A 144,179-nucleotide genomic window follows, 5' to 3' on the forward strand; every position below is an offset into this window, starting at 1 on the left:
GTTCCTACCATCTTCAGGGTACTTTTTTTAGTATCTTTTAATTTATAGGGCACTACAATGTCCAACGCCATACAGGGCACAAACAATAGGACAGTACAAGGTAGAACAGTACGGTACAATAAACAAGTATCACTTTAACTCGTGTATCTCAAAGCACAGCTAAAAAGAAATGGTGAGGGATATTCGGCACAAGCTGGAAGTCTGTGCCTAAGAGTGTGGGTGAAGCTAACACGTTAAGAGCCACTGAAAAGGTGCAGAGAGTAGCAAGAGTGGAGTCGGAGGGCAGAAAGCCGAAGAAGGAGGTGGGCAGAGTAGCTGGAGAGCAAAGTTAAAAGTGGTGGAAACGGGAGGGAATTGGCCCTACTCGACGGTGCTTACAAACTAAAGGGAAAAGCAGACAGACTGAAGACACAAGGGGTGAAATGGGGACAGTGTCACACTTGACAAGAAAGGAAGGGTGAAGAAGGGATTGGAGGGAGAGGTAATTGACAAGGTGGGTAGTTAAGCGGATAACGGTTTTTAAGGATAGGTGGGTTTTTAATGCCCGTTTGAAACTGCACAGATTGGAGGATGTTCTGATGGAACAAGGGTGATTGTTTCAATGGAGGGGAGCAGCGTGGGAGAAGTCTTGAATACGTGAGTGAGATAAGGTTATTGGAAGAGGGCCGATCGCAGTGGGCGGAATGGAGTGTGACTAGAGATGAGGTTGGAGATATAGGGGGCAGTGGTGTTAGTGAGGGCCTTGTATGTGATGGTAGGAAAAGTAGGGAAAGGGGAGCCAGTGTAGGGCTTGCAAGAGGGGGGAAATAGATGTGGAGCATCATCATGGTGAGAAAGAAAGATAAGCCTAGCAGCGGCATTGAGTATACATCGAAGAGAAGAGTCGGGGAGGCCAGTAAGGAGAAGGTTACCGCAGTCCAAACGAAAGATGATCAGCGATAGAATAAGAGATTTTGTGGCATCCTGGTAGAGGAAGGGCTGAATGCAAGCAATGTTGCGCAACTGGAAGCTGTATGATTTGGCAAGAGATTGTGGGGAGCAAAGTAGAGTGGAGTCAAGGATGATGCCTAGACGGCAGAGTTGGGGAACAGATGAGATGGGGGAATTGTCAAGTGATAGTGGTCAGAGGAGGAGGAGGTTCTAGATGGAGGGAAGACAATGAATTTGGTTTTTGCAATTTTTAAGAAATCTAGAGGACATCCAGGAGGAGATGGCAGAGAGGGGGGGGGAGAGAAGTGAGGTGGTGTGTCGTAGGCACAGTGGTGGTACTGGAGGCTGTAGCAGCTGATTAGTTCACCAAGGGAGGAGGTATATAGCGAAAAGAGTAAAGGGCCAAGAACAGAGCCCTGTGGGACCCCAACAGGAAGGTCCAGGAATAAGAACCAGAGGTGGACTCTTAGAAAGAGCAGTTGGTAAGGTAGGAGGTGAGCGAAGAATTGTTGGAGCCATCGAGGCCAATGGAGTGGCGGGTATGAAGCATGAGCGGGTGGTCTATGGTGTCGAAGGCATCCTTTGACGGCTGTCCACTTCCACATAAACTTGCTGATTTTGTTGGATTTTAACAGAGTAACACACAATTTTTTTTAAAACACACTGATGATTGTTTAAGGCAGACTCTTCACAGCGTCAAAAACCAAAGGGCTTCTTCCTGCAGGACTGTTAAGTGTACAGAGAGATATATAATATAGAGTATAAATATTGTGAACTGCCGGTTAGGATAGGTATCTGCAATACATGCCTATAGGGTCAATTTTGCATGTTTATAGCCCATAAAAACAAACTCCACAAAATATTTCCTGGCCTGATTCATCTTTTGGGTGTAAGTCCTGTTGCCTGCCGCATCTTGCATGAAATTGCTCTGCACAGCTTACAAACGGACATTACTCCACTGAGTGCCCTACGATTTATAGGGCGGAACTGGGGGGGAAGGAGTGGATGCACATAGGCAATGTACAGAAAGGGCATGCAGAGGTCTAGCGCTCACACATTTGTCCGATTCAAATTCAGGACATTTCTTGGGTACATGTCTTTTTGTTTTTATGCCGTAACACTTGCACCAGCTTATAGGGCAGGTGTAAGTGCCTACTGATAGTGATGACTGACATGCATACACATTAAGAACATCCTGATCCTATTTGGCAAGTGTTGTGGTGGTTCTTTGTACCTCCGCAATACCTATTCTGTTATCGCCATGTTAGGATGACTATAATGGATTCAATTGGTTTTAAAAAATGCTATATATTTTGAATGAAGCTTCTATAATGAAGGCTTTTAAATATCACTTTTTATATTTTAAATGCATTGAATCTATAATTTGTTTTATTTTATTTTTATTTTATTTTTAAAGGTTTACAAAAAAAAATTCACCCACATTTGTGAAACCGAATATTAAAATCTGGGCAAAGCTAGTTATTCCCTTATATTTTTTTTTTTACAGTGAATTCTGGAGATGACAAATCCTACTTCTCAACTGTCTAATGATAAATAGACCTACGTTTCCTCTATACTTTTTGTATTACTTGTTGTCGGAGCAGAATCCTAATGTTATCCTCACATGGCCTCACCTTTCAATGGTTAGAAAGTGGTGTTGCAGAAAAGAGGCATCGCCATCGTAAGTCTATAACCAGTTACTTCTGGCTTTAAGTTTGGTGGTTCCTTGCAGCAGTAGGGAATGATGAAAGGATGAGAGGTGTCTGCCCGAGGAGCTAAAGGTCACAACCCACTGGACACCCTCTATTTAGGCTTGTAGAGTTGAAGTGGGGCATTTTATGTATCATTGTATTCAAAGTTCCCCAACTATTACCATTTGCTTGATTTTATCATGACTTTGTTATCCATTTTAAACTGTGGCCAGGAGAGTTCTAGGTAATTATGGAGACTGTCCTTGTTACATGTCCCAAAGAAGGACTACAGTTCCTTGTCCTATAAGAACACAGGAAGTCCTGAACAGTTGGCAGCCACATTCTGGCTAAAAGTAATGGAAGGGGTTTCTCAGTCTTTACCCCACACCAGCCGATTGGTTAAACTAAATGGTGTGACATTGTACCAGGCTGGGGCTTGCTAGACTGTCCGGAGTCCTATCAACAGGGGGGGTGATCTGTTGATGTGTGGGAAAGGACAGCCTGGTAACACCACCTTATGACACCTGCCATTTCCTGTTAGGTCCTCTAATCTAAGACTTCCCTGGATCAGCCCAGTGAGCATGGGAGCTAAACTTGGTATAACAAGGAGAGGTCCAGGCTGAGAGGCTGTGTTCTGCTGGGACAGTGTGCGTCGACGATTATGCTTCTGTTAGCAGGCCCGGCGCTCCCATTAGGCAAGGTTAGGCACTTGCCTAGGGTGCCGGGCTCTGGAGGGCGCCACAGAACTGGAAATTAATTTTAAAACTGTGCGGCGACCGCTGACCATACCTGTCACGGCCGCCGCACAGCATTCAGATGCATGGGGGGGGGGGGGGGGAAGAGGCTATTGCTCACCACTGCCGCCTCTCTGCTCCGTCTCCTCCCCTCCACTCACTAGTGTCAGTGAGTGGAGGGGAGGAGACGGAGCAGAGAGGCGGCGGTGGTGAGACAAGGTAAGAAAAGACGGAGGGAGAAGGGGGCTGATTTTTGTGGGGGGGGGGGGGGTTAGGCGAGAGGGCGCCGATTTTGCCTAGGCCGCCATGGACCCTAGCACCGGCCCAGACTGAGCATCCTGTTGCTGCTGGAGATCGTTGACCTAGAAATCTTGTTAATTGAAGAGGGGAGAATGTCTGAGCAAGGGGCTGAGGAAAGGGATAAGAACTAAAGTGACTGCAGTCCATTGGCTAGTGGGTTTGTTATACCTGATTTCCTAAATACTGTTTTTTTTTTTTCTATGGTTTGTGGCTTTTGCACTATAAATGTTCCATTGTACTTTCTAAGTATTACCTGACTAGTTACTAAGTGGGCCGAAGCTAAACCTGGTGTACTCCCAAAATGAAGATTAAATGGATCATTCATGATGAATATTCATTCTAATTAGTTATAACACAATCTAAGATGAGGATTTAGATATATAATTATATAATGATATATTTCAGATATACGACAGGATAAATTGGTTATATAGAACTGATTTATATTGTTAAATATTTTTAGCACTTTATAATTTCATAACTCTATATTAGAGATTTTATCACTTATAGAATTAAAACAATCACCAAACTTATGTAAAATATAAAAGTATACATTTTTACCTATTGGTACATAACAATATTAGTAATAAATGAACTAGCCACGTTAAATTTATGCACTAGATCATATAAGGTATTTGTTTATCTGTTAAACATAATTATGGTTGTAAGATTCTCTTTAGTGAGCATTAATTAATGGATTAACGAGTGATTTATAAATTTGATAACGATAGCTTCCTACAAGAAGAGGTGTGTTAGATGCTATATAAATCAATATGTAGGTACTTTTGTATGTCCATTGATTTGTCAGCAGAAGTAGGCTTTACTTATAAGAATCACTGCTAAAGATCGTTTTATGAGCGTTATACAGCGGGTCCCCGAGGGACTATAAACTTGATATGCAGTTCTTCATATATAAAGAAAAAGAATGGTGAGCTATATATTTCAAATATTTATCAAACACAAAGAGGGTTTCATTCATTAGTCCGTAGAAATAGGGTTCATTTATCTGATTCATTTAATTTAATCCTAGCCGATATTTGACCAATTATAATGGTTGCTGGGAGGAGTCTTGAGAGAGTCTCCCCCCCCCATTGGCAGTTGTATCTTTCACTCACATGATACCCCAACGTGATTGGCTCCTTATGTGGTGATGCCAGCATGTTCACACAGAACTGACAGTATATAAGAACTGTCAGTTCATTTAGTCTGCTTGCCTTGATTAAGCAACAGCAAAACGCGCGTTGGCGTATCAGCTGGTCACACTTGATATTTGTACTAAGAGGAGTCTGATTATTTAACTACCCCTATAAGCCCAGAGTTAGAGGGGAAACCTAGCAGGCAGTTAGCAATACACTCCCCATAACAGCTATTAACAATTTGTGATAGCGCCTGAGATATCTACCATATAGCGCTATTGTGTGCTGCAGGGTAGATTGCACTACAACTGATTATAGATTGGCAGGAATTAGTTGGAAGGGATTGCATACTAGCAACTATAATTCTAAAATAGCATTTCTGCTATACTTTACATGTTACGCTACTGAATGTGCTGCAGGGTAGTTTCCATTTCAACTGATTGTTGATTTGCAGGATTTAGTCAGAAGGAATTACATACCAGCGTTTGTGATTTATAAGAGGCAATTGGGATATTTTGCTCCAACCTCTATCTGCTAGCTGGACATTACCAGCCTGTATAGCCTGTTATTTAACAGACATTATATTAGAGACATAACTGCTTATTATGGCGTATGTTTTTCTTTATTTATTATCTGACTTATTCATATTAATCACACTATTATACCTCTGTACCATATAACTTATAGTGGGATTATATAGGTACTATATTGAGTGTATCCAGCTTTTTATTTATATCCATGGGATTTTAATTGCTATATTTTAGTATATTTGGCTTTTAAGGTACTACTTAATAAAAGTTATGTTTTATAGGATGGTAATTATCGATATTATCTATTAGAAGATTTAGTGCACCTTATACCAGAAACTTTGCTTTTTTTCTCCTTTTTGTTCAGATTACATCTGGAGTTTCAAGGTTGCACCCCAATTACCAATCAAGAGATCCTATTTAGGAGATATTTATAGGGATATGTGTATTACTATTGGGTAAAATCTTATAGTCAGTGCGGTGATCCAAACTCTACTCTGTACTCCCAAATGGCAAGGAGAAAAAAGGCATAGGGGGCAGGCAGTGAAAGGGGGCAGTTCTCTAATGGAATATTCATATTCAAGCCAATACACCTTTTTTCGTGTCAAGAAGCAGAGGACATTACTACAATAGACTTTTTTACCTTTTGATTGCTATGAGCACAGCTTCCCGATAGCTGTTGTCCCCCCCCCCCCCCCCCCCCTTAATCACTGCCGTCTTACAATACTGCAAGCATATATTTCTTTTGTGCTTTTAGCTTTATACCCAAATCTTACATCTTTAACACTTTTCTATTTAGGACGAACTGCCTAGTACCTTCCATATACCTCTATTTAAATACTTATTGTATTTGTTCATTGCTGATAACTGGCTAGTCACTTCACCTCAATATATATTCGTTGCGACAAAAGTTCAGTCAGTTTCCCTATACTAACCCTGAACCCTCTAACCAGCTTGCAGCAGAGATTATTCATCTCTATTACAAAAGCAATCCCATTTTATATGCCCCTCATTCATTACTCTTATTGTACATGCACCTACCATTCTTGTTCCCATCTTGTTCTTTTACATGTTCTCCTTCTATACACATCACTGTTCTCATGGAAGGCTTGATAACTTTTGTCTTGAGGGTCAAGTATATGGCCAACTGCACCACTCTCATTCCACATGGGACACAAAGCTGAACATGAACTAGAAATCATTAATAAAACGTAATAATAATAATTATTATAGTAGTAATAATAATAATTGTAGAAGATTACTGATCTTTACAGAATTAGTGTGCCATTTGTGAAATCTGTCAGAGTACATATGTGCTTCTGATTGGTATAAGTGCAGCTGGAAACTATTCCTGTGCCAGCCCTCGTTTTCAAAAATCAGAGTGTCCATGGGCTCAGGGCCGTAACTAAACATTTGTGAGTCCCATAGCAAAGTTTTGTAAGAGTCCCCATGTACTGCTGATTGGTGAAAAAACTTCCATAAACACATGGTGCTAGATTTACTAAGCTGCGGGTTTGAAAAAGTGGGGATGTTGCCTATAGCAACCAATCCGATTCTAGCTATCATTTATTTAGTGCTTTCTACAAAATGACAGCTAGAATCTGATTGGTTGCTATAGGCAACTTCCCCACTTTTTCAAACCCGCAGCTTAGTAAATCTAGCCCATGGCCTTTAAAAGGCAAGGTGGGCCCCTTAGCAGATGCATCCCTTGCACCTATAGTAGTTATGTTTTGCATAGGGCTATTATCCTGCTCCATGTGCTAACTTCACCTTCCTTGTCTTCTAAATGCACCATTCAAACTTTAAGGCTCTTGGCCCAATCACTTTGTTTGCTTTTTGTTTTTTTGTTTTTGCATGCTGCTCCAATTTTGCTCCCACTGATTTTCTTTTCATGTGCCCTTCACTCTGTATCTCTCCTGCTCCATGACTATATATACACTGCTACTATTGCATTCATCACCCTATTAATTGACTATTTTTCATAATTATTCCATTACATAACACCTGTAGTCTGTAACAGTCCTCTCCCCATCACTAATCTTGTAAGTGTACTTTTTAATTGATGCTGCTTCTGCCCAATCATTGTATTTTGTTGCACAACTCCCTAACAAGGGCAGAGGGGGGCACGACAATGCCATGTCACCCCCAATTCCAGGATTGAGCATGCTCAGAAGAGGCCCTTGTGGTGCTGTTTTGAGAGCAGAGACGGACCTGGGTGGCTGAGCGCCTACGCACAATTTTGTGTGGGTCCCCCTCATGCTTATAAAACTGCTTTGACCTGTTAAGGCATAGATTCCACAAGACCTATGAAGATGACCTGTGGTATCTGGAAGCAACAGATTCTTTAAGTCCTGTAAATTGTGAGGTGGTGCCTCCATGGCTCTGACTTGTTTTTCCAGCACATCCCACAGATGCTCAATTTGGATTGAGATCTGGGGAATTTGGAGGCCAAGTCAACACCTTGAACTTTGTCCTGTTCCTCAAAACCTACCTGAACAACTCTTGCAGTGTGGCAGGGCACATTATCCTACTAAAAGAGGCCACTGCCATCAGGGAATACCGTTGCCATGTAGGGGTGTACTTAGTCTGAAACAATGTTTAGGTAGGTGGTAGGCGTCAAAGTAACATCCACATGAATGCCAGGACCCAAGGTTTCCCAGAAGAACATTGCCCAGAGCATCACCCAGCCTCTGCTGGCTTGCCTTCCTTTCATAGTGCATCCTGGTACCATCTCTTCCCAAGGTAAACTATGCACAGGCACCCAGCCGTCCACATGATGTAAAAGAAAATAACTGATTATTCACCAAGTTACCAATGGTTTTATCAAGTGAACTCGGTTTGTGCTAGTACCCCCCAAACAGTGTTCCTAATTCATACTGGCATATATGTCTGATGTATAATAATTGACCCATGACATATCTCAACTTACTAGCCCATAGTGAATCTACAGTAATTGAGTATCTTCCTGTATAATGGGACTAATATGCTCATATTTCATTACACATGCTGTTTATTGAATGCAAAATGTTTCTATTGTGCTCTGAAGAAAATATATTTAACTTCTAAAAAGTTCTTGACTAGATTGGTGCAAAAGGTACCCGCCCAGGGCCATAAACTCATTCATCCTATCCACCACACCTCTTCCAGTAAGGTTACAAGAAAGGGCAGGGGAACAGACAGGGTAAAGAAATGTTTCAAAATTAGTGCATGATGAGAAAATTGTTCATTTCCTGGAGATCAATGTTGCTATTGAGGTTCTTTATCCATATCTGTTACATTTTTCAGCTTGGACAAGCCGCAGATAAAAAAAGAATACAGAAAACTCACTTAATTTTTTTTATTTTAAGAAACCGGTTTGCATATTTGTACAATACTGTCATTTTATTATCTTGTATTGCCTTAAGCAATGTGACATTTTTATCATAGTAAACTCCATTTAACAACATTGTCTGCTTTTGTGTTTTTAAAGGATTCATGTGCAAAATAGTTTTTGTTAGAGCGCTACATAACTGAAATTGTGTGTATATATGTGTGTGTGTGTTAGAGATATATATATATATATATATATATATATATATATATATATGTAAATGCTTAGTGGCGTGTGTTAGTCTGTGTGTGTGGAAAAAATAAAACCAAGCTGCAGCGCCACCTATTGGGCGGAGTTATACACTGACCTACTAAATTCTGTGGAAAACAAAATTCAGAAAGGGCTGAAATTTTGTATACTAAGATGTTTTTAATTTGTTAATTGTTAAAAGTGTTTATAAAGATTTAAAAAAATATATATATATTTCTTGAAGGAGAAGTGACAGTTGGGAGTGGTTGGTGGTTGCCGGGGGTGACAGTGGGGAGTGGTTGGTGGTTGCCAGGGGTGACAAAGTGAGAGGAGTGTGATACTCAGGACCGCTGAGAGAGATCCCTGTGTCTGGATAGACATCTGGATAGATGTGGCGATGAAAATGAAGGATGAGGTGATGGAGAAGAATGATGAGGTGGTGACATGTTAAAAATATAATATATATATATATATATAATTTTAGTATTGCTTGTCTTTGGGTTAAACCAGTGGTCGCAAATTATTTTTCAGTTTGCGGTACCCATAGAGCCTCCATAATTTTTTCAAGGCACCCCTCCAAAATAATTACAGAACAGTACGGTTTTAGATGTAGTGAAAATAACGTAAAAAGTATTTAGGTCAGGAGAGAAATATTTAGTAAGTTTGCAAAAATAATACACACAAATCCAAGGGAAAAGAATATATATTTTTATTTTATTTTTTTTCAATTATAATTCTGTCAGAGTATTTTACAGCTAATACTAAGAGGAATAAGCAAAAAAAATAAAACGCGTACAAAAATAATCACACTGTGCCCCTTCACGATCACACTGTGCCCTTCTTTGTCCTTTTGCCTTTCCATTGCGGTTTCCTATCACCATTTCCCCTCCCCTTTACTTACCATACTTGGCTTTCTTTCTTCTATGTCTTCTGTCTTCTCTTCTGTCATCTTACCGATCGGGCAGGCACCTGAGACCCAGCATCCTCCTCTCTCCCACCGCTTCTCACTGAATATGTTGGACGTGATGATGTCACGCCCGACATTCAGTGAGGAGGGAGGAGGATGCTGGGTCTCGTGCCGCCGGATTTGTAAGTTGTTTTTGTTTTGATTGGTTTTTTTTTTTGGGGGGGGGGGAAATTCCCCCTTCTTCCTGGCCACGGCAACCCTGTGACAGTGCCGCGGCACCGCTGAGAGCCGTGGCCCACACTTTTAAACTGTAAGTCCTGGAGTTCATATTGTGCAATCACTGGAAGTAGTTTGTAATGTGAATTTAGAAATGTGGTTTATTGCTGGAGAATTAAGTTAATATGGCATTAATGTAATTCCATGCTTTCAAGATGGCTGCCATTGTAAGTTGTGTGAGGTATATAATTTGCTGTGATGCTAGACTTTTCCATCTGAGTGGAATGTGGATAGTGAATAATGGCTGAATAAATGGTAGAATGCTGGATAGATGGAGTTTTATAGTATGAGAATATTTTTGTGGAATGTATGTTTGGAAGTTTCAAAAGGTGTCTTTTGAATGGAGTCTCTCTCTCTCCACGCCACAGCTTCCTCCCCCTCCCCACCCACTAGAGAGGCGGGGGGCAATATATTACCTGGTGGATGGCCCCTCCTCTGGTAACAGTGACAATACTTCTCATGGCCGCAGATTATATGATCTGTTCGCCTCTGTCCCTTCCCCAATGTGTGTTCACCTTCTCTGTCCCCCATGCCTGTTCATCTCTGACATGGTCTCATATTGGAGGCACACCACATAACTGGCATGCCTGTACATGTGTGCAGGCTGCAAGGGAGTCAAGCAGAAGAGTCTCCAACACAATGCCGATGAAAGAAGGTAACTGGGAGGGAAGAGGAGTTCTTAGTGTAATGGGGGTGGGAAGTGAGCTAATTAGTTAATGGTGGAGTGTGGTTGGGGCTAACTAATTGTGGGTGCTATTTATTTGTGTAGTGATTGTGGGGTTATTTTAACAGTGGGTGCCACGAATCTAGCAGATAATGTGGATTCACTTTCCTCAACCTGAATTGGCACTGGCAGTAACAGAGGTGCCGAGACTAACAAACCCTCTGTTTTTCGCCAGAGACCCACGCAAGGAAGTTTGGAATTTGCTGGTGTGTATTTAGGTCGCAGCCCTCTGCACTGCCGCCAAGTGAGAAGCGCTGGTATCAACAGCAAGAAAGGTCTGGTCAATGTAGCTGGGACTAGTACATAGACTGACTACAGGGTGTCAAATCAGCAACAAGAAGGAGTGTCGGATCAAACCGGGTCGGCAACAATCGGGTATAAACGGTACCAAATGATAGTCAGTAAAGAGGTCAGAATATCCAGCAATTGGGCCAATAAGGACAGGAACATTGGAGTAAGGATATGGAGGCTAATATTCTGGTAGTGGCCTGTGCACAGAGCAGGTTTAAATGGCTGAGCTGATGAATAGGGTGGGTCACAGGTCAGAACACATGACCACAGTACCAGAGTTGCTCTCAATGGGCCATGTGCCTTCTGTTGTACAGAGTAGGACTGTGGCACAGGCTCCTCTACCTGAAGCTGAGGGAAGAGTAGAGCAACCTGACTTGTGGCTATATATATATATATATCAGTCATGGCCAAAAGTTTTGAGACTGACACAAATATTCGTTTTCACAAAGTGTGCTGCTTCAGTGGTTTTAGACTTTTTTGTCAGATGTTGCTATGGCATACTGAAGTAAAATTACAAGCATTTCATAAGTGTCAACGGCTTTTATTGACAATTACATTAAATTTATGCAGAGTGTCAATATTTGCAGTGTTGATCCTTCTTTTTGAAGCCCTCTGCAATTCGCCCTGGCATGCTGTCAATCAACTTCTGGGCCACATATTGACTGATGGAGTTTGTCAGAATTTGTGAGTTTTTGTTTGTCCACCAGCCTCTTGAGGATTTACTGCAAGTTCTCAATGGGATTAAGGTCTGGGGAATTTCCTGGCCATGGACCCAAAATGTTTTGATCCCTGAGCCACTTAGTTATCACTTTTGCCTTATGGCAAGGTGCTCCATCATGCTGGGGAAGGCATTTTTCGTCACCAAACTGTTCTTGGATGGTTGGGAGAAGTTGCTCTTGGGGGGATGTTTTGGTACCATTCTTTATTCATGGCTGTGTTCTTAGGTAAATTTGTGCGTGAGCCCACTCCCTTGGCTGAGAAGCATCCCCACACATGAATGGTTTCAGGATGCTTTACTGTTGGCATGACACAGGATTGATTGTAGCGCTCACCTTTCTTTCTCCAGACAAGCATTTTTCCAGATGCCCCAAACAATCTGAAATGGGATTCATCAGAGAAAATTACTTTACCCCAGTCCTCAGCAGTCCAATCCCCCTGTACCTTTTGCAGAAAATCAGTCTGTCCCTGATATTTTTCCTGGAGAGAAGTGTCTTCTTTGCTGACCTTTTTGACACCAGGCAATTCTCCAAAAGTCTTCGCCTCACTCTGTGTGCACAGATTTTTTTCACACCTGCCTCATGCCATTCCTGAGCAAGCTCTGCACTGGTGGTGCCGTGATCCCGCAGCTGAATCAACTTTAGGAGACAGTCCTGGCGCTTGCTGGAAGTTCTTTGGTGCCCTGAAGCTGCCTTCACAACTATTGCACCTCTCTCGGAGTTCTTGATGATCCGATTAAATGGTTGATTTAGGTGCAATCTTACTAGCAACAATATCCTTGCCTGTGAAGCCCTTTTTGTAGTAATGACTGCACGTGTTTTCTTGCAGGTAATCATAGTTAACAGAGGAAGAACAATGATTTCAAGCACTACCCTCCTTTTTAAAAGCTTCCAATCTGTTATTCTAACTCCATCTGCATGATGGTGATCCCCAGGCTTGTCCTCATCAACAATCTTGCCTGTATTAACGAGCGAATCACTGACCTGATGTCAGCTGGTCTTTTGGTGGTAGGGCTGAAATGCAGTGAAAATGTTGTTTTTGGGATAAAGTTCATTGTCATGGCAAAGAGGGATTTTGAAATTAATTGCAATTCATCTGATCACTCTTCATGACATGCTGGAGTATATGCAAATTGCCATCATAAAAACTGAGGCAGCAGACTTTGAAAAATAATATTTGTGTCATTCTCAAAACTTTTTGCCATGACTGTACATCCTAATGAATATCTCCAGGTCTTTGTTCACCCTCGCTGTTTGCTGATTTGACTGTACGTGATATGCAGTGGAAAAAAAATCAATTGTATGTCTAGCGGTCACCATGTAATCTGAATATTTCTTTGACAAAAAGATCACCTAGAACAGTAGTGAAAGGAAAGAAGGATGACATATATCTGATTGACAGAGAGTGGGTGCAGATGTAAATGCTTGTTTTAGTGCGCAAAACGTTTCAGTGGAATCAAAGCGGTAATAGGTGCTACTACTTAGGAATAATCTTTAATGAACTGATGCTAGTAGTTTGTGAACTCTAAAAAGCGTTGCATGGCCTAAAGACTTGTGGGTTGTGGCCATTTCTGGATAGCATAGAAACAATATCCCCTAGGAAGGGTAGTTGTTCAAATATACAATTTTCTAATTCGCAGATATTGAGCAGGAATTCAGTTCAATACTTATGCCACATGTTTCCTTTTGAGTCTTGATTTTGGTGGAGAAAACGAAGATGTCATTGAGATATTTTAAGACAAACTGATATAAAACATCGGAAGATTTCCTTTACAAAATGTTGAAACACTGCCGAAGCATTGCATAACACAAATTCCATCACAAGATATTTATATTCCCTGGTTTTCAATATGATCTTCCACTCATCTTCTTTTTAATGTAAATTAGATTGTAGGGACGTCGAAGGTTTAACTTAGAAAAAATAATGGAAGCACTTTTGATGCAGTCCATTAACGCCGATATAAGGGGCGGTGGATATCTATTCTTGACCCTAATGGCATTTAGGCCTCTGTAATTTATTCAGGAATGCAAACCCCTGTCCTTTTTCTTGTCAAAGCAAAACCTAGCTCCTGCAGGAGAAGTGGATTTGCGAATAAAACCTCTCTCCAAATTTTCTTGGATGTAATCAGACATGGTTTCGTTTCTGGTAAGAACAGAGGGTACACACAGCCCTGAGGAGGATTGTGCCATTAGAGATCAACTGCACAGTCCCCATCCTGGTGAGGAGGTAACTCATCTGCTTTGTGTTTGTTGAAAACATCAGAGAAAGGGCTGTACCGAGGACAAGAGAACATGCACTGAAACTGGAGGGAAGTAGGTTCAGAAGAAATTTGAGGAAAAACTACTTAACAGAAAGGATAGTGGGTAAGTGGAATAGTCTCCAATCAGATGTAGAGCAATTAAAACATGCATGGGATAGACAAGGAAATTCTTACAAAGAATTAAGGATCAAGTAGAGTTTGAGGTTACCATAGGTTAAATATTGGACAGACAAGATGGGCTAGATGTCAAATTCTGTGTTACTATGAGGAGATATACAAAGTTCCATCGATATAGAAGATACTGGCACATGAAACCTAGGTTGAATCATATGTAAACACTTTGAATAACAACCAGGTCCTCAGGCTAAAACTTACGCAGAATGCCAATCTATAATGGGAGAATGCAATTGCAGCCAGAGAAGACTGTGAATGATGGCCACAGGAATGACATAGAAAGATAAACACTCCTTGTGCAGAACCACATGTATGGTTAGGGGAGCAGTGCGCTGATGAATTGTGCCTTGTGCAATCTAACTGCCATCAATAGTTTAGATTAAAAGGTGCATGTCTGGATTAAAGCTTAAGTTTTATTCTTGTATATAAAACAAGTGAAAGTGTTCAAACAATAGTGAAAATAAAACTGCTGTCTGCATCATTTGATATCTGCTGTATAATATAAAGAGAGCTATTGCTTTGTTAATTTCAATGTTATAAGCTCCTCCTACACCAAGTTCAAAGAGTCATACTATATAAATTTAGGTGGATAACATTATACATTTTTACACCTTGTCTCAATATTTGCTTGTATGCAGTCTATTCTCAACCTTATCTCTCTCTCTCTCCTTCCCCTTCCCAAAGGCTCTCAATTATAACGGTATATAACGCCACAAATCGTAGCAAGACTATGGGGGTGATTTGCTATCTACCTAACCAAGACTCCAAGCTGGCTGTGGATTTAATGGAGCAATTGTAGACGAGCAGCTTCTATATTCTAATAGGATCTGGTGCAGACAGCGAGAACGCCAACGTGTATTTCGCTAAGTCTGCTTAGTCAATGGCCAGCTGAGGGACAGGTTTGACATTTCTTATATAGTCTGAAAGACGAGCCTCCCGTCAGGTGACGATGGTGTTGGTCAGTCAAATTTAGGCTGTATAATTTTGATTGACATTGTTCTCATTCAATGTGGGGTATGCACATCTGAAGTCCCGCTTACCGATATTTACAATTGGTCCAATATCGTTCATGTATAATTTAATATGGGGCGTATCTTGATACACGTATTCATTATACAGTACTTGATTATACAGAGGATACATTATGCTAGATGAAATATTTTAAAAATAAATATATTTACACTCTTAAAGCTAATGGGTACTTCATTTGTTACTATATTTAAGTTGATAGTTATTGTTCAGCCTTATGTATTAGTGTTCTGTCTATCACTTAGATCGTATAGTATACAATAGCTGTCATTTGTAATTGTGTGCTTTATATAAATCTGATAAACTACTTATTAAGAATCTAATAGAGTTACTTAATGCATCCTTTTAAAGGTGAATATGTACTTCTTTGATTAATATCAATAAGTAAACGTGATAAGGGTAAAGAATTATGGTGATTAGGGAAGTGTAACATATAAAAGTTCCATAAAACTCTAATCTAGACATGCTCCTTTTGATCTAAACTATATACTCAATGAGGAATTGACAGTGCACCTATCTTAAAGAACTTCTTTTGTCTATTGGTGTATCAATTAAGTTTTTAAGGTGGCAGATATATTTTCAAAACATTAAGATTGTGATGTAGATACAATATATTTTAAATTACAATAAAGGGGTTATCAGCTCCCAGCATTTGGTGCAACAGTCTTTCTTCCTTCTTTAATGCCATTAATAGTTGTCAGAGTGGAGTTTTCAAAGAGTGAAAGGGAAGAGCCAGCTTAGTGACTAGGGAAGCTAAAATGATATTTCCAGCTGTCGTTGAGTCCAGAAAGGCAGACAATGTGACTGACCCTGTGTGTAAATTCAAAGTCACTGTAGTACCCATGTACCTAACCTGGTCTCTATGGTACCAGTTAGGCCCTGGAGTTTCCCGAACAACTGGGACAGGATCCAAGTGCGTCCAGGCTCTGCACAATATACACACAGGTTATATTTGAACTTTCTCTCATTCTTCTGGTGTAAGACGAAATCAGCCCAACTGCATAGGTGCAGAGTGTTATAAGGTCATCCAGGGAAGACGGGAGCTCTTGAAAAGTCAGCTCGTCTTGTACACTTTCAGACAATTTTAGCTAGAATGCTGCCATTAGAGCTTCATTATTTAACTGCGGTCCGGAACTGAACCGCATACTGGCCTACTTTGTCAAAACCTTGATGCAGGCGAAGAATTCCCAAGGCAGATGAAGAGACACAACCAGGTTTATCAAAGATTCTTCTAAATAATTCTAAAAAAATAGCTGTAACTGCAGAAGCAAAGTATTGTGCTCAGAGAGCGGGGAGGTCCAGGCAAGTTCTTGACCAAACGTGGGGATATAATATAGGCTCTCTTTGCTTTTTCGGAAGGGAATTTCCCCCAGAAGGAGTGCAAATTGTATAGCACACTGGTTCAGAAAGCATCTGCAGACCTTGGGATTAGAGATGTCCAGGCTCGGTTCCCTGAGACCCGAACACACCCGAACTTAGCAGATCTGAGGCTTGGATCGGTACTTTTGCGCGCCCTCAGAATTTAAAACGAGGCAAAACGTCACCGTTACGTCATTGGATCTTGCGAGTTTTGGATTCTATAAGTACCACCATCAATGGCGATCCAGCAGCATTTCACAGAGGGACACAAAAGGGGTAGCACAGTTCTTGGCAGTCTCTAGTGCATGTGGGCAGCATTATAGGTAGAAAAGAAAGAGAAGGGGTAGCAGTGTTCTTCAAAGTCTCCAGTGACATTCAGGAGAGCTCCATTGCTAATTATCATTGCTGAAATAGAAATAATAGGTCTGGCAGGCTTGGTGTTCTAAATCTGCAGTCACATTGTACTGTGTTATATGCTAGTTCTGCAACTGTCACTGAGGCATCTTATTGTAAGGTCAGTCATGACTAAGCAAGACCTTGTCATTCGGACTCCAAAAGTGGTGTCTAATACTTTTATGTGTAAAAGCCGAACTGAAAGAAAACAGTAAGGCATTAGAGGAAAATGTATGGTCAGATTCAGAAATGGCACAAATCCCTGAGGCGAGCCTATCCCAGAGTGCTTTGTGTAATCCTGACCTGTCTGATAGTGTACCCATAAAGAAGGCCTCTTTCAGCATTTCTGCAGATGTGTGCATCAACAGCCCAAATGTAGCCGGTGATACACAAATTGAGGATGCCACTTTGGAATTGCAACAGGATGAGGGGGATATTTGTGTAGCTGACGAGGGTGTTGATGAGGATGATGTTGTTTGTGTAAGTCCTGCACCAGTGGAAGCAGTTCTTGCACGTGATAAGAAGAAGGCCATTTTCATGCCTGGGCATAAGACCAAAAAATCCACCTCTTATGTGTGGAATTATTTTTACCCAAATCCTGACAACAGTTGTCTACCCATTTGTAGTGTTTGTAAAGCCACAGTTAGTAGAGTTAGGGACCTTAACCATCTTGGAACCTCATCCATGTTACGCCATTTGAAGCGAGTTCATGGCAAGCTGTTGGGAAAATCAGAAACTTATGCTAAAAAAAATAACAATAGTCCATCATCAGCTAGGTTCCTTCTCTCAGCTAGATCCCAACACCTGCAATCTACACCCACAACACCGTCCTCATCTATATCCTCAGTAGCGATCGGAGTTAGTCATGCATTCGAATTGCTAAGGCTAGATGACTCCTCCACTATCCTGGGTTCCTCAGCAGAATTCTTGAGCGTTCGTCTTGCTGCTGCTGCTGCTGGGGGTGAATCTTTATCCCACAAGCAAATCAAGAAGAAGACTACTAGTAGTTTACAACAATTGACTGTTAAAAAATCCTTTGCTGTATCAAATTGCAAGATTACAATCATGAAATACTAGCACAAAGAAAGAATGATACACTCACAAACTATGTATAAGAAAAAGATTTAATAATTAATATGACAATTAAAATACTTAGCTTCAATAGGTTGTTAGACATATACATGTAATTCCTCGGATTTTCAGCATGAAGACCCCACATTCAACAAGCGAGTTGAATCATGCATCCTAGAATACTTTGATGTAGGAGATCTGGCACAGCCTTCCTGACTCACCAGCGAGGTCTCAAGAAGGTCTGAACAATGCCATCTTATATAATCCTTTTCCTTACACTAAAGTGAATGCTGATGCAATATGGCCAGTTGATGACAGTATCATTCTGAGTAAAACAGCTAAGTTTGCAAACTGAGCAATTATATCCATATATTGCTTAACAACAAACATTACAACAAATACTTAAGAATACACAAATACTCTCTGTATGTTGTAAAACCAACATTACCTTAAGTTGGTAAATAACCATTGTTTGAGCTGGATTGAAGGACATTGTCCACTGTACTGGGTTTAGGGAAAACATGGCCATAAAAGACAAGTAAATAATTTGCTGAAACATCACAGACTTAGTATTTGTTCATAAAGAGACACATAGAAATCAATGATAGAATCCATCTTGTTTCATAATAAAAGGAAAATACTATACTGATACACTTTGCAAAAGGAAGCAATTATGAATGCTGTTACCCAGTCGCAAAACGGATCACAGACGTCATGGTGACTATACTAGTATTAGATCTGCGTCCAATATCCACTATTAATTCAGCTGGTTTTAGACAGTTACTTAAGGTCTTGTGTCCCCATTACTAAATTCCATCATGACACCATTTTACTAGAAAATGAGAACCTTCTACCAGAAGGTTCATAAAAATGTAATTATTGGGTTACAAAATGCCATTCTACCCACTGTACACTTAACCACAGCGCTCATCGCCATATATTAACTGTAGAATTACCACAGTTATCCAAGGAACGGGTGGAGCGATCAAATGAACCATAACTGATTTCATCATCCAAGGACAATTCCATCTTGCACCACTTTGTTTTTACTGACACCGCGTGTGGCAATGTTTCCTAGATGTGCTAGGAACTGCTGTGTGTTTGAGTCATTGCTCTGTCGCTTAGCATCCAGCCAGGTTGCTCCTCTGTCCGGACAGATAATTAACAGCTGCACAAAGGTTCCTCTTTGAGGCAGTTCACAAACAGCAGCTCCGAGTATAAGATATCAGCAATACTGAAGTCCCTATTGAAGAGGAGTTGGTGCGCACCACGGAAGAAGCTCAGTTTGTTTTTCATCGGTAGCCGGTAATACGGTAAAGCATGTGAATAGAAGATTTTCACTTTGCTCCCGGTTTTGGGTGTGTCTACAGACGGTTTATTACCATTCCATTGTGTGTATCCTTGGTGGCAGCACAGTGGCCTAATGGTTGGCACTTCTGCCTCACAGCACTGGGGTCATGAGTTCAATTCCCGACCATGGCCTTATCTGTGTGGAGTTTGTATGTTCTCCCTTTGTTTGCGTGGGTTTCCTCCCACACTCCAAAAAACATACTGGTAGGTTAATTGGCTGCTATCAAAATTGACCCTAGTCTCCCTGTCTGTGTTTGTTTGTGTGTGTGTGTCTGTATAAGGGAATTTAGACTGTAAGCTCCAATGGAGCAGGGACTGATGTGAATGAGTTCTCTGTACAGTGCTGCGGAATTAGTGGCACTATATAAATAAATGATGATGATGATGATGGTTAAGTTTCTGGGTGTGTGTGTGGACATCATACTCCACCCACGCTCGGTCCTCCCGATGATGGCAGGAAAGAAAGAACTTGTTGCCATATTCATACACAATTTCACCTGCTAAGGATTTTTTACACTGGATGAAAAAGATGCCACTTCAATTGATAAACTATTTTTGAAAAAGTTACCAGTAATAGTATTTCTATTATTCTGGATGGTTGATAATGCAACACTGACTCCATTAGGGCATTTTTGCCTATACTATTTTATATGGCGTTTGTTTTTAGTATGTTTATTTGATATATTATAGGTGTTTTTATGTTTAATAAAATTGTTCATTCTTTATTGGTTTGATTAATTATGATATAGGTGCCATCTGCGCAGTTCATTTTTTTTTTTTGTTGTTGTTTGTAATGGAGGATTAACACTATCTCTGATGAACCGCTATACTTGATACCTTTTCTGATATTGTTTTATTTTATTTTGATCCTGCACGTGTATTTATTTTTAGCACCCGAGATTAAGTAGTGTTAAATTTGAAAACTGAACTACATAAAATATAGCCAGCCATCACATGATCTCTGTGACGAAACACTTCAGTCTCCTTATGCCAGCACCACACTGAGCGATTCATAAGTCTATTCAGTTGTCAAAACTCCATCCTAGGCCAGGATATAGCTCACCCCATGAGGTGTTTGAAGTGGACACAGGTGACACTGCTATCTTCTAACACTGGGATGTGCAGAGCTACCGTATAACCACACAATAGACCCTTTGACTTCACATTTTACACTTTAGTAGCTCAATTTATCAATGGATGGGGGGAGGGGTGTATTTCATACTTACCAACCTTTGGTAAGTTAATTCCAGGAGATCCCAGGCAGGGGGGCGTAGTTGGAGGGTGGGATGCGGCAATTCACTGCATTTTGGCTCTGCCTCCCGCGACAAAAACGGCGAAGCCAAAATGACGTGATTCACATCGAATCACGTCATTTTGAGGAGCAAAATGCCATATCTGGGATATTTGCCTGCTTGCCCGGGAGACCAACCCGAATTTCGGGAGTCTCCCGGACATTCCGGGAGAGTTGGCAAATATGGTGTATTTTAAAAATATATATATATTTATATATATATTTTCATATTTCTGTAACCCCCTGTCACTGTGTGTAGTATGAGGTGCAAAGGGTACACAGTGCACCTCCTTCTCAAGCCCTGGCTAGCTGATGGGCATGGGTGTAAATGATCAGGGGGTCCCTGCACATGCAGGTGTTTCTCTATAGTTAGTGGGACACAGGTAATGTCACTTTGTGATGCAGTGTAAAAGTCACAATAATTTGGGCGCCAGACCATCTCTATAACAAACTGAACTTTTATTTACACTCTTCCTCCAGCACGATAATCATAATGGTTGCAGAATATATACATCTCCTTACTCTCTCCAGCACAGTTCTTAATGAGCAATACGAATATGGTTGCAAATATCTTATCACTCCTCCTGCACAGTTCTTAATGTTATCCAGATGTTATGTAACATAAATCATTGGTCTCTCTTACACTCCATACTCACTGCAGATACCCTTTCTGCAGGGGCACATGCATGGATGCTAATAGGCAGGCAGCCTCTCCTCCATGCAGCTCTGACACACTCTGTGTACCTCTCAACTGCAGCTCATCCCTCCTCTGCGGGGATGATGTCTCCTGTGCTCTGACACGTCACTCTGTGTACTCTCAGCCTCAGGATCTGACACTACAGCTACCAGGCCTCTTGTAGCAGCCCTCACTCCAGGGCCTCTTCCATGCAAAGTGTCCCCCTCTCTCTTGGGTTCTCTATAGTGGCATGGAGTTCTCCCCCTCATCCAGTGCACACATTCCTTGCCCTGGCTCAGTCACCATGCTCAGACTTCCAGGCAATGCTGGGGGAGCCTGGGAGCTTCCACCCCAGGTCCCCAGCTACAACTCTCCTCTTGTGTCTCCCTTCTCAGTTCCTATCCCCCCTAAATGACAGCCCCTCCTTCCTCTCACTTAGTCTCACAGGCTGGGCTGGGTTATCACCATGGTAACCAGTTTATGTAACTTTTCAGAAACTTCTATCTTACCCTCTAGGTGACCCCTCCTCTATTCACTGAGCTGCAGGGTTTTACTAACACGCCACTAGGGGGCGTTACATTTCTAAGTTGTATAAAGGATTTAACAAAGCAAGTTTCATTTCATGTGAAGTACCCACTAAGTATCTATATATTGCATTGCAGTTATATATCACATCATGCACTACTGATCCATTTCAAACGCAATGATTAATCAGGCGTTATATCAATCAGAAGACTTCAGTAGTTGTCAACAAAAGTGTTTTGCTGATAAATCTAAGTTTTTTTTGTCAGCCCCCCGCTCACTATGGCTCTTGTAGTCCATATTGCAGTCTGCCAGTGCGGCGCAGCATACGCTGGAACTACATTTCCCGTGATGCAGTTCGGCTCCTGACCCCAGTGTTCCGGATAGTTATGGCGGCGGCATAGAAGAGCACGGGGTACTGGCATGTCGGTCCTACGACTGAGTCTCCTTTACCGGTTTCTTCGGGAGAATGCAGTCCCTGGTACCGGACTGTGTTTAAGCTGCAGACGACTCCTTGACAAAGGTCAGTGTTATTTCCCATAGAAACACCTGGGCGCCTAACTTCTGACCCTTCCTTTCCTGTCACCTGGATGACTTTTAATCATAACAATGGAAAGTGTTACAGCGTGTAACTCCTCATATCCTCAGAAAATTGTTAAAGTGTCCCAGACATAGCCACTGTGCCAGTCCTACTCATACTCCTTTAAAAATGCTCTGCAGGATATGCATCAGAAGAAGTGTATCTTGCTGTGTGGCTTTATTTTCATTGTTTTGAATCAATTTAAAATAAATGTGCAGCATAGACTCCTTCCTCAATAATGCCTCTTAGCAACTGGCTTTAAAATACATGTGTTTTTATTAGCCTTGTTAACACTGAACACTGGTACAATGCATATCAATGAGTCTGATATTGGGAATCATTGTTTCCAATGTTGGTGTACTCGCGTTTATTTTTACTTGCGCTTGGATGTGCTCCGATTTTTTCCAAACTCTTTCTCCATTCAATGCAATTAAATCAAGTTAAAAGCATTAGTATCAATGTAGTGACCTTTAATGATCTCCCAAAGGCATGTAAAAACTAGTCAATGTGTGCATTTGACATAACCGTTTCATTGGCATTTATATTTATACTTGCCTTTTTCAACGAAAATCGAATGCCAGTGGATAGAAAGCCTGACGTATATGATTCCTGTTGTCTACATTCAGATAGCTTTAATGTATTGGCTTGAACATTTACCACTACAACTTCATGTAAAGTACTCCCTCTTAATATTACCATCTTAAAACACAGGACAAAGCTGGCTTTGATAGAAAAGGTGGTGATAAAAGGTGGCCTCTCATGGAACAAATACAATATATTATACTTTTGTGCAGAGTACACCTGTGTTAAGTGAGTGAGGCATAACAAAGTGGGAGCACTGTAGATTAATCTATCGCTTTAGTTTCCTTCATTACTTTTCAGCCATGTCTGTATCCCAGACTATATTTTTGTTGCACCTAAATATCACACAGTTATGCATTATATACTTAAAGGATTGCATGTACAAGCCAATAAATTAAAGCTAGAAAGACTTCTGAAGGTGTAAACACCTTGTAAGATTTTTATGGTGTGCTAAAATACCACCAAAATGTAAGTGCAAATGATTGATCTAAAACACTATATATATATATATATATATATATATATATATATATATATATATATATACTATGAGTGTTACAGCACAAAATCAAAACACACTTCAGTGGACAAACCTACCAAGGGCTTGCAATCTATTGTGATAAGATGTCTGATTATGCACCGTTTAGATTAGTTTTAGTGAGCATTATGTATAGGGCATGTAATGAATAGATGCAAAGAGATAGACTACCTGTAAGTGATAGATTGGTGTTAGGTTAGAGTGAATTACATTTCACTTACATTTTAATATTTTTTTTAAAAGTTAAATTTCATCATGTTTTGTATTTGGTAGCAGGTAGAAAGGGACATTTATGGGCTACACTATTTGCGCACCCACTTTACTTCTTTTTGTGCAGAAGTGCACTTACTTGTCTGTTGAGCTCATATTACAGTGCTTTCCCAAATCCCGGTGTTTGGAAATAATCCCTGAAAAGCCTGTGATTAAACCATTCAGTGATTAAATCTGAAAAGGTGCAGTGTGAGAACAGTACAAATGTCATGCCAAATCCAACCTCCTACTACTGTAAGACCACCCTCTTTATTCAGTTAAACATTTCAGCTTTTCTCACCACATACTGATTGATTTGTGCTCATTCTGTGCCTTAAAGCAGAGGTGCTCAAACTTAGTCCTCAACAGCTTATCATCAGGTCATGTCTTCAGGATTTCTGTCTGTAGAAACAGGTGGGATAATTACTAACTGTTAGGCTGCTGGCCTGATCACCAACCCACAGAACTAGATGACGGAGATCGGATCCTGAACTCTGAACAGGACAGACGTGTCCTGCCTGCTCTCCGCTGTAGCCCAGCTGAATCCTTCTCTGGGCTCGCAGTTTCACTCCACCGGAGATGACTTCCTAGTGCCCGTTGCAGCCTACTGCTACCTGCCCAGGATGTTTGCTACCTTCCTCTCGGGTGGCCGCTCCCCGGCCGCCACCTCCACTCTATCCCGTGGCTTGGGCCTTACCTTCCGCTGCTAAACGCACGGAACCACCCGGACTACTACTTCCACCTCGACCTCATCTGTCTCTACACGTGGCCTAATCCTGGGGAATCTTACCTGCTGTTGTGCCGCCTCCGTTCCCGCTCTGCTGACCCTGATGCCGTCCGCTGCTCTTTTCTTTCCTGTAGACGTCATCATACACGCTGCTGCTCCCACGTGCTGCTCCGACTCAGGTCCTGATGCTGTCTCTAACCTCCACGCTGCCGCGTCTGGTCTCCTCTCCGATCTGCCTGTGGTCCTGCTGTTCCTCCTCCGTCTGTTGCTCTGGTCCCACTGCTCCGGCCTGCTGTCTTCCGCTGCTACAGTCCTGACGCCGTCTCTGGTCTCCATGCTGTCTCCAGCCTCCATCGCTCACCGCGCGTGTCCTCCTGCTCCAGATGATGTCTCCTGCGTCCCCAGCCTCCATGCTGCCATCCCTCACTGCCGGTGGCCTGCTCCTCCAGACGCCGTCTCCTGCCGCCCCATGGAAGCCGCTCTCCTCACTGCTCTGCTCCTGCCCTGAGGCCATCTCCAGCTGCAGATCTGATGCCACCATGCTGCCTTCTCTCCGCTGGTTAGTCGGTAGTTAGTCAGCCTCTGCAGGGTCTCCTCTCATTCTCCCGCTGGGCCTCTGCTCATTGCCCCACCATTAGCCCTCTCACACCCTCCCTGGTTTCATATGAGTGTACACACAGACACTCACGCTGCCACTACCTTTCCCAAACCTAAGGCCCCTTGGCCTACCTGTACTCTGGATCCTCCTGATCCTTCTGGCCCACCTGTACTCTGACCCACCTAATCCTTTTTGGCTCACCGGTGCTCTGGCCCACCTGATCGCTAGACCCACCTAGTTCTTTTTGGCCCTACCTCTCTTTTTCTTGACAGCTTCGCCGCCTGACTCCCCCACTACCTTTCCTCTGACCTGCCCTCCATTATACTGGGCGACTTCAACATCCCTATTGACAACTGTTCTGACCCTGCCACCATCAAACTTCTCACCCTTTCCTCCTCCCTTGGCCTCACTCAGTGGACCTCCTCCCCCACCCACTGTCTTGGTCACTACCTCGACCTTGTCTTCTCTCACCTCTGTGATCTCTCTGACTTCTCCAACTCTCCCTTCCCACTCTCCGACCACCATCTCCTCTCCTTCACTCTGTCCTCCTCCCCTGCTCCCACCCTGCCTAAAGCCACCCTCACCAGGCGCAACCTTGATGCCATTGACCCCATCTCCTTCTCCTCTCTTGAAACTCTCCTATCACCCCTCCCCTCTCTGGCCTGCCCTGACCAGGCGTCCTCTCTCTACAACCAATCCCTCACTACTGCCCTGGACACCGTTGCCCCGGCCTCTTCTATCCGCCGTCGTCGCCTTATTCCCCAACCCTGGCACTCCAAACTCACCCGCTCCCTCCAAAAGTGCTCTCGCACAGCCGAACGCCTCTGGAGGAAATCTCGTTCCCTGGCTGACTTCCTTCACTTCAAATTCATCCTCTCCTCTTTCTGCTCTGCCATGTCCCTAGCTAAACAAACCTTCTTTAAGTCCCTTATCTCTTCTCAGTCCTCCAATCCCCGCCGCCTCTTTGCCACATTCAACTCCCTCCCACTGTCCCGCCTTCCCTCTCTGCTTCTGACTTCGCCTCCTTTTTCTCTTCCAAAATCAAAGCCATCAGACAGAACATCTCCTCCCATCCCTCTCCCGCCACCCTCACCGCTTCACCTCCCGCTATCAACCGGCTGTGGTGCTCCTTCATCCCTACATCAGGTGAAGAAGTTTGCTCCCTTATTCTTTCCTCTCCACCCTCTACCTGTCCTCTTGATCCCATCCCCTCCCACCTCCTTCGCTCTCTCGCTCTCCTACTGCCTGCTCTTACCTCGCACACCTCTTCAACCTATCACTCTCCTCTGGTGTTGTCCCATCCTCATTCAAACACGCTCTTATCTCCCCTATCCTCAAGAAACCCAATCTTGACCCCACCTCTCTTGCAAACTACAGCCCTATCTCTCTTCTCCCATATGCCTCCAAATTACTCGAGCGGATTGTCTGCAGCCGCCTCACCAGACACCTCTCTGACAACTCCCTACTTGACCCTGTCCAATCCGGCTACCGCCCCCTCCACTCCACCGAAACAGCCCTGGCTAAAGTCTTTAATGATCTCCTATCAGCCAAATCCAAGGGTCACTTCTCTATACTTATCCTCCTTGACCTCTCCGCGGCCTTCGACACCGTGGACCACCTCCTCCTACTGCAAACTCTTCTCTCTCTCTGCCTCTCTGGTTCTGTCCATGCCTGGTTCACCTCATATCTTGCAAACCGCTCCTTCTCTGTATCCACGTCTGGTTCTTCCTCCACCCCCTCCCCTCTCCCTGTAGGAGTCCCTCAGGGCTCTGTTCTTGGCCCTTAACTCTTTTCACTTTATACTCCCTCCCTTGGGGCTCTCATCTCCTCGTTCGGTCTTCAGTATCACCTATATGCTGATGATATTCAACTCTACATCTCTTCTCCTAATCTTTCCTTCTCCCTCCTGTCTCGTGTAACGGACTGCCTCTCAGTCATCTCCTCCTGGATGTCCTCATGCTTTCTTAAAATTAACATCTCCAAAACTGAACTCATTGTCTTTCCCCACCCAGATTCCCTTCCCACCATGACCTCTCCATTGTTGTTAACAACTCCACTATCTCCTCTGTCACCCAACTCCGCTGCTTGGGAGTCACTCTTGACTCCTCTCTCTCTTTTGCCCCCCACATCCAATCCCTCGCCCAAGCCTGTCGCTTCCAACTCCGTAACATTGCCCGCATCCGTCCCTTCCTCTCTCAAGATGCCACCAAAACTATCATCCATGCTCTCATCATCTCCCGCCTCGACTACTGCAACCTCCTCCTTACTGGCCTCCCCTGCTCCCACCTCGCCCCCCCTCCGCTCTAATGCGGCTGCGAGACTCATCTTCCTCTCACGCCGCTCCTCCTCTGCCTCCCCTCTCTGTCTTGCCTTACACTGGCTCCCCTTCCCCTATAGAATCCTTTTCAAACTCCTTACCACCACTTACAAGGCTCTCTCCCAGTCTACTGCCCCTTATATCTCTAACCTCCTCTCCATTCACACTCCTGCCCACTCCCTGCGCTCAGCCAATGATCACCGACTCTCCTCCGCTCTGATCACCTCTTCTCACTCTAGAATACAAGACTTCTCCCGCGCTGCCCCCCTTCACTGGATTGACCTCCCTCGCTCCATCCGTCTCTCACCCAACCTGTGCTCATTCAAACGGGCACTTAAAACTCACCTGTTCCTTAAGGCCTACCAACCATCCACTTAACCTCTCATCTCTTCTGTTTCTCCCCTGGCTCCATTTTTTTTTTTTCTCTCTCCTTTGCTTCACTGGCTCCCTTCTGTGCCTGATTTTGTTCACCCTCCCTTAGGATGTCAGCTCGTATGAGCAGGGCCCTCTTTCCTCCTGTCTCCATACCTGTTCTTCCGCTCCGTATCTACTGTATTTGCCTGCCCGGAATTTCTGAAGTATTGGTATTTTATGTTTAATGTTCTGTACTGTTTTACCCTGTATGGTCTACTGTTTGTACTGTGTACGGCGCTGCAGAAACCATGTGGTGACTTACAAATAAACAATGATAATAATAATCTTCGCCTATAGCAGCCGCCTTTCCCTTAGAGCTTGACGCGCTCACCGGTACTTAGCTCCAAGTGTAGTGTGGGTTGGTAATAAAGGACCACAGCGGCGGCCAGGAGACTGGTAGAAGGCAACGGGTAGTCACAACGATAGCCAAGGTCAAGGGTCACAGGCAAGCAGGGTAAACGATAAACACGTCAGAGGTCGGGGTCACACACACGGTAGTCTAAGGTACAGGCAAGAAGTGTCAGGGTCACGAGCAAAACAGGCAGAGTCAAAATAATCCAAGCAGGGGGTCATACACGGGAGGTCAATCAGAGTATCCACAGAACAGGGCAAGGAAACAGGAGCAGGTCAGCAGACTTGGTCAAACACGCTATAACCGGCAGGGAGGCTAAGCCCTGCCTTAAATACTAAGAGTAACCAATCAGGGCTTAGTCCTGAAATCACACACAGGCAGTTATAATGACAATTAGCCCACAGGCTGAAACTAACAATTACACCATACTGCGCGTGCGCGCCTGGCTTCCTACATTGCCGGGATGCAACGCTGAACAGGAAGTGTCCGACCGTTGTCTTGACAACGGTCGGGCAGGATCCGGAACTGACGTCCTGGTCGTCAAGGTGACGCCCGGGATGCTAGAGGGCACTAGGAGCGAGCCGCGGCGGTACTCAACCCAGGAAAATGGATTAACTCACGTGCACTTCTGCCTTAAGTAAATCATGTCAATTAGGGTATGGTATGCAGATGGGTGGGGTTGGTATACAGATGCACAATTTAGTATTTGGCAAGGATTGTCCCAACTTCTGCCATCGGCTGGTGAGCCACAAAAGCTTCTATCTGGGACTGCAGATCTATGTCCTTCAGCAGAAATCTTAATGTATTTGCAAAGGAGTGTGCTCATGACATCACAAAATGCGGTGATCCGGCATGTATCACAATTGCTACAAATATGAAGTGATTAAGCTGGCACATGGGGTGAAGGTTAACATCTTAAAGTGTATGTATGTTTCGTAACAGGAAAAACATTTCAGAAATACTACCACATGTTTGGCAGCATAGTAAGCAAAGAAGGCCTGTAAAAGCTAAAACTGCTTGTACATTTAAAATGTCATCAGGGAACCTTTTGTTGTGCCACATCATATACTAAAAAAATATTTTTCTTAGGATGATAAATTGTATGTGGTGTTCAGCGTCTGTGGTTGACAGTGATAGTTTTTTTTTTTCTTCAATGTTCTTTATTTGGTATCTGCAGGAAACCTTTTGCATAAGGGAAATAAAAATGGTGTAGCATCAATTGCTCTTTCTTACAGTCAGAGCGTAAGAAATTCACTCTATTTCTCTAGTAGAGAAATAGAGTGAATTAGGACCAAGATTCCATCCCCCCCCACAACACAACCCGGAATCTACTCTGCCAGTCAGGTGTTCACTGGAGCCCCTGATAGTGGGGACAGACTGGGCTGCAGACTGACAGAGGGTCGTGAAGTGTGTACCGGCTGGGGAGAACCAGGCAAGCGAAGTCGGTTCCACGCAGAGGTCAAGGGCCGGCAGCAGACAGCGGTATCGGTAAACAAGCTGAAGTCGGGGGTCACAGGCGGATAGCAGAAACGGTAAACAGGCCAGGGATCAGGGTCACAGGATACACAAGCGGAGTCAGTTCAAAGCCAAAGGTCATACACGGTAAATCAGAAGTGGTCTCAGAAGACTAGAGTAGGAACAAGCAGGTCAGCAGACTGGAGCACAGAAGCTATAACCGGCAATGAGGCAGCAGACCTCATTGCCTTAAATACAGATACAGACCAATCAGCAGTTGAACACACTCCTGCAGAGTAATTACAAGAATCCAGCAGGGCCAATCAGGGCTTGTCCCTAACCTACACAGTTGCAGGCCAATGCCTGTTAATCAGCCTCATAGACTGACTGCTATGCGCATGCGCCCGGCTACCAGCACCGCCGGGACGCAGCGCTAGTGAACTAGTGTCCGGCCGTTGCCCTGGTGACGGCCGGACAGGAGGAGGAAATGACGTCCCGGTCGTCAAGGTGACGGCTGGGGCGCATGAGAAGCGAGCCGCGGCGGCTGTGAGTACCGCCGCGGCTCGTGACAGACATAATCAAAAACAAACTGGACTGATTGGAAAATGTAATTATGAAAAGAAAACTAGAAAAATTCCAAACAGATGAAGATGATCATACAATTTGTACGAGGATGAATGTGAGGCAAGAAGTCAAGCAATGAGTCTCGATATGTAAATACCTAATCATCCTAATATGAATTAGCCGTAAGAAACAAACAAACAGTTATGGAACTAGGGCAAGAGAGAGCAATTATGGTCACATCCTTCTAATAGAAAAAAAACACATTATAATAAAAGTATATCCTGCCCTAAACTTCCATTGATTATGAATACTCCACACACAGAGAGTTTTGTGAAGTTACATGCCGTTTAATAAGAAAAACTTAACAATGCCACAACAATAAACAAGACCATAATACTATGTCAGGGAAATTCTACAGAGAAGGTCTGATGGCACAAGATAAAGAAATATAAAGAACTACCTTAGTCCTTAGTCTCATTATGCAGAACAGCAAATCCAAAGAGATAATATACAAGACAGATGTAGTCATGCAAAAACTAAATAGAACAAGGGAAGATTTTTTTGATTTTTTTTTGGGAGGTTTGGCTGCCTTCTAAACAGAACACTGGAAATCACATTGACATATAACACCAAAACACAGCAATTAATTCCTTCTTAAATAAGGTGTTCAGATTTTTTCTTACAGTAAATTGAATAAGTTTGAATCATCATCTATTCATGTAGCGCCACTAATTCTGCAGCGCTGTGCAGAGAACTCATTCACATCAGTCCCTGCCCCATTGGAGCTTACAGTATAAATTCCCTAACATACACACAGACAGACAGAGAGACTAGGGTCAATTTGCTAGCAGCCAATTAACCTACAAGTATGTTTTAGGAGTGTGAGAGGAAACCGGAGCACCCGAAGGAAACCCACGCAAACAAGGGGAGAACATACAAACTCCAAACAAATAAGGCCATGGTTGGGAATTGAAATCATTATCCCAGTGCTGTGATGCAGAAGTGCTAAACACTTAGCCACCGTGCTGCCCCAAGTTTGAATCCCAATTCAATCAACAAGAAGCCCAGAGTAACCTCAAGGACAAAGATTTAGTCATCAAGTCAGCAGACAAGGGAGGTGGCGTTGAGATCTTAAACACAAGGACTGTATGAAAGAAACCAGAAGACTCCTCCACATTCCAATAGGTTCACTCATACCAAACGTTAAGATACAAGAATTATTTCACTGAACACCTGAACAAAGGCATCATTTCAAACGTGGAATAAAGAGTATGACTACATTGGGAAAAATTGAAGGATACGTCTTTTATTATTTATCCAAGATCCACAAAAGTTTACAGCCACAGGTTGGCTGTCCTGTCCAACCTGTGGCTTGTTTTAGGGCATCAATTCACTTACATCTAAACTCTTGGGAGTATATTTACTAAACTGTCATTTTTTTAGCATGTACTAAATAAATGATAGTTAGAATCTGGTTGCTAAAGGCAACCTCTCCACTCTTTCAAACCCACAGTTTATTAAATATACCCCTTGGAGTATATTAATTGTTTTCTGCAGCCAACTCTAATGGAACATAGGAATCACCTCAAAGTCTCTACCCAAGTGTCAAAAATCCTAAATGCGGTTGATTGGAAGAAGGAATATGTGATATCATTTCAAAGTCTTATTTACACCTGAACCTCACATAGCAGGCTGCATGCATTTGAACACACTTTGAAAACAAAAGCTCCCTTTAAGGAGAGACAAATTCATGATTTACAGTGTTGAACTCGTTTTACTCCACAAATTGTTCTAGTTTGAAAGATACTGTTATAATCATACACAAGTAAAGGCCATAGGGCCGATATTTGTGCCTAGCTACTCAATTTATTTGTGTCCAAATGGGAGTATGAGATCATCTGGCAAAACTGAATACTCTGGTGAAGGTGTATTTACGATGTGCTTCACACACAAAAAAAATGTAACTACATCTGTAGAAATCACCTTTCTGAATTTGGACATTTACATTGAAGGGTGTAAGATCAATACCTGCAATTTTCATAGACTAGTCTTCTATAATACTTTTAGATCAGAAGTAGCAGTCATCGCTCACAATTGCTTAAAAAAAAATATATTTAGGGGTTAGTTCAAAGTGTTTGAATAAAACTCATACTTAGAACAAGGAATGTTCATGAGTTCATTTTCAGTAATTGAAAATTTAAAATCGGAACCATTACTGGGGCGTTTAGAAAAGTCCTTGATATGGACTGAGGTACACTACAAGAGCAAAGACTGACATTTAGTAAAGAGATTAGATTTATTAGTAGATATAACAAATCATCTACCATGTTCAAAAAAAATTCTAAGCAACATTGGCACATCCCTCTGAAGGATGGAAGCCTTTAAGATATGTTACTGAAATCCCTAAACTCCATCTACACAACATAAAAATGGAACTAGTTATTAGTTTCAGCCCACACAGAAAGAGTAAACGGACCTGGCTACAAAAGAAATATGTTGTGCTCACCTCAAATGTGACAAAACAAATATTTAATCTAAAAGACAGGGTAAGCAGTGATACAGAAGGAGTGGTCTGTCTGTATTGCGACCTATGCAATGTCCATGTGCTACAACAACAAGGACATTTAAAAATCAGAATTTCTGAACATAAAAGGCACACAAAGAAAGGGTCAGCATTCTAAAATGTAACATAACCAAAGACCCCCCCCCCCATTCTTTTATTTATGGAATTTAAGCAACATTTGAGAGGGGGAACTTTACTACAAATATTTTGAATGAAGAAAGTATGTAGATCTATGAATGATTTTCTTAACACGGAAAGGTCTGAACTTTGAACTAAGATCTTTTCATCACAACTAAATAACACAGGGATACTATCCATATGCAATTTCATTAGTAAGCATTAGCTATATGTTTCTGCTCAAGTAACCAGTTACTTTCCTCAATCCTTTAGCCTCTTTAGTTATACAAAAAACTATCCCATATACTAAATATTTGCTGCCCAGCCAGCACATTCCCCCGACATTGCAGCGCCATAGTCGCATATTCTTCTTCCTCCATTTAAATATTTTCAAATAATGATTTTTTTTTTTTTCATGTACAAAAGAAAAACAAAACCCAAAAACCATTATTTTATTATTAGTCTAAGACACCATTTCCTTGGTAACTAAGTTCATAACTGTAATAAAGGACTGGAATCTACTTATTCTTCATTCAATAGGACTCTTACTACTTTTCAAAGAATAAAGCAATGGGAAGTTACCGCCACCACAGATCTGTGTGCTGCTGACATCTCAAAGGAATAGGTGATAGGCATTCTAACTTCACACACTGCTAATGTAGAATGGGAAGTATCAGGAGCTAGTCTATGTGCATGAAGAAGAAGAAGAACCTCCTCTCTGGCTGCGTGGCACTGGAGACTACTCTGCAAATTGCTTCTGTTACTTGCATTTGAACACTAGAAGTCATGGTTATGACCCAATCAGGGGTTCAAATTTAAAAGATGAATTTCTGTAACTCACTGAGGGCAGATAACGGGTTAATTTAGCTAGGTTGACAATCTTGCTTGACCAACTGCCCTCTAGCACCCTGCTATGGCCAGTGTCCTGTAACATATGGATTCACACACTTAGCTAGATGGGATTGCTCTTTCACAGACTGCTTGAGAATGTGTGTAGCCCAACTCCCCAGGGGGAGCTACAGATGTAAAATCCATTTGGAATTGCAAAAGGGACACCAGCTATAGGGTCCAGTGTGTCATTTAAGAAATGTTATGCATCAGAGAAATATTGTTCATAATTCATAATGGCTTCAAAGTTTGTGTATTTATCCTCAGTGGAATTATGCACAAGACCAACTTAAATTTGAACATCTTAGAGAACTTACTGTAATACAATATTGTCCCAATACTATACTTAATATTTTCATATTTAATATGTATCTGGGTGTAAACTTGTGACTGGTTGATTGGAAGTAAAATCATATTTATATGATGTACAAGCTGAGGAATATTTTATTTGTAAGAATTCCCCACTGAGGGAGGGGGGGGGGGGGTGGTGGTGGTGTGTGTGTAGGGAAGTCATAAAACCTCAAAAGCATACACACAGCCCTCTTTTAGTTATGTCACAGGAAAGGAGGGCTGGGGCTGGAACAGCATGTAAACAGTCAGTGAATGGGATCAGAAATTGTTCAATTCCTGGGGTTCCCTCTTCTATGGAGTAGTTGTGCACTTTTTCCACTTGCCCTGGTGCAGTCCTAAAGCTATGTGTGTTGCTTTTTTGATTCTGCAAACTTCTCCCTTTTTATTTTAAGAATCTCATTTGTATCATTTTATATCTCTGTATGTCTCATTTCATTATTATATATTGTAAGCATTGTGATTGTCCCATGTTAAACTCCATTTAATAATGTTCAGTCTATGTGCTCTAAACAAATTCATGTGCTAAATTAGCTTGGTCCAGTATAGCACTATGTAACTGAAATACAGGGTATTATATGATTAATGATAACTCTGATTTAAAGTTTAATTGTGGTAAAATATAAGTGTACGGAGAACCTAAGAGCTCCCACAAATGCTTGCTTTGAAAATAACTCTTAGTTGTGTCAATTTGGCCAATTGTAATGAGTGTGAAGTGTAAATTTGAGCAATTTTTTAATTATTTTTAGACAGACTAGTTGGTCTTGTGATTAACCTCTTGTCACATACACATGAAGCAGGCTCAGGTGAGAGCTGTTTGTGACACTGCATATAATTTGTCCTGCTGTTCATGGCATATGAATTTTGAATATTCTAAATTTAACTTTATTTTTTTTAAAAAACAAAACACTTTTATAAGCTTTTATCTATTCTGAAGTTGTTGCAAATATCTGGTTGTATTTCATATCTGAAATTGTTTTTTTCCCCTCTTGTTTAGTTTAATTTAATTTGTTATATCTTTTTTGTGCGTCTATTTCTCCCTCACCCCTTGTTTTTTTGTTGTCTTTTTTTCTGTATCGCCATTGTTTGATAAATGTTTCAATAAAATTGTTGAAGTTAAAAAAAAATATTTCATTATATTGTTTTACTATATTTTACTTTATTTATCTTTACATTGTGTTACGTACCCTTATGCTCAAATGTTTTTCCTGTTATGAAACTAACCTATAAGTGCACATTCACTTCAATGCCTTATCCTTCATACCTTGCTTCCTTTCAGTGCTCTGCCTTTGTGTGTGTGTGTGTGTGTGTGTGTGTGTGTGTGTGTGTGTGTGTGTGTGTGTGTGTATATACACCTACATGAATCTAACTAGGAGGATATTTTTCAATTCAGTTAAAATGTAATAAGAAGCCAGTAAACACTGAAGTAGATATGAAGCACTATTTTGAATGTATTGAAGGGCAAATATCAGGGTGCCAGAAAGACCAGTGACAAGTTTATGGATACTGATTAGTTTATATAGTTGAAGGGATTCTCCACCAGTTTTACATGGTCTGTAGGTTTGTTATTTTAATAAGAAAGAAAATAAATTACCTACAGCTTTTCATCTTTATTTTGCGATCAGCCAGTGATAGTAGAAAGACCCTTTTCTCACCATAATGGTGTTTTTATTTAAATTAGCCTATCTAACCATGCTAGACATAGTTTATGTTTCCATCTATTCATGCATTGAGCAATCTCGATGTTGACTATTATTTTGCCTCCTTTGTCTTATTGTTGATTCTTTTTGGACTTAACTGTATCCCTTTAGACTTCATACCAATGATGTCACATATATTCCAATTTATCAGGCTGTGCCCATACACAATGTTATTGCGGAGTGATAGTTCTATTAAAATACAACAGTAGAGCTCTAGAAGGAAATAAAATATGAAGAGAAGTCAAACAATGGCAATTGTACTGAATGGTGAGCTCTGCAAACAAACTTATTAGCACCTTAATAGAAATGATTTAAAGTACTATATCATGAATTCATTACTCTTAATAATGACAGAAAAATGTGTCCTGTAGGTTTATTTGTGGACCAGAGTTGCGAAACAGTGATCTAGACTTCATGCTCCCTTATTCCATAAAACATAGGGTTTTTTACACACCCTTCACTCCATTGGCCTTCGTGACACAGTTCTTTCCTGGTTCACTTCCTACCTATCGAACAGCTCCTGTAGTGTTTCTACCTCTGGCACATCCTCTCCTCCACTCCCCCTATCTGTTGGGGTCCCACAAGGCTCTGTTCTTGGCCCTTTACATTGTACGACTCTTCTCTTGGGTCACTATTTTGCTCATTCGCCTTCCAATACCACCTCTACGCTGATGACGCCCAAATCTATATCTCTTCCCCTGACTTCTGTACTTGTGTAACCAACTGTCTTTCAGCTATCTCCACATGAATGTCTCTATGCTATCTAAAACTCAATATGTCCAAAACTGAGCTGATTATCTTCCCGTCTGCCAGTCACCACCTGCCCTCTAATCTCCCTCTCTGTCAATAACCCCACAATTTCCTCAGTGTTCCAAGCCTGCTGCCTTGGTGTCACACTTGACTCCACTCTGCTTTATTCCTCACATCCAGACTCTCTCAGTCCTATCGACTCCACCTTAAAAACATTGCCAGAATGCGCCTTTTATTACCCAACATGCTACCAAAACTCTTATCCACTATCTCATCATCTCCCATCTTGACTACCGCAACCTCCTGCTATCTGGCATTTCTGACACCCATATATCCACACTTCAATCCATCCTAAATGCTGCTGCGAGACTGATCTTCCTCTCTCACTGCTCCACATCTGCTGCACCACTTTGCAAATCCCTACACTGGCTCCCTGTGTCCTCCAGAATCAAATTCAATTTACTCACTTAACTACAAAGCCCTCAACAACACTACTACTGCATACATCTCAGATCTCATATCAAAATACTCTCCCTCCTACCCTCTTAGATCTATTTCTGACCTTCACCTTGTTTCGTCTCTGGTAACCACCTCTCACTCCCGCCTACAAACCATCTCTCATGCTGCTCCCCATTTATAGAATTCCCTACCACGCTCAATCAGACTTTCCCACATCTCTTTTTTAGAGGTGACCTTATCCTCGATAACACTGTTCGCACTAATGCACCCTCACAACTGTCCCAATCTCCACTCTAAGCTACATTAGCTCCTCTTGTTTCAGCTGTGCCCTCTGCCATTTAGAATGTAAGCTCGGCGCTGTGGAGCACTGTGGCGCCTTACAAATCTACGATAGTAATAATGATGTTGGCTCCAAACGTGACTTGAATTGAGTCTCGCCCAATTGTACAAGTTCCCGCTCATATTTTGAATTGCATTTATCAAATGTATTACACTATTTTTATGCATTACATGATACTCCTTCCAGGACTTGGTATCCCTCCAACAGCCAAAAGGGCCACAAATTACCATTAATATAGTAATAAACCACCCCAAAATTACCTCCACATACCTAATCAAAAAGCTCCTTCACCTGCCATAAAATGTTTCCATTTACCCTCAGACACCCACTTGTTTTACAATGCCCCCACTTGCCAATTGGACCTTTCACTTGTCATAACATGTCCTTGATACATAATTTGCCAAATTATGACCCTACCATCTGAATGTTGAAAGTTTCAACGCTCCAGGTTTGATGAACACTGTAGTGTCAGTTTCCTGTTCTTAGCTGACGGGAGTGGGACCCGATGTGGTCTTCTGCTGCTGTAGCCCATCCACTTAAAGGTTATACATGCTGCGCGTTCAGATGTGCTCTTCTGCATACCGCTGTTGTAATGTACGTTGTTTTTTCGCCTTCCTGTCAGCTCCAACCAGTCTTGCTATTCTCCTCTCACCTCTCTCATTAACATCATTCCACCCAGAGAACTGCCACTCGCTGGATGTTTTTACTTGTTTTGCACATCATTCTCTGTAAACTATAGAGAATGTTGTGAGTGTAAATCCCAGAACTTCAGCAGTTTCTGAGATACTGTGTGTGTGTATATGTGTACGTGTGTATATGTATGTATGTATGTATGTATGTATGTGTAAAAAAAAAATAAAAAAAAAATATATATATATATATATATTAGTGTGTATATAAACATCGTTCCTTGCACAGTAGTGCTGATCATACTTTTCATTTTGTTAATAACCAAATAGGCTGTCCGTTGAGAACTACACACAGATGGTCATCCTCTGTCAAGCCTAAAGATGAGGTCAGTGCCAGTGATTTCTACAAATTGGAACTACTTGAAGGTCAGTAATGAATTTCTGAAAAATAATAATGTTCTAGATAAAATTAAACAGAGGGAACATGCAAATGGTGTGTGTAACAGTTTAAAGGACCATAAGACTAAACCTAAAATACCAAACTCTAGAAAAGAGCTACATAAATAACAAATAGGTATGTTTTTATATGTAGACAAGAAAAAAGAACAAATTGGTGTTGGGGTCAGTCACTGAAGTGCAACTATACAAATTTGAATGAAGTAAAAAAAAATGTTCTTAAGGTTCAGTAAGCACAAATGGGAAAAAAGATAGAATAGTGGACTTAAATAAACACTTGTTACTTGTTGGTTAACATTGTGTGTGTAAAGACATATATTAAAGGTGCCTATATAGTGAAGTATGTATAGATAATCTCCTCTGTGAACACTGTGAATGTAAATGTACCAAATAGATAGAAATTGATTATCTATAAAGAGCAGAGTTGAATTGCTTTAGGTTTGGAAGATATTGCCCTCAATCTGTCCAAATCCATGGGTATGCCCAGTAATATAGAGTCAAAAAGAAACTGATATTTTCATCCCTATATTTAAAATTTTATTCCACAAACTGATGAATACAAATGTTTTGAAAACCATTTGTCTGCATTATAATATATAATATAGCTCACATGATTGTATTGTTATACTTGGACCAAGAAACAAAGTTACTTACTTACTTTCCAGCAAGACAATATCTAATTTGCAGAGAACATGAAGAAAAATAAAAGATTAGCTAAATAAGATTCCATTTACCTTTTTATATTTGATACACACACTTCGCTCTGTACAGGATTTAGAATTTGGGGACATTGTTTACGTTGAAATACAGTCAATGAGAAATGTGTTCTATTTACAAATGCCTGACAGTGTCCTATCAGTTAGAAGTAAGTGGCAAACAAAGACATATTTCACACGCCTTAAATTACACCATGTCCTATGACGGAAAATAGACCATGATTGTTAAGGAGGTAGTATATGAACAAAAAACAGAGATATCATGGAAGGGCAAAACTGATCCTATCTCAGGTAAGTAATACATCACCGTAGAGTTATATAGATATATATTAAAATGTTTTATAGTAAGAAAAAACACAGTAAATTAAAAGTCAATATTGCATGATAAATTTAAATATATAAAACAACTAAAAAAACTAAAATCCTTACCTGTTAAACTAATAAATATCTTGTATATAAAAGTCCCCTATAGTGCACATGTAGGAAAAAATATCTAAATTGTGTTGTGGTAATATATGAGCAGGTCTTTAAGCACTGTGTGAGTGATCCTATTTATCAATTATAATAAGATATTGCTTATGAGGAAGATCTACGATAAGCTGATATAAAAACTAAGATAGGAAGCATCTACTATACAGAGTCATTTTAAGAGTTATTTTTTTCTATTCTTCTTTCACTTTACCTATATTTTATTTCACTTGTTAACAATGTGTTTGTGGAGCTGGAACCATTCAATGTTTTTAAAGTATACCAATAAAGTGTTTACTTAGTTACTTCTTGTCCCTCCTTGGGAACTGTTTTAAATGAGAAAATCCTGCTCCACCCAACTACCGTAGGTAACTCTAGAAATGTTAAACAAACTGTAAACTCCCTTATATCAGCAGAGCCTGTTCTGAGAAATGTTCCGTGACTGGACTGTTCATCCACTCCTCCAGTACCTCCTTGTAGATTCTTAAAAGTTGGCAAAATTTCAGCATTAAGCTACATTACTCTCGGCTGTAGTTTTATTTAGACTTACTTCTATTTTATTGGACTGTTAAATGAGCATAAATAAAATAATGTAAAGAAACAGATCTCCCCTCAAGAGAGCTAATCTTTCTAAACAATACAGCTAAAACCTATACAGTTAGCTTTCCTGTCTACCGTTTGCATGTAGACAACTATCAATCGGTCATAGTGCACATTACTAGCAGCTGTCTACACTGAACAGTCCTCTTCCCTCTCAGCAGCGGCAGCAGGATAAGACTTAGAGCCGTATAGTTCCGGGGACACGGGGCTGCCATTTGTAGTGACTATAAAGCTATATTATAATATGTGCTGGACATGGGGTTGGAGTAGATATGTAACAACTATGGATAATTAGCCTGGGAATTGGATTGAAACCTATGCTCTGGGGTTACTAGGGAAGTTAATAGTTGGCCACACTATGCCATATTAGTTCAATAGTCAAATGACTGTAGCTGAACTTCTGCAGTCAGAGGTAGGATATTTCTATATGCCACTGTTGTTGGTGTTTGAGATTATTATTGTTTTTGTCAGTCTGCCCAGGCTGTGTACCACTGCATATGTACTGGCATCACACGCAAATTGTACATGTTTCATAGTGTCATAGGGTCTTCAGGCGCCATAAAGGACCCCACCTACACCTAATTTACATTTTTTCAAGAGACAGGATTGTCTGAGTGTTAAAAACTATATTACACTTAGGCTTTACTGTTGAAGTTGTGCTTATCAGATCTCTTGTTACATTTTAAGTTTACCTGAAATGCCAATCTGAAAAATTGTAATAATATTAGTCTAATTATGTGACTTATATATTTTTACACTTTCAACTGCCTTCTATGTTCTTATATGGACTGAATAGCTGAATGTTCGGTCTTGGTAATGGTGCTCTAGTGGTGAAATGATGAAGGTAAGAGAGATTGTAATAAATTTATATTTATAGCCTTTACAAGTTTCTTCTGTTTCAGTCCTGCAGACTCGATTGCAACAGTTGCAGGCAGAAACTGAGGGTGAGAATGGATGGCAGGAAGAAAGTAAGACAACATCCCGGACTCCTGAGCGCTGGATGGAAAAGCTGAAAATGGAGGAAATTGCAAGGCATAAGAAGCAGAAAGCATTAAATAGCATGAAATGTAACAATGTGTCTTTGAAAAAATCAACAATAAAACCAAAGAAGAGTAAGAAAAATAATAAATCCCATAGCAGTGATGTGAAGAATGTTCTCCCACCATTATCTGTACTAACATGCTCCCCACCTATAAAGACTGGCATGGACATAGGCATGAGTGGCAAGGTTTTGAAGTGGACTAGTCAGAGCAGGAAGCTTTTACTGGAGGAGAAGGACGGAAACCGACGTGGAGGGGTTCAGCAAAACGAAAAGGACGGAAATAGACGTGGAGGGGTCCAGAAAAGCGAAAAGCCCGGAAACCAACATGGAGGGGTTCAGCAAAACGAAAAGGATGGAAACCAACATGGAGGGGTTCAGCAAAACGAAAAGGACGGAAACCAACATGGAGGGGTTCAGCAAAACATAAAGTGTTACTTGGAAATTTGCATGTTCATAGGAGAAATTAACAAAGCTCACCATTGCCTAAATTATTACCACCAGAACTCTGAAAGGAGAAGGCTCCTCAATACATCTATGTACAACTTGCTGATGAGATCTTTTGCCAAACGGGTAAGAGCACAGAAATGAGGAGCACCAGTAGGAGACTGCATAGGTATAGAATCCACTCAACAGACCTTTAGGAAATTTGAAGTTATATTTGAACTAATAAGAGTGTAGTAAAAGTGGATTATTGAGAAAGCTGTATATTTAGGGCATAATGAATTGAAAAGTTATAAATTTTGGAGAGCGAAGATATTGGTAAACAGGCATTCATAGTAGAGAAACCTCTTCAAGATCATGGTGGATGGAGGCGTTGAAAAGTGCAATGAAGTCTTGAGTGATAAAGTCTATGTACCTGTTTCTTGTTACTTTAAGCCTGTAGTTGAATTGTGAATGGCTGCCAAGAGCACTGTTTTCATTCCCTGATTTTTTCTTACAGGCCTCACTGGCTGAAATTGGAAGTCTGTTCATGATGTTGGAAGAGGCTGATCTGAAGCCAAATTTGGAATCATATGCTGCAGCATTGGAATCAATGGGCCGTAGTGACACCAACAGGAAAACCATTGAGAGGTAAAATCATGCATCATCCTAATTACCCAAAATAACATTTCTTCCATGCTATCTCTTTGCTATGTTGTTTTTATTACACTCTTTTCAGTATGCATTATTTCTGGGCCTGTAAAATCCGTTCGGTCTCCTGCACTATTTGTAGACATTTAAGGCCTTAAACTAAATCAGAGCTTGTATTATTTAAATAACTATGACAATGTGCTTGCTTTGGCTACCTTCAAGTAACTTGAAGTTTTCACTACCTCCATTATTTTTTATTTTCATTGTAGCAATACAAAACACTGAATTGCTACATTACTGGTCCACGCTCTGGTAATTTTTGTTGTTTTTATTTAATTTTTAAAATTTGAAAAAGTATAAAAAAAACTTGTCATGCAATACAAATATAGCAGTAAGTATCATTAAAGATTAACAATCATCGCACAAGTTGACTGAAATTCAAGGGGTAAATGTATCAAAGTGTTATTCTGGCCTTTAATTCCCATTGTAAATCTACCCGTCAGTATGGCTGAAATTTGACGACTTGTCAGAATTACACTTTGATATATTTACCCCCAAGTGTGACATATGAAGGAAAGGAGGTACATTACCTAGTCTTTGTTCCTGCTGATACCAGCATGTAATGAAAACCACATGATTCATCCTTCCCATGTCAGCAAATGCAGGCTGATGGGTTCGTTTATGGGTGTGTTTTCTTGGCATATATTTGTTCTCTTGTTATGTGAAGACCATATTTTAATGCACCGAGATTATCTGAACAACACTACTGATCTGATAAATCCTTACTGGCAGATGTAAACCCATCTACAAATAAAGATAGTCCTCAAATGGTTATAGAAACAGATTAATGCAGTGACATGTCCTTGCATGAGGCTCAGTATAGATACCGATCTTTATGTAATATTGGCACAGTTCTGGTAGTTATAGAGATTGCAGTGTTGATCTCTTTAATGTCAGAAGTGGATTAGGGAAAGACTGCTGCATTCTATCCTTTCTCCTATGGAGCTCTGTTTCTCATAGAACAGTAAATTAAATAAAAAACAAACAAACACATTTTACTTTGTGTGCAATGTATTTAAAAATAAAGTAATATTGTACCTATAATGTACTTTTATACAGTTAGTACATATTTTATATATTTATTATCGTTTTAAAGTGTTACTATTTTGGAAACACAAACATTATGCTCTAGTTTGGTTAGTGTAGTGCCTTTTTTGATATCCAAGCATTTGATGTATTTTTCTGTATTCGCTTTGTGAATGAGGTGTAATTAACCCTGTTTCTTTCTAGGTGCTTAAATCAGATGGAAGAGCATCAAATGTCTATTGACCAGCTCTTTCAGCACTTTACCTTTGTTGAGGATGAGCGAGATATGGTACTCAAAGCCATTCACTGTGTCAGGCCAGACTTCAAGCTGCCTCCTAGAGTCCAAGTGGTTTGCAACACGCCATTGGTCAATGAGTTCTACAACAACGTGAGCAGGGTTGATATCAGACACTGGTTGAACATATTTTTTGGAATTAAATGTATAGAAATAATAGTTCTTATTCTTAATTTAGAAAGAGAGAATTTGTTCGTTGCACAGGTACAGAATTTGAGCCATTTTCAGAAAGCCTTAATGTGAAAGGTAGTGTTTGTGGAGTCATTACATGAGTGACAGAACAGACTGCATATTAAATGTTGGATCATCTGCATGTGTTTTGGGCTTTTTTGACAAAGCTGACAAGGCGGATTGCATGCTGGCCTGGAAGCATTGGCAGAAGCGCTTGCGTGATCTTATTGATTAGCTACACAAGAAATCCTCTAAATCCATTACCTATGACCCCCTTGATATTGTCAACGAGTTCAGGGACTTTTACACCTGTCTATAATCTCCCTGTCTTGCAGCCCCAGTCAGACACCCTTGACTTGTATTTGGCTGATACCCCTCCACCTAATCTCACCCTTCCCCAACTCTACTCTAAATGCTGACATGACCTCGGATGAAGTCCTAGCAGCTGTAAAGACCCTCAAGCCCTCATCTGCACTTAGACCAAACGGATTCACTGTCCAATATTATAAAAATTTTGCAGGGACCCTCTTTCCACACCTGACGTCCCTTTTCATCCAAATTCTGGAGGGGGCATACTTTGTCCCAGTTACCACTCAGGCCAACATTTCGGTGATACTGAAGCTTGGGAAGGATCTCGCACAATGCTCCGGATATACACTTATCTCCTTATTTAATGTTGACCTATAGCTTTACGCTAAGATTCTAGCCGTTAGTTTGAATCCCCTCCTCCCGATATTGATCCATCCCGACCAAGTTCGATTTATCACAGGGAGACAAGCACCGGACAATACCAGGAGCACTGTCGACCAGATTCACTCCATTCATGACTGCAAAATCCCTTCCCTACTCATGATACTAAATGCAGAAAAAGCAGTAATTTGCATCTCCTGGCCGTTCATGTTTGGGGTGCTTGGATCGATGGGCTTCTCTGGAAAGTTCTTGAGAAGTGTCTCCACCCTGTATCGCTCTCCCTCTGCCACGGTTTCAGCTAACTGGCTCAATTCACCACCCTTTACTATTTCCAACAGTACACGTCAAGGATGCCCCCTTTCGACACTCATTTTTGCTTTAGTGATCGAACCCCTAGCAGTCAGGATATGTGCTAATAAGACTATCTCTGGTATCCGAGTTGGCAAGACAGACCACAAGCAGGCCCTCTATGCAGACGATGTCCTACTGAGTATCCATCAACCCACCACGACCCTATCTCCCCTCCTTTCCGAGCTTGACACTTATGGTCATTTCTTGGGGTATAAAATAATTCCTGACAAAACTAAGGCCTTGGACTTCTACATTCCCCAAACAGACAAATACCTTTTAGAATTGCAATTCCCCTTCAATTGGCGACTACAGAAATTCAAATATTTAGGTGTTTTCATGAGTTAGCGCCATCATCATTTTTTTCAAGCCAACTTCCCTCACACCCTCTCTCAAATTAAATCTGATCTCCAGTCCTGGTCTCATCCTTTCATCTCTTGAATAGGCCGCATCAATGCAGTGAAAATGAATATACTACCGCGGTTACTGCACCTATTCCAGACGCTCCCAATTTGAATTCTTCCCTATGTATTCAAATTCCTCTGATCTATCACCTTTAAATTTATTTTGGCAGGTAAATGCTGTTGCGTGTCCTTCAGAGGTCCTCTCGGGGTGGTGGCCTGGGTATCCCCGAATTTAGACGCTATTATCTGTCTACTCATCTCCCTCGATGTGTCCTATAGTGTGGTCATACGGCAGTGGTTCCCAAACCTTTTCAGTTCGCGGCACCCTTAGAGTCTCCATAATTTTTTCAAGGCACCTCTCCAAAATAATTACCGAGCAGTCCTGTTTTAGAAGTAGTTGGGTCAAAAAAACGTAATAAGTATTTAGGTCAGGACAGAAATACTTTATTTAGTTTTATGCAAAAATAATACGCATAGATCCAATAAAAAAATTATATTTCTCTTTCATCCAGTCTGGGGGACACTGCTTACCATGGGTTGTGGAGGGGAGCACGGGGAGTTGGCACCTAGCTAGTTAACTTTAGCACTGCTGACAGACCCCTCCCCTCTACAATCCCACTGCCTCTTCCTCTCAGTTTTTTTTCTAGGTGCCCAAGGAGTTGGGCAGTTTTTTTTTTTTCCAGCTAGTTATTTCATTTATTTTTTATTATTAATTTTAATTTGATTTAATCTTATTAACTTTTATTTTCTTTAGTACAATAGTTAGGTTGGATGGCAGAGCTGGGAGTGTGTTCTATCATAGAGAACACACTCCCAGAAAAATAGCAGCATGACAATGCTCTGTCAGAGAGAGCAGACGGCTCTCAATGGCAGAGCATAGGCTGTCAGATTGCAGAGTGACATGCAGTCTCACGGACCGCTGTCACTCTCGGAGGCTCCCCCGATAACCGGCACTGCCACTGCAGGCATAGAGCGCCGGTTATCAGAATACACTGCCGGCGGCCATGTTTTTTTCATCGGTCCGCTGAGTAATAGAAGGAAGGAAGAGATGCCGAAGGCTATACCAAGATCCCCCCTCAGAAAGAGGAGGGGGCATCGGGGTATCGAACGCTGCAGGAGACCTCCTTTTTTTTTTTTTTTTTTTTTTAGGTCTCCATTACCTAAAGGCACCAGGACACTGCTGTTGGACTTCTCCCCTGTGTGGCCCTTTTGGCTAAGTACCGCAGATTTCTTTAATCATTTACAGCAAACTGTATTTTGTGGTTTACAAAGGGGGGCTAGTAAGGGTTATATTGTGGTTCTCTTACTTGCCTAAATAGCACACTGTCTGTTTAACACACATACAAGTACAACTTTTATTATAGATTAGTTGATTACTTGTTTCTTGCTCTCTCTCTCTCAATCTAACTCAATCTCTCTTTATTTGGTGTTCCTTTCCTTTGTGAAATGTCAGATAAAGGAAAAGGTCCTATGGCTAAATATTTTACATGTTCTAGATGTAAGGGTTAAATTACCATGTGGGCAGAAGGACCGGTTGTCGCTCTGCTCTGCTTGCGAAGGGTTTGCGCAGAGGGGGCCCCCCCAACACACTCCAGCCCCGCTGACAGAGGAGCCGGCCTGGGTGGCTTCTCTGACACAGTCGGTTTCCTCTTTAGCACAGATTATCGCTCAATCTACTCAGTTACTGACTGAAGTGTGGCAGCCCTTCCTGCTGTGTCAAATAATGCTGTTACAGCTTTGGGGCTTCCTGCTGCCACAGTTTCTCCTGAAACGGCTATAGCAGGACCTTCCACTTTAGTAACGGATCAGCCCCCTGATCCGACAGAACCGGCATGGTCCTCAGCATTTATAAAGGGTTTAGACAGGCTAAATCAGTTGCTTGAATCCCCAGATTTACCCCCTTCTATAAGAAAGCCCAGAGGAAGGCGACATAAACGTTGATCCTGACCAGGTTCAGCTGTTGTAACAGGAAGAAAACGCTAGATACCATGGTATTTATGAATTTGGTTTTAGCGGTGAGGCAGGCTTTGGACCTCCCAGAAATGGAGGATCCTAGTTCTATAGACAGAAGTCTTTTTAAGAAAGCCAAAAGAAGGGTTATTCGGTTTCCTCCTTCTGTATAGCTCAGAGATATTGCTTAGGGAGCCTGGAAACAGCCTGATAAAAGGTTCTCTATTCCAAAGAGATTCTCCTCCTTGTATCCATTGCAGGAAGAGGACATGGCTCGATGGGAAGGGATCCCTAAAGTAGATACTCCAGTAGCCCGTTTGGCCCGACACACTATCCCGCCAGTCCTGGGCACAGCAACTCTGCAGGACTCCACTGACCGCAGAGTTGAGTCTCAGCTATATTTTTGTAGTAGCGGGTTCTTCCTTTAGACCCATTTTTGCTTCGGCTTGGGTTGCTAGAGCCCATGGAAGCATGGGCAGAACAACTGGCAGAGGCCTTACAGAACTCAGATTTACTTCCCCATGCTTTACATTTGAAAGAGGCATCGGGGTACCTTTTATGAGGCGGCTCAAAACACAGCGTCGGTGTCCTCCTCCATTCAGGCTGCAGCAATTTCAGCATGAAGAACATCATGGCTGAAATCCTGGGAGGTGGATTCAGAATCTAAGAAATCCCTTGAAACCATTCCCTTTTCAGCAGCAGGTTTGTTTGGCCCGCAGTTAGATAGTATGATTTCTCAGGCAACAGGTGGCAAAAGCACTTTCTTGCCAGTACACTCAAGTAGAGGCCGGACCCCGCGCTTTAGCCCCTTTAGGCAGTCCTTTCAGGAGACCTCCTTTCCTAGGGGCTAGTCATTTAGTGGTAGACAATCGAATGCTAGAGGCTTCTCAGTCAGAGGTAGGTCCTCGTTTACAGCTAGGCGTCAGGCCTCCAAGGCGCAGGAGAAGCCTACGTCCTGACTGCCTTTCTACTCTCCAGGAGGCGGCGGCAGTGGGGGGACGTCTGTCTCTTTTTCAGGAACAGTGGGCAGCGTCATCATAGGATCCTTGGATTCGGGGCACTATATCAAGGGGGTACATGATAGACCTGCTGGGTCCGGTACCACATTGTTTCTTTGTAACCCCGCTACCCCGAGATCCACAAAGACAGGCGATACAGGCTTGTGTCGCCTCTCTTCTTTCGCAAAGAGTTATTTGCAGGGTCCCAGACAACCAGACAGGAAAGGGGTTTTATTCAAATCTTTTTCTGGTCAGGAAACCGGACGGGTCCTTTCGACCCATCTTAAACATAAAGAACCTCATTGTGCACTTACGAGTGGACAAATTTTAGATGGACTCCCTGAGGTCAGTAATAAACGGTTTAGAGAAGGATCAGTTTATGGCTTCCATAGACATAAAGGATGCATACCTCCACGTTCCCATTTGGAGCGGTCATCAGCCTCTCCTGAGATTCACAGTGGGGGCCTCCCACTATCAGTTTCGGGCTCTTCCCTTCATCCTCTCCACGGCTCCAAGGGTCTTCACGAAGATCATGTCGGTGATGTCAGCGTGTCTTCACTTAAAGGGAGTTCAGGTCGTGCCCTACTTGGACGATCTGCTCATCAAATCCTCCTCAGAGATTTGTTTGCATCAGCACTTATCCCTCACCATAGCTTTCCTCGAGAGCCATGGGTGGCTGATAAACGTAAAGAAATCCCAGGTGGTTCCGTGCCAACGCATGGTCTTCCTAGGACTCATCATGGACACCAGTCAGCAGAAGGTGTTCCTGCCTGCGGAGAAGATCAGTTCGATTCAGAGTATAAAATCTCAGGTCTTGTCCTTTCCCAGTCCCTCAATTCATTTGTGCATGCGTCTTCTAGGAAAGATGGTGGCCACCTTCGAGACGATCCCCTTCGGTCGGGCTCATTCATGATGCTTCCAGTGGGATCTGTTGACAAAATGGTTAGGATCCCACCTACAATTGGATCGCCAGACAATCTCGCTGTCTCCGGAGGCGAGAGAATCGCTTCAGTGGTGGCTGATTCAGGATCACGTGTCGGTGGGCAGGTCTTTTGCCCCATGGTCATGGATCATAGCCACAACAGATGCCAGCCTAAAAGGTTGGGGGGCTGTAGTACTGCATCTCCGGCTCCAGGGGCTTTGGGCAGTTCAGGAATCAGCCCTATCCATCAACACGTTAGAGTTGAAGGCAATTCTTTTGGCTCTTCCGGGGGTTTAAACTCTTCTTCAGGGCCATCCAGTCAGGGTTCAGTCCGACAATGCCACGGCTGTGGCATATGTCAACAGACAGGGAGGAACGAGGAGTGCAGCTGCAGTGCAAGTAGCAGCTCAGATATTTCTTTGGGCGGAACAGTATGTTTCAGCAATCTCGGCAGTGTTCATTCCAGGAATAAAAAATTGGGAGGCCGATTATCTCAGTCGCAATGCGATGATGCCAGGGGAATGGTCCCTCCATCCAGAAGTATTTCAGTCTCTAGTTCAGAGGTGGGGTCTTCCGGATATAGATCTCATGGCCTCCAGACACAACAGAAAGGTTCCGAGGTTTTGCGCAAGGGCAAGGTACCCCTAAGCGATAGCAGTGGACGTGATGACCATGTCATGGGATTTCAGGTTGGGGTATCTGTTCACTCGATTCATATGCTTCCTCGAGTACTCAAACGAGTGAGGCAGTGCGGTCTGCCGGTAATTTTAATAGCTCCAGCATGCCCGCGTCGAGTGTGGTACGCAGACATAATCTCCATGGCGGTAGGACAAGAACATCGTCTTCCGTCGCGAGACGATCTTCTACAAGGTCCCTTTTGTCACCAGAATTTACCTCAGCTCCGTTTAATGGCATGGCTGTTGAAGCCAGGCTCTGGAGGGCTAGGGGTTTCTACCCCAGTGTAGTGAACACTCTGCTACGAGCTCGAAAGCCGGTTTCAGCTAGCATCTATCATCGTATTTGTCGAGCCTATATCAGATGGTGGGAAAATAAGTCCTGTCACACGTCCTCTTTTCGTCTCCCTCGATTATTGGCTTTTCTTCAGGATGGGCTGGAAGCGGGTCTTCGTTTAGGTTTCTTAAGGGTTCAGGTATCGGCGCTTTCAGTTTTCTTTCACCTGAAGTTAGCGGATTTGCCAGATATCAAGACTTTTTTCTTCAGGGAGTCTTGCATATTCAGCCTCCCTACGTTCCGCCTACAGCACCATGAGATCTTAACTTGGTACTTGATATGCTTAAAGGGCCTCCTTTTGAGCCATTACTTGCGGCAGATTTTAGGTGTCTGACCTCGAAAGTCGTTTTTCTTTTAGCAATTGCATCTGCACGCAGGGTTTCAGAATTGGGAGCTCTGTCTTGCCGGGAACCATATCTGTTTTTTCACGAGGACAGAGCGGTATTAAGAACTCTCCCTTCTTTTGTTCCAAAAGTTGTTTCGGCATTCGAACCAGGAAATTGTGGTTCCGGTCTTTTCTTCGACTTCTCATTCTGATCAGCAGTCTATGGAAAAGTTAGACGTGGTTAGGGCTCTCCGTATTTATGTTAAGAGAACTTCCCAGATTAGGCGTACAGATTCTCTGTTTGTACTTTTTGATTCAAATAAAAAAGGCTGGCCAGCCTCAAACCAGTCTATTGCAAGATGGATTACGGCAACCATTAAGCAGGCTTACATAAGGGCTAACCGTCCTGTGCCAGAGAGACCTACGGCCCATTCCACCAGATCGGTAGGGGCATCATGGACAGCGAGAAATGGGGCTTCTGCTGACCAGCTTTGCAGGGCAGCCACCTGGTCCTCTGTCCACACCTTTACCAAATTTTACCAGTTTAATGTATTTGCGGATGCAAATTTCGCACGTAGTGCCCTACGAGCAGGGCTTTCAGAGCAGTCCCACCCTTACCGGACTGCTTTAGAACGTCCCCATGGTAAGCAGTGTCCCCCTGACAGGATGAAAGAGAAAAGAGGATTTTTGTACTTGCGTTAAATCTGTTTCTCTGATTCCGTCTGGGGAACACTGCGATCCCTCCCTTCTGCTTTTTCTCTGTGTGCTCTTGGTTGATTGGCCTTTTCTCCTTGGGGCTTTGTAATTTACTGAGAGGAAGAGGCAGGGGTATTGTAGAGGGGAGGGGTCTGTCAGCAGTGCTAAAGTTAACTAGCTAGGTGCCAACTCCCCGTGCTCCCCTTCACAAGCCATGGTAAGCAGTGTCCCCCAGACGGAATCAGAGAAACGGATTTAACGTAAGTACAAAAATCCTCTTTTTATATATTTTTTTCAATTCTATTTCTGTCAAAGAATAATTGACAACTAACTCAGACTGTGACCTCCCTCATCTCCACACGCGCTGCCCTCTCTCGCGCTGCTCCGCCACTCTGCCCCCCCCACCCCCCCCCCCCCCCCCCTTCGGCCATACTGCCCTTCCTCTGCCGCGGCTTGCCAGAGAAAAAAGAAAAAAACTTACCAATCCACGCGGCGCCGGGACCCAGCATCCTCCTCTCTCCCGCAGCTTGTCACTGATTGTCGGGCGCGCTGCAGGAGAGAGGCAGATGCTGGGTCCCGGCGCCGCGCGTATTGGTAAGTTTGGGTTTTTTTTATTCAGGATTTTTTTTCTCATTTTCCTCTGGCTGGTCGCGGCACCGCTGGGAGCTGCGGCGCACACTTTGGAAACCGCTGTCATACGGCTTCTACGGTGTGAGTGGCTCTGGAGGCTGAAGGTCTGGGATTACTCACTGCTACCCTCCTATAGGTGGTATTATATCCAGACCCGCCTTTACAAGATTTTGCCTGACTCCTCAGACAGGTGCTGGCATGCATGCCCTGGAGTAGGCACCTTTCTTCACATCTGCTGGGACTGCCCGAAGTTAGCCCAGTTCTGGCTAGATATTAAGAACCTGATCCAATTCCTGATCCAAATTAATGTCCCATTTGATCCCAATTTTTTTTTTTTTCTGTCCCTCGGGTTTCCCACTGCAACCCGACTTCAAAACAAACTAGCTTGTCACATAATCTCAGCCGCTACCTACAAATTGCTGCGGACAGGAAGCAAACTGGCCCCACCACCCTCCCTACTGTCATACATCAAACGTGGCATGTGCACCACATGGCAGTTATGACAAGCATTATTAATCACTCCTCTAAATGATTCAATAAAGTATGCGACCCCCGGTTGGACTTTGTTCCCTACAAACACCTAGCCCCTTCCCTCTCCCCCCCCCCCCCCCCCCTCTTTGTGGCCCTAGCTATGCCGCCTACTCTACTCCCTCACTGTTTCCCTCTCTCCTTCTATTTTTCAACTGCCCTTGTTTCTCCTCCTCTCTTCTCTTGCTTCTTTTGTCCTCTCTCATCCTTCGCCTTATTCACCTAAACCTAAAAACCTGATGGTCTGTTCCTCTGCTTATCTTTCCTACAGAAATGTATTTATTTGCTGATCTTATCATACCCGCAGTTGTTTTCTTGTTGTATTACTTCTGTATTTGTTTAATCTTCGATAAGCAAAATATTGTTTATGTGCATCATTTGCAGCAGTCCAATGAATAGCATTGAGTGTGATGGTATATATAACTATAACTGTAGTTATGTTGTGGTGTAAAGTCTGCAGCTCAATAAGGGTGCAGTGATAGTTTTATAAGTGCCATAATCAAATAATGTGACAAAAAGAAATGCAGTACAGTGACTGACTTTTTTCCATCCAACAGGAGCCTCAAACATCTTATCCCAAAATGGATTTCACCGAGTCTTATTTGCAGGAAAAGTTTGAAGAGCAGCTGAAATTTGAGAGCTGTGAAACCGTGACTATAAACTCTGTGGAAGCAATTAAACCAGTGACCAAGGAGAGAATAAAAGCGGTGAGACTGGGCAATCTGGAGCACTGGCAGTAGATAAGGTCCATCTTCTCTGCCCAATTTTTCTTATGAAAAATGTATTTTCAACTTCTTGTTGTGATCCCTTAATTTAGCAGATCATCTCTTCTGAAACCTGTTCAAACTCTGTGCTGTTTTTAATTGTGTTAAACAATGTCTCTTTTTTTCAACATTTAAGTGTTTACTAAATGTTTATTGTGTTTTTTTTTTTGTTTTTTTTTTAATTATATTTTCATTACAGGTGCTCTAGAATAAAACCAAAAAGGAACCATGAAGGGCAAAGGGCCCTGCCTTTAAAGTTAGGAGCACAAATGTCCTAGACTATGTTAAGATAGATAGGTTACATATCTATCATTGCAAGCTATAGTTCCAGATGATAGGATTGACAACTATATATCTCTCCATTGTATCATACATCCCCTGATGCTCAATGGCCTAGAGTACTTTTAGGTTGCTGCAGTGATTTGCTGATGCACCCAGAAGATTTGGGCGAGCAGTGGTGGTCTCCATCTCATGTAGTCTAACACTTCTGTTCTGTGTTCTGCAGAGGGCTGTGTTGGCTGACTTGCGCTCTGGCTGGAAAAAGGCGCTGCACAGTGCTCTGAGTGACTCAAAGAAACACTTGTCAGAGATTAGCAAGAAGTCACGGAAAGTAAACCTATACCCCTATTTATGTCTGTTGGAGGATGAGCAGTATGTGGACATTATGCTACAAGTTAGTAACCTTTCTGTGTGAACCATTTGTGTAATTACTATGTCTTTGTTTATTTCTGTTCAAGTAGTGTTTCTTTGTTACTTCGTAGTTTGGCTGAGTACACACTACAGAAAATTTCTCCTGATGCGACATCTTTAACGATTTTACCAACAATATTGAAAAAAAAAGTCCCAATCAGCATGGCAATTCATGCGTACACACTAAACACATTTTTGCACGAGTTACCTTCAGATCTGTGCTCTTCCATCTGTCATAACCGTCGGCTGATAAGATTTGGCTCTGCACATTCCATAGAGATCTATGGACACTGCTGGTCGTAAGTGCAGAATTGGATAGACATCATTCTATCATTGAACAACATTTTTAGTACTCTTTTTAAAAATCAAATGAAATGATACAATGTATTTTGGAACGATAATCACTGTTGGACTGTACACACTAATGCAATAATGGGCCAAATGGTCGTTTTATCGTTTCATTTGTCCGATAATCGTCTGTAATGTGTACCCAGCCTTTGTGTAGTATTTGGTAAATTATACACAGTGTGTATGCAGCAATACTTAATAAGGAGAGTGAAATTAGGGATTATAGATTAAATAAAGTAGTTTAGTTGAATCTGCAAAAATGACAATGATTTCATGGTGAAACTATGTACTGCTAAAATGTATGCTATTGCCATGTTCGTAATCACAATCTTATTTATCGAAGACACTTGTATCTACTAACTGGAAGGATCTGCACCACAAAATATTAGCCATCAGTTTTTATCTGTATCGTGCAAGTTAAACAATGACTGGCATGGTTTTAGCTCACATATATACCTTTTCAGCAATGTTTATAAATAACCTATTTCTTCTGAAATAAATGTCATGCCTTCATACTTGAGAGGTATACTCAGGGGCGGGCTGGGCAGGGGGGCATCGGGCCCCCCGGGCCGCTCAGAATCACGGCTGTTAGGGCCGCCCGCTCCCCGGAAGTAATATCAATGTGATGTAATTAATATAACTGCTTAGAAATAAAATATATTGTACTCTCTTTAAATGTACATTAAAATATGTTATACTACCCTTAGTGCCAATGTTCCATGCTGACATACAAAGAGGCAGCAATGTAATTTTCTGTTTAATGTGCTTGGTCAGTGGTAGGTAACCTGTGGTTGTTAAGGTACAACCACATTTTATACTTACTTACAGAGCTGGGAAGATTTATTTTTTATTTTTTCTTTAAATATATATTTTTTAATATATACTGCATATATATTGAAGCTCACATTGTCAACAAAGTTAGGGTTTTAGTAATTTTGAAATGGAAAACCAGATACCCGTGTGACCTGAAGTTTGCTCAGACCATAAAAGCAAATCTTCTCCCCACTTATGGTTAATCAGATGTTTGAGTTATGGCAAAATAATTTTGAATTAAACATATTGGATCCGAAAGGGGGAATGTCATGGAAAACTGGCACACATAGGAGTCCTAAATAACAAAATATTGACATTCCTCTAGCTATGGGTATACAATAAATACTCTTAAGAGTTATTTACAAACTGGCAAGTGTCCAGCAAGTGCAGCCGTGATGTCACCAAAGTCTATTTGCAAGTGTCACTTTGTTTCTAATGTATACCCCTACCCAGAATAAAGAAAACATACCTAAGAAAAATGAAAAGGGAGACCTAAAACAGTTGTGAAAGATCTTTACATACAAGAAGCTCTACATTGAATCTCGCCTATCCTAATAGGAGTAGAGACCTTATTTTGGGAAGCGCTAATTGTTGCACCCAATAAATCTAGAATAGAACTGATGTATTTCAGGGTAGGACCAGAACATGAATATAGGAATTGCCACTGGCCACCACCATGGATGGACAAAATCCTAATGCAAGAACTTCTTATTTTGTCCTGTGCTGGGGCTGCATTCTTATGAATATTGTTGTTGTTATTATTTGTTATCCTTTACAAATTGTTGCTCTATTACACTGTAATACTACGAGGGAGTCCTGATTTAAACAGTTTACATAAAATGACATAAAACAGAAGGTAAAGATGGCTCTGCCCAAATTACAAACTTTCTAAGAGGTGTGGGGAAACATTTGATGCATAAACTGGGAAAAGTGTGTGTAATCTATTGGTGACTGGCATTTCTGTGCAGCTACCGGTGGTGTGCTGCAGTAGGAATGAGGAATGAGACAGTGTAAGGTGAAGACATGAAACACAAACTAGTCATTGTTGAAATCTCGAAACAGTTACTGCTGGCAACCATGATTGTTCACATTTATCTTAACTGAACCTCCTTCCTCTTTTGTATCTTAAGAAGGCTTACGCTTTTTTTGCTGCATGTGAAGATAATAGCCGTGTGCCCCTTATTTTTCTTTGGCATCATGCTTGCTGCGGCACAAAGAGCCATGCCACTTGTTCCCCCATTTCACCAACTAAGAACAGAGAGGGTAATGGAAATGAACTCTGTAGGTCTAACACAGGGTTGGCTAACCTGTGACACTCCAGGTGTTGTGAAACTACAAGTCCCAGCATGCTTTGCTAATATATAACAGCTTATTGCTGGAAGGGTATGCTGGGACTTGTAGTTTCACAACACCTGGAGTGTCACAGGTTAGCCAACACTGGTCTAACAGAAGGTTATTTATGTGGTTAGTAATGCACAGAGCTAAAAGGCAACCATCACTGACTGCTGTCCCCACATCATCATTACATAGAATTATAAAATAGAAAAATACAACTTGATGATAGAAAGGAACCTACATGTCCATCAAGTTTACTCTTTTCTGTGTGCGTTTTATTTTCCAGGAAGTGGCAGGATGTTTTGGGTTTTGTTTTTTTATTTAATATATTCTATCTAAGACATAACAATAGCTATGTGTCGGGGGGGATTCTGCAATTTTTTTTTTTTGGTGTATATATTTATTTTTCTTTATATGGGGACCAGGGACTACAACTACCGGGAGACTATTCCAATTTACCCTCTGTGTGAGTGTTCTCTCACCCTTCCCTCTTTCTCTCCCTTAACTGTCCCACTTCAGAGTGCGCCACTTTGTTCTGGAAATCCTGCACACCTCTTGAAGTCTTTCCTGAAGAGATTTGTATCCTATTTGCCATTTTAGTAGCCTTTCTCTGAATTCTTCCTGAACAGCCAAATATTCTACTAGCTTTGCCACTACTTCACTATACTGCTTGCATTTTTTCAGATCAGCTGAGACTGTAATTTCAATGTACGTATCCACTGTCTTTCTGCTCATTACATCTATAATCATTGTGTATTCTGCTTTAATAATTTTGGGTTCAATATGCAGTATTTTACTTTTCTCTATCCTACCACTGGGGGACACTGCGTTACATTGGGGTATAGTAGGTGGGACTCGAGTTAGGCACTTATAAACTTGTTTGTTTCCCTGACTCCTCCCCCACTATGCCCCTCCTCTGTAGCTGACTCCAGTTGTTGTAAGTGCCTTCTGGAGAAAGGTCACTTCTGTATAGGCTCCTGCCTATACTTAATTTAGCAGTAGGTTTTCCTGTTTTTATTTTTCTTCCTTTTCAGGTGCAGCGCTGGACTCCATGCCAAGACTCAGAGGAGTGAATAGTCCAGGGGATTACTTAACTCTGAGTTCCAGTGCAGGTAAGCAGCACGCTTCCCTCGCACCTCTGCCGGTAGTCATCCCTTAGAAGGAACGAGCAAATGGGCCATGTTTTAATTTGTTTTAATTATGCCTTTTAAAGGCAAACTTTTCATTTGGGCCATTTTTTATTATATATTCGGCCTTATACACGGCTGCGGCCACAATCAGATATGCGGGCGGGAGTGAAGGTGTCTCCGCCTCTCCTCTCTGCTGCAGACTTGCCGGCAGCCTCCCCCCCCTCCTCCTCTGCCCCTAGACAACGAGCAGTGGGGGAGAAGGACCGGCATCGTGCTCTGTGGAGGTGATGAAGCTGTCAGTGAGACCGCACGCACCCTGGGCATGGCAGCGCGGCGGTTCTCACTTTCCCCCGACTGCAGCCATATTCAGTATATGGGCTGAGCGGGATGAGCAAAGGCGGACATGTTAGGAGAGGGGAGTGCACCTCCACCTCTCTCCCTAATGGCGCGAACGGTGGCCATCTTGGTTCCGGAGCACACACATCAGTGCATGCTGTTCCTGACTCTGCCTCTCTTCACCTGGTAATGTTGGATCGTTTTTAATCATATTTGTAAACGATTGTCAGCCTACTTGCCACACAGTCGGGACTTTTATTTCATGATCCTGTGACTGCTGTATATATTATAGGATTACCAATTTGACAATATTGGTAGTTTCCTATCCTCCTGTGACATATTTTTCTTTTAAGGCAGATATACATTGATATGGGAATACATATCTGTATAATATTCCATATGGTGAATGGAATGTTTCCATAAGTCTGGTAAAGGAAGATATAGATATAGAGATATATATAGTGGCTGGGTAACTTTTATACAGTTTTCCAGATATGCGGTATGTCTCAGGATTTACCTAGGGGGTAATAAACATGCTGTTTTATATGCTCTACATTATTTATGTGGCACAAAATTAATATACAGTGTTATCCAGTGGTAAGCTGGTTGGTCTGTATTGCAATATGTGTGCGTCAATATATATATGTATGTGTACATCAGAAGCTGTGGCTCATCTGATATATACACGGTTTTAATTACATGGTGTTGTGGTTTCTATTTCCATAATAGCACATATATATATTACCTGTTTAAAATATAGAACAGATTTATTCTATGTCTATTTCCATCTTGTTTTACTATCAAGAGGAATATTCTTGCTGATTACACTCACGAGGTGGATAATCCCAGCTTAAACTGTACACAGTTTTTGCATTTGCAAGACAAACAGTCTATACTTGGTTTTCAACCTAAGCTTTAGTGACACCCTAGTTGGGAAAATGTTTTTCCTCATATCTTAGACTCGGTGTCTGTCTTTTCTCAAAGACCAGGTAAACAGTAATAGACTGGCTAGGTTTTCACCTTCCCTAACTCTCCAGAGTCAATACAAGGGAAGTAATCCCTGTTGGTGACAATCCTGTGGCTCTTCAGTTCTCTTATTCTGCTGTCCCCGGCGGGAGCAGACAAAGAAGTCCTCCTACACACAGCAGGGGCTGGTAAAGGATTTTCTCTAGTGGCTTTCAAACAGAAGAAGTGCTCTAGCCTTTATTCACATTAAGGGTTAATGGGGTGGTTTGTATTCACCCAGCAGCATCGTAGCTGGTAGGCATACAGTTATTCAGCTATGATACCTATAGTTAGCCACATGCTCACAGGACTACGTTCCAATATCGGAACTCTCAGTTTGCTCTATTACAAATGAGTATCCAAAGGCTTCTGGCGGTAGGTGTGCTTTCTTTGTTTTATGTCGGCGACACCAAGCCATGGTGTTTACGGGTTCCATCCGTTGATCCTCTCTGTTGATCTGAGGTCAGGGTGCCACATTCCGAGTCAGGCTTTGCCTTACAGGGGTGGTTATAGTTTATGTGCTGTGGAAATCAGGTAAACATCCATAGATTTGTGGACATTCCCCGAAGGTGGAAGTTATTTATTACACCCAACGCTTAGCTTACAGCTAGACGTTTTCAGCCAGAACATTATACTTGCAGCCTCTCGGCAAGAAGCAGGGCTGCATTATTGGGTTCACAGGTGATCACTTTGAGCCTACCCAGCTTTTCGCTTGTTCTACCACGCTAGAAGCGTTGGCTTATGCCTTATCTTCTAGTTCGGGGTTTTCAGTAGCTTCCTACCAAAGGACACGCTCATTTCTTTTCTACACAGTTCCAAAATGCTCCTGGCAGAATTTCCTTTCGGTTACAGGAGTTTCTGTTTTGCAAAATAGGATACCAAGTTTCTACTGGTATCTTTGGCTCTCCTTGTTCGTAACATCTCCCATGTCTCAACAGGGAGATTCTCATCAAGGAAGGCTGATTTCATGGCTTTGGACGTGCATTGCACCCCTTTGCCCTAATTCACTAATTTACCTTTCGGGTGGTGCTTAGTCACATTGTTTTTATTAGTGAGTCAGTTGTTCTTCTTGTACAGAGGGTCAGAAAACCTGTAGAGATTCGGTCTCAAAATGCAGTGCTGTTGCATATTTGTAGCACTTATGCAATTCCCGTATCCTAATGCAGGATAGGGGTCGACCTGTGTATGGTTGGAGGGGTGTTCCTTGTGCCATCCTATGGGCCAAGCTAGACCAACTTATTATTATTATTGTTATTGAGGGCCGAATGCCTTAGCAATCAATCCTTTAACAGGTAGAGTGTGTCACCTCAGGGTAATACCTTTGTGCTCTCCTGGTTAGGTCATAGGGCTCTCTGAGAGGGAGCCCAGGTTCTTTTCACATATTAACCTGTTTTCTCTATTGGCTATCAATCTAATGACCCTCAGGTGGTTTTGTCCATAGCCAAGTCGGGTCTCCCTATAACTTAGGGGGTGTACAAGTGATTCACAGGTCCTATTTCCTAGTGGGGGTTCAAGAGTTTCTAGGATGGGGCGCATCCCAGCTAGTCTGGTGGTCCGCCGTATGTCTCGCAAAGCAGTGTTCTACTGGTTTAGGGGACTTGTGTTGTCGTCCCTCTTTTCCCGTTTCCAGAGCGGCCTCATCTCGTAGTTCATCTCTTTTTGTTTTCATCATCTGGTTTGATGCTGTGGTGTCGGATGGCTAACCTTTTCGGCTAGAGAATCCTTGCAGGGAGATGGTTGCTACCTTCAATTCAGCCGTAGAGATTCTTCCTCGGCTGTTTTCTTTGGGCTAGAAACTATATTCGATTGGTGTAAATTCCTAGAATTTCACACGTCCCACTCAGGATTCTTTAAAAGAGTTTTCTTTACCAGCTGGCTTCTATGGGGTCTACGCCCTTCTTCTTTCAGCTTGCAGCTTCCGTGGCTCTCTGTCTAGCTCAGCGGAAGGTTGTTTTGCTTAAGCGGTTTCTTTATGATCAGCCCACCTTTGGTTGGTTGTAAATTTCCAGGGAGTCTAGTTCTCGTCATCAGGGGGCTTGCGTTGGCCTCCAGTGACTCTCTGAATTAGTTAAGCTGTTGGCTCATGGTATGAGTTCTTCCTGGTACATATGTCGGGCTTACGTTGTTAGCTCTCTATATGAGTGCTCCCTCAGATATCGCTGAGTTAGTTAAGCCGTTTAGCTCATGTAATGAGTGCTCCCTTGTTTATCTCTGATTGATTTAAGCACTGTATCAGTGCTCCCTTAGATATCACTGAGTGGCTTAAGCTGTTGTATCCGTGTATATGGTGATCCTTTGTATATCATTGCGTGGATTGCTGCTCCCTTGAATGTCACATCTCGTAGGGGATCTGGGGCGAGAGTGTGTATGGCTCTTACTCATTTTCTTTACTAGAAACTTAGTGGCGCGTTGTACAAGACATTATTGGTTATGTCAATTAGTGCCTGCATTCCACTGACAGAGATTGTAGTTCATCATTCTTGTGCCTCTTCTTTTTGTGTAACGTTTCTCCGACGGGAGATAGTTTGTGCTTTTGTACGCACAGTTCCTGTTCAGGAATTTAATGGCCTTTTATTCTCTTTAGTGCTAAAGAGCGTAGGAGGCGGGGCAGGATCCAAGTGGTCTTTTGCCGTTGCATCACGACCAACATTCTGTCTGTACCCCTCTGCAGGTTCCAGTGACTTTTACAGTGCACTTTCCAGGAGGGTTGCTGCTTTTTGTACGCCACAAAAGCGTCATTCAATGGCCCTGTTGTACAGAGTGGCAGTGTCTGTTTCTGCTGCATATTGTTTCTTTGTTGCATGCCTTTGCATTCACAAATGCAGGGTTTTGAACACAAAACATTGCGCACAGCCGTTCCAGAGCATTCCCGCCCTTGGACACAGCTTTGGTAGCTCCCCAAGGTAACGCAGTGTCCCCCAGTGGTAGGATAGAGAAAAGAGGATTTTTACTCACCGTAAAATCAATTTCTCTTACTACACTGGGGGACACTGCGCGCTCTCCCTTGCTCTGAAAGTAGTGCTGTCTTTGGTGTTGCTTTCTGAATTGCTTCTTCTCTCTTCCTGGCTTGGTTATACAAAACTGAAGTCAGCTACAGAGGAGGGGCATAGTGGGGGAGGAGTCAGGGGAACAAACAAGTTTATAAGTGCCTAACTCCAGTCCCACCTACTATACCCCAAGGTAACGCAGTGTCCCCAAGGTAACGCAGTGTCCCCAAGGTAACGCAGTGTCCCCCAGTGTAGTAAGAGAAATTGATTTTACGGTGAGTAAAAATCCTCTTTTTGCCTTATTCTATGTATTTCACACTAGTCCATTCCGCTCTTCTCTTACAATAGCTTTTATATATACCCTTTCGAAGCATACCCTTGTTACATTGTTTCATCTGCAAAAAGATATACCTTCCCTTGTTAGACCACAAATAATGTCACTAATGACTACATGAAAAGAAGATAGGACCCAGGTCTGATTCCTGAGGTAGTCCACTTACATAAACTGAAACTGAACACAAACTGTGCATACCATATCATTATACAGCAATCTGGAACATTCCTGAAAACCAGTGCAAAATATAAAAGGTGGTTGGTGTTACACATGGCAACCAATTAGATGTTAGCTTTCATTTAACTTTTTTTTTTTTAAATGCACTGCAGTTTCTTAACTACACAAAATGACTGTTCTGGTTGGTTGCCTCCTTTTTATTTACTTTTGTGCGTATCCATTTTGTAAAATGTTTCCAGTTTTGGACAACACTGTTAATCTAGCTTGCGCCCTTCTGCGTAGCAATAGAGGTTTGTTGCAGAGGACTGGACATAGTGAGCCCTCCAGTAGTGTGCACTTTGATCAGCGCTCCAGCTGTAGGCAAAAGGGGGGCACGGAGGTTGCGGAAGGATATTTTAAGGAGAATTTTACAAAATCCCTTCTAAATGTATACTGTCAATAAAGTGTAACTAATACAGCATACCTCAGTGAGGAGCTACTGATCTCAGTACCAAATCCGTCACACCAGTTATGCTGGGGCTCATGCAGTATCAGAGCAAGATATTTGTGTGCGTATGTGTGTGTGTATATGTATATGTGATATATATATATATGTGTATATATATATGTATATATATATGTATATATATATATATATATATGTATATATATATATATGTATATATATATATATATATATATATGTATGTGTATATATATGTATGTGTATATATATATTAATATATATATATATGATATAGATAATAAGAGAGATTTAGATAATATCAAACACAAAGGGCGCCCTTCCATAGTGTATTATCGGATGTAAAAGATTTATTCATAAAACGTAAAATCGTGCATGAACCAGAACGAGTATTTGCAGCATATCTGGTTACAATTAAGCTTACTCTTCCTTCTAAAACATCCCGTTCAGAACAGAGTAGCTCTCCCACTTGTAATCTTGTAATCAAGCGTCTACTTCCTCTACATGTTTCGCCGCAGGTGACTTCATCAGGAGGGTTGTGTCTACAACACACTAGACAGCTTTTTATAGGGCCATGTTCTACTGGTATCCGATGGGTAATATTAACCCTTTGTAATCACAAAGTTAATAATATCCTCTAAACACAGAACGTTATACAAAATTTATAAAAGAAATATTACATGCTGATAATTTAAATATTACATAATTTAATAAAAAATAAAAATTTCAAATAAATCATTGATATAAATGCATACATAATAAAAATGTTTTAAAATGCTTCTCTCAATGTCCTATACGTACTGCACTTTTAGGTGCTACTACTTTTAGGTGCACTACTTATCCTATTACAATGTTGTTCTTTTATAAGATCTATCACTTCACATAAATCCACATATTTCCAAGTTGCTAATACAGACAAGGCATTGTTTATCCTTCATATCGAATGATACAGTATTTGATGGCAGCAAATATAATAAACAATCTCAGGAAAGGGGTAATTTCGCATCCCTCATTCAATCCAGAAGCCAAAAGCTGTCTCGTGTGTTGTAGACACACCCTGGGCTGCCAAGAGGAATTCAGGGCCCCGATACAACAACTTCATGGGGCCCCCTTACAGGTGTGCATCTTGAAAAAATTTGCGCCGCCGCAAAATGTGGGTGTGGTCATACAATTGGGGGCATGGCTTTGCATGATTGGGGCATGGCTGGTGGGGGAAAAGCGATAGGCCCTGAATTCACCGGAGCGTGACATATGTCCAAGCACTCCTGACTTTCAAGACATCTAGCACCACAGTGTAGTACAGAAAGAATGCAGTGTGTACACAGAGTTCACAGTCTTGGCCTGTACCTTGCATTGGGCAGAACACTCACCAAAAATTTTCTCACTAGAATCACAACATTTCACACACTCTCCTCCTCTCTCCTACCTGTTTGTCTCACTTTCACCCCATGTGGCCAAAGGTTTCTTTAGTTGCGGCTTGTCTAGGTCCTGGAATGTTGGGTGACGCTATTTGGAAAAAAATGGCTACATTTAGAAAATTACAACCAGCCCCACCGTTAAATCAATAGCACCCATGATTAATAATTAGGCCTTCCTCCAGCCCCAACATTAAAACAATAGTTATTCCCATTACCTCGCAAATAAAATAGCAAACATTAATTAGCCACCATCTACCTCACACACACTACATTGCGAAAAGCGCCCTCCATGCTGCCTTTGCCCCACCTTTCTTCATCCCCCTGAGCCATGCTGCCTTTGCCCCACCTTTCTTCATCCCACTGAGCCATGCTGCCTTTGCCCCCCCTTCCTTTCATCATCCCCCTGTGCCCCTTCCTTTCATCATCCCCCTGTGCCCCTTCCTTTCATCATCCCCCTGTGCCCCTTCCTTTCATCATCCCCCTGTGCCATGCTGCCTTTGCCCCCCTTTTCTTCAACCCCCTGTGCCATGCTGCCTTTGCCCCCCCTTTCTTCAACCCCCTGCACCATGCTGCCTTTGCCCCCCTCTTTCTTCAACCCCCTGTGCGCCTCTGCGTTTTTCCTCTTTCACTTACTTATGTATTGCTTTCTTTCATCTTTATTTTCTTTTCTTCTCTTTTCTGTCTTCTGTTTTCTTCTGTGCGCGGCTCTTCACTGAATGTCGGGCGTGACGTCATCACGTCACGCCCGACATTCATTGCAAACAGAGAGGGAAAGAGGGCCACGATCATGTGAGTATTGGTATACACACATGATCTCTCTATCGAGAGAGAGAGAGATATCTATAGAGATATCTATATCTGTACGTGTATTTATGAGAAATACCCTTTGGTCTAACATTTCTTTAAAACCCAAAAATAATATTGTTGTATAGAAGGCTAGAATATCTTGTACTTTTCCTATTGTACTAAACCATAGTGAACTATTTTTTCCTTTACATAAAGAACAGTTAAAGTAACTGATCAATGGTACATAATATTTATCCCCAGGGGAATTCTGCCCTCCCCTGCCACCCGAATTGGCAGGGGAGGGCAGAATTCCCCTGGGGATAGCAGCTTACCGTTGAAGTGCAGTGGCTTACGCAGTTAGAGAAGTAGAAGCAGGCGAGAGCATGCTTTCTTTTCCTCTTCTGCCTCTTCTCCTCACATAGCGGTTATCAGCTTGCATCATATTAGTCATCCACCCATTTATTATTAGTCATTTTCCACAGATGGGGCTACTGCTTGGCAAAGTCAAATAATTGAATGAACTCGTTTCAAATTAATATCCATCAGTTTGGTTGTCTTTGTCTGAAAATATACGAATAGTACACTACGGCGTGGAAGGACGTATTTAACCATAACACGTGCGAACACTTCTACACACATTTAAACTTATGCATTCACTTGTAAATAATTCACCTTTTAAAATAGTTCCAGCACACAGTCGTTTATAATCAAAAGTAATAGAGTTAAAAGTTAAATATAATAATATTAAAAGCACTTTATTGAGATCTAAGAATCAGGATACAGGAAACCTATCATGTTTAGTATCATTCTTATCCCCTATTTATCCTCAGACATCCGTTTCTATGGGCTAAGAGATTGCACCTTGTGTATGCGAGTTATGGATGATAGGGAATTAATGATCAGAATGGTATTGTGTGTGTAATGCAAATAGACCAGTTTGAACCAGCTTTTTGGCGAGAAGATACGTATGCAGCTGTTGAAGAGTTGACATCCCCCCCCCCCCAACCCTTGGAGGGCGTTCTTTGAACTGACCTATGATCTGCATTATAACGGACTGTCCTGAATCCTGAAGCAATGGAAACATGCCAAGTCATCTCTACTGTTTTCAATGTAACCCCAACTGTATATAAACTAGGCTCTGAGACTATCATACAGTCTTCTTAACCACAGACTTCAGGTTTGAACGACTGTATGCTGGATCCAGAGCCTGCGTATGTAATCGGTTGTACTTATTTTATTAATTTGTTACACTTCGCTTCTTGCTATTAAATCACTTTGTGCGTTGGAACCACAAGATTTAAAGTAGACAATTTGCATTAAATAGCGACTAGACGAACTTAACATGCTAAATGCTATATATTGATTACTTTCCAGAGCAGGGTTCATAGGATTTATATGCTGTGTTGATTATATACCTGCAGTCATTTTTTGACTATTCTTTGCTTTTTGAGAACTGCTATTTCTCACTAGTCGCTTTTGCCTCCATAGTCTTTGTCTAAGATCCCACCGGCAGGAGACTCGTTCCTATTGCTTTCCCGGGATCTTGGAATGAAAATCTACAATAGGTTCTTAATCCGCAGACAACTGCAGGGAAATTACATGGACAGGCTTCGGTATTTGTACAAGGAATACTGCCAGTTATTATCCACGGAGGGGCAGGTAAGTGTTACTTGAGCTGACCTCCCCACATAGTATAGGAAATAATTTAGAAAACTGAAATGAGCATAGATTAGATTGTTTCATCTGCGTTTATGTTACAAACATTTTGAAATGTTTCTTGATTTTATTGTGCCAAACGTAAATATTGCCTGTCTTTTTACACACAGATTTCTGGTCAGCTCCCACGGGAACTTTGGGAAAATTTGGAACATGAAAAATTTGGAGGCTCATGTTATCCAAATGTGCATAGCCCCTGGCCTTTTTCCCTGCTAGTGCAAGTGGGCACACACCTGGTGGAGCTAATGGTTCAGACAATAAAATTGAGTAATAATATGTTCAGTCCTCGGAGTGAAGCAAAACTCATCCCAGTGCTGTACCACATGTATTCCTTCCGTAGCACACGCCAGGTATCTTTTTTTTTTTTTTTTGTCTTCCATGTGATTGCTTATCATAATCTTTATTGTCTATAGATTTCTCTTCTAAATGTCAATCTTTGTTTCTATTTCTATGTGCATGTGTCCTATTAAGACCTTATGTGTTTTATTTGATTTCTCACTAAAACAATTTTTCATAGTTTACCATTTTGCACAGCTGTCTCCTTTCTGCAGCCACACTTTCCTGCCTTGTCCTCTCACTGTGACTGTATCACATTGCTATTTATTTACCCCTGATGTACCCATTTGTTCTGTTAACAGATTGGGCTCATCAAACCACACCCGATTTACAGTCAAATCCTGTTGGATGCAGGGGAAACACTTCTTACTTTTGAAGCTGCTGTTATGCCAATGCTGTGCCCCCCATTACCCTGGACATCGACTCAGTTTGGAGCCTACCTGCTTTCTCCTATCAAACTTATGCGCTGCACTGATGGGGCATTGCAACATCAACTGCTGCTGGAAAAATGTCCTCCAGGGCAACTGCACCCAGTGCTAGATTGCCTTAATCAGCTTGGTATATGTGCTTGGCGCATTAACCATCCTGTCCTAGATATTATTGTGTCCATCTTTAATGATAAGGGCAGTAAAAAGCTTGATATCCCCCCACCACTGTCTGAGGCCCCTACCATTCCAATGCAAGAGCCTAGGACACAAAGCTCCTGGGACAAGCAGTCACATCAGAAAGAGCTGCTACGGTGCAGGAAGAAAGCAGCTGAGATGTTTAGTCTGCGAATGGATGCTCTTTATAAACTGTCTATTGCCAATCACCTGAGGGACCAGGTGTTCTGGTTCCCTCACAACATGGACTTTCGAGGTCGCACCTATCCCTGCCCCCCCTATTTTAATCACCTAGGTAGCGATGTGACACGCGCTTTGCTTGTGTTTGCTGAAGGCCAACCACTAGGATCAAATGGCCTGGATTGGCTGAAGGTCCATCTCATCAACCTTACTGGACTTAAAAAGAAAAGTTCTCTCAAGGAGAGGAAGGAGTATGCAGATAAAATAATGGAGAACATTCTGGATTCTGCTGATAGACCACTGACTGTAAGTATTGTAGCCATTATTCTTAGTTCTTCTCTCACTCCATTTTTCTCTTTAGTGTCCATTTTTTTTACATTCACTTTCTCCTCAGGGCAGGAAATGGTGGATGGAAGCAGATGAGCCATGGCAAGCACTAGCATGTTGCATGGAGATTGCAAATGCATCACGTTCCCCAGACCCTGCTAAATACATCTCTCACTTTCCTGTGCACCAGGTACAATGCTTTATATAGTACACCAGGCTTTACTAGAATTGAAAAAGTGTGATGTTAACCACAATGGGCCGTCCCTTCCTATTTACTATGAGTTTAGCAGAGAAACATGTTGCTTCTATGATTTAATGGTACAAATAATGTAGGCCTTTGTCCCATCATTTGCTTCTGCTTTTAACTTCATAATTTGCCCAAAAAAATTGCTTTTATTTAATGTATTGTCTCCTTATATCACCCATCTTTTTATTATCGATTATCAATACCACCCATTCCTGACGACAAGACTTGTTTTATGCTGCATCCTTATTCTGGAAAGATCTGTCTTGTCCTAGCCGTCTGTCCCCAACGCCATCGTTGTATGTATGAACTTACAACTCTGAGTTCCCTGTGTCATGGCCTAGCTATGATGTCTGCCTATTGCCACATAATTTTACACATTACACATGCTACTCTTCTCTATACAAATGCTTCAGTTTTCTGTATCCTCAAGTGATCTTGCAGGATCTTATACGTTGTTCAAACAGAAACCAGCCCAATGGCTTGTTCATTCAGTATTAGACGGTTTGCCTCCCAATAAATTAAGATGTGGTTGGTTCATTGCTTAACTTGTACCTCTTTGTATCAATTCCTTTATTCCCTATTAGATTATAATATTAGTGTTGGTTGTTTCTATCTTCTCATTGTACATGATAGAAAATGTTTTGAAATGGTAAACAATACTAGTAATGTGCAGTCTCTTTTATATGTTTGTCTGTTCTGTTTTTTATGTTCTGCAAATGTCAGGTAAGTGCAAGTTGTTACTGTCTTTTGTTGTAGTTGGAGTGTAGATGTTTTTCTACATGGCAATATACTAAAGGTTACGGCAATAAATTGCAGTCTTTAATTCTATTTTGTTTTACAAAAACTTCATATGTTCTGACAGTGCTCCATTAAGGGGCAGCATCATTCTACACAGTGAGGTATGTATAACCTCTATGGCTGTGTTCTCTACAGGACGGTTCTTGTAATGGCCTCCAGCATTATGCTGCTCTTGGCAGGGATGAAATTGGAGCGAGGTCTGTAAATTTGTTGCCCTGTGATACTCCCCAAGATGTGTACAGCGGGGTTGCTCAACAGGTAATAACTTATAGCTATATCATAAGTGTAAATGCTGTGACCTTTTAGAGCTGCTCTCTTAATTTCCTGCATTACCTATATCGCCACAGGTTGAGGAATTCTGCAAAAGGGATGCCAAACAGGGAATTAAAATTGCTCAAGTTCTAGAAGGGTTCGTTGGCCGTAAATTGGTGAAGCAGACTGTAATGACTGTGGTGTATGGAGTAACTCGGTATGGTGGGCGGCTTCAGATTGAAAAAAGACTGCGAGAGATGGATTCTTTTCCACAGGTCAATATGTTTGTGTAATGATAGATATATGTATTTGCATTTTATATGTAACATTGGTGACTGCATTTAAACAATAGCATCTGTGTATATATGATATATATCCTGATTCATTAAGGAGTGTAAATGGCGATACTTTGCGTATTATGCACACAATTACTCTGTGCATGCCCAGAACCAGGCCATGCGCCAGAGTAAGCATAAATGTCCAATTCATCTTGGAGCACGAAGGACCGTTACTACAGCCTACGATTTATGGGGCAGAATTGGGAGAGGATTGGGGCGTATGCACGTAGTTAGTATATAGTAAGGGCGTGCCAAGCTTGAGCGCATGCACCAGCATCTGATTCACGCTTTGGGCAACTCAAAGGTACGTGGTTTTCAGTCATAACACTTGCATCTGTTACAGGTCAGGTGTAAGTGACGAATCGTAGCGATGAGGGTCGCGTATGCATGTTAAAAAGTATTTACAATCTGGAGCAACTGTAAAAATGTATTATGTACAGTAGACATTAAGAATGTCCTAATAAAAAAACATAGAATTTAGGATAAAAGAATATTAAAACTTTATTTTTTAATGTTTTGTCATTAATGACTATTGTCTACAGGTGACATTAATTGAATAGTTTTTTTCTGTGTGTTCTTTTGTGACTTTCTACTGCACATATGTATTGGACGTATTCTGCAGTGTCTTGTCTGTTAGAGCTGAGCGCATCTAGTCACGTATTTATCAACAGATGTATCTTCAGATCCGCTCCAATGTATGTGCTTTTTTCTTTTTAATGAATTATGTCTATAATTTTCTCCCTTGCTTCTTGCCTTTCTTTATATACATTTTGTTTTCTGTTTTCCTTTTTCTCATTGCCTCTTACTGAATCTCTCCCTATTTTTCCCCAAATGTCTAAGCTTATGGTTGTCTTTCTTTGTCAGGTATATGTCTGGGAGGCCTCCCATTATCTGGTCCAAAAAGTCTTCAGCAGTCTACAGGAGATGTTTTCTAGCACTAGGTTAATTCAGGTAACATAACCTACCCAGTCATTCAAAGCTGTTTTTAAAAAAAAATGTGAGACTGCTTCTCAAATTTTTTAATAATAAATATGCCTAATTAAGCAAGTAATAACCATAATATGAACCAGAGAATGTTAGTATATGCAAATGGTTCTCATGATTCACTTAATCTTTGTAGTATGAATAATAAGAAAGGAGAACCCCCAGAGTCCACACATAGCAACTGTTCAGTGCATTGCCAGAAGAGATCAGGGAATCTTTATATGTCTTAAATATTGGGAAAGGGACCATTCTAGAGTAAAATGGATATGAAGGCCCAGGGTTGGGGGAGGTGGTTGACACCAGGCTGGAGGCACAAACCACCTATTATTTTATGGGAGCGTTTTCCAAATATCTTTAGAGGCTTCCACAATAGAAGAGAAAAATCGAACTCTAAACATTACTCTGGCTAGTTTTATATGTTTTGGATAAAGAAAACCTATGTAGAACTGGCTTTGTAAATTTATGGATATATTAATTAGTTTGTGCTAGTTCCATCAGTCTAATCAAGGGCGGAATCATGATTAAGTTTGTAAATGATTTCCTTTATTTAACATTTTCTCTGTAAAGGAAATAATTCCGTATGATGTATTTCATTATGCTACAAAAATAAATGATCACAGAGTTACTTCAACATATAAATTAACCATAAATTCAGATTTATTTTTTTATAGTCCAATATATCAAGAATGTGACCATTTGATTATTGATGAGTAAAAAATGCACACACCACCATCCAAAACACCTGTATCCTAACTGCAGACCATGGTTGGATCAAGCTGAAAACACTGCTACTTCTCAAGCAGAAAACCTTTTTCCTTTTTTGTATTTAGCATTGGCTTACTGAAAGTGCTCGTATGATCTCCAAGTCTGGAAACACAGTGGAGTGGGTAACCCCTTTGGGATTACCCATTATACAGCCATATCATCGCCTCAGGAGTGTCCAGGTAATATTGTATTGGTGTTGGCTAAACATCCAGCAAATGGCATATCCATAAAATTGTAATTGTACTATATAGACCAAAGGTATCCAACTTACAAGCCACATATGAACTGTTTGAGGACTCCAGTCTTGACGGTATATTTCTTAAAGCAGCAATCCCACATGATTACATTTTGTTTAAGCATGATTCTGCATCTGTTCGCCTGCAAATCCTTGTCTCCTTTTCAAAATCTCTCTAAAGGGCAGACAAGTATGACTCAAACAGACTCAAACTCTTAGCCATGTAAATGTAGAGGGGAGGATTTTACAGTGCTGACAGGGCTCAGGTCAATACATCATGTGACTGGTGGTGCCATCATAGTCACATGACATTGTAGAAACTGCAGAACTATAAATCATAAATAGCAGCCTAAAGAAACAACCCAAGGGAAATTGTAATTACCAGCCTGCCAGTGGTGTTTTCATTTGTCCTTGGCTATGAACATGGCATGAGATAAGCTTAGATCTGTGCATTAAATTCAAATGCATCAACTCAGCAAATTAATTGCCATAAGAACAACAATGTGTCTTGTTTACTGTCCATGTTTCATGTGGTTTTTTTGTTTTGTTTTTTGCTTTCTGGTCATCCATATTGTCTTCAAACTTCCATTTGAGTTGTCTTTTGCTTAAATTGAAATACACACCTGTATGGATAAACTCCTCAATTGGCTTTCATAAATAGCTGTCAGATTCAACAATTTGACTTCTAGTGTTGTAATTATGGTAGGCCTTGCTTTTGTGTTTTCACTGAAATCTATATGTAAAGAAGCCCTCTATGGCCATTTGGTTGTTTACCTGATATTGTCTCCATTAAGAGAAAGGCAGGAGCTTCCTCTTTCATGTATTATCCCTGCACACAGCTAGAATTGCTTTTCCTGTACCATATGTATCACTCCTTAGATTGCAAGCTGCTTTGTACAGGGCCATCTATACCTTCTGTTTCGTTTCTTGTCATGGTATGTAATTTGTTTGTATCATAAGTACGGCTAGTGAATTTAATGAGGAGATTATGGGGAAAGACAGATTATTTTTAAATGTAGTTTAGTATATTTCAGGGATGGTGTTACATAGGAATAGATGATAACCATTTCAGGCTGAGGAGAGGATGCATGTAGTGTCAGTCAATGGAATTACTGACAGGAAGTCTGCTGTGTGTAGGAAAACTCTGTTACGGTAATCTCCTGAAACATTTCCATATGTCTGTTAATGTTATTTGTTGCCCTTTGTCAGCCAACTTTCTCTCCTTTAACATTCTGTAGCAGTACATTTGGTTGTGTGCATTGGGTAATGTGACTAATCTAAACTGTGTATGAGAGAAACAGAAGTAGTGGGAATCACACAGTGAGCATATCACAAATACACCAGTTTTAATTAAAAGTGTAGTTTCCTTCTTACTTATTTTATGCATACAAATATGTACTGTTTGGGTCTGGTCACTCATCCTTGGGGTGTATCTTGTTTACGTCAAACTGTTTATTGTCATATGTTTTTGATCTCTGCAGTTCCGAAGTAAGTTGCAGGCAGTGTACATGGCAAATACACATGATGTTAATCAGTAAGTGTGTTTCTCCTCATCTTTGATACAGTCTCTCCCTCCCAACCTATTATGAAATTCATGAAATACCCAATTGTTCATCCCTGCTATATTTTCTTGGCCCCATGTTTATTCTCAGAGTAGATTTGTTTATTCCAAACAGATTTAAATTATTAGAACCCAATTGTTGTATCTATTACAACTTAAATTTTAGGATTACTTCTGCGATTTCTCCTGCAGTTTACTTGATTCTTACCAACAGATCTAGGAACAGCTTTCACAGTGTTATGACCATCCCTTTACTCGCTTATACGACCTTCTAACCATGGTGTACAGCTGGTCTTTTGCACTTCCCCTTCCTGTTTTCTCCAAGTCTAGCAAATGCTTGCCCATGCTTTTACTTAAGTTTAGTTTTTGTGTACTTTGGCATGTTTATACATATTGCCATTATCCACTAACACCCATCTTTCTAATTTTAGACAACCGGACACCATGAAGCAGAAGAATGCTTTTCCTCCAAACTTTATTCACTCTCTGGATTCTACACACATGATGCTCACTGCCTTGCACTGCCATAGGTAGGTCCAGCATTTTATAAGCCACAGGTAATCCCTTAGTGTTAGAAGACCCTAGCACATGATAAAGCACCGCCACAGGTACACACAAGGTGTGTAAATTTACTGCTGAGTGAATGGTAAATTCTGCACTCCCTAGACATCATCTGCAGTTCTTTCAATTAAACTTATTTTTTTTTGTCTGATCGCACAAAATGTTATTAGTCATGCTTCACATAGTGATGTACTTTCTGTATGGATGTATTGGAAAAATATATAGTGAAATATTTTGACTACATCTACTTGTGCTCTTTTTTCTAGCCATGGACTTACTTTTGTGTCTGTTCATGACTGTTTTTGGACCCACGCAAGTACTGTGGACATGATGAACAAGGTGGGAAAAATTTGGTTTGTTCTAGTCTGTATTTTTTGCAATCTTTACAATTTGGATACAAAGAATGAATAAAGTGCACCTTATTACCTGGTGTGAAATTGTTATTGAAGTAATGTAAAAGTATATTTGTATACAATGGTGTATAGAGTACACAAGACTGTAAATTACAATGCCCTCTCCTTGGAAGCTAAACCGTATTGGCCCCTTGTAGAATTTTAATGAAATTAACTTTTGATGTGACTGTGGGGACATAAGACAAGGTAGAGGGTGGGCATAAAGCTGTAATACTGTTGTCTTGTGACTGCAAATTGGGGGGATTATGCAGCTGGCACATGGCTGTTATGTGGTGGGCATTGGTATTGCTATTTACAGACTGTATGAACTATAAACCATACTATGCATTGCATACTAATTCCTGATGTCCTATCATCCTCATCACCATTTTATATAGCGCCACTGATTCCGCAGCGCTGTACAGAGAACTCATTCACTTCAGTCCCTGCCCCATTGGGGCTTAGTCTAAATTCCCTTACATACATACATACATACATACATACATACATACATACATACATACATACATACAGACAGATATTGAGAGGGACTAGGGTCAATTTTGATAGCAGCCAATTAACCTACTAGTATGTTTTTTGGAGTGTGGGAGGAAACCGGAGCACCCGGAGTCCTATGAATACAGTCCACTATGTATATCCAGTGTATGTGGTCTGTTCTACCAACAGGTAGATCTGAAAACTATTGTCCTCCTTATCCAATAAGCTGGACAGCTCTGGTATAGTTTTATTTGACAAAAAAAAAATTCCACATGAAGCCAGCTGAATCCTCTTAATGGTAATATAGTAGTGGTATGATGTGGCAGTAAAAAGGCTGTTGCTGTAGTCCATAAATCAGTATAGGTTTGTGAATAAAACCCAGTTAATTAGAGACTAGGGGGTAATTGTATCAAGCTGAGAGTTTTCTGGCGGGTTTGAAAAAACAATCAGATTCTAGCTATCAGCATCATCATTTATTTATATAGCGCCACTAATTCCGCAGCGCTGTACAGAGAACTCATTCACATCAGTCCCTGCCCCAATGGAGCTTACAGTCTAAATTCCCTAATATAGACTCAGACAGACAGAGACTAGGATCAATTTTGATAGCAGCCAATTAACCTACCAGTATGTTTTTGGAGTGTGGAAGGAAACCGGAGCACCCGGAGGAAACCCACGCAAACACAGGGAGAACATACAAACTCCATACAGATAAGGCCATGGTTGGGAATTGAACTCATGACCCCAGTGCTGTGAGGCAGAAGTGCTAACCACTAGGCCACTGTGAAGCCCACCTCATTTATTTAGTACATTCTACAAAATAACTAGAATCTGAATGGTTGCTATAGGCAACATCTCCACTTTTCAAACCCGCCAGAAACCTCTCAGCATGATACATTTACCCTTAGATCATTTCATATAAATTTGAAGCTGTAGTTGACACCAGTTCAATAGAAGACCCTAATCCAGTGGTTCCCAAACTTTTGCAGTTTGCGGCACCCTTAGTCTCCATAATTTTTTTAAGGCACCCCTCCAAAATAATTACCGAGCAGTCCTGTTTGAGAAGTAGTTGGGTCAAAAAAACCTAATAAGTATTTAGGTCAGGACAGAAATATTTTTATATATTTTTTTAAATTATATTTTTGTCAAAGAATTGACAGCTAACACACTGTGACCGCTTTTATCTCCGCTCGCGTGCCCCCCTCTGCCTCCTCTCTCTCGCGGCCCCCTCTGCCTCCTCTCTCTCGCGGCCCCCTCTGCCTCCTCTCTCTCGCGGCCCCCTGTCTCCCTGCCCTCTTTGCCGCGGCCAGCCAGAGAAAAGAAAAAACTTACCAATCCACGTGGCGCTCAGGACCCAGCATCCTCCTCTCTCCGGCAGCTTGTCACTGAATGTTGGGCGCGCTGCGGGAGAGAGGAGGATGCTGGGCCCTGGGCGCCACGCGGATTGGTAAGCTTTTGTTGTTTTGTTTTTTTCCCTTCTCTGGTTGATCGCGACACCCCTGTGACAGCGCCGCGGCGCGCACTCTTTGGGAACAGCTGTCCTAATCTGTTTCCCCAGCTTTCTATAACCCATTCTTCAGTTAATACAGCTTTCCAATGGTTTAGCAATGCACCTCTACTGCCATGAACTTTTTTCAAATGGGCAATGGTGTTATCAGTGCTCCTCCACAATGAGGGAGGAGCATTGACTAACACCACTAGAGCTTTGAAAGAAGTGCTAGAGAGAAGTGTATCGCTGGAATATCAAAGCCTGCAATGGTACATAGGTGTAAGTAGAATTCAGCATTCTAGTATGATTCATTAAATTACACCCAAACTAAATTTTCATTTTTTATTTTATCCTTTACTGGATTTCTTAATCTGGTCATTTTAAATGAGTGCTAACACTGCATGTTTTGGATATTCTTTTAGTAATGTATTTTTTATATTCCTTTTGTGTTCAATAATGATATTGATTATCCCTAAATGCAATACTCAAAGCTTCTATTTGCCTTTTCCTTTGATCACATGTTGATACAGTGGCTATAAAAGTATTCACCCTGTTTGGCCGAGTTTTCAAATTTAATTTAATTTTTCTTACGTCATGAAATCAAAATAGATTTATTTAAGAATATCTAATAAAATGTAAATCATTTTCCTAAATAATTACAAACCAATTGAGTATTCTCCTCTTGGTATAAGCAGCTTCTGCTACAGCTGCCAGTATTTTTGGATAAATCTCTACCAGCTCTGCACATATTATTGCACAGAATGGGTAAACATGACTGATTTCCATCAGGTTGTATGGAGGACTGTTGGTGAACAGCAATTTTCAAATCATTGCATAGATTATTAATGAGATTGCGGTCTGGGATTTGGGTCACAGCAAAACATTTTTATTCTTTTTATTTTATTATATGCAGTGGGTCATTAACCTTCTGGAATATAAATCTTTGCTCCGGTCCTTTTGTCTCTTGCCGCCTGAGCAGGTTTTCTTGCAAGATTTGTCGGTCTCTTGCTCCATTTATTTTGACAATTTTTCCAGTCCCTGAAGCATAAAAGTTCCCATACCATTATGCTACCACCGCTGTCATGATTCACAGTTTTATTTTACTTAATGGTAGGAATAATGTTCTTGGGATGACTTTTTAGATATTAAGTTCAATATTTGTCTTGTCAGACCATAGACTCCTTAGAAATGCTAGGCAAGGTTTCATGCGAGGTTTCTCCAGCAATGGTTTTCTTCTTGCCATCCTCCCATGAAGTGCAGTTTAAGTGCCTGGTCTGGGCTGTTTCACTCTTTCTGCAATGGAAGACTTGCAACTTGGTCAGTTTAGAGAGGCCTCCCTAAAGAATGCCCTTCTCACACAGAGGCTTTTTTGTTTGTTTTTTTTATTTAAGGATGGCCTGTTCTAGACCCAGTTACAGTTGTGACATGAACTCTTCATTTTCTTTCTTTTATTTTTATGGCATGTGGTTATATTTCCTGAAAAAATATTTACTGAATAAAAAAAATGTTAAAAAAAAAATAAATGTGAAAAATGGCAAATGGAGGAAAATTATTTTCTGAATAGCCACTTTACGAACTGCCAAGTATGGTGTATACAAATTAAGATTATGCTATGTACGCCTATAAAATATTTTCATGTTATCCTTACATTCAGCAATGTTTTCGATGCTAGACAATTCCCCCCCCTCACCCTGTCGTACAGTGTGTATTTGCTGCCCTTGAACTATCTTATGATTTACCACACTTATCAGTAGCCCATAGATTGAGGTACTAGTAACTTTAAAAGTACAAGTTGTAGGCAAAAGTTTGAAATGAGGAAATAAAGAACACACAGTATACCCCTACCTACAGGTGTGCTAGACTAGCACATACAGGAATGCCGAGAGGAGGGTGCAGGTCCAAAGTACTGGAGCCTGGCCTGCCTGTAGTGGGACGAGCCGCCCCTTATGTAGCTATGGAAGGTGCCCCAAGAAAATCCTCTACCAGGCCCTGAAGTTTTCCTTGGCGGTCCTGTGCATACATACTTCCTGTTCGATAGCAGCTTAACCTTTTAAACACTGTGCAAAATTTATATACGTGACTCAAAGCATATTGGAATCAGGGTTGCATGTTCCAGGGGCAGACCTAGATATTTTTTTGGAGGGGGCACGAGATTTGGTACCCCATCCCCTTTTTCACAGCTAGCAGGGGCAGACTGTCTGTCTGTGGCTGCACACTATGTACATGTGCCTGTTGGCTGAGAGGCAGGCAGAATATGCTGCCTGGGCACTCTGTTTTAAACTGAGCGGCCGGCAGGATTCTCTGTCTGCCTCTCAGCCAACAGGCACATGTATGTAGTATGCCTGCTCCCCTCTGGGGAGAAGGGGAATGCCTAATTGCTCCACTTTGGTTTAAAACTGTCAGTTTGTTTAGTTGAAGAAGCATAAACTGATTGAATGCTATTCTATAATGGTAATGGATAGTCTTTATTTTGTGGTTTTAAACATTTTTCTAGCCTTGGGTTGTTGTTTTTTGACAGTACAGTAATTCTACCTGGCAAGCCAGTTAGGCTTTATGGATCCTCTGCTATACCAGCCATAACTTTTTTTTGAAGCCTTGCTTTAAAGGAATATTTTTTGTTTTTTTTGTTTTAAGCCTGCTGTCACCCCATGATCTCTACCAAAGATGGCAGTGCACATGACTGTTTTAACACAGTTCTTTTCCAGGTAGGGAAAAGAAAAGTAGTGTTGACAAGAGTGCAATCTATCCCATTGTGACAAGCTTATGTGAAGGGGACTCTGTTACCCTGCACATGAGAGATTTAAAATCAGAGCAAAATCTCATGTGCTGCTGGTTCACTTCAGTCTCTCACTAGTGTGATCAACAATGTACTTTTCCTATTTTTTTTTATAAGCAGTGACACCGCCATAAGATTTTCACGTGAAAGCAGCCTTACCATTATTTAGCCAACAGAATTCTAACTACAATGCTTGTTCACAGGTTTGCCGAGAACAGTTTGTGTCTCTACACAGTCAGCCTATATTACAGAATCTCTCAGCATTCTTAATACAGAAATACTGCAAGTGAGTATTGGAAACGGAGAAGTTATGAATTGCACAGCAAACTTATTAGTACAAGGAGGCACTTAATGCACAGATGGGATTTCTTTGTCTGCAGTGTTATAGATGGCTGTGTATGATCAGCCATTTAAAAACTGCACTGTAGTTTGTTTAGCTAAAAATTAAGTAGTTATTCTGCTAACATAAAACTTGTATTTAATGTGTATTTTGTCTGGCTAATCTGGCAATCCTAGCACAGGGTTTATATTTTTGTTTTTGTGTGGTAGCTACTCATTATGTTATCTTACATATCAGGTCAGTGGCTCAGACTCCAGAAAATCTCAGAATGTTTACGCACTTCAGTGATGTACCAGAGACAGGTAACAAGTGTTTGTTTTGTGTGTTGTGTTTACTGAAACCTTAGTTTTTTCCCCCAGAAACATTCATTTGTTGTTGTTTTTTTCCCCCAGGATTGTTTAATCTAGAGAATGTGAAAGATTCTACCTATTTCTTCAGCTAATCACGCTGTGGGAGATGCAGTCTCATCAGTACACTGGAATGCTGGACAGTTTAATATAGAATTATATTAGGAGATGTTGCTGTACATTTTTCACAGTAATTTATGTTTGTCTATCCTTCCTGTGGAAGCTTCATGTGTCTTTAACAGATTCCCCTATTACTTTCTTCAGAAACCTTTTTTGTTTAAACATGTAGTCAGAGGATCCTGTGTATAAATAAAACATGAATCTGTTTTTATAAGCTTTGTGATAACTTAGAAGGTGGCAATTTGAAATTGTGTGTGAGACTTGCTCAACTGATCGGGTACATGCTATGGTTCTGTATATGGCACAAGAGCCAGACCAGCCTGCCTCGCGCTGTACAGTTAATTCTTCTCAAGTATGTCCTTTAAGTAACCTTCATCTGCCAGCAGCACATTAGCAATGCGTAAGGGGTGTTCAGTGCAGCGATTAAAGGCGTCAGAGGCCTCTCCACCCTCTACAAGAGTACTAAAGATAACCGATCCATGTCACTCTGCAGATAATCTCCTTTTTAACCAGTCAAAACAACACACATTTCAGAAACATCTGTTTATTGCACACACAGTGAAGCTGGAATCATTTGCTTAGTAAAGTGCAGCTTCTGAAGAGACAAGAGACCCTGCGCTGTTCTATTAATCCTCCCACCCTTGTCTCCAAAATACATTCATTAGTGACACTGCCAACCACAAATGGTGGCACTGCCACCATGGAGTAAAGAAGGCAACTCCTACTCCAAATAATATAAACTTGTAGGGGTTTTTTTTTCTCCTTGGGAGTGGGACAATTCATAAAATTAAATTGCATTATATGTATTATCATACAGGGACAGTCCCACTTAAAACATACAGCATATAAATCTCCCCAGCCAACCTTTGTATGCGTTTTCAAAAAGATTGAATTTAGAGACAATCTGGAATGTAGTAGTCCTTTTTCTTTTACGCTGTGCAATGTTGACACACAATGCTGCAGCAGTAACCACTATACTCTGGCACAATTAAAGCCACAAAGCCGAGGATATCAGAATGGGCTTTTGCTGCCAATAAACTGAAGAAAATTAAAGGTTTTACTTCAGATGGGACTGCCCCTTGTTAAGATTTTTCTCCACTGATGTAAGGGCTTGTTCCGATTGTGTGGTTTACCTGTGGTGTAGTCTCATGCATCCGACTATATTAAAACTACATGGAAAATACAGGTGGTTATACAGATCAGCGTTACGTAGAAAAACAGCAGCCACATCTCATTATTTATCTGGATGCAGGCGGACAATTCTACAGCAAGAGGGCTTACTGTGCCAAGATAAGACGTGAACTAATCATATGACACGCGTAAGCCACATAGCTCTTTCTATCTTAAGAGGAAAAGTAGCATACTGCATTGCTGTTCAACCAGCTTTCTAGTGGAAACAGGCAGAATAGTTTTTGTTTTTTTTGTTTTCCTTATTTACAGAAACCACACCACAGATAAATCACATAGGATGCATGAGCCTTTAATGTGCTTTCCCTCAACTTTCCTCCGTCACTGCAGGTGAAAAGTCCTGACATGTGGCTTTTAAGATTCTACATCTATAAGATAGTCACTCAACCCCGTTCCTGTTTTATAACAGGATATATAGTGTACAGATTATAAAGGTGTATATATATATCTTAATATACAGCTGTGATATACACAATATGGCTTTCTAAAATACAATCCATGGAACGGACAAACAGCAGTGAGATAGAAAACAAAAATAAAAAAAGCTTTATATGTTAATAAGTAAACACACACAGGTCCTTTGGTGCGTAGGGTCTGACAGATCAGTAATCACTGGCCGGGCCCAGGAGAGGTGGTGTGATCTGTATACTAGCAGCTGCAATTATATAACATGCTTTTCCTTGCTGGCTACCATGTTGGCCACATCAATCATACTGTTTAACCCCTTTGAAGGGTTACACAATATAGTTGGCAATCAATTCTAGAAAGTGGCTGTATTATTGCTGTAAGAATAAATCTAATACCACACCAGCCACCTGCAGAATTGCTGCTATGAATATCGTTATTGGCATATGATTTGTCAGTAGGACTGCCAGTGCCTGGTCCTAGTACATCTATAGCCGTTTGGTATTTTGCACTCATTTAAAATGGGAGAGGGCACCAAATATGCAAAACTATGTGAAATTACAAATAAAAAGTGTCTCCTCTTCAAATAAACATAATTATAAACAAAATTGCTTATGCACAATTATATAAATATAGGTGCTTGACATGACATCCATTTGTGACACTGTCACTGGATTGTTGTAGTCCTGTGGGGACTTTACCAGGTGCAAACTGCCTGCAGTCTGCACAGAACAATTGGCTTAATGGGTTTTGGGAATAGGAGAAGTAACAAACTTGTAGGTTTTTTAATTTCTTTTTTCAGAGTGAGGATCTATCAAGCAGGCAACAGTCAGAGTTTTTGATTTGTGTATTTTTGTTAACCAAAAACTTGTCAGCAACCAGCAGTCTTTCTTAATGGTCACCTCAGTGCCATTTCACTGAAGATTTGCACTCTTTAGTTTCATGCAGAGCTCTCCAGACCTCTGCCATGGAACAATGCCACATAACTCCACTGTTTACAAGAGTAGGGAAGTATGGCAGAGTGCTTTCACAGTTGACATTTACTGTCTTGACTAATTCCTTTGTAGTTTTCACATATTAAAATCTCCACTGCCAAAAATAATTGCTCAACCTTAGACAGAAGAGAGATTAATAAACTGGACATGATCAGGGGAGACTAGGAGGGCACTTTTTATTTTCTCATTTAATAGGTGTGCACCATCCTCTATCTCCTCAAATGGGCGAGGTTATTTGTTCTCACTCTGTCACAAGTTTGCGGACAGCCTTCCACTTACTGGATCAGTATCAGGGGCACTGACCACAGAATCCTTCCTGCCTCCTAATGATGTTCCCAATGCAGAGTCCGAGACACCACCAACTGTACCAGAAGCGGACAACTGGTGGGTGAGGGCGAGTCTTGCAGGTACCCTTGGGCCAACCTGTGGCCCTAAGCCTCCCTTGGGCACTGGGGAGGTGAGGCTACCAGATGTTGGAGGGGGAGCTGGTGGACTGCGGAGCTGTGATGCCCCCTGAGGCAGTGAGGGCTGTGAAGCAGAAAGAGGGCGTGACTCACGTGTGAGTGTGCCAGAGTGCAGGGAGTGGGTGCTCTTGTGTACAGAGAGACGGTGTGGGGAGACAGAAGCCGCAGAATGCGTGAGAGAGAGCTGAGAGCCTGTTTGACGTTTGGCAGAGTAGGCAAAGTTCTGAGACACTCGTGGTGATTGGTTTGGAGGACTGGGCATGGCAGCAGATTGCCGACGCAGCCCTTGATGTGGGGGTGGATGGTGCTGTAAGAGCTGCAGCGGTGGTTGGAAAAGGGCTGGGGACACAGAAAAGGCTCCAGGCCCTCCCTGGGCATATTGGAACCGTCTCATGATACGGGGGGATCCCACTAGGGGGCTGGCCATTGGGGGACAAAAGCTCATGGCCACAGCCTGCTGCAAAGTTGCTATAGCAGATGTGACCTGGGGTTGTGGAGAAGGAGGATTGCAGGTGGCATACATCCCCCCACTCAGCTGGTGGAGCTCAGCCTGCTGCACCATCTCACGATCATACTTCACAATCTCCTGGATAATTTCATTTTCTTGATTGTTGAAGACACCTGAGTTCAAGTCATGCTGAACTTTGTGCATTAGGATGGAATTCTTCTTTCCTGTGGGTTAAAACAAAATATTTTTGTGTAAATGTGCTCCTCTCATTACCCCTTCCTTTAGGGCCCTCTGTATACCTTCTTCCATCCGCTACAATTCACTAAACTCCTGTCCTCCATTAACTGACTCATCAGCTTTATTTTTCTTCTATAGAAAGTGTTTGTGCAAAATCCACTACTATGAAACTTTTATTTCTATTATAAAAAATACCTAGTATAAGCTTGTATTATTATTCAGCTGCTCCTTATTAAGTATGTTTGTTTATTTAACCAGAAAGTGCTTCTGACTAAAAGCTCTTCATAAGTAGCACATATTAAAGAGGAGATTCATTTGTAACAAAATACCACATCAAACTATAGAATACATTATAACGGTCATTCATTTTAATAACCATACTTAAAGAACTTGTCTCCCATCATATCTAGTACGGAGTTATATTATATTTTCTCTTTCATCCAGTCTGGGGGACATTGCTTACCATGGGTTGTGGAAAGGAGCACGGGGAGTTGGCACCTAGCTAGTTAAACTTTAGCACTGCTGACAGACCCCTCCTCTCTACAATCCCCCCGCTCTTCCTCCTCAGTTTTTTTTAGGTGCCCATGGAGTTGGGCAGCATTTTAGCTTCTGCTTTTATTTTTTTTTTCTTTAATTTATTTATTTCCTTTATTTTTTTTTTACAGGTGGCAGACAGGGGAGTGTGTTCTATTATAGAGAACACACTCCCAGTATAGCAGCGCAGGCACTACCTTGTCAGATGAGAGCCTGAGGCTCTCACTGACAGGGAGAAAGAATGGGTGCCTGAATAGTGAGTGACAAGCGGTCTCACCGGACCGCTTTCACTCCTGGAGCCTCCCCGATAACCGGCGCTGCCACTGCAGGCATAGAGCGCCGGTTATCGGAGAATATACATGCCGGCGGCCATTTTGGATCCGCGGAGAAACGAGGAAGGGAGCCATACCAAGATCCCCCCTCATACATAGGAGGGGGCATCGGGGTAACTGTTGCGGAGACCTAAATTTTTGAGGTCTCCACTACTCTGCCACATATAGTTTTTTCTTTTTAATAAAAAAAACGGAACAGCAGCCGGCAAGAGAGCTGTAAGAAACAGCATTAACAGAGGGGGGTGGGGGGAACTAAGACATAGAGCTCCCCTGCCCTCCAGAGAGAAGTGGACTTGCCCAGACTTCTGGCGCCAAGGAGAAGCCCAGGAAAAAGACACAGTTCAGAGGGAGCAGGCACCAGGACACTGCTGTTGGACTTCTCCCCTGTTTGGCCTATGGGCTAAGTATCTGATCTTATTTAAACACACTGTTACTGTATTTGCTGTGTACAGAGAGGCTAGTAGGGGTTATATTGTAGATCTCCTACTTGCCAAAAATAGTATATTGTGTTTTAAAATTGCAAGTACAACTTTTATATTTGATTAGTTGGTTACTTGTTTGTTTTCCACTATTCTCTCTACACTCACTCTCTCTCTCCTTACTCAGCTAAATTTTACAATTTAAGCCTGTGTATTTGGTGTGCCTTCCTTTATAAAAATGTCAGATAAAGGAAAGGGCCCTATGGCAAAATATTTCACATGTTCAAAATGTAAGGTAAAATTACCATGTGGGCAGAAGGATCCGTTGGTGCTCTGCTCTGTCTGCAAAGCAGGGGTCCCCACTGTACAAACACAGCTTATTTCAGCCCCACTGACAGAGGAACCGGCCTGGGTGGCCTCCCTGACACAGTCGGTTTCCTCTTTAGCACAGATGGTTTTACAATCCAAGCAATTGCTATTTAATGTTGCAGCCTCGGTGGCTAATAATGCTAGTACACCTTTGGCCCTCCCCGCTACCTCAGATTCTATTGGAACGTCTATACCAAGACCTTCCTCATTACTTACGGACCAGGCCCCTGTTCTTACAGAACTGGCATGGTCCGCAGCATTTATAAAGGGTTTGGATAAACTAAACCAGTTACTTGAATCCCCAAACATCCCGCCTGCTAAAAGGAAGGGGCCTAGATCCGCTAATACCCTTATGGTCTTTTCAGACTCTGAGGGGTTTTCAGAAGAGTAGGGGGAAATAAATTCTGATCCTGACCAGGTTCAACCTTTGGAGCAGGAAGAAAACACTAAAAGCCAATTTATTGATGATTTGGTTTTAGCGGTAAGACCGGCGTTGGACCTCCCAGAACCGGAGGATCCCACTGCTAGAGACAGAAGTCTCTTTAAAAAGGCCAAAAGAAAGCCTATCCGTTTTCCCCCTTCTGTAGAACTTAAAGATATTGCAGAGGGAGCCTGGAAACAGCCTGAGAAAAGATTCTCTGTTCCCAGAAGGTTCTCTTCCCTGTATCTGTTGCAGGAGAAAGATGTGGCTCGCTGGGAGAGTATTCCCAAAGTGGATATTCCAGTAGCCCGTTTGGCCAAACACACTTTACTACCAGCCCCAGGTTCGTCAACTCTGCAGGATGCCAATGATCGCAGAGTGGAATCCCAGCTGAAATCTATATTTGTGGCTGCGGGTTCTTCCTTTAGACCCACATTTGCTTCAGCTTGGGTTGCTAGAGCCATGGAAGCATGGGCAGACCAACTGGCAGAGGCCTTACAGGACTCTGATTTACTGTTTTGCATTTGAAAGAGGCATCGGGGTACGTTTATGAGGCGGCCCAGAACACAGCGTCTGTGTCCTCCTCTAATCAGGCTGCATCTATTTCAGCAAGAAGGACGTTGTGGCTGAAATCCTGGGAAGGAGATGCGGAATCAAAAAGGTCAGTTGAAACCATTCCCTTTTCAGCAGCAGATTTGTTTGGCCCGGAATTGGATGCTATGATCTCACAGGCAACAGGGGGCAAAAGCACTTCCTTGCCGGTATTCTCTAACAGGAGCCAGAACCCTCGGGTCAGCTCCTTTCGTCAGCCCTTTCGGTGGACCTCCTTGCCTAGAGGACAGTCCTTTAGAGGTAGACATCCAAATGCTCGAGGCTCCTCTGTCAGGGGAAGATCCTCGTTTGCAGCTAGGCACCAGGCCTCCAAGACCCAGGAGAAGCCTGCGTCCTGACGACCACTCTATTCTGCAGGAGGGGGCGTCAGTGGGGGTTGTCTGTCTTTGTTTCAGGAACGGTGGGCAGCGTCCTCCCAAGATCCTTGGATTCGAGGCATTATATCAAGGGGGTACATGATAGACCTGCTGGGCCCGGTACAACATCGTTTCTTCATAACCCCACTACCCCGAGATCCAACAAGAAGACAGGCAATACAGGATTGTGTCGCCTCTCTTCTTTTGCAAAGAGTCATCTGCAGGGTTCCAGACTACCAGAAGGGACGGGTTTTAGTCAAATCTGTTTCTGGTCAAAAAGTCGGACGGCTCTTTTCGACCCATCTTAAACCTAAAGAACCTCAATGTGCATTTGCGGGTAGACAGATTTCGGATGGAATCCCTGAGGTCGGTGATAAACGGCTTGGAGAAGGATCAGTTTATGGCGTCCATAGACATAAAAGACGCATGCCTCCACATTCCCATTTGGAGCGACCATCAGTCTCTCCTAAGATTCACAGTGGGGTCCTTCCACTATCAGTTTCGGGCCCTCCCCTTCGGCTTCTCCACAGCACTGAGGGTTTTCACGAAGATCATGTCAGTGATGGCAACGTGTCTTCACTTACAAGGAGTTCAGGTCGTGCCTTATTTGGACGATCTGCTCATCAAATCCTCCTCTGAGGATTGCTTACGTCATCACTTATCCCTCACCTTGGCGGTTCTCGAGGGCCATGGATGGCTGATAAACCTAAAGAAATCCCAGATGGTTCCGTGTCAACGCATGGTTTTCCTAGGGCTCATCATGGACACCAGCCAGCAAAAGGTGTTCCTGCCTGCTGAGAAGATCGGTTCTATTCGGAGTATAACAACTTGTCTCGTCTTCTACCAGCCCACCAATACACGTGTGCATGCGGCTGCTGGGAAAGATGGTGGCCTCCTTCGACACCATCTCCTTCAGTCAAGCTCATTCTCTATGTTTTCAGCGGGATCTGTTAACGAAATGGTCAGGATCCCACCTACACTTGGATCTCCAGAGGATCTCACTGTCACCAAGGGCGAGAGAATCGCTCCAGTGGTGGCTTATTCAGGATCACATGGCGGTGGGCAGGTCCTTTGCTCCATGGTCATGGATCATAGCCACAACAGATGCCAGCCTGAGAGGTTTGGGGGCGGTAATCCTGCACCTCAGGCTCCAGGGGCTCTGGTCAGTACAGGAATTAGCCCTATCAATCAACACGATGGAGTTGAAGGCAATTCTTTTAGCTCTTCGGGTGGGCCAAGACTCTCCTTCAGGGGCCACCCAGTCAGAGTTCAGTCCGACAATGCCACGGCTGTGGCATATGTCAACAGACAGGGAGGAACCAGGAGTGCAGTTGCAATGCGCGTTGCAGCTCAGATATTCCTTTGGGCAGAACAGTACGTTCCAGCAATATCGGCGGTGTTCATTCCAGGAATGAAAAATTGGGAGGCAGATTACCTCAGTCGCAATGCGATGATGCCAGGGGAGTGGTCCCTCCACCCGGAAGTATTCCAGTCTCTAGTTCAGAGGTGGGGTCTTCCGGATGTAGATCTCATGGCCTCCAGACAAAACAGGAAAGTTCACAGGTTTTGCGCAAGGGCAAGAGATCCCTTAGCAATAGCTGTGGACGCGATGTCCATGTCATGGGAATTCAGGTTGGGTTATCTATTTCTCCGATTCCCATGCTTCCCAGAGTACTCAGATGAGTGAGGCAAAGCGGCCGGTGATTCTAATAGCTCCCTCATGGCCGCGTCGAGTGTGGTACGCAGACATAATATCCATGGCGGTGGGCCAAGGATATCGTCTTCCGGCACGAGACTATCTTCTTCTACAAGGTCCTTTTCGTCGCCAGAATTTACCTCAGCTCAGTTTAACGGCATGGCTGTTGAAGCCAGCCTCTGGAGAGCTAGGGGTTTTTCCTCCAGTGTAGTGAACACTATGATGCGAGCTCGAAAGCCAGTTTCGTCTCTATCATCAAATCTGGAAAGCTTATATCAGATGGTGTGAAAATAGAACATGTCACACATCCTCCTTTCGTCTCCCTCGCTTATTGGCTTTTCTTCAGGATGGGCTAGAAGCAGGGCTTCGTTTAGGTTCCCTAAAAGTTCAGGTATCGGCACTTTCAGTCTTTTTTCAAATGAAATTAGCCGATTTGCTGGACATCAGGACTTTTCTTCAAGGGGTCTTACATATTCAGCCTCCCTATGTTCCGCCTACAGCACCATGGGATCTTAACCTGGTACTGGATATGCTTAAAAGGCCTCCCTTTGAGCCTTTACTTGAGGCAGATTTTAGGTGTTTGACCTGGAAGGTTGTTTTTCTTTTGGCAATTGCATCGGCACACAGGGTGTCGGAATTGGGAGCTCTGTCTTGCTGGGAACCATATCTTTTTTTTTTTTATGAAGACAGAGCGGTTTTGAGAACGATTCCCTCCTTTATTCCAAAGGTGGTGTCATCCTTCCATTTAAACCAGGAAATTGTAGTTCCGGTTTTCTCATCTACTTCTCAGTCTGATCTGCAGTCTATGGAAAGGTTAGATGTGGTTAGGGCTCTCCGGATTTACGTCAAAAGAACATCTCAAATTAGACGAACCGATTCCCTGTTTGTCCTATATGATTCTAACAAAAGGGGCTGGCCAGCCTCAAAACAGTCCATTGCAAGATGGATTACGGCAACTATTAAGCAGGTTTACATAAGAGCTAACCTTCCTGTGCCGGACAGACTTACGGCCCATTCCACCAGATCGGTAGGGGCGTCATGGGCAGCAAGAAATGGGGCTTCTGCTGACCAGCTTTGCAGGGCCGCCACCTGGTCTTCTGTCCACACATTTACCAAATTCTATCAGTTTAATGTATTCCGCGGATGCAAACTTCGCTCGTAGTGCTCTACGAGCGGGGCTTTCAGAGCGGTCCCACCCTTAGGGGCTGCTTTAGAACGTCCCCATGGTAAGCAGTGTCCCCCAGACTGGATGCAAGAGAAAAGAGGATTTATATACTCACGTTAAATCCGTTTCTCTGATTCCGTCTGGGGGACACTGCGATCCCTCCCTTCTGCCTTTCCTCTGTATGCTCTTGTTTGATTGACCTATCCCCTTGGGGCTTTTTAAATTAACTGAGGAGGAAGAGGCGGGGGGTCTGTCAGCAGTGCTAAAGTTTAACTAGCTAGGTGCCTGCTACCCTGCACAACCCATGGTAAGCAGTGTCCCCCAGACGGAATCAGAGAAACGGATTTAACGTGAGTATATAAATCCTCTCTTTTAACTCGTAAGAAAGATAGAAAGCACTTGTGTAATTTTTAAACTTCTGATTCATTACTGTAATACACACTGATGGAAGTGGGCTGGACCATGCCGGACAGCCACTTCTGCTACTGCACTTATTGTAACATTTTCCATACCGCCACATCTAAATGTCAACTTCAACTGCTGGTAACACTGAATTACATTCACTGCATATGCTACTGTAAACATTTATTAGTGAAGGTGTGTATAGCCTCATGGCTATCAAAGAGATACAACCATAAGCATAATCTGTTTTATAACTTACTTCAGGCTAGGAAAACTTCTTGCCATACTAATTAAAAAATTAAACTTACCTGGAACATTTGTGCACATATGTTGTGTATCAGACACAATTAAAATAGATAAATGTCAAATAAAAAAAAAGCAATGGAAACAGTGTTTGAGAATTAAACATAATAGCCTCACCTATTCTATCCAGTCTGTCTATTGCTACGGTCTCAAATGCGCGCCTCATCATGGGATACTCCTCCAACACCTCATTGAAGTGGTCCACAGAGAGGGAGTACAGGCGGCAATATGTATCCGCACGGACACTGGCAGTGCGTCGTCCCCGTGTTAGCAGGCAAATCTCTGCCAAGGAAATAGCTAGTTAGGCAAGTCTTAAATAAATATTAGGATATTGTTCACCCACCAGTAATTCAGCCTTATTTCATTACTAGCTAACACACACACAAGCTTGTTGTACACTTGCATGTCACAAGTAATAGACATAGGATTTCTATGCATGGCATATTCCTGACACATTGACTTCCCATTTGATAACATAGAAAAAGAGGTAAAAGATAATAAGTTTTTTGTTATGTAATAATTATTTTATGAAGAATCAGTTGTCAACTTTACCATAAAAAATAAATAAATAAGGCATAGCTTAACTTCAGACCCAACTTTAGGGTAGCTATATTCTGATTTGGCGTGAATGCAGCTTGCATTATTTTTGGTCCAATCAGTGCGTGTCAGAGATCACTATATGGGATTCATGCAGTCTTTATGCACTATGACTAGTTGAACATTGATGCATAGCAGCTCTAAATGATGAAGTTCTGCAAAATGATCACATTTTGTCTTCACTAATACTTAATTAACCAATAATTCTTACTGCAACTTGTTTATGATGACTATATTCCCCGTCTGTTTTGCTATTTAACACCTTCAGTGCAGAGGATGATTGGTACACTGCCACCATCATATATACTCTTAAGGTATAAACTTGTGGGGTTCAAAGATGTAAAGATAATACTTACCCAGTATTTCTAGTATGTGGGGCCGGGGAAAAAAAAAAAGAGTCCACTAATGATGATGTGATTGCGCTGGTGCCGATGAAGTGACAGAGCGCGCGGCACTCAGCCCTACACTACAGGAAACAAATCTGAGGGGATGGGAGAGGGCTCTAAAAGTGCTGATACCGGCATCCTCACACCCAGAGACTCACTTCCACCCTCATTTTTATTGAGGGGAGTCCCCTTTTCAAATGATGTGACTCCATAGAAGTTATTTTCTGGTGATGTGTGATCACGTGTGACCCTACACTACAGAGTGCATTAAGAAGCCCAGGGATAGAGGAGTATGGCACTCCATATATCCACAAAGTCCACATATCCCACATCCTGGTTTCAATAAACTCAGGGGTACTCTCTTTCAAATTGTGTGGCCCCTTAGTAGTTATTGTTTTGTGATCACCAGATAGTACCACCCTACAGTACAGAAAACATTAAGCAGAACATGGATTGGGTATGGGTGTTTTTAAGCCAAAATCTCCCCCATCCTGACTCCAAGAAACTATCAGGACCCATAATGTCTCCTCTTTCAGATGATGTGCTTTGCAGTGCAGTCTTCTGCTTATTATGTATACTTATTACTTGTTGTTTCACTATTTACCTGGTTAATAGTCAATAAAAGGCTACACCTATTCTTTAATTTGTAACATGTCACAGTTTATGAAAACACATGAGGGTCTCATCCTACTGAGGCACTGAATTGTTAGGTCATTCTCACCTCCAAAGTAAGAGCCATCCGATAGCTTGACCTCCTTGTTGCCCTTGGTAAGTACACTAACCACACCATGCTGGATGAAGTACATCTTCTTGCCAATGGTTCCCTCACGAATAATGTAGTCCGTGGGTTGGAAAACCTCAAACTTCAGTTTGGTCAGCATGGCAGTCACAAAGCAGGGGTCAGCATTGGCAAAGAGTGGCATAGACGCTACCAGTTTCCGGCAATTAAAGTTCACTATCTCCTAAGCATATAAATGGGGAGCAAGACATTGAGGAGAGATGAAGAGAAGTGAGTATTACACAGAGAGGAGGAGGAAAAGTTAAATGTCGAAAAAAACCTAGTTACCCCATTTATTTATAGTAGTATGTTTTTATTAATTTAATATATGCTTAACTGCACTAAATATAACATGCCACTGGGGGGACTATAGAAACTATTGGAGTCCCCTAAAGAATAAGGAATTGTATTAAAAAAAGGATTCTACACATGCATTCTTTTCAACATTAATTTTGAATATTTCTGTGTAATGTTTATACAGCTAATATGTAAAGTAAAGTAAAACATGAGGCAAGATTACACACACACTCGGCTATATATATATATATATATATATATATATATATATATATATATATATATATATATATATATATATATATATATATATATATATATATATATATAGCCAATATCCTACAATATAGTATTTTCTAATTAAATAAATAACTGTTTTGATTCTACCACACTTATTTGTATTTGCTCTTCAGCATGTTGGGCAGTATGTTCTCAATACCACTGTTAATGTTGTTGCTAATAAAGAGATGTGGACACAGTCTAACGCTCTCCACAATTAGTGACATCTGCATGCTATATGAAAGTTCCATTTCAATATATCATTTTTAGATGCATTTTAAAAGATGAATAGCTATTTTAAATCAGTAAGATTGCTCCGCGTCATTATAAATGATATTACATAAATATATGACTCCCATATATCTCAAAGTAAAGCTCTTTCTCAAATGGTGGCCCCTGGTGGGCCTAGGGTAAATGCTCATTTAGACCTTCACTAAAAAGGCCCTAGTACTGCTCATCATCCTTAAAACAGGTCACAGGACAATACAGAAGATCCTGAATTCCTGCAGCATTCTGCTCTTGTACTGCACTGAAGTGGAAAGGGGCAACACATGGTATGGTGGTCCAATGTCTCAATAACCCATTTTTATTTTCACTCCACACTGAACACATGTAACAGCAACACACTTTACTTTCATAAGCATGACAGTGCAACTCTTACACGCTCATTACAATCACCCCTTCCACCTCCATACCTCCCTCAGCGGCTCATTCAGCTCTTCCAGAATACTGTCTTCATCAAACATCTTCCCCTGGTAACGATGCTCATAGTAATCGTGGATCCTTTGGCGAAAATCAGCTGGCAGTTTGTGGAAGGACATGTACTGCTCAACTTGTTTGTACTGTGAGAAAGACCAATCTGACATGAGACATGATAAAGAGACAATCATGCAACCACACCTGTCTATTCACCTGCAGTGAGCTTTTTTTTTTACCCAAAGTAAAAGTGCTTCTGCATAAAATGGGGAATGTATGGGAAAAAAAGAACTAGCTGCAATAGAAAACACAACTCATTTATATTGATGCTATTTTTAACTTTAAGGTACAAATATGTCATCTAAATTTATAAACTTGCCACTGTTCTGCATGTTTAAGTTGATTAGCAAAGTGCTGTAAGTGCAATTCATCTTGGTTATAGTCAAACTTCATCATGGCACTTCATATTACTTATTTAAACTAAGCAGAAATATAGGCAACATAATTAGAATTTATGAACGGATGCACTGGATGGACCTGTGTATTTTTTCAGCATTGTTAGGTATCCAACATAAAGCGAAATATTTTGTTAGGGGCCCGCATTTAATAAACAGTTTGTATTATGGATTACACAAATAAAATAGTTCAGCTGGGGATAAGGCAGTCAGAATAAGTGGAGGTGCTTGCACCTAAAGCATAGAATAAAGAAATATAACATGTGTTTTGGCTCATCTGTCTGGTACACTTCTGAAATGCTGGTATAAAGCATGTATAAGTACATAAGGATAGATAGAACAGGAGATACTTATCTTTGGCATAACACACCAAAAGTATTTTATGAACTTTGCACCCTTACAAAAAACATAGGGTTAAACATTTTAAAACAATAATTATCGTTTTAAATAAAGCAATCTTCTAAGCTGGAAGGGGTGAGATTATGGGCAGTTCACATGGTATGGTATGGGCAAGCATAGCAGAGTGTGACATAACTGGGTAGGGGGAAGAGGGTGATGGCTGTACATACTGTAAAAGTAAAGGCAGTAGTAACTATACAGCAAGAAAGAGAAATAATCATTACAATAATTATACATGAGGTCACACCATTTACAACAGAGAAAGTGTTAAGAAGTTGACTGTATGTGTATATATATATATATCTAAACTTACCTTCTCTTGGTATTGTCTGCGAGACGAGTCCAGTGACTGGATGAGAGCAGTGGCATGTCCAATGAACATGGCATAGCACGTAGCACCTACGATCATGCTCAGCATTGTGAGCCAAATGTCAGACATGCTCTCTGGAGCCTGGCGCCCATAACCGATGCACAGCATGTGGCTCATGGCCTTGAAAAGGGCGAAGGAGTACAACTCACTCCACGAGTCATTCTGTGCAATAAAAGATAGAAGTAAATGCGTGCATATGAAATGTGCTCATACCTAGTCTGCTAACCAGGCAGACAATAGGCATGTGTATAAGGATTCAAACATTTTCTCATAATAGGAGGAAAAGTGCACATCCCAATTTCTTCGTGCCCGTGCTGACATGTGGCATGGATGAGGCATGCCACGAATGTGTATATATGTAGTGTGCAAGAACATGTGCTTCATGTCTCCAACTATCCATGTAAAGACGCATGCTGCAACCATCTAGGAGCGAGCATCAATAAAGTGCACCCACACACCTGTGCAAACACTGTGTCCCACACTCATGCATCTTTAAGTTGCGTCTCTAAGCTGTGTCCCATACATATACCCCTAAACACATACAGACCAGGAGATCCAACTACAGTGTCTACTTAGGACACACTTTACCCAAAGCAGCAGAGCGAAGAGACATCACTTGGGCTGAAAGAAGAGAGAGAGCAAGAAAAAGTAGGGAGAATGAGGAGGGCATAAGTAGATCATGCAAGGGAAGAAATAAGAATTACTAAATTCAGACATGGCTGTGTGCATGGTCAAGACAGTGTTGCCAAATGTGTCCAACAATGAGGTAAGGAAAGAAGAAGCATTATGTTAATAGAGGATTAAAGAGTGAATCTGAGACTATTAGAATGGCAGATGAACAAACAGGCTATAGTGGACAGTGTGAATAAAACTAAAAGAGAAGGGATAGACTAAAACTAAACACGTTCCAAAAATAGAAGGATGGGGAAGACAAAAGAAGAAAGGACACATCAGGGAGAAGTGGAGAGAGGTAGAAAAGACAGAAAAATCTATTATTATTCCTGTGCTGAGCCATGCGATTCCAGCTGACACACACACCAAGTCACTGATCCTTCTCTCTTGTGCCTCCGTGGTTTCTCATGTGCCAGTTTGCGGCTGACTGGCACCGGCCTTCTGTGCCAAGCTGAGTTACAGACAGAGCTTCAAGGACTTAACCCCTGTTCTACCCAAAAGCATGGCAAGAAATTCTCCAGTTAAGAGAGTTCTATTAAAATACCCTAGATCTCGGTAGAATTACTAACCTAAGTTGTTCCCAGATTAGATGAAAAACCCAACTATCCAATCATCCTTGATTAGACAAAAATTAGGTGTTTTTCCCTCGGTCTAACCGCGAGTTAAACATTAGGAAGGAGACCAAAAACAAAAGGTCATTTCTCCTGCTTTAAAGCTTGCTGCCAGTAAGTTCTGATATATATGACAGAATAGCGTCTTGGTCACAACAGGAGCACAAAACTGGTATTCAGCCAGGAGAACGATCGTGAGAGAGTTTTAATACTCTTATGGGCATAAGCAAACGCTTCTGTATTAAGTAGCAAATGTATGCTACAAATCTTTCAAAATAATTCACAAACAACTGGGAATGAAAACTACATTTCAGACACTTTGTCAGCATTTAATTTGCATTTCCAAACCTATAAAAATGGGCAATGTAAAGCTTCTTTTCAGCCATCACATGAAATGTGGTTTATAAGAAAGAAGTGTCCAGAATAAAACTATGTTTACTACTTACCACCATCTTGTTGATGGACACCCAACAATTACTAGGAAACTCTTGAAGCATCGGAACGAGGAACTGAAGGCATCCATCCCAGTGACACAACAGCAGCATCATGGCAATCAGGTTAAAAATCCTCATCACTGCGCTGGCCAAGTCATAGGTCATGTGGAAAATCTGCAAAAAGACCACGATGAAGAGTTACAATGGATAAGGAACATAACAGAAAATGGTTCATTTAGAGTCCAGAAACCCTAAGACAGTAATGAAAAAAGAAAAGAAAGGAGGATGGGTGCAATATTTGGAAATATACTGGATGTATGAATATACGATATTCACACACTACTCTGGGCGGTTGTTAATGTTTAGATGTTTATCCACATCAACTGTTTTACACATGGACCTATACCATCAACCAGATGAGACTCAAATCTACAACAGGTCAATTAACAGCACTAAAAAATCCCACAAGGTAAAGTAACATATTTAAACTAAACACAAAAATAATAATAAAAAATTATATTTTCTATGAATTTTACTTTAATGACAATCTGTGGCTCATTTAAGTTCTGTGGCAACAACCAAAATTATAGTGTTCTGAATTTCCTCTATTTTTCTAACTAGATGGCTACAGTGGTAATTTAAGGAGGACATGGCTGTGCCTTTGTAAAGCTCATTGTACAGCCGTGGGATCCTTAAATTTCCACTTTAAACAGCAACACCAATACAGTCGGGATTAAAAGTTACGTCACTGTAGGCGCCCGGCATCTTTATTCATGGCAATTCTTTCAAGTCGGGTTTTTAAACAGTCGCTATCATGATGTTGTTGTATGTGTTGTCTAGTTAAGACTACCACCAGCAATATGAATGTAGCATCACATGAGCTGCATATAACATCCAAATGTAGGGACTTTCCATTCCCTACAGGAAGTGTCAAGCTTAGTCAGCTCTCCCCACAGAGAGAACGCAACGAAGTTCTGACAGGCCTCAAATTCATTCATATTTGCAGTTTTAACATTGACAACTTCTTTTTATAAACAAATAACAATAACTTAAATACCACAGACACACTAAAGATAAAAATATTACAAATGACATACAATCTTTCAACTCTGCTATATGATAAACTAAAGGCATGGCCCAGAAAAAGTTTTTTATAGACTGGTCATATAAGGCAACATCCTGCATAAAATACAACTGTATTACAGTTTCAAGAAAGTTCCTAATAAGGTGAGTGGAGAGGTATAACTGATCTTAATCAAGTGGCTGAAAAAAAACTATTCCAAAAGGTGGACATGGACAGTGCTTAACATTACCCAAATGTGACATGTGCAACATATAAAATATTAATGCAATGTATTTGGATATTACAAACGCAGTTTCATAATGCTAGATGAAAGATAATACCTTGGCTACCAGGCTAACAGAAAGTATTATTGGCTACTTTCTTAGATCTGGTTACCTTTGCAGGGGTTTAAGCAAATGTACGCCTCAGTGACTGTGCCCTCCAAAACAATAATATCTGGAAGCATAAGAATCAGCGTTCTGTACTTTGGAACAATACAGAAAATGCGATGAAAAGTAAATGAACACTTAAGACTAAATTGCACTAAAAGGGAACTACAAACCTCAATAAAGGAAACTCGTTATGTACAAAATAAGTGCTCTTTAAATGGGAATGTAATGTAGGTAATTGAAAGCTCTGTTTACAAAACAATTATATAATGGTAGCATTGCTTTTTCAATTAATTGCTGGATCACAAAACTGCAATTATGAATAGCAGTCAATCAAAATGTCTCCCAGGTAATGTTATAAATGTAATATAAAATAAATTATAAGGGGACTACATATATAAGTTATTGCCGAGAATAACTTAAAATTAATCCTATATTATTTTCAGCTTTTTTAACTTTAGGGTGATCTCACTAACATAGTGAACAAGGTTAAAAGGAGTTTTAAGGTTCTTTCGGAGTAGTGACTATATGCAAATATGTTTCCATATTGAAGGAGCTGTCACTTCCAAAAGACCATTGACATGGCATCCCACGGAGCCAATGCATTAATCACTGTCTAGTCTGACAATAACACAGGCTAGTACAGAAACAGTACCCTAAAGTATTTCTGCATTGAGTGTTGGAAACCCTAGTACAGAAAATGATGCAGAAGAGACAATGTGTTTTATACCGTATTCCCTTACAGCAAATATGATTCCTCAGAAAGGAGAGATGAATAGTTAAATACACGCTGTAAACATACAAACACTGAGGCTTTTAAAAATTAATTACAGTCTTTTCAAAGGTGGAGTAAACATTTAATTACTCACTACAGTGAAAATTAAATAGTAAAATTAATTGTTTAATTTAGTCCTTCACTGGCAGTTGTTTAAATGGTTGTTAGCGTAATTATGTGTAGATGGTTAGACACTAACATTTTGAACACTTGTTCTCTTTCATTTTAGCCAGCAAATGCTAACTGAAGTAATAACACTATATTGCCTGCATCAGTCTTGTACATCTCAGAACTTCAGAAATGATTGTATTACAATGGACTTTATCCACTGAAACTGTTGGGTGCTTCAATAACCCCATATATAGTTCCTACTATTTATAGGGTTGTTACAACTATGTATGATGCCCAGTGTGTACGTACACGTGGTTCATGTGAACATGCTATTTTACACAGTATATGAGCCAGGGAGAGTTTTGTAATCATTCAAAAGGCTATAATATTTAAGGGTCACAAGAAAGCATTTGAGGGCTGCATCAATCCCACAGGCTGCCAATTAGACAACCATAAGTTAAAAAAAAACCAAAACAGACAGACACAATTTACACAGTACTTTCAGGTTACCAAATGATTTTATACCCAGAGAAGCTACCACAGCTGGCATCAATGTTGGTGAGTAGCTATCCAAGCATGGAGAGCCCAGGCATTTGATGATTTTGGAAGGAGTTTTCCTTATAATATCATTTGCCAAGGATCTTCCCTTACAAAATATTGTCATGAGTGGCAATAAAAACATTAAGAACCAGAGGAGTTTCTAAAATGGTGACAATGATTAGCTCTATGTTCCATGAGATGGTGACACGGCAATGGCTCATATGCACAAGCGTTTCTACATTGCGTTCTGAACAGAAATGGAGTTAAACCACAGAATAAATTAAGATGTCCTAAAGGTTATTGATCCCTATGGCAAATTCATATTACAAGGGCACAAATAAAAATAAGTCTGAACATGTTCTGGGGCACAAAATAGACTGGTAAACTGCATTTTCATTGGTTAAGCCCACAGAATGGCTGCCTCCATTTTGTGTAAACCCCAGGTGCAATTGGTGTCCAAATCCATATAATCTGTCACACTGAAGCATATGATTGCAAGGACTGCTTAGGTCTCTTCAATGGGCAAGTTACATTACACAAGCTGACATTTCTTATTATTATATATACACCGTGATGCAGACATATGTACTGGAAGAAGTCTCTCTACGCAACTTAAAGCCACAAACAATGACCACACCTAGGGAGAGCACTGAACCAAGTCTAGAAAGGCAAGAAAATTCCTGTGAAAACTATAGATCAATATAGCTGGAAATTAAACACAGGTTAGATAATGAGTACCACGTGACAATACTAATGTTGAAGTTTCATACAGAGTGTTTGGTGACACAGCAGGTCACTTGGGATCTGCTATGTCACTTACACTGATAGACTTTACTGAAGGATTACCAGAAGGATCATTACAGCATCTGCTGGGGTTGCCTTCTCATTAGAAATCAGTATTACTTACTACAAAATTCAAACCTTTACTTAGTTCATTAGTTTGAGCCTTCCAATTGTGTTCTTGTAATGTTGATATCGCCACTAGGGATTTGTAATTGTGTGTCTCCAAGGGCCCATGTGAAGGTTCATGCAAAGTTCACAAAAATGCCCAAAAATAATATCCAAGTCATATTTTATATACCGGTAAGTAATAACTGAAGTACAGATCTCATAATAAATTAACACCTAATCTGTAGTCAGACTGAAGGATTTAAAAAAAATAAAATCGCAAACTTTTCTGGATGGTGATATTACTAACCTTTACTATGCACATTGCTTTGTCTTTCTACTTTCTGTAATGTATTTATATATAGTATAATGTACCTATCCACTAAATAAATTCTAAGGATATTAGAAGTTACCATGGACTTATGTTACCATATAAAATGCACAAAGGTGCAAGCCAAGTGCTTTTATAAAAGTCACAGGGCTAGATTTACTAAGCTGCGGGTTTGAAAAAGTGGGGATGTTGCCTATAGCAACCAATCAGATTCTAGCTGTCATTTATTTAGTACCTTCTACAAAATGACAGCTAGAATCTGATTGGTTGCTATAGGCAACATCCCCACTTTCTCAAACCCGCAGCTTAGTAAATCTAGCCAACAGAGTTTAAAAGGTAGAGAGTAGAAACACACAGACTAAAAACACAGAGTCACCTTTACAGACTCACACTGTCAGCCACTTATCGAGTCTGTGTCACCGACACACAGAGTAACAGACAAAGTTTCCCTCACCACCTCCTCTTATCTTTCTTGATGCCCAACGTGCAACAATTGCATCCGAGGATATGGTCTACAGGAAATTGCGATGACAACTTCCTGTTGCATCTCTGGACGCTATCCTTACTGTAGCATCTTTATTGTTATATCAGAATGTGCTGTTTATACAAATATTATGTACAAACACATACATTGAGTTACTCCAATGATGTGTACCATAGTCTGTTTATTTCAATTGCCCTAAGAAACAACTTAGCCCTATTGTGCTCACTGCATTGGATAGGATTATACCCAAGAAGCGCTATTGTTTAAAGTTCCTGACACTCAATACAGCTTAATGGCTTAAAAGATTAGAAGGAAGCTAGAATAAAAACATGATTTATTTAGTAAAAGTTTCAGATTAATGGTCAACTGGAGTTGTTTTCACATGATAAGCTAAGCTGCATGGTAGAGAAGCTCCCCCGCCATTGCCAGAAATCAGCTAACCTATTTGGCACAGATATAAAGAATGTAGGTAATTCTGCTCCCCACTCCTGCCTAAAGGAGACAGCAGCACAGGGATACCTAAAGAACAAGCGGAGGCGACTGCCAGGACAGACACATTTGTGAGACCTACCTTTATTCCCATCAGATACCACCGTCAACTTGCTCTCGCTACAGCTCTTGTTAACTATACAGTGTTGTCTGGCAATTAATAACTGCCAGACAACACTCCATGATAAAATTGGACAGCTCCAGGAAAACTTGTCCTTTACAATACAGGCCATGCAGACCGAATGAAATCATGCCATAGAGGTGAAAAATAATGTCAGAAATGTAAAGGATAATAACTGTAAGCTGGAACACTGATTAATAAAAAAGGATTCCACCCCATACCACAACAAACAGGCTATGTAGACCGTTTGCTGGGACTAACCGAGGCAGCGGATTGGAAAATTTATTAGGATTTTTTTGAATCTTTAATGAATCAAATCATTTGTTGTGGAAAGAGCCCATAGAGTCCCAAACACCAGGCACCGCCAGGAGCGCTGCCAAAGCGATTCATCCCACGGCTTCCAATTACCATGTCAGGGGTAAGATTCTCAACTTGGCATGGGAATAGGGGCGTATTCAATACCGGATTTGCAAGCTAGCTATATTTGCAGGCTTTTCCATCTTGATACAGCCGCACAGAGTCTTCCTCACTGAGAGACATACGCTCAGACATCTACATATTCCTTATGCCATGTTATTCCCAGCTAAAGTCAAAGTGATGGCCGATGGCAAAGCTATTTTCTTCACCTCACCAGATGCATACCTGAAGTTGTGGCTACTCACGTGAATACTATGTACTATTAAATTAACTTTTGTGTAGCTGTCACTAATAGTGGAGAAAATATCTACTGAAGCGCAATACTGCCCTCTAATAATGGTAAGGCTGGTAGTGGCAGCAGTCAATCATACTTTATAACTTGTTAAAACCTAACAATTTCTGTGTAGTACCGCATAAAAGTTTTGGGTTTAGGCATCTGCGAGTTTTGGGGAGATAAACGGAAGGGGTTGAGCGCTCAATACTGTTTATTGGTTAGGTAACCGGTCTCACAGCATTGCATGCAGTAGCATTAATACAGGTAATATGCGTACAGGGTATATGGGTATATAAATTACCTGTCTATGAATGAAGCTATAATATTTCCATTATGACGGTCCAAGCTCTTAACAGACAAATTAAAGAAAGTATCAATATTTAATTATGTCTGGAAACTGAGACCTGGTTGTCACGCTGCAAGAAGTACACAGTTCAATTTAGTTAACAAATCTGTATCCTATTAAATTCAACTTCACGGGCAGAAATTTCGTAATGGCGTGCAATATAAATGGCACTGTATGCCTATTAGTTAAAGTGTATTGTCCTCCATAATTTTCCTTTAAACTAACTGAGACGTAAACTTGCAGAAATGTGTCATTTATCAATATTGACCATGGGAGACTTTAATGTTGCACTATATGGTAGGCTAGGTAGAATGTAAGGAAGGGTGAAATCAGGTGATGCTGGTCCTGGACTAAACACAATTCTAAGCACTTTAAACCTCATTGAAATCTGAAGACATAGTCAATGAAATAAAAAAAGAAGTGTTATCCTGTCATTCTCCTTCTCACTGTCCTGTATAGCCATGGCTCTCCTCTCTGTCATGGTTCTGGGGTCCGTATGAAAGTAGAATATATACCTTGTGGGTTTTTTGGGACTATTCCCCTTTAAGATATTCAACCCCTAAGCAAATTTTGCAGATAATAGGACCACAACTTAAAATTTGAGCATATGGGATGCATTATGTAAAGGCTTCTAACAGGGACAACATGATTTCACAAATAGCACTTTAAGATACAAATAAATATGATAAACATTAAAAATCTGAAGAGGCAGTAAACAGACACACCAACATCAGATAGACATAAAGCCCTACTAAAACACAAAACATATACATAGCCTAATGATGATAGGATGACCCAAAAAATATTTGCTCTATGTGAGGCATAACTGGTTTAAGAGTGTAGACAGCTGGTAAAATGTTAGCATTTTGCTTTAGAGAGCAGTGTGTGTAAATACAGCAATCACGGAACTGAGAGATATAAATGGACAATTAGTAACAATACCTATTTTGATTAATGGATGTCTCAGAGCACTTTACAAAAAACATATATGGATACGAAATCACCTAGGCAAGTTTCTTGATAAAAGAAAAATGTTCTTTTATTATAAAACATACACAACACTGGGTTATATGTTTAATCAATAATTACCAAGGAGTTCATCATATCATCACAGGACCCACAATCCTATCACATGGAGAGCTTATAGTGACCAGTCAACACTTAGGGCTAGATTTACTAAGCTGCGGGTTTGAAAAAGTGGGGATGTTGCCTATAGCAACCAATCAGATTCTAGCTTTCATTTATTTAGTGCATTCTACAAAATGACAGCTAGAATCTGATTGGTTGCTATAGGCAACATCCCCACTTTTTCAAACCCGCAGCTTAGTAAATCTAGCCCTTAGTCTTAAGAGCGCTATTTCCAAAGACTTAACTTGCCAGTCTCTCTGATAATATCCATCCTCAATGAATGTACCACAAGCAGACATTGAGATATGTAATTACCATATCTTAATGTCACATTTTGGACTCCCGGTCTCCTGCTATTTTATTTTATTACCGTTATTGTTTATTTTATAACCGCTATTGTAACTGCTTTAGATTCTACTTAGTCCTTAATTTCTTTTCTATTTAAATCTTAGTTCATTTTATTCTATTACTTCACTCCTTATTTTATTATTTATTTTACTCTTTACTGCACTGGTACTGCCTGGTTTTATTTAGTCTTTTATTTTAGTCCTTGTTGCCCTGTGTTACTGCCTTACTTTACTTTTTTTTGCCTTTTACATTTAACTTATTTTTTTGTGCTTTTGCCTCATTGCATTATTTTCCTTCAGTCCTTCATTCACACTTTCTGCAATTTATTTCTTCACTGGGTGTCAATCAATGCCCTCATTGTTGATCCATACCTCTGGTCTCACAGTCTTTTTCTCTCTCTTCTGCCTTGACTCTCTTCCCTCCCATCCTTTTTCCTTCAGTAACCATACTTTCTTTCTTCGCTCCCACCATGCCTCATCGCTCCTGTCCTATACCCATCTTTTCCCCTAGTCCCACTTTCTGCCCCAATTTCAACTCCCCCCCTCACTCTAGCAACCCCATTAACCTCATCCAAATATCCTCCTGCCCTCCCTTCCTTTTCTCCTATGCCCACTGGAACTCCAGATCCGCCCGTAAGAAACTGTCTGCTATTCATGACCTCTTCGCCTCCAACTCTCTTAACCTTCGTGCTATCACTGAAACCTGGCTCTCGTCTACTGACACTGTCTTCCCCGCTGCTCTCTTCCATGGAGGCCTCTCCTCCACCTACTCCACCAGACCGGATGATCGTCCAAGAAGTTGTGTGGGCCTCCTCTTTTCCCCTAACTGTATTTTTTGGGTCATTCCCACTTTGCCCTCCCTCTCTTTCTCCTCCTTCAAAGTCCACTCTATCTGTCTCTTTTCCCCCATCTATCTCCGTGTCTTGCTTCCCAATTTCATTTCCTCTAACAAACCCTACAGACCCCACCTCCATTAAACTTCTTGCCCTTTCCACCTTCTTTAATCTCACTCAGTGGACCTCATCCCCCACCCACTGTCTTGGTCACTGCCTCAACCTTGTTTTCTCTCATCTTTGTGCTCTCTCTGAATTCTCTAATTCCCCCTTTCCTCTCTCTGACCACCACTTCCTCTCCTTTACTCTGTCATCCTCCCATAAACCCCCCCTGCCTAAATCCACCCTTACCTAGCGCAACCTTGATGCTCTGGACCCTACCTTTCTCCTTTTCTCTTAACGCTCTTCTCTCCCCTCTTCCTACCCCGACCAGACGACCTCTCTCTACAACCTCTCCCTCACCACTGCTCTGGATGCCCTTGCCCAGCCTCTTCTGTTAACCACTGCCATCGGCTGCCCCAACCTTGGCACTCTAAATTTACCTGCTTCCTACAGAAGTGTTTTAGGGCTGCTGAACGCCTCTGGAGGAAATCTCACTCCCTGGCTGATTTTGTTCACCCTGGGCGATCTCATCTCCTCCTTTGTCCACCAGTACCATCTCCACGCGATGACTCAACTTTACATCTCTTCTCCTGACCTTCCACTCCCCCCCCCCACCCTCCTCTGTCGTGTTTCCAACTGCCTCTCTGCCATTTCCTCCTGGATGTCTTCACGCTTTCTCAAAATCAACATTGCGAAAACTGAGCTCATTGTTTTCCCTCCTTCTAAATTTTCACCCCACCGTGAACTATCCATCACCGTTAATAATACCACCACCTCTGCTGTTCCCTAACTCCACCCTCTCTTTTGCCTCCCACATTCAATCTCTTGCCCAATCCTGTCGCTTCCAACTACGGAATATTGCCACATCCAGCCCTTCCTCTCTCAGAATGAAGCCAAAACCATCCTCCATGCTCTCATTATTTCCAGTCTCGATTACTGTAACCTTCTCCTTACTGGCCTCCCCCACTCCCATCTCGCCCCTCTTCGATCTATTATGTGAATGTGAGACTTATCTTTCTTTCATGCCACTCTTTCTCTGCCTCTGCTTACACTGGCTCCCTTTCCCCTACAGAATCCTCTTTAAACTCCTCACGGTCACTTAGAAGGCCCTCTCCCATTCCACTGCCCCTTATATCTCTAACCTCCTCTCCATCCACACTTCCTTTCCCTTCACGTTCCCTGCTTTCGGCAAATGACGTCGCCTTTCCTCTGCACTGATCACCTCATCCCATGCCAGAATTCAAGACTTCTCCCGTGCTGCCCCCCTCCACTTGAATGACTTCCCTCCCTCCATCCGTCTGTCCCCTAAACTTAGCTCCTTCAAATGGGCTCTCAAAACCCATCTGCTTCTCATGGCCTACCAGCCATCCACTTAATCTTCTGCTTCCTTGTTTACCCCACCTCCCTGTCCCCTCCTACGCTTGATCCCCACTAGGGACTTCTCTCGTGCCTGCTGTTCATTTTCCCTCCCTTTAGTATGTAAGCTCTCAGAACAGGGCCTCTTCCCTTCTGTTTCAATACCATTTCTTCTACTCCTACACCACTGTACTTGCTATGTACTGTTGTACTCAGGTATACTGTATTTTGTACAGAGCTGCGGATAACATTGAAAATAAAGAATAATAATTATTATTATTACAGTTATTACACCAGATGCTGCATTACTATTAGAGGCACATATTACACTTGATAAGTTGCTGCAGATATTGTTTTACTTCCAACCTGTAAGACACTAGGTTTAGATGGGCACCCCACAGAGCAATATAAGACCCAGCTGGAGGAAACTGCACCCAAACTATTACACATTTACATTTCAAAAGAGAAATTTCAGTCAATAAGTGACGCCCTTATTATGTTAATACTAAAGCCTGTGAAATACCCCACTGATTGCAGTTCATATAGGGACAACCCTTAATTAATTTTGACACAAAATTCTGGTGAAAATCTTGGCGGTCAGGTTCAATGCTGTAATTACTGTCCTAATCCATAGGGATCAAGCATGGTTTATGCCTTGGAGAGCCACGGCAGTTCATTTAAGAAGGGCCTTTAGCAAATTTACAAATTAAACAAACAAACAAAGATTCCAGAGTGACAGTTACATTGGAAGCAGCAAAAGCATTTGATGCTATGGAAAGTAATTATCTGTATGCTGTCCTGAAAGAGATGGGTTATAAGGGACAATAAAAAATATTCAAGCAAGTAGGGGAGAGGACAAAATATACTGTTATATGTGGATTATATGCTATTGTATATAGTGCAAGCTCACTCATTCCTTCAAAATAAATTTATTGCCATCTGCATATTAACTAGCATAAAACAAATTTCTTTGCATTAGATGAGAAGACCAAAAATAAACAAACGGAGGGCCATGGGTTAATTTGGGTGGACTACTGGAAATATCTTGGTTTAAATATCTCTTTGAAACAGGATATATTTTTGCCCCCCCCCCCCCCCCCCCTTCCTAATATAATACCACTGTGCAGACATATAAAGCAACAGATGACACTATGGGGGAAGTTGTCACTTACCATTATCGCCCGGGGTAACTATTTTCATTCAAAAATTGATCGATTATATATCTATATCTCTATGTATATCAGCCACCCTGCACCTGCTTTCAATTATTAAACAACACTTGATTCCATTTGATATTAGTGCAATATAATGGTGCACCTAGTTAATGTGTATCAAAATCTTCATACTTAAAAAGATGGGTGAATGGGTTTATCTGAATATCAAGCTTGACATGGCAAAGATTGAAATTTCTCCACCGGCTGATTATTATAGAGATGGGCACCTTAAGTCACCTTTATATTTTTACTTTTATAAAACAAAATGAGAAGCCAAGGAAAAGCAGAATTGCTTTCTGCATTAAAATATGTGCAAGTCTGACCGTCTACAGCGGTGATGGGCAACACCACATACTTCAAGGGCCACTCCAATATACAGGGCCGCACATTACCCTTCATTTCAAATCCACTTCGGCATCTCACATCACTCATCCCAAAATGCACAAACATGCTCCAAAACTCCCCCCATGCCACTCAGATCTGCCACTTTCTTCAAACTATCACCACATGCTCTCAGACCCCCACTTGTCACAAAACTCCCCCACGTCACTCAGACCACTCCACAGATTTCTGCTTGCAGAGAATAAGTGACATTGGAAGTAGCAGACTGGGGGACGCAGATGAAGGTGGGCCACCTGTTGTCCTTGCTGTAGACCACTCCTGTTGTCCTTGCTGTAGACCACTGGTCTACACCAAGGACACCATGAACATAGACCGCAATCACTTCACTGGGATAACAGATAAGCTTTTAACGTTGTTTTTATAAGCAAGTTTTAATATCTTTATTTCAATACATTTTGTCCCAAAAAAAGGCCACTCGGTTTGTTTTAGGACAATATAAATGCGACAAAGCATCTCTACAAGGATTAGCCTGTTGTGATTTGCAATGTTTGGCATGTTAAGCTTGAAATTCAGGTAAGCCCATTCTTATATAGAACATTTCTGGCAACAGATAACCCATAAGATTTAACTTGTTTTAAAAAGCATGTAATTATGAATCCTGCTTTTTTGTCTGCTGGGTTTCATACAAGACCTATGATGGACCATCTCTAAATCTATCCTGCTGTCCTGTCTCTTATTTTCTCATAAGAAATTAACTACTTCAAATTGGAAACCATTAACGACAGCTGCAAATGCAAGGATGAGATTACCACTCTCTACTTCACTTCAAGTTATGTTTCTTACATAAGGAATGCCCTGACAAATTTGGGAATTGTGGCTGCAGTGTCCTCTTATTGTAACTTGAAATACTTATAAGGTTTCTTGTACCCTGTCACATGCATTTTAAGAATTTATCTTCTGTTGAACTGCTTTTCTGTGTACTAATATGTAGTATCGGACATTTTTGCATATTCTCTAACTCATGTGTAATCTAAGGCTATGTCTTTCGGTTTAATGAAGCTGTTCAGAGATTTCTACCTCTAACATACCTATGCATATGTATGCGATTCATATAAGTAACTTCTCTCTGAGACCTGTACGGTTTATATTTTTGCAGACAATAAAGTATTGGTTCTAAATTAAGCCCCTTCTTTTGTCTAGAACAACAAGGGCGTTTGTACTTCATGGGAATCCAGTCATTGGTGCAACTTTCACACCCCTAACCTCTTTAAATTGACATCTTGCATCATACATCATTTCTATTCAAAACTGTGCTGAACACCGCCTCTGCGGAGGGTCCCTACTGGGGTGGTTGTTGGTAACCATACATATTTTAATATTTAGCATCTAAATTATGTGTTTGGTACCTCTAAGTCACCAATTGGTGTACATTCTTCTGACTACAGTCATATCTTAATGATAGTTGAATCTGGTGAATCATTGTATAGTTGAATTAGTTTCCTCTTACTGCTGATTTGCAACCCATGGATTTGTTCAGTGATTAGCGGTCTTCTCAAAGCAGATATTTAGTGACTGACTCATCTTCCTTATTAAAGGCGTCTAAGGTAACTCACACTCACCTCTTCCCATTGATGGATATAGCGGATAAGCCTGGAGAGTCGAAGTAACCTAAGAAGACTGAGGATCTTGGTGAACCTCACAATCCGTAGAGCACGGGCAGTCTTGTATACTTCAGAGTCAATGCCCTTTTCAACAATGAGAAATATGTAGTCCACAGGAATGGAGGACACAAAGTCCACCACAAACCACGTGCGCAAGTACTTGCGCTTGATCTTCTGTGGATCCAAGATGATCTCAGTGTTGTCCTCAATCACAATACCCGTACGGAAGTTCAGAACCAAATCCATAAGAAAGAAGGTATCCGACACCACGTTAAATACGATCCACGGTGTGGTTGTCTCATCCTTAAAGAAAGTGATTCCCACAGGGATGATTATTAGGTTCCCCACCATGAACAGTAGCATTGTGAAGTCCCAGTAAAACCTAGGTAAGACAAGAGAAAAGTAAACAAAATAAGGAGGTGTTTAATTTGGTATTTATTTATTATGATTAGCTAAATGTATTACTAAACACAGTGCATAATGCTCTATTCTTATTGCCCTTTGTTTATCTGTACAAAGTTACAACCACAGCAGGTAAAAAATTGACAGTTAATAAATGTTTTGTATCCAAACTTTAATACAGATATGAGTTGTAATAAGAAATATCGGAGTAGGTAATAGCAACTTGAAAAGCCAATGTCAACTTGTAAATTACAGATATTCTAATCAAGACTACATTCTAGTCATTGCTAACTACTTTGATATTATTGATACTATCAACATTATCCACTATTGGCAACATATTGCAGATTACAATGACTCAGTGGAGATTGTAATGGCAGTCATGTCACTACTTTTAGTTTTATCATGATTACCATGTTGGTTGAGTGATGAGGAGTTTGAAAGACTTAAGCTGGGTACACACCTATGCAATCTTACTTCGGATGCTATTTTACTAAGTCCTGATGAGTATGTTGATTCATGCGTACACACCTACACAATTTACCCTCAGATCTGTGATCATCATCTCTCATAATTATCTGCTGAAAAGATTGTGATTCACTGTATAGAGATCTGACTACCCTGCTGGTTGTGAGTGTGCACACACTTCTGCATTTGCCCGACATCGTTCCATCGTGATAGTGATTTTTAGGAAGTTTAGAAAAACCAAATGTGCTTTGGTATGATAAAACATGATCGTGGGAGCGTACACACTCCTGCAATATCTGACTAAGCGGCTGTTTACAGTGTGATCTGCACGATAATTGCATAGGGGTGTACCCAGCTTAACACAGTGGGGATTATATATGAACTGCAGTTTGTAGTGAATACATAGTATGTACTAAACCTCTACCGTTATGATATTTATATTTATTATTTTGTGATTAATGTAATCGTAGGAAGAACAGGTAGACGGCTGTATCCTTTTACTGTATATAAATCTTTGACAATCTAGATGTTCAATTATATGATTAATCTTGTGAACACTATGAACATTGGCACAAGCTGGAAAAACACTGGCTTTCAAAGTGCCTGTATGACACCAACTGAATGCATAATTTTATAACAACAATAAAAGTATGAATATTTTCAACGTGATTTTCACCACACAAAATCTGCAGCTTGCAATGGGACTGGATGTGTTGAATAGATATTATGTACTGCCCAGGTCACTAATAATCACAGTCAGTGTCGGTTGAATGATATATTCTAATTGGCTAGCTTTGCTGATTAAGTGACATGGTTAATGTCATCCCATCAGAGTCACTAAAAACTCCTAAAGATCATTAATGATTTTTATATTAATGAGTATCATGCATAAAAGTAGTTATTATATGTCAGCACCCTCTTGTATGCCGATATTTAGTGTTAGGAAGTAAAGTAACAATTGACTTGCATATAAATATAGTGATGTCCATGAAGAGATGAATACATCAAAAACTGATACCCATTAAGATAGCAACACAGGTGTGTTATAAAGTAATATATTGTTAGGTTAGAATGCATACAGGGACTGGGAGGAGAAAGTATAAAAGACCTTGTCTGGAAGGTACAGACACTGAGGTCATTCTAGCTCCATGCTGAAAGATGTTAATCTGTGTTTTCTCTTTTAAAAATTATCATAACTCTTTCACAAAACTGACATAAATGTGTGTTTTGTGGTGCTGCAGCTAAATCCCTGAATGTGTCAGAAATATATCTTAAAGAACGTGGGGTTTTTTTTCCCACAGGTTTTATTTAAGATTTTTTGTCTATCTCAGGCAATCACACAAAACAGATATGTTTACACATGCCACCCCCTATGGAAGGATTTGCCCTTTCTTAAGTTATCATTGGGATGGTCTACAAATGATAACTGTTGTTGTTATTAGCTTATCTAGCTGTTCAACAACACAAACATATAGGTGACCAATTTATTCTGATTTTTACCACTGGATCTCAGGTCATTTCTATATGCCCCAGGCCCAGTGTAGCAAAATGTCAGCAACTTAACAAAACTAGTAGAATAAATACTGAACCTCTAAATAATATGGGTGTGCTGGAGGGGGAAACAGATCAAAATGGCAAAGTTTTGGGGTATTTATATTTCAGACTATTGTTGTACTTTGATTAGAGCAACTAGGAATAGGCTTCTAGATGGATTTTGCTGCAAGAAGAAGTATGGGGGTGGCTGTCAAAGACTGATCAAGTCATATGGGCAGCCTGGGTGGCTGTTCACAAGTTATGGGACACTGAACACATATAGGCTAACTCAATAACATGGTGCAAAGTACATAAATGTGCTGTAGCTCATAGCAAGTATTCAGCTGTGTGCTTTCATTCTCTAATTTTGCACTAGAATAGGTAAACTTAGAATGGTATTAGTGGCTACGGGCTATCATTTACGATTGTGACTTTTTTCTGCCAGGTGGAACTGGTCTCAAATAGATGTTTGAGGCTAATACTGTATAGTCTCTTGGGTTTAGTATTACTTTCTCTTCCGTGGTTAATGTTTTGTTTTGTTTTTGTTTTTTACTAGTAAACAATTATTTTCATTTTATTTGCGGTTTTATAAAAAAAAAAAACCAGAATGGACAAATAAGAACTACTAAACTAGCCTTCACCCATCTCCAACCCTTCAACATATCCCTGATGCAGTTTCCCTGGAGTGAAACATGGCCTGGAAATGCCATCCGAATTGCAATTATTGCCAATCAGTCAAAACCAGCAGGATAACGTTGACATAATCCAGGTTCTGATTTCATCTTACCTTATACATTCTCATCTGCTGATACCTTCAGTATTGAGTACGGACATGCCAGTATTTCATTTATTGGACATATAAAACAGTTATTGGTATAAAAAGCATAGCTGTAGTGTCAGAGACTTATTATACCTTACATTTTCCATAGGTTATAATTAGTCACAAAAGAAAAAAATCTGCTTGTGCAATGACGAATGATCTCGATTTTCATAGCAGTTCCATTTGTCTAATTAGATTTTACAATAATTTGCCTGGATTAGCCTCTTATTAATTAGATATTGAAGTTAATTGGGAACATTTCCTAGCAAGACTCAGGAGGAATGCAAGGGGAGAAGCCGGATTTAGTCTCAGAGAAGAGGATAACCACAGACATATTGCTTGATATACTGTTTAATACACTAGCACGTAACGGCACCCTGGTTCTAGGCTTCACTCATAGCTATACCAAGGTACCAACCCTAAGAAACACCCTACAACTAGATACCACACATTACCTACTATTCTGTACTAATTAAGCTAAAACTCCCACAGCACAGAGCTCAAGCATCACATCTGACCTACTACCCTGCACTCGGAGACAACTCCAGGCCTATTATCCTGCACCTAGTCATATTCTGTATAAAGACACCACACAAGACCAATGGCTTATTTAGAACATCTAACAATCTGCCCTGCAGGGGGAAAACCAAACATACTCACCTGCAGCAAGGCACCAAGCTAGTAAATATTAACACGTTCATGGCTCTGCATCCTGACATCCACAGCTCCTCATCCAAGCATTGCACCAAACTGCCCTTAACTAATTTAGAAAATCTTAGCCCTGAACTGCATCTTGGCGCCAATACAATGGATTCAGGCTAAACACTTGATCCGTTGTTCTGCACTCATAGAGCAGATATGACACATAACAACTAAGCCCTGTATTTGGACATAGAGGTTAACATGAACACAAAACATTATAACCATAACTATAACCTAGACATGTTGCTTAGCCCAAATGTCCGCACAGGTGACACAACATACATGTGTACTAACAAAAATACTGTGGAGGTGCAGACATGTCAACAATTGTATACAAATGTGACTACTGAATATAGATAAATACAATGCGCTTTCATTATATTTACTGGACATATAAGGTCTTGCGATAATTTATCACTGATCATTCAGCCAATAGAACAGAGTCTACTAAAGAGAAATAATAAGATGAGTTGATCTCAAACAGACAGCACAGAAAGGATAAAACACTCGCACAACAAGGATATAATTATTACAGATAAACTGACAAAAAAAATTGATGATCACTTAAGCAGATGGAAAGATAGATTTACAGATCTTTATATCCACAGGAGAGAAATAGTAAGAATCACGTTCCACTACGTAAGCTGACAAACTGATCATTGCACAAACACACCTACAAGTACATGTAAAATATCCTTCACGCACTATGCTTCTCCAGCAAGAGAAATAAGCTCCTTGTAAGCAAAGAAAGAATGCAGGCAGATTGCTGTAACACACCACTATGTCCTTGGGTAGAAACTGCATAGACACAATAGAGTGCTCTTCTGACTAACACTGAGCTGTCCCCAGCATGTGGAGAAGGATAACTCTCTTGCACACTCTGCTCCATTAAATTGATAATAGCAACCTCCCAACTTGCTTTCTCCAAATTCATTGCTGCGGTGGTTTGTTTGAGTACAACAAAGTGCACAACACTATGAAGGGTCCTGGCTAGAGAAATAAACTGTCACAGATGCATAAATTTGGCATCATTTCTGTACAATTAAATAAGAGGATGGGGGGCACCTTTGTTGATATAGTGTAATATTATTGTGTTTCGTTTATTCTTACCTGGTCAGACAGGTGTGAAATCACACAGCAATAAGTAAGTCATTCACTACTTACACAAGATCTACACATTCTGATTGTAATCAGTTTTATTACAGATTAAGAAGGGAAAGCTGTAGAGGAGAAAGGATGACCAAAATTTTATGAATGAAGAGACAAGATGAAATGGGCCAATTACACTGGGTTGTTTTGACTCTCTCCCTCCCTCCATGGTTTTGTAAATAATTTAGGTGCAGCTCAGAGGAATCAGCACTGTGGAAGCTTTCTGAATACAAATCCAAGTAGAGTGTGAAGGCTGAGTAGAGACACAGAGCTACATCCAGTGTAATGGTGTAGTAATTGTGTAGTGCTATGTCATGTGAAGGTTGTAGATATCAAACTGAGTGAAAGAAGAGCCTCAGTAATTGAAGACGTGACTTAACAAAGCTGTCACTTCAGCACCATGGATAGTTCTTACTAAAACTAGAGACAACACAGCACTTTCAGCTATTTATCACAGGAGCAGCACTGCCATAAGCATCACACACATCTCCTTTGCATGTTTACATAATAATATAGGGAATAAAAGCAAATCCTGATAAATATGATTATACAGTCTACTAAAATGTATCACTGGCTGGAGCAGGTTGAGAGATCTGGTATCCACACTAACATAGGTCTTTCAGAAAAATGACACAAGTAGAACCACACCAGACTGTGATAAGGATACACAGTGTACCGGTTTATATGGCAAGCAGCAGACCATGTGAGATATCTCACCACGCACACACACAATATATATATATATATATATATATATATATATATATATATATATATATATATATATATATATAATAGTTTTTTTTATTTGTAAATACCAGATGTATTTTTCAAATATACCACCAAGTGTCTAAAAGTATAAAGCATTCATAAAAGAAAAATATTCTTCAATAATAGAGTATCCTACTCATCGGCCTATTAATATTAAAGAAAAGGCAGAACTACAATTGCCTGACAGCCTTACTTAATGACAATAGCCTTGTATGATGTTAGGACCATCAGATGGCAAGAACATTAAAATATAACCCTGCCAGTCACCTTTAATATACAGTTTTCCTATCATACAGCTTTAACTATATCTGCTGTGATAACTCAATGTATCAAAAGGAAACAGGGCTCATAAGAAGCTAATTAACCTACAAAAGCTAATCCACTAACATAATAATGCATCTAACTGACTCTTTATGGAAAAACCTTGAAGGGTCTCCTGCAGTAAAGACTGTAAATTACTACCTTACAATTAGTTGTGTTACACAGAATAGGGTGAGAATACATAATCAATAATAAGGGGTCATGAATAGCCACAGCACAGGATTTAGCTGGAAAACCAGGTGATACATGGCTGAAGCCTACACAAATATCAAGTACATTGCAACCTTGAACAGCAGCAGGAGAGGGAGGAGAGAGAGCTGGTAACCCATTCAATGCTGGAAGGACCTGTAGAGGAGGCCTTATCTGCAGTACAGAACCTGGTGTAAGCACACCCCTCAAAATGTGTGATCAGGCTGCTTTGTGCTTTATTTCATCAACTGATTTCTCCAATTTTAAAATTACACGTTTCAGCTCTTTTAAGTTACATGTTTACACTCTTGTTAGGGTCAATTACAATCGCTCTGCAAATTACTTTACTGAGTGATGTCAAGGTGTAATCTTATGTATCTTAACTTGTGTCTATGTCCAGTAATACTCCCCATCATTCAAATTAGAAGAACTAGCCAGCAAGGGCAGAGGTGACAGTAAAGAAGTTAGTATGAAGGACACAAATTCTATACATTGCCAAATAGGTCTTAAAGGGTATTTCTGAAAAAGAGGTGATCTCTAGGACAGTACTATCTCTCATTCCTTTTATGACTCCCCAAAGATTGCATGCCCAGTGACCTTCTGGTGTCCCTTTAAAGACTGATGTTACAACATGCAAATATAAATGCTGCAAGACCACATATTACCCCAAACATCATCAATGACTGACACATACCTAATGACCACATGCTAGGACACTGTGCTAGGAGAACAGACCTGGCACTGTTAACATTAAGCGGTGACTGAACCATGGTAATCAATTACTTGTAGCCACTAAAATGGACCTGTGGTTGCGATTACAATGCTTTGCTGTATATTATTGTCCTAGATGCCAAATACCTATAGGCACTAAACCCCTTCCTCACTTCTCGGCCACCCCATCACGACCCTCACAGCCTCTGATCACTGCAAGTATGGTAGTATCAGCACACAGGGTACGTACCTGAAGTCACTGTAGGGGTGTATGATCCAGGCCCCCGCGGACTTCACCCTCTCTTGTTCCCTCTCCACTGCCTTTTGGCTGCCAAACATCCGGAGAGAGAACTTGTTGACCCCGGGTTGGAGCATAGCAGAGAGCTGGCGGTGCATGAAGCCAACCCGGGGTTCTTCTTCTCCGGCCTCGCCATCTTCGGTGTCCTTGCCCGGGGAGGACCCCCGCGGGGGTTCCGTGGAGAAGGACACCTTGTGCTCCCGGGGCGGCGCCTCGGAAGGCTCCCGCCTGCACTCCCCATTTGGGCTCCCCTTACCGGTACCCGGAGTGCCCGCCGAGCTACACGGGCTGCGGGTGCCTCTTCTGCCCGCGGCCCGGGACTGTTGCTCATCGGGTGTCGCAGTTACCTCCACTCCCCTCATCCCCGCAGCGCTACAGCCGCTGCCGCCTCCCCGCCCGTCCATGGCAGCGGGGACCTGCGGAGTGAACGGAGGGAGGGACCGCGGGGCGGGGGCACTCCAGTGGGCGTGTTCTGACTGGGAAGCAGGCCAATGGTAAACAATATGGGCGGGAATTTAGCCAAGAGGCCAATGGACAGGGAGCGGGGCGTACGAACGCGAAGTGCTTGTCTTAGATTGCACCAGTTGACTGCAGGGTGGGCGGGTACATCACGTCATTACCGTACTTGACAGAAGGACCACACGCAGCACAAAGCGGCCAATTGTGAAAGAAACTGCTCCGAGTCAACTATACACAGCACTGCTAATAGGTGGACGAGAGCTCGCTGCTGGACTCAAGCGAACAGACCAATGAACAGAGCCAGCTAGTGTCTCAGGCAGCAGGGATTGGAGGACAGCAAAAAAAAAAGACGGATAGTAAAGGAAGAAAACATAAGAGGGCGTGGCTATGTGAACAGGGGAGGAGTTACGAGATAATATTACTCTGGAAAGGACTGTATTTCTGTGCGTTTAGCGAGTGGGCGTGGTTTGCATGAAGAGGGCGAGTTCCAAACCTAGTGGTCACAATGAGTTTGTGTTTAATGGATGGGAGTGATCTAACTGGCCTGGATTTTGGGTTGGAGAATAATCCTGAGGCTGCATTAGTAATGTTATGTTTGCGAAAGGGGATTAAAGAGGATTTAAAATGGATTTATATGAATACGGTATGAAACAAAAGAATTGAGAAAGACTTAAATAATGTAGGTATGTGACAAGTGGATATAGTCACAGGCAATATAAAGATAAAAGATTTTCTGTGGGTTTAGGTAACGAGAATTTTAACAGAATGCAAGTTATTGTCATTTCTTTATTATGCTATTGTTAGCTTCAGAATTCTATTGTTAACTTCCTCAGCACCACGTTTATTATATCTGGCAGAACATTTTTCATAAATGTCCCTCTTTTTACCTTTCTTACATCAAGTCTAACTTATTGTAGTACAAGTGTGTTAGCCACACACCTTTGTTGTTTTTTATTCCTTTTTGGGGAGTAGAGGGTAAGATGCATGGCTAAATTAAAGCTTTGGCATGTGTTTCTGGTGAAACTATTTCAGGTTCTTTCAAGTTGCAAGGAGTTAAAGAGTTGTGACCACAAAGTTCAAACATCAATATTTTATTCCAAACATGTAAAATCATAATAATAAGGTACTTAGCTTTGATAGTTATTTTAGTAATATGTTTAATCAGCAATTATCCAAGGTCTTTCTCTCTTTCTCTCCCCTTTTATAGAAAGGAAACTAAGAGAGCCGGATATCACTAACATATAAGATATGAACATAATGAAGAACTTGTTATTGGTACAGCTATGAGTATTAAACAGTTTCACTTATTGTACGCAGGTGCAATAGCAGTGAAGTTACACGGAAATTTCCAGTACATGCGCAGTTAGCACAGAGACAGCGCATAGCTGGTATATGTAAATAGACATATCCCCGCTTTACCTTGGTTACTACAGCATTTCATAATACACACAATAAAGGTACAAGAACAATAAAATGGAGTTCAGTGGCCATTTTGCTTCGCCTGTCATAGAAGTACCTCTAATTAGTGTTACCAGACTGCCATGTAAAACCTAACCAGAGGTGTGGCATGGAACCATGCCGTCCAAAGACCACCACCACCGTTCCCTCCGGGACTGTGACAAGCCTATGTAGGATATCAAAAGGAGTGCAGGGCTGGCAGCATGTAGGCAATTACAGTGCATCTTCCTTGGTGGACACTTCTGGACCAACTTTTAAGATAATTTTAGGTACCATGAGTATGATGGCAGTAGAATTTTAAGTGTATTATGTGTCTGGCTGTGTAACTGATCACTTGCCAGCTATTTTGGAGCTACGTGTTCTAGCTTACTCTATGGCAGGACATGCTGTGCTCTATAGTTTCACAACAATTGGGAAACATAGTAAAAGTAAAGATAAACCGTCATTGACTGAAGGCCCACCTACCTTGCAGCTTATATTCTGGCCTCTCTGCTTCACCTCTGTAGCTTCTCCAGAGCAGTGAATGGTATGGGAGCCCATCCATGTGGGAGTTCCATAGTTGCTGGCTTCTCATGTCCTGCTGCTGTGGCCAGGTCTGGTCTTTAAGTTCCACTGAGCATGTTTGTACCGGCTCGCCAGATTCACGCATACGCATATCCCCTTAGGCTGGCCCGGTGAAGTGGTAAGTTAACCGTTACCACTACAGGACAGTATTGCTGAAGCAGCTGAGCATCACTCATCTACCTCTGCAACATTTTAATGATAAATTATGGAGATAGGTGACTTTTTATCACCACCATAAGCTGTCATAGGAAATTAGCCCTATCATCAGATATTAATAAATAGACCCAACAGTCTCTGTTTAAAGAGGTAGATGTAAATAAGACATTATGGCAGCAATAGGATGTCCTCTGAGATATATTGTAGAAGTATTTTATTCAAACTACCAGTTGACCCAGATACTACTTAATCTGAAGTCTTATTATAGGAAGAAAATCTACTGGAGTATGTAAATGTTTTAGTGTAATTATGTTTATTTATTGTTAAGATATAGTGGTGTGGATAAAAATGGATTTAGATGTAAATAATATATCAGTTGATGCAGATGCAAAATACAAAATCAGAGTCTTAAGAAGTGATAATTTAAGAAGAAATCAGGCAGGGGAGTGTTGGCAAATACGTTCTCAGTCCTTCATTCAGATACACACTCAAAAATGGTCACACAGCCCCCTAATTGCCCATGATCCACAGTTTTTAACTTTATATGCACTGCAATTTCAGGCAAGTGGACAGTATTTTTGGGCAAAAGTGACCCCCATGCTAAAACAATTCAGCCGAAATTGATCTTTATCAAACATGTTATTAAATACTATCAGAATATTAGAAGACGATCGCAACTGGGCTTTGTGTTTTCTTAGATCTTGTCTAATTTGACTATATACTTTTGTGGACACTAATCTTGTTGCCAGGGTCTTGGATCAGCATTAGATTGAATACCTCATTTGGATCTGAACATAATAATGGGCCTATTCTGACCTTAGGACTTTTTCCAACAAATATCTGGGGACATTAGCAATAAATGTACTTATATAGACACATTGTTTTTGCAAGTTATTGTAAGCTTACATATATCCAACATGCATAGAATGCTAAAATGTCCAGCACACACTAATCCCTTTAATCCAAAACTAATAATCTGTTAAATAACAGAACACTCAAAAGGCAGTAATGACAGAATTCCAGTCAAGAAGGCGGAATGCTGGGAATTCTAGTCTGTTCTCAGTATAATATTATTAGATGCTGTAAACTACAAATAACAAATACAGGAGGTACTCTGTTTTCAATCGCTGCATGTATCAGCACCAATAAAAACAAGTCCTGTCTAACAGCAATTGCTGGTCATGTAATGTTCTCATTGAATCAGTCAATCACAGATTCAACTGAGTGAGACCTTATACCCACTAGTGTTTGCTTTCTTTAAAAGATGCATGTACAAATACCAGTGATGATATACACTGATCAGCCACAACATTAAAGCCACTGACATGTGAATTGAATAACTTTGATTATCTTCTTACAATGACACCTGTCAAGGAGTGGGATATATTAGGCAGCAAGTGAACAGTCAGTTCTTGAAGTTGATGTGTTGTACCATAAGGATCTGAGCGACTTTGACAAGGGCCAAGTTGTAGACGACAGGGTCAGAGCATCTCCAAAACGGCAGGTTTTATGGGGTGTTCCTGGTATGCAGTGGTTAATACCTACCAAAAGTGGTCCAAGGAAGGACAACCAGTGAACCGTCAAGAGGATCATATGTGCCCAAAACTCACTGATGTGTGGGGGTAGCGAAGGTTAGCCTGTCTGGTTCAATCCCTCAGAAGAGCCACTGTAGCACAAATTGCTGAAAAAGTTAATGGTCGCTATAATGGAAAGGTGCCACAAAACACACAGTGCATCACAGCTTGCTGTGTATGGGGCTGCGTAGCCACAGACCAGTCAGAGTGCCCATCCTAACCCCTGTCCACTGCCGAAAGCACCTACAATAGGCATGTGAGTGCCAGAACTGGACCATGGAGCAATGGAAGATGGTGGTCTGGTCTGATGAATCAAGTTTTTTCCTTACATCATGTGTATAGCTGGGTGCGTGTGCCTCATTTACTTGGGGAAGAGATGGCACCAGGATTCACTATGAGAAGATGGCAAGCCAGCGGAGGCCGTGTGATGCTTTGGACAATGTTCTGCAGCAAAATATTTGGGTCCTGACATTCATGTGGATGTTACTTTGACACGTACCACCTACCTAAATATTGTTGTAGACCAAGTACACCCCTTCATGACAAGGGTATTACTGATGGCAGTGGCCTCTTTCAGCAGAATAATGCGCTCTGCCACACTGCAAAAATTGTTCAGGAATGATTTTAGGAACATGACAGAGTTAAAGGTGTTGACTTGACCTCCAAGTTCTTCAGATCGAGCATCTGTGGGATGTGCTGGAAAAACAAGTCTGAGCCATGGAGTCCCCACCTCGCAACTTACAGGACTTAAGGATCTGTTGTTAACGTTTTGATGTTAAATACCACAGGACGCCTTCAAAGGAGGAGTCTATGCCTCAATGGGTCAAAGCTGTTTAGGCGGCACGAAGGGGACCTACACAATTTTAGGCAAATGATTTTAATATTGTACCAGAGCTGTGTATGTTAAATGAGTTTGACATGTACTTGTTAATTGCAGTTTTACTAGCATTCGGGAGGTCGTTGGAGTTCACCTAGGCTTCTCCATTGAGTTGACTTTTTGTAAACGCAAGTAAAGGGAGCAAGCAACTCTGTAAAAAATACAATAGTCCCAAGCATGCCGTGGGTAATATTAAGAGTACGGTGTTATTGGAAACTGAATTCTGTTAGTTATGCATTGTATTAAAAACTCTAGAACAACGTATAAAATTGATGACAAAGATGTACAGTTCAGGAGGAGAGGGAAGAGTCACACTATTATTCATAGTATTTTCCCCATTTATAGTTAGGAGTAAATTTGCTCTTGGATAAATCATGTTGCAATGTAAGAGGTGTAAATGTCTTCTTTTTAACTTTGCTCCTAACTCAAAATGAGACCCTATATGTCCTGTACCAGAGCCATGAAATTATTTCCACATTTTTAAGTTATCTGGAGGCAAATAGGGTAGAGCATGAAAGTTCAGCCGTTGAGCAGCGGGCAGGGGCTGTGATGACACAAACTACGCCATCACTTCCCCACACTTGCCCTTTGGATCTCCCTGCAGGAGAGGTCTAAAAGTGAGCAAATATGTTTATCCCTGGTCAGTAAGCTTACCGGTCAAGAGTGGATTTATCCTTTTCCCATTATACAAATATATTGAAGACAGCAGCTCAGAAAGGGACCAAAAACATATTTAGATTTTGCCACTAACAAAGGGGATTATGTCCTTAATAACCTTTAATTAAGTTTATAATGCTACACTACCATTTATTTACAGTACCCTGACTAACACGGAAGTGCAATGTTCATAACAAGCCTTTTTTGTTAAAAAGCTAAAATGGGTAGATTCAATTACATTTTATGAAGTTGCTTAAACTTCACAGAGGAAGGAAGAGTTAAGATGTTTTGGATCCACCGGGGTCCACAAAAAGATACACGGTTTTATAGCAATTTTTACCAAGGAAATTACTGGATAAGCACAGGCTAATAATGGCTATGAAGGATACAATCCAAAACAGGTCAACACACAATGCACTACTGATTGCACATTCTGACCTGTTCTGAACTGTTTCTACTGGTTCAACAATGGCCCCAGTCTTTGTAAATACCTAGGAAGGAAAATAGTAAATAGAAATTACTAACCTTCCCGAATTTCAAGTGACAATTCCAGGGTATTGTGTTAAGTGTCAGGTATTCTGAGTCCTGGACATGTCCTGTGACTGAGGACAGTGACATCGCAGCACTTACCCCACAACTTCCGCTGTAGAGGTATCACACCAACTGGGACTGGAGTCTTTCAGTCTGAGTCCATTGCTGGTTAAGAGCACTCCATTTCTTGTTCAACAGCGCATTCCGAATGAAGAGTTAACAGCAAATGGAGTGATTTAAGTTAGTGAGAGAGGTGCTGGTTACAGTGGATACAAATATATGTACAGCAGAAGCTGCAACTCCACAGTATTATATTCATACTTGCTAAAGAAAAAAAAGAAAAAATCTTTTCAAAGTTTTGCAAAGAATAAAGAAGAGTAGAAGACATGGTTACATGTTATGTGATGACAGTGGCCAGTTTTATGTCTGTTAGCAACAGGAAAGCATGTCTACGTTTTACTTGATTTACATTATTATCTGTAATATATTTATTATAACCACAATGAATATTTAATCTGCTGCAGTCGAGATGCTGTCTATGTCATGATTGCATCTGTACACTATCTTGCTATGGGTAAGCGTTGATTGGGTAAGTTAGTTGTATCACGTTGTGGTGATGGGGACCCTGCCCCATTTGAGCTTACAGTCTAAATTCCCTAAATCATAAGCAGTGTCAGACTGGGGCATGAAGGGCCCACCAGGAAAATGCAGTGAAAGCGGCCCACCAGAGGGGGTGTAGCCAGCCACCAAGAAGGTGTGACCAGCAGCACTAGAGGGGCATGGTCAGCCCACTCAGGACATGACTAGTGCAATATTGTATTATGTAAAGAATGCACTGCACAGTCTGGGTCCCACCAGAATCAGAACAGTTGTCAACCTGTCCTGTTGTATCCTACCTGTTCTTGCAGGTTTCACTACTTGTTGCTAGTCGTGTCATAGGCTCAGTTGCTGCTTGTCTGGCTCCTGCAATGTTGGGACCCTGTTTAAGAAAAGGGAAGGTACATGAAATATAGAAAACCTAGCAATCAGTGATCACTCTAAATCATTAGCACCCATGTTTTATATTAGGACTCCCTCCCTGCAATCAGCCCAGCATGAATTTAATAGTATTCACGTTTAATAAATAAGTCTATTTCCCCCAATCTTATTTAATAAACTGATTTCTCCCCAACCAGGCATTAAAGTAATAACATTCACATGTAATAAATATAGTTATTTTCCCCAACCTCTCCTTGCACTAAACTAATAGCATTTACATTTAATAAATACACTTATTTCTCTCTCAAATAAAAGAAAAAATGTTGTCTGGCACTCAGAAATAAATAATATATAAAAATCATTATGTGTCAGCATATACATAAAGGAGAATTTTGTGCACAATATAGCTATATTGGGGTTAGGTTCACCTGCCGGCGTCAAGGCATCTACTGTAGGTGAGTCCCTAAAGCTGGGTACACACTACACTGTTTTTGTCCAATAATCGGCTCAAACAGCTGACATACGACCGCTCGTTCAAAAGTCGGGTCAGTGTGTGCAGTGACACGATGGTCGAAAGTCTGCCCAAATGGACGATTGTCGCCTCATTTGGTTGGTCGTACCGTTTAATATTTTCGTTCCAATCTGGTTTCCGTTGTGTAGTGTGTATAAACTTCCGACCGATCCACAACAGTGAGTACGAAATTACAGTCATTGCTCACGACAACATGGCTGTAAAAAGTCGCTAAAGGGACGTCCGCTCTTCCCTTTATCATCCTAAACAAGGCTAGTGTCTATGCAGTCCATGGACCGAGCGATCGGAACATCGATCGCATGTAAAATCGCTCGGCATAAAAAGTTGGTCGAAATTTCTGTAGTGTGTACCCAGCTTAAGCTTGTGATACAAATTTATATTCAGGGTATCACATTTAAAACCTTCCCCTGAACCTCGATCTTATAAAGCCTGCAGCACCTGTAGGGAGGGGTCAACTCACAGAAAAACAAACTAGAAAATAGTGAAAGAGAAAAAGGCGCCCTTCTTTAAATTAATGAAATGTGTCCAAGTGAATAAAATAATTTGAGACGGCAGCCAAGGACAAATAAGACCAATGTGCAAGTGCAAATAAAATGTTGTCCGGCGCTCAGAAACAAACAATATATAAACATCAGTAACAGCACTAACATTTCCTTAGTATCCTGGTGGGACAGTGCAATCCTATCTTTATTTCAGGTGTCTCATTTCTACATTTTAATGTTTAAAGTGTATTGGACAATGTCTGCATATACATTAGGATTTTACCGGTACCACATGGACCAGTCTGACTCTGGATGGGAACATATTTCAGCATTGTTAGTTTGGGGGATTTTAGCATGCATTGTCATTTCTCATTCTAGATGATAAACTCTTCTAAGCAGTATCCTCTCTACTTGCATCAATCTACATCCATTTACACAAGACTGCTTTAACATATTATGTCTCTATGCAAAGCACTAAGGGGACTTGCAGCTATATCCCAAACGTAGAGTGTTTCAAAGTTCCTGAAGACAACAGGAAAATTATTTTTTCTTCATGTTTCAACACACATAAATTACAGTGTATGAGGGTGTCAGACCATTTCAAAATTTGGAGAAACACTTATGATAAAACTTAAGATAGCTGTAGGGTTTGAGTACATTATCTCCTGTAGAAAGCTTGAGATAGACTTAGGATAGTGTTTGGGATGTTTTTTCTTACTATTTCTAAGTAATATGTTTTATTGTTCTTCATTGCCATGCATAAACCATGTGAATAAAAAAAAGCAGAGGGGTGAGGCATAGGGTAACAGTTGAAGTGTAGGTGGAGGACTGCGAATGGGCAACAATAGCAACCAATGGTAGAAAATACAAATATAAAAGCAATACTCAGTATGTTCTGTGCAGCAATAAAGACAGTAGGTATTGCTTTGACGCAGGCTATACAATCTTTTTAAAACTTACAATGGTAGCCACGCAAAAGGCATGTAAACTTATATAACTCAAGTTCACAAACTTTTTTCTGGAATGTAAGAGTGAGATCGGTGTCCTTCCACTTCAACAACAATACTTTATGTGAATAAAACTGTAGCAGGGCAAAGAAAACAAACAGTCAAACTTGAGGTCTTCTACTTCCACCTTTTGCAGCATACTGTATATACTCTAGGATTAAAGATATTAAAAAGCTCCATAGTAATCACATCCAGGCCCTACCAGGGGGAGGGGGCTAGGGGGGGATATTTCCCCAGGCTTCCAACGGGCAGGAGGCTCAAAATGTTCCAACTTACTGTTTTTGTGTTCTGCCTTTTTTCTATGTATATATGTATATATATATTTATCTATTTGCTAATTTGGTAATTTTCAAGTAGTAAAAGTTGAAACCCAGCGCCTAAAGATGTTAAATGGTAAAATCGGCGCATGCGCTTATTGTTCTCTGCGCATGATGCATCTATCCACACAGACACATGAGAACATCACTTGTCCTTGAGATTTGCCGGGGTGAGTGACTTGCAACTTTGCAAGGGAATAGTTTGTTCATAATCAGGAAACTGGACTGAACTGTTTGATGTTCAACGTTTACTCGAGGAACTTCAGAATTGGCGTGTTAGGTACGTTAATTTCGTCAATTTTTTATTATTACAATGCTCATGCTTGTAAAAAGGTTTTGAGTTTATTAATACATTTTAAAATATCACTTTTTTTTTACATGAACGACTGATTGCTTTTAAAGGTAAATAACATAAATTAGGTAATAGGGTGGTGCGGCTGGGCCCCTAGCGCAGAGCACATGCTGGCCTGGGGGCAGAAATGACTGCCGCCACAATGTCCATTTGCCGAGCGCACACTGCAATGTTATTATAAGTGGTGCTCCCAGCTCATTCCTTGCAGTCTCCTTCCAGTTCCCGCAGGGCTGTCAGAACTTGAGGAGAGGACGGGAGAGTGACATATGAGCATGGGGTCGGGGCTACACGGACTGAGAAGCTGCTATCAGATTCACTGGAAGGAGGAGTAGCTGCACCCTTGAAGACTCACTGTTTTCTGAAGTAAGTGTGATTGCTGGGCTAAAATTAGGGTACCTGTGTGTTGGGGGGGCAATTGAGATACTGGATAAATTAGGGTAGAGGGAGAAATGACATTGTAGTGCTGGAAAAGATCAAGTGCATGAGGGGGGCAGTTTGAGGTGTGAGGGGAACAGTATGAGTAATGAGGAGAGCAGTATGAGGTGTAATAGGTCAGTGTGAGCTAAGGGGGGAGGGAGCACGTGTGACAGAAAGATTTTAAACCCCCCCCCTCCCACGCATATGTGTATTCAGTTTCCAGAAATGTATAACTGTGATTTAGATAACTAATAATAATAATAATCATTTTTATATAATTGATGTTTCAGAATATTAAGAGAAACTAAACAATGTGGCTGAGGAAATTTGAAAGTGGGACGACGGCAACAATCAATGGAAGCCAAATGTAAAAGTTAAGGCCAAAAACGTCAACAGTATAAGAAAACGTTCCTCACCCAAGTGATTCAACAAGTGCTTCAAGATCAGGAACTTCAGGTTCAAACTAGGGATGTGCACCGGCGACTTTTGAGGTCTCGTGTTTTGTGTTTTGGATCCGGATTTTCGTTATTTTTGGGGTTCGGATTTGTCTCGCAAAACACTTGACGAAAGGTCTCGGTTCGGATTTAAGGTTTTGGATTCGGATTTTTTTTGAAAAAAACATAAAAAGTTTAAAAATCAAGTTTTTGGGCTTATTTTCACTCCTAGGCTATTATTAACCTCAATAACATTCAATAACAAGCATTTCCACTAATTTACAGTGTATTCTGAACACCTCACAATATAGTTATTAGTCCAAAACGTTGCAACAAGGTATCTTTCTGGACTGCGTAGAGGAGTGGGTCACCACAATATATATTAAAAACCCTGAACTTTTATGATTCGCACCAATAAATGTACCTGGACTGCGTAGAGGAGTGGGTCACCACAATATATATTAAAAACCCTGAACTTTTATGATTTGCACCAATAAATGTACCTGGACTGCGTAGAGGAGTGGGTCACCACAATATATATAATAAGAAAACCATCAACTTGTTTGATTCGCACCAATAAATGTACCTGGACTGCGTAGAGGAGTGGGTCACCACAATATATTAAAAACCCTGAACTTTTATGAATCGCACCAATAAATGTACCTGGACTGCGTAGAGGAGTGGGTCACCACAATATATATAATAAGAAAACCATCAACTTGTTTGATTCGCACCAATAAATGTACCTGGACTGCGTAGAGGAGTGGGTCACCACAATATATTAAAAACCCTGAACTTTTATAAATCGCACCAATAAATGTACCTGGACTGCGTAGAGGAGTGGGTCACCACAATATATTAAAAACCCTGAACTTTTATGAATCGCACCAATAAATGTACCTGGACTGCGTAGAGGAGTGGGTCACCACAATATATATAATAAGAAAACCATCAACTTGTTTGATTCGCACCAATAAATGTACCTGGACTGCGTAGAGGAGTGGGTCACCACAATATATTAAAAACCCTGAACTTTTATGAATCGCACCAATAAATGTACCTGGACTGCGTAGAGGAGTGGGTCACCACAATATATATAATAAGAAAACCATCAACTTGTTTGATTCGCACCAATAAATGTACCTGGACTGCGTAGAGGAGTGGGTCACCACAATATATTAAAAACCCTGAACTTTTATGAATCGCACCAATAAATGTACCTGGACTGCGTAGAGGAGTGGGTCACCACAATATATATAATAAGAAAACCATCAACTTGTTTGATTCGCACCAATAAATGTACCTGGACTGCGTAGAGGAGTGGGTCACCACAATATATTAAAAACCCTGAACTTTTATGAATCGCACCAATAAATGTACCTGGACTGCGTAGAGGAGTGGGTCACCACAATATATATAATAAGAAAACCATCAACTTGTTTGATTCGCACCAATAAATGTACCTGGACTGCGTAGAGGAGTGGGTCACCACAATATATTAAAAACCCTGAACTTTTATGAATCGCACCAATAAATGTACCTGGACTGCGTAGAGGAGTGGGTCACCACAATATATTAAAAACCCTGAACTTTTATGAATCGCACCAATAAATGTACCTGGACTGCGTAGAGGAGTGGGTCACCACAATATATATAATAAGAAAACCATCAACTTGTTTGATTCGCACCAATAAATGTACCTGGACTGCGTAGAGGAGTGGGTCACCACAATATATTAAAAACCCTGAACTTTTATGAATCGCACCAATAAATGTACCTGGACTGCCTAGAGGAGTGGGCACTGGGCACCACAATAAAATATATAAAAAACCTTCAACAGGTCTGCATTACACTACACATACGGCTGCTCCTCCATCCTCTCCATCATATACATGTTGGAGTTTTAGCGTGTGACAACCTCTTGTTTTTGATAATGTCAGTGCATTTTGAATATTTTTCAATTTGCCCCACACCACTGAATGTACTTTATCTATGATACGCATCTATCTATCTTGACTGCGTAGTGTGTTGGCCCCGGTACACAATTTGGTACCGAGGCCACAATATAATTAAAAAACCCTCCACGTGTCAGAATTCCACCAAACAAGTATCTGGACTGCGTAGTGGGGTGGCCCCGGTACCCAATTTGATACCGGGGCCACAATAAAATAAATACACCCTCCACGTGTCAGAATTCCACCAAACAAGTATCTGGACTGCGTAGTGGGGTGGCCCCGGTACCCAATTTGATACCGGGGCCACAATACCTCCTCCAAACATGGTACAGACAATTCGTCATTGAGATCCCATCAAGTATGTTAAAGACAGACAGGGTCCAAGTGTTATTGGTTGACTTTGTAAACCAAAAAACTGTCCCTGTTGCACATAGTCGTGCAATGAAGACTGACTTTTTCATTTAAAGGCACCAGCTTTCAAGTGTAGTGTTTGTAAGTCTAAGTCATATTATACTTTTGGTAAAATTGGTTTATTTTGTTCCTCTTTATGGTAACTACTAATAGAATTAAAGTATTAAATAGAAGCGGCAGTTCCTCTTTATGGTAATTAGTAATAGAATTAAAGTATTAAATAGAATTAAAGTATGAAATAGAATTAAAGTATTAAATAGAATTAAAGTATGAAATAGAATTAAAGTATTAAATAGAATTAAAGTATTAAACAGAGTGGTATAGAGTTGTAGTGTGGTATAGATAGAGTGGTCCCCACAATATAATAATAAAACCCTCAACTGGTCTGAATTCCACCAAACAAGTATCTGGACTGCGTAGTGTGGTGGCCCCGGTACACAATTTGGTACCGAGGCCACAATATAATTAAAAAATTGGGCATCAACTGTCACCGTTGTTTAATATCTGATACACCTAAATATGGACTGCACAGTGGAGTGGCCCCGGTAGTAAATTTGGTGCCGGGGCCACAATACCTCCTCCAACTTCCAAGTGTAGTGTTTATAAAGACAGACAGCGTCGAAGTGTTATTAGTTGACTTTCTTAACCCTAAAATTGTCCCTGTTGCAAATATTCGTGCAATGGACAGTTACTTTTTTATTGAAAGACTCAAGCTTTCAAGTGTAGTGTTTATAAAATATAAACAACAATACAGTAGTTTTAGAGCACGTCAATACCTCTTGTTTTAAATTATGACACGGCATTTTACTTTTGGTTTAATTTCTTGAATTTTTTTAAATTTGGTTTTACTTTTTGAACATGGCAAACGACTGTTGATTGGTCATATAATGCAAAAAAAAAAGTTCCAAGATGGAATTGTCCTTGGGCCCTCACACCCACCCTTATGTTGTTGAAATAGGACATGCACACTTTAACAAACCAATCATTTCAGCGACAGGGCCTACCAAACAACTTTGGCTGAAATGATTGGTTTGTTTGGGCCCCCACACCAAAAAAGCTATTCATCTCTCCCTGTACAGACTAAACAGGCTCTACTGAGGCAAGATGTCGTCCTCATCCTCAACCTCTGATTCCTCTCCCCCTACAGTGTGTACTTCCTCCTCATCACACATTATCAATTCGTCCCCGCTGGACTCCACAACCACAGGTCCCTCTGTAGTATCTGGAGGGCAGTGCTGTACTTCATTGAGGAATTGATTATTCATTTTTATAAACATCATTTTTTCAACGTTGTGAGGAAGCAACCTCCTTCGCCGCTCACTGACCAGGTTCCCCGCTGCACTAAAAACTCTTTCCGAGTACACACTGGAGGGGGGACAACTCAGGTAAAATAGAGCCAGTTTGTACAGGGGCTTCCAAACTGCCTTTTTTTCCTGCCAGTAACAATATGGACTGTCTGACATGTCTACTTGGATGGTGTCAGCAAAGTAATCATCCACAATTTTTTCTATTGTGACAGCATCCAATGCAGCGAGAGTAGACATGTCTGCAATGGTTGGCAGGTCCTTCAGTCCGGACCAGATGTTATCAGCATCCCCGCCAGTGCCTCTTTTGGGAAAACTGAGCTTTTTCCTCGCAGCCATAGATGTGGAAGAAAATGAGGGTGGAGCTGTTGGCATGTCACGGTCCTCTTCAGAGGACAATCTCCTGACCAGCAGGTCTTTGCACCGCTGTAGACTTGTGTCCGCCGGAAACAGAGACACAACATACGCTTTAAACCGAGGATCGAGCACGGTGGCCAGAATGTATTCCTCTGACTTTAAAAGAGTGACCACCCTCGGATCCTGGCAAAGCGTACGAAGGGCTACATCCACAAGAGCTACATGCTTGGTGTAATCGCAATGGCTTACCAGCTCCTCCCTCACTTTCTCCAGCTGCTTCTGCAACAGCCTGATCAGGGGAATGACCTGACTCAAGCTGGCAGTGTCGGAACTGACTTCTCGTGTGGCAAGTTCAAATGGCTGCAGAACCTTGCACAACACGGAAATCAGTCTCCACTGCGCTTGACTGAGGCGCATCCCCACTCCTTTGCCTATGTCGTAGGTGGCTGTGTAGGCCTGAATGGCCTTTTGCTGCTCCTCCATCCTCTGCAGCATATAGAGGGTGGAGTTCCAGCGCGTCACAACCTCTTGTTTGAGGTGATGGCAGGGCAGGTTCATGCTTTTTTGATGTGCCTCTAGTCTGCGGTAGGCACTGGCTGAATGCCGAAAGTGTCCAGCAATTTTGCGCGCCACCGCAAGCATCTCCTGCACACCCCTGTCACTCTTGAGGTAATGCTGCACCACCAAATTAATGGTGTGGGCAAAACATGGGACGTGCTGGAAATTGCCCATATTTAATGCCCGTACAATGTTACTGGCATTGTCTGACACCACAAATCCCCATGAGAGTCTAAGTGGGGTAAGCCACTGGGAGATAATTTCCCTCATTTTCTCTAATATGTTGTCAGCGTTGTGCCTCTTATTAAAGCCTGTAATACACAATGTTGCCTGCCTTTGCATGAGCAGCCATTTTGTAGATGCTGCTACTGATGCAGCTGTTGCTGTTGCTGCGGAAGGGGATGCATCTACCCAGTGGGCTGTCACAGTCATATAGTCCTTCGTTTGCCCAGAACCACTTGTCCACATGTCCGTGGTTAAGTGGACAGTGGGTACAACCGCATTTTTAAGAGCACTGAGGACACTTGATCGTACTTCTCTGTACATTTTTGGTATCGCCTGCCTAGTGAAGTGGAATCTCGAGGGGATTTGGTACCGGGGACACAATACCTCCATCAACCCTCTAAATCCCACTCCACTGATGGCGGACACCGGGCGCACGTCTAACACCAACATTGCAGTTACAGCCGCAGTTATACGCTTTGCAATAGGGTGACTACTATCGTATTTTGTGGTCATGGCAAACGACTGTTGGACGGTCAATTGTTTTGTGAAAGACTTAGCGGTCTTACGACTTCCCCTCTGGGAAGATGACCGACTAACAGCAGCAACAGCAGCAGTGGCAGTAGTAGGCGTACCGCTGCAGGATTCCTCGGATGAATCCCGTATTGAGGAGGACTCAGTCTGGCTGTTGACTTGGGCTGCAGGACTGAATCTGATGGAGATTGTGGAGGAAGTTGACGAGGAGGGTGTTGCTGGTGTGTATCCAACTGGACCACGGGATTTAGGTGTCCCTGTACCGATGAGGGTCCTAGCCCCAGTTCCTGAACTAACCACTGAACTATGAAGGTTATTCAGGTGACGTATAAGGGAGGATGTTCCTAGGTGGGCAAGATCCTTACCCCTGCTTATTTGAGCTTTACATAAGCTACATATGGCCATACATTGGTTGTCTGGATTTGGATAAAAATAACTCCAGACCGAAGAGGTGCATTTTTTGGTCTTCTGACCAGGCATGACGATGGGCTTTTTCATCCCATGGACATCAGCTGTTTCCCCCCCTGGTGCCTCATTTACAATAACCACATCACCATCCTCATCATCAAGTTCCTCCACAGCGCCAGCTACATCATCAATAGCCTCCTCCCGAGCCACCTCTTCCCGTACAGTGATGGGAAGGTCAGGCTTGACAACCACCAACATCCTTGGACTCGCCTTGTGGATTTGTGATAATTTCTCTTTAGAAGGCAGAGTTGTTTGCTGTTTTGTTGCTGACAGCATAACTCTCTTCAATTTTTTGTAGGGGGGGGGAGGAGGAGGAGGGCTAAGATCCGTGGGTGAAGCTGAACCACTAGTCATGAACACGGGCCAGGGCCTAAGCCGTTCCTTGCCACTCCGTGTCGTAAATGGCATATTGGCAACTTTACGTTTCTCCTCAGATGATTTTAAGTTTCTCTTTTTGCTACTTTTTCTTAACTTGGGCTTTTTGGATTTTACATGCCCGATACTACGAGATTGGGCATCGGGCTTGGAAGACGATGTTGATGGCATTTCATCGTCTATGTCATGACTAGTGGCAGCAGCTTCAGCATTAGGAGGAAGTGGGTCTTGATCTTTCCCTACTTTATCCTCCAAATTTTTGGTCTCCATTATATGTAGCACAAGATACTGCAGAATGTGTGAACTTGGTAATATTGCAGTACCAATGGACTTATACTGCTGTATTGGTTTTGCAAATTTGGTTATAATTAGGGATGTGCACCGGCGACTTTTGAGGTCTCGTGTTTTGTGTTTTGGATCCGGATTTTCGTTATTTTTGAGGTTCGGATTTGTCTCGCAAAACACTTGACGAAAGGTCTCGGTTCGGATTTAAGGTTTTGGATTCGGATTTTTTTTGGAAAAAACATAAAAAGTTTAAAAATCAAGTTTTTGGGCTTATTTTCACTCCTAGGCTATTATTAACCTCAATAACATTCAATAACAAGCATTTCCACTAATTTACAGTGTATTCTGAACACCTCACAATATAGTTATTAGTCCAAAACGTTGCAACAAGGTATCTTTCTGGACTGCGTAGAGGAGTGGGTCACCACAATATATATTAAAAACCCTGAACTTTTATGATTCGCACCAATAAATGTACCTGGACTGCGTAGAGGAGTGGGTCACCACAATATATATTAAAAACCCTGAACTTTTATGATTCGCACCAATAAATGTACCTGGACTGCGTAGAGGAGTGGGTCACCACAATATATTAAAAACCCTGAACTTTTATGATTCGCACCAATAAATGTACCTGGACTGCGTAGAGGAGTGGGTCACCACAATATCTTAAAAACCCTGAACTTTTATGATTCGCACCAATAAATGTACCTGGACTGCGTAGAGGAGTGGGTCACCACAATATATTAAAAACCCTGAACTTTTATGAATCGCACCAATAAATGTACCTGGACTGCGTAGAGGAGTGGGTCACCACAATATATTAAAAACCCTGAACTTTTATGATTCGCACCAATAATTGTACCTGGACTGCGTAGAGGAGTGGGTCACCACAATATATTAAAAACCCTGAACTTTTATGAATCGCACCAATAAATGTACCTGGACTGCGTAGAGGAGTGGGTCACCACAATATATTAAAAACCCTGAACTTTTATGATTCGCACCAATTAATGTACCTGGACTGCGTAGAGGAGTGGGTCACCACAATATATATTAAAAACCCTGAACTTTTATGATTCGCACCAATAATTGTACCTGGACTGCGTAGAGGAGTGGGTCACCACAATATATTAAAAACCCTGAACTTTTATGATTCGCACCAATAATTGTACCTGGACTGCGTAGAGGAGTGGGTCACCACAATATATATTAAAAACCCTGAACTTTTATGATTCGCACCAATAATTGTACCTGGACTGCGTAGAGGAGTGGGTCACCACAATATATATTAAAAACCCTGAACTTTTATGATTCGCACCAATAATTGTACCTGGACTGCGTAGAGGAGTGGGTCACCACAATATATATTAAAAACCCTGAACTTTTATGATTCGCACCAATAATTGTACCTGGACTGCGTAGAGGAGTGGGTCACCACAATATATATTAAAAACCCTGAACTTTTATGATTCACACCAATAAATGTACCTGGACTGCGTAGAGGAGTGGGCACTGGGCACCACAATAAAATATATAAAAAACCTTCAACAGATCTGCATTACACTACACATACGGCTGCTCCTCCATCCTCTCCATCATATACATGTTGGGGTTTTAGCGTGTGACAACCTCTTGTTTTTGATAATGTCAGTGCATTTTGAATATTTTTCAATTTGCCCCACACCACTGAATGTACTTTATCTATGATACGCAATACGCATCTATCTATCTTGACTGCGTAGTGTGGTGGCCCCGGTACACAATTTGGTACCGAGGCCACAATATAATTAAAAAACCCTCCACGTGTCAGAATTCCACCAAACAAGTATCTGGACTGCATAGTGGGGTGGCCCCGGTACCCAATTTGATACCGGGGCCACAATACCTCCTCCAAACATGGTACAGACAATTCGTCATTGAGATCCCAGACAGACAGGGTCAAAGTGTTATTGTTTGACTTTGTAAACCCAAAAAACTGTCCCTGTTGCACATAGTCGTGCAATGAAGACTGACTTTTTCATTTAAAGGCACGATCTTTCAAGTGTAGTGTTTGTAAGTCTAAGTCATATTATACTTTTGGTAAAATTGGTTTATTTTGTTCCTCTTTATGGTAATTAGTAATAGAATTAAAGTATGAAATAGAATTAAAGTATGAAATAGAATTAAAGTATGAAATAGAATTAAAGTATGAAATAGAATTAAAGTATGAAATAGAGTGGTATAGAGTTGTAGTGTGGTATAGATAGAGTGGTCCACACAATATAATAATAATAAAACCCTCAACTGGTCTGAATTCCACCAAACAAGTATCTGGACTGCAAAGTGTGGTGGCCCCGGTACACAATTTGGTACCGAGGCCACAATATAATTAAAAAATTGGGCATCAACTGTCACCATTGTGTAATATCTGATACACCTAAATATGGACTGCACAGTGGAGTGGCCCCGGTAGTAAATTTGGTACCGGGGACACAATACCTCCATCAACCCTCTAAATCCCACTCCACTGATGGCGGACACCGGGCGCACGTCTAACACCAACATTGCAGTTACAGCCGCAGTTATACGCTTTGCAATAGGGTGACTACTATCGTATTTTGTGGTCATGGCAAACGACTGTTGGACGGTCAATTGTTTTGTGAAAGACTTAGCGGTCTTACGACTTCCCCTCTGGGAAGATGACCGACTAACAGCAGCAACAGCAGCAGTGGCAGTAGTAGGCGTACCGCTGCAGGATTCCTCGGATGAATCCCGTATTGAGGAGGACTCAGTCTGGCTGCTGACTTGGGCTGCAGGACTGAATCTGATGGAGATTGTGGAGGAAGTTGACGAGGAGGGTGTTGCTGGTGTGTATCCAACTGGACCACGGGATTTAGGTGTCCCTGTACCGATTAGGGTCCTAGCCCCAGTTCCTGAACTAACCACTGAACTATGAAGGTTATTCAGGTGACGTATAAGGGAGGATGTTCCTAGGTGGGCAAGATCCTTACCCCTGCTTATTTGAGCTTTACATAAGCTACATATGGCCATACATTGGTTGTCTGGATTTGGATAAAAATAACTCCAGACCGAAGAGGTGCATTTTTTGGTCTTCTGACCAGGCATGACGATGGGCTTTTTCATCCCATGGACATCAGCTTTTTCCCCCCCTGGTGCCTCATTTACAATAACCACATCACCATCCTCATCATCAAGTTCCTCCACAGCGCCAGCTACATCATCAATAGCCTCCTCCCGAGCCACCTCTTCCCGTACAGTGATGGGAAGGTCAGGCTTGACAACCACCAACACCCTTGGACTCGCCTTGGGGATTTGTGATAATTTCTCTTTAGAAGGCAGAGTTGTTTGCTGTTTTGTTGCGGACAGCATAACTCTCTTCAATTTTTTGTAGGGGGGGGGAGGAGGAGGAGGGCTAAGATCCGTGGGTGAAGCTGAACCACTAGTCATGAACACGGGCCAGGGCCTAAGCCGTTCCTTGCCACTCCGTGTCGTAAATGGCATATTGGCAACTTTACGTTTCTCCTCAGATGATTTAAAGTTTCTCTTTTTGCTACTTTTTCTTAACTTGGGCTTTTTGGATTTTACATGCCCGGTACTACGAGATTGGGCATCGGGCTTGGAAGACGACGTTGATGGCATTTCATCGTCTATGTCATGACTAGTGGCAGCAGCTTCAGCATTAGGAGGAAGTGGGTCTTGATCTTTCCCTACTTTATCCTCCAAATTTTTGGTCTCCATTATATGTAGCACAAGATACTGCAGAATGTGTGAACTTGGTAATATTGCAGTACCAATGGACTTATACTGCTGTATTGGTTTTGCAAATTTGGTTATAATTATTATATATTTTTTTTTTTTTTAAATTTTTTATTTTTTTTTACTTTTTTTTAATTTTTAAAAAACTTGGGAATAGTGGGGAAAAAACTATGCCCTTAGAAGCACAGAGCACAGGACACAGCACCACTGGACTGAACAGGACACGGCACAGGACCCAGCAGCACTACGGAACTCAGCAGGACAGAGCACAGGACACAGCACCACTGGACTGATACTGCAGAATGTGTGAACTTGGTAATATTGCAGTACCAATGGACTTATACTGCTGGATTGGTTTTGCAAATTTGGTTATAATTATTATATATATATTTTTTTTTTTAATTTTTTATTTTTTTTTACTTTTTTTTTATTTTTTAAAAACTTGGGAATAATGGGGAAATAACTATGCCCTTAGAAGCACAGAGCACAGGACACAGCACCACTGGACTGAACAGGACACGGCACAGGACCCAGCAGCACTACGGAACTCAGCAGGACAGAGCACAGGACACAGCACCACTGGACTGATACTGCAGAATGTGTGAACTTGGTAATATTGCAGTACCAATGGACTTATACTGCTGGATTGGTTTTGCAAATTTGGTTATAATTATTATATATTTTTTTTTTTTTTAAATTTTTTATTTTTTTTTACTTTTTTTTTATTTTTTAAAAACTTGGGAATAATGGGGAAATAACTATGCCCTTAGAAGCACAGAGCACAGGACACAGCACCACTGGACTGAACAGGACACGGCACAGGTCCCAGCAGCACTACGGAACTCAGCAGGACAGAGCACAGGACACAGCACCACTGGACTGATACTGCAGAATGTGTGAACTTGGTAATATTGCAGTACCAATGGACTTATACTGCTGGATTGGTTTTGCAAATTTGGTTATAATTATTATATATTTTTTTTTTTTTTAAATTTTTTATTTTTTTTTACTTTTTTTTTATTTTTTAAAAACTTGGGAATAATGGGGAAATAACTATGCCCTTAGAAGCACAGAGCACAGGACACAGCACCACTGGACTGAACAGGACACGGCACAGGACCCAGCAGCACTACGGAACTCAGCAGGACAGAGCACAGGACACAGCACCACTGGACTGATACTGCAGAATGTGTGAACTTGGTAATATTGCAGTACCAATGGACTTATACTGCTGGATTGGTTTTGCAAATTTGGTTATAATTATTATATATTTTTTTTTTTTTTAAATTTTTTATTTTTTTTTACTTTTTTTTTATTTTTTAAAAACTTGGGAATAATGGGGAAATAACTATGCCCTTAGAAGCACAGAGCACAGGACACAGCACCACTGGACTGAACAGGACACGGCACAGGACCCAGCAGCACTACGGAACTCAGCAGGACAGAGCACAGGACACAGCACCACTGGACTGATACTGCAGAATGTGTGAACTTGGTAATATTGCAGTACCAATGGACTTATACTGCTGGATTGGTTTTGCAAATTTGGTTATAATTATTATATATTTTTTTTTTTTTTAAATTTTTTATTTTTTTTTACTTTTTTTTTATTTTTTAAAAACTTGGGAATAATGGGGAAATAACTATGCCCTTAGAAGCACAGAGCACAGGACACAGCACCACTGGACTGAACAGGACACGGCACAGGACCCAGCAGCACTACGGAACTCAGCAGGACAGAGCACAGGACACAGCACCACTGGACTGATACTGCAGAATGTGTGAACTTGGTAATATTGCAGTACCAATGGACTTATACTGCTGGATTGGTTTTGCAAATTTGGTTATAATTATTATATATTTTTTTTTTTTTTAAATTTTTTATTTTTTTTTACTTTTTTTTTATTTTTTAAAAACTTGGGAATAATGGGGAAATAACTATGCCCTTAGAAGCACAGAGCACAGGACACAGCACCACTGGACTGAACAGGACACGGCACAGGACCCAGCAGCACTACGGAACTCAGCAGGACAGAGCACAGGACACAGCACCACTGGACTGATACTGCAGAATGTGTGAACTTGGTAATATTGCAGTACCAATGGACTTATACTGCTGGATTGGTTTTGCAAATTTGGTTATAATTATTATATATTTTTTTTTTTTTTAAATTTTTTATTTTTTTTTACTATTTTTTTTTTTTTTAAAAACTTGGGAATAATGGGGAAATAACTATGCCCTTAGAAGCACAGAGCACAGGACACAGCACCACTGGACTGAACAGGACACGGCACAGGACCCAGCAGCACTACGGAACTCAGCAGGACAGAGCACAGGACACAGCACCACTGGACTGATACTGCAGAATGTGTGAACTTGGTAATATTGCAGTACCAATGGACTTATACTGCTGGATTGGTTTTGCAAATTTGGTTATAATTATTATATTTATTTATTTATTTTTTACTTTTTTATTTTTTTTTACTTTTTTTTATTTTTTAAAAACTTGGGAATAATGGGGAAATAACTATGCCCTTAGAAGCACAGAGCACAGGACACAGCACCACTGGACTGAACAGGACACGGCACAGGACCCAGCAGCACTACGGACCTCAGCAGGACAGAGCACAGGACACAGCACCACTGGACTGATACTGCAGAATGTGTGAACTTTGTAATATTGCAGTACCAATGGACTTATACTGCTGGATTGGTTTTGCAAATTTGGTTATAATTATTATATATATATTTTTTTTTTTAAATTGTTTATTTTTTTTTACTTTTTTTTTATTTTTTAAAAACTTGGGAATAATGGGGAAATAACTATGCCCTTAGAAGCACAGAGCACAGGACACAGCACCACTGGACTGAACAGGACACGGCACAGGACCCAGCAGCACTACGGAACTCAGCAGGACAGAGCACAGGACACAGCACCACTGGACTGATACTGCAGAATGTGTAAACTTTGTAATATTGCAGTACCACTGGACTTTTACTGCTGAATGTGTGAACTTGGTAATATTGTAGTACCAATGGGCTTATACTGCAGGATTGGTTGTGCAAATTTTGTGGTAATTAAAAAAAATTAAAGTAGTTTTTGGTATTTTTTTAAAAAACTTTTTTTTATTTTTTTAAACACAGGGGAATATTGGGGAAATAACTATGCCCTTAGAAGCACAGAGCACAGGACACAGCACCACTGGACTGAACAGGACACAGCACAGGACCCAGCAGCACCACTGACCTCAGAAGGACAGAGCACAGCACACAGCACCACTGGACTGATACTGCAGAACACAGCACAGCACAGCACAGCACAGCACAGCACAGAACTAAACAGCACAGCACAGAACTAAACAGCACAGCACGAGATCTACCAGGACAGAGGACCACCTAACACACCCTCCCTCTACCCTGATCAATGCCCGAGTGAAGATGGCGGCGACTAGCGGGGAATTTATAGGATCCGAGTATCGCGAGATCCGACAACGGGATTATGAGTCAGAGCCTCAGTTTCACATTTGAATTTGGCGCCAATACCCGGATCTGTCTCGGATCCGACTCGGATCCGCAACGTTCGGGTGGGCTCGGATTTCATAAATCCGAGTGCGCTCATCCCTAGTTCAAACCCAGTTGAAAGTGAAATTAACTAAACCACCACAACTGCAAAAAATTACGATTTTGTTCCAAATTTATAACCTGAGGCTAAGTTCAATATGCAAATGTAGACCAAATGTAGACTTTTGTAGAGAAGGAAATGTGCCAACAGCGATTCCGCCGACACCGAGACAAGTAGCAGAAGTTTACAATCCAGAAATTCGAGTTCAAGAACGCAGAGAACCAGAAGAGCAAGAATTAATTTCTGCTGACAGTTTTCCCACAATCGACATTGGTATTATCAACAAAAGAGATGCTGAAGTCATTTCTTAAGATTCCGTGTTTTGAAATACCAAATAACATTCCACTAAACACTAGTAAGCGTGCTTTCCCTTATCTTCTACTTAAGAAAAACCTTGTCCATGGGACTGGTTATGCAGGAGTGTAGCAAAACAATCTCTCCACTGTGCGCCTTTCATTTTTAACAAAAGTGCAGCAAACGCTTTGGCTTTATCTGCTCAATCCAGATGGACCTTGAGTTGAGCTTGGAAGAAATTGTATGACTGAATACCATCACGCAAGAGTTCAGCGCTGCACAAAGAAAATTATGTGGCGTGGAAGTCATCCTTCAGAGCAATATTATCTGAATCTTCAATTGACAGTTTACTCTTTGGCGAAGTCACTACGGAAGCTAATCATTGGAAACAAATTCTTGAGAGCATCCTGCATGTCGTTCTTTATATTTCTGAGCGGGGATTAGCATTCTTTGGTTCCAGTTCTTTCAATGGTGACCGTAATAACGGAAACTTTCTAGGTCTAATTGAGCTTATCAGCATTTATGACCCAAATTTATCGGGGCATGTTAAACTTGTACATGGATCGCAAGAGAGCCAAAAATGCCTGCATGTTCATTACCTATCAATGCGCATACAAAACTAATTTATTGAGCTGTGTGGATCATTCTTACAAGAAACAATTCTTGATGAAGTTAGAATTGCAAAATATTTTGGTATCTTAGATGATGCCATTTCTGATAGTTCTCACAAGGAACAGACTTTTCTGGTGATTCGTTATGTAAAGATTGTAGAATGCTCAAAATTTTCAATTGAAGAACGGTTTGTCATGTTTGATAATTTCACAAAAAAAAAAATGGAATAAAAATTGTTGATCGAGTAATGGAAAATTTGGTAGGATTACAGTTTTATTTTGAAGCATGCACTGCCAAGCCTACGACAATGGATCTAACATGGCTGGGAAATACAATGGAGTACAAGCAATTCTGCTTAAGCAAAACTCATACTTTATTTTCTCCAGCTCTGGAAACCGCATACTAAACCTTGTGAGTTTGTGCTGAATCCTGTAAGGAGGCTATTACTTACTTTGGAACTGTGTAACAAATCTACAATATTTTCAGTTCCTCTCCATAAAGGTGAGAACTTCTGAAAAAGCATCTCCCTGCTCCACTTCATAATATGTCCACAACTAGATGGTCTGCACGCATTGATTCTGTTAAACCAGTTGCACATCCTTTGCATTCTTTGGGAACAGCTTTATCAATCATTGAAATTCTCAATCTCACTTGATCAGAAATTCCGTCCATTAAGAAGTACTTGTCGAAATATGAATTTGTTCTAATGTCATCTTTGTGGATAAAGCTACTTACAATGATCGACCAAGCTACCCTCCTTATTGAAGCACGCAATGCTACATTGGATGTTAAGCTAGACAACATCAAATGTCTTATCAAAGATATTGAACAGATGAGAGATAAATGGGATGAGATTGTGGTAAAGTGCAAAATTGTAGCAAAAAACAGTGAGATACCAACTGAGTTCTCTACCAGGAGCCACTTACCTACTCAATCCGATGCCGAAAAGCACTATAGGGTCAGGGTTTTCTATGTAGTCGAAGACTCCATTCTGTCTGGTCTTCATCGTCGATTTACTTCATTGGAAGTAATTTGTTTCTTTGAAAGTTAAAAAAATGAGTAATGAAGACCTTTGCTACGCAGCCAAACAATTTTCAGGAACAATACAAGAAAGATTTTGGCCAAAATTTCAGTGACAAACTAATTTTCCTGAAGTGAATTTATAGAAAGCAAGCCAAAGAAACATCACAATTGCATTTTCCTCAGTTTGTCAGCATCTATTGCTTCTGGTTCAGTGTGCTGAAGAACATAAAAAGCTATCATCGCTTAACTATGGGGCACGAGTGATTGAATGGGCTGGTCATGCTCAATATTAACTGTGAAAGTTGGATTTTTCAAAATTGATTGCTGTAGTTGCAGAAAAAAACAGGTAGAAAGCACTTCTAATTTGAAATCTCCAGTAATCCAATACATAAGTACATGTATACAGTATTTTATTTGAAATTTTAATAAAATTAAGCATTAAAATATATTTAAAATACATTTTTAATATTTTTTTGTTTTGATTTTTAAAGAAAGAGGGGGGAAGCCTCTTAATTTGGCTTTCCCCAGACCTCTACGAACCTCTAAAAGGGCCTTATCACATCTGAGACACTGATCAAATGAAGCAAGTCTTATCCTGTACACATTTAAATTGTATCAGTCTATCTCTGTCTGTCATTGCAACTTGGGGAAGAGCACTCAAATGGGTATATTTACTAAATTGCGGGTTTGAAAAAGTGGAGATGTTGCCTATAGCAACCAATCAGATTCTAGCTGTCATTTTGTAGAATGCGCTAAGTAAATGAT

General features: G+C 41.2%; 2 protein-coding genes across 2 annotated transcripts; one reads left to right on the forward strand and one right to left on the reverse strand.

Annotated features, from left to right (window-relative positions):
• Nucleotides 1-22,272: 22,272 nt before the first annotated feature.
• On the forward strand, nt 22,273-80,158 carry POLRMT (RNA polymerase mitochondrial). Its single transcript, XM_075206099.1, has 21 exons — nt 22,273-22,440; nt 38,418-38,513; nt 41,230-41,939; nt 42,310-42,440; nt 43,731-43,914; nt 53,052-53,201; nt 53,764-53,931; nt 66,569-66,739; nt 66,907-67,146; nt 67,435-68,220; nt 68,309-68,431; nt 69,422-69,544; nt 69,634-69,813; nt 70,741-70,827; nt 71,691-71,804; nt 73,342-73,394; nt 73,853-73,951; nt 74,249-74,321; nt 79,341-79,423; nt 79,715-79,779; nt 79,870-80,158. Exons 1-21 carry the CDS (start codon nt 22,341-22,343, stop codon nt 79,917-79,919), a joined length of 3,786 nt encoding a protein of 1,261 aa, XP_075062200.1. The 5' UTR covers nt 22,273-22,340; the 3' UTR covers nt 79,920-80,158.
• A 314-nt stretch (nt 80,159-80,472) lies between these two features.
• On the reverse strand, nt 80,473-117,283 carry HCN2 (hyperpolarization activated cyclic nucleotide gated potassium and sodium channel 2). Its single transcript, XM_075206112.1, has 8 exons — nt 116,792-117,283; nt 109,434-109,857; nt 96,277-96,438; nt 94,491-94,709; nt 93,323-93,469; nt 91,995-92,235; nt 90,408-90,572; nt 80,473-83,668 (listed from the first exon to the last, which is right to left on the reverse strand). Exons 1-8 carry the CDS (start codon nt 117,241-117,243, stop codon nt 82,782-82,784), a joined length of 2,697 nt encoding a protein of 898 aa, XP_075062213.1. The 5' UTR covers nt 117,244-117,283; the 3' UTR covers nt 80,473-82,781.
• Nucleotides 117,284-144,179: the final 26,896 nt, after the last annotated feature.

Source organism: Mixophyes fleayi, chromosome 1 (assembly GCF_038048845.1).
Source record: "Mixophyes fleayi isolate aMixFle1 chromosome 1, aMixFle1.hap1, whole genome shotgun sequence".
NCBI classification, from domain to species: Eukaryota; Metazoa; Chordata; class Amphibia; order Anura; family Limnodynastidae; genus Mixophyes; species Mixophyes fleayi.

Coding starts and splice junctions, on each gene's coding strand:
- POLRMT (XM_075206099.1), top strand. CDS start 22,341: ATGTCGGTCCTACGACTGAGTCTCCTTTACCGGTTTCTTCGGGAGAAT. Junction 67,147..67,434: donor CCTTCCGTAGCACACGCCAG/GTATCTTTTTTT, acceptor TTCTGTTAACAG/ATTGGGCTCATCAAACCACA. Junction 68,221..68,308: donor CTGCTGATAGACCACTGACT/GTAAGTATTGTA, acceptor CTTTCTCCTCAG/GGCAGGAAATGGTGGATGGA.
- HCN2 (XM_075206112.1), bottom strand. CDS start 117,243: ATGGACGGGCGGGGAGGCGGCAGCGGCTGTAGCGCTGCGGGGATGAGG. Junction 93,470..94,490: donor GCAGACAATACCAAGAGAAG/GTAAGTTTAGAT, acceptor TCTTTCTCACAG/TACAAACAAGTTGAGCAGTA. Junction 90,573..91,994: donor GGATGGCTCTTACTTTGGAG/GTGAGAATGACC, acceptor TTTCCTTGGCAG/AGATTTGCCTGCTAACACGG.